Raw genomic sequence first — 143,672 nt, forward strand, 5'->3', positions numbered from 1 at the left:
TGTGAACATAACACCACATGTAGAGGCAGATTCCAGATGGATTCAATATGTAAAAATGACAGGAAATACAAGCTGAAGTTGGAAAATATCTTTGTGATTTAGAGATGGAGAATAATCTTCTAAACAAAACCTTTCAGCAGAAGACATACTTGATCATATCAAAATACATACAGGACATCATTATAAAGTTAATAGATAACAGAATGGCAGCATAGTTGCAATGATTAAAACAGTGAAGTTCCAATGCTTAAACAGCAAAACAGAATGTGGTTTTACTAATTCCCATAATAAAGATACAGTGATCCATTTTCTTGGTATCTCATTTCTATTAGCTACAAGGAGTTGTACCATTTAAAATATGTGGGTTATCTAAGCAGTGACTATTACAGATATGAAGGGGGAGGGTGGGAGAGAGATAGGAAAAGAGACGGAGATTTGCAAGGGATTAACAGTGTTTTAGGGCTTCTACAACAGAATACTCTAGACTGGGTGGCTTAAATCACAGAAATTTATTTCTCAGTTTCAGAGGCTGGGAAGTTCAAGATCAGGGTGCTGGCTGAGGATCTTTCAGGCTTGCAGATGGCAAGCCTTCTTTCTACATTCATTCATAGAAAAGAGACAGCATCTTTTCTTATAAGGGCACTAATCTTATCATGAGGGCTCCACCCTCATGATCTAATTGCCTCCTTCAAACCCCATCTTTGAATACCATAACACTGTGGGTTAGGAGGTCAACATGTGAGTTTTAGGGGGACAAAATTAGGTCCATAGCAAATACCAAAACTATTCAAGAAACTCCTGCAAAAGAATAAAACAATATAGAAATGTCCTTAGGAACACGGGAAAGGATTCAAAGAAGCAATTTATGAAAGTAGAAACTATAGGGAATCAAGATATTCCGCCCCCAAACTTGCCACTCTGGCAATTCGGTTACTGTGAATCAAAGGCACTTTGAAAAACAGCACATACAAGAATGGCACTCTGAACCTTCTTTTTCTCCCTGAAAGTGGGAGCTAAAACTTCTGAGTGAAAGGGGCCCTCCCTGTACCAGGAGGAAGAAAGACCTTCTTATCATCAGAGATGAGGAGTTGAGGCCAGGAGAACTCTGCACAAACCAACCTTGTTAAACTGGCCTTTATCTTCCGAGTGACAGTTCCACCACTCACCGCCCTAGCCCATTTGTCTTGTCATGTTCTCACAATATACTACTCTTTGTCCAAGCCAGTATATAAGTGTTAGCCTCTAACTGCTTCTTTGGATCTTCATTTTGCTTGTGGGGACTCTCATACACATGTAAACATTACTAAATAAAATTTATGTACTTTTCTCCTGCTAATCTGTCTTATGACAGTGTAATTCCTGGGCCCAGCTGGAAACACTAAGAAGGTAGAGAAGAAATTTTACCTCCCTGACAAAACCAAAAAGGCTACCGTGAGAACATGCTCCAAATGATTAGTAATACTGTTAGAGAATCACAAGTTAAACGAGAAAGAGCTGACACTTACACCTGTTAGAATGGCACCCGTTATTGGGACATAGGTAATCATGTGTTGCTGGTGGGAAGGTTGACCTGTGCAGCAGCTTTGGAGACTAACCTGGTGGTCTTAACCAAATTAAGGTCATATCCTGTGACATATGCTGGTCACATATGCTGGTCTCTTTGAGAGCCAGTATGTATGAAATCAGCTCTATTTCTCTGGAGAAGCTTGACTAAATTGATATAAAGGGGGATGGTGGGAGAAGGATAGGAAGAGAGACTGACATTTATTTTCAGGAATTGGCTCATGTGATTGTAGGGGCTGACTGAACTCTATGGGGCAGGCAGACAGACTGAAAATTTGGGCAAGAGTTGACATATAGTCTTTAGTTTGAGGTTGGAAACTCAGGTATAATTTCTATGTTGCAATCTGGAGGAAGAATTGCTCTCTGGGGGGAACTCAGTCTTTGTTCTTAATGCCTTCAACTGATTGGGTGAGGCCCACCTGTACATTATAAAGAGCAAACTGCTTTATTCAGTCTACTGATTGTAAATGTTATTTGTATCTAAAAAATAACACCAGCAATATCAAAGCTGCAGTTTGATCAAACAACTGGGTATCACAGACTAGCCAAGTGGACACATAAGATTAAGGCATTCCAATATCTGCTATAGGCTGAATTGTTTCTATTCAAAATTCATGTATTGAAGTCCTAACCCCTGTACTTCAGAATGTAGCCATATTTGAAGACAATGTCTTTAAAGAGGTAATTAAGTGAAAATGAGGACATTAAGGTGGGCCCTAACCCAACGTGACTGGTGTTCTCATAAGAAAAGGTGATCAGCACACAGACACACACAGAGGGAAAAGCACAGGAAGACACTGGGGAAGCAGGTATCTGCAAACCAAGGAGTGAGGCCTCCAAAAGGAACTAACCCTTGGAAACCTGGATCTCAGAATTTTAGCCGCCAGAACTGAGGGAATACGTTTCTGTAGTTCAAGCCACCCAGTCGGTAGCTCGTTGTTATGGTGGCCCTAGAAAATGAACACAATATCCTACAGAACTGATCTTAACTGTAGCACAGCTGGGAGGAGGTGAGGACGAGGAAAGGAAATGAAACCCAGTATCTCAGAACCCTTGGGTTCCCTCTGTCCTCAGTGATCCCGGCAGCAGTAACTCTACCTCTGCCAGGGAGGAGGGCTCACAGTGTGGGGTTCTGTGAACCTTGGCTGAATGGGAAGCCTCCTCCTACCCACCCGCCAGGTGTTGGGAACCTGGGCTCAGAGAATTCTGGGGTCCCTAGGTTTAGGGCTGCGGGAGCCTCCCACTCTCTCTGCAGTGCGAGAAGCCTCTCTTCATTGAGAAAGTTGGAGCTAAGAGCTTCTCCCCAGCTCCAAAGCTGACCTTAGGTGGGGTGGGGGGCAAGCAAACCCTGCCCTCCTCACCCACGTTTCCAGCATCAGCCCCGAAGTCCTCTGATTAATTTCATGTGGGCAAACAAACATGGCAAATGTGTGTGTTTGAAGCCATCAGTCATTCACACCTTATTAAAATCAAATATAAAAGGAGCTTGCTTCATTACAACTAGCTGAAAAGTGCACAGGAAACACATGCCTCCTTTCTACTCGTCCTGGGATGGGCGAGTTGATTCTTTCTCCTTTGGTCCTTGAAAGGGGCTTGTCTCAGGGCAGCCCCTGGGCCCCATCACCCCCTAGCTTCAGCCTAGGTTCCCCCACCCCACCGACACTCCCCAACCCCTCATCGGGAGCTTCTCCCATCCCCTTAGTGCATCCTGAAACTCAACGTTCAGAAATCTAGAGATGTTTCAGGAAGACCTTGTTTAGTTGAAAGGAGGTTATGGGCTGAGCTTCAGAAACAACAAAAACAAATTATTCCTTCCAGTTAGGCCTAGGAACCCTTCCTGAAGATAAACAGAAACTTTAAAGGCAGTAACACGAGCTGAATGCCGAGTCGGACAGGGAGGAGTGCGCTGCGCCTCTCAGACATTTCTGATCTCATTTAGTCTGTACAGCATCTGGTGGTGACAGAGTCATCCTCTCCATTTTACAGCAAGGAGCCCGAGGCTTATCAACTGTAAGTGTCCCATGGGGGCAGTGCCTGGGTCGGAATTCTCAGCCAGGTCTGACCCCAAGCCCCGCAGGTGCTTTGTCCCCTACCTTCAGCTGATAACACCCTGAGCACAAGAATCACTGAACCACTGAAAATTAGGGATAGAAAGGACCACAGACCTCAGGGAATCAAGGAAACTGAGGTCTGGTGGAGGTGGAAGTGGGAATGGGAGGAGAGGGCAGATGGGGTGAAATGACAGGACCAAGAGCCCATGGCCGTAAATCACCAAGTAGCCTCTGCCTCTAGTGACAAAGCAAGTCTGGAGCCCGGGGAGGTGTCCTGTCCTCTCGCCCCGAGTCTCCAACCTCTGGGAGCCCTTGAGTCTGACAGTCTCTGGCTGATTCTAATCTGTAGCCAGCACAAGTGTTCCAGACCAGCAGGGAAAAGATCGTTGAGGCTTGACGACAGCAATAGTGTTCTTTTTACCATCTCTTAATTAGGTATAAAATAAAACTAGGCATAAGCTGTTTATGCTTCAAGCTCTTATGTACCTATATAACTAAAAACAAATTTACAAATTGAAAGCAAAAGAAAGTACATGGGCACAACATTGAAATGACATGATTTTGATGGGACTTATGATGAAGTTGTACTAAAAATAAATGCCTATTGTTGGCTTAATAATGAAAAGATGCAGCCTCGGGCCTAGTTTTATATCTATTTCTGTATTTTGACTTTAATAATATCCATGCAAAGACTGTCTCTTATTAGATGAAGTACACATGGTATTGAACGTCAAGGCTGTCTTTGCTACTGCTGGACAGTCAGACACTATATGGCCCTTGATAAATCTGTACATGGCTCACGTTCACTTAAGGATATAGTTAGCATTATAGCTTTATTAAAATCTACCTTAACTGGGGTTTCTCTTCCCATTGTTTTTGGAATGGGAGAAGAAAATATCTTAGTAAATGTATGTTTACTACTCGTTGCTAATGAACTGCTGCAAACACCGTACACAAACCACATCTGTTTCTGTAGCTAATTTGAGACAAATGGCTACCTGCTGGTCATTTGGAGTCTGTTTTGCTTCAATTGCAGGATTCAGTTCCCTGCTTGGTCCTTCTATTTGAACTGATTTGAAATCTGTATGTGTGCACTGCCTTTACAGAACTCAAATATCAGCTAGGTGTAGTGGCTCACGCCTGTAGTCCCAGCTACTCAGGAGGCTGAGGAGGGAGGATGGCTTGAGTCTGGGAGTTTGAGGCTGCAGTGAGCTATAATGATACCACTGCGCTTCAGCCTGGGTGACAGTGTGACCCCGTCTCTGAAAACAAAAACCCCACAAACATCAAATTTGGCAGTGGGCACTCAAATCTTGCAGTCTTTTATAAAGGGGCAACCAGTTACTGTACGATAGTAATATTTTAGATTATAGCAAATTGAAAATGCAAACCAAAAAAATCTTTGTACAGAACTGATGTCTGTGGACTCCAGTTTGAAAAACACTGGCTAGAAAATGGAACCGTCTGTCCCCTTAAGGAAGACACAGAGGAAGTGACCTCTTTTTCATTTCTTGAAATTCCTGGGGGACTATCAAGCTGTGAAGGCTCTGAAGGGATAGGAGCAGCCACTGCCAGGTGTGAAAAGCTGTTAGGAACTTGATTACAGGCCAGGAATGCTTAGGGAGCTGAGAATTCTCTAGTTCCTGCCCTGAAGACAAAGTGAAAGAGACAGAGGGTAGTAGACACTTGTAGTTGACAATAGCTGGATTAAGGATAATTTTAGGGGCTTGGCTCGGTGGCTCACGCCTGTAATCCTAGCACTTTGGGAGGCCGAGGTGGGTGGATCACCTGAGGTCAGGAGTTCAAGACCAGCCTGGCCATAATGGTGAAACCCCATCTTTAAAAATAAAAATAAAAGAAAAAAAAAGGATAATTTTGGAAAGACCCAGTGCAGCAATTAAGAGGTAAGAGCCACAACCCAGTGCCCTAAGGCAGAAGTTCTCAACCAGCTGCCTATTAGAATCACTGGGGGAGCCCTTTAAACGTGCTGACGCAGGGATCCATCAAAGAAGATCTGAATTAATTGGCCCGGAGTTGAGCATCAGTGTTTGTAAAGTCCCCCAGGGGATTGTAATGTGTAACCAGGGTGGCCGATCACTGTCCTAAGGGAAACCTTCTCTGTGGTATATTACATTTAGGGCCACCTGTATTAATTTGTTTAATGGGGAGAAGGGAACCAGCCCTTACGGAATGCACTGTGCTAACTCTTTAAAAAAACGTGACTATAAATAGCAGCTAACATTTATTGAAAGCTTGTTATATGCTTGGCATTATGTTAAGCACTTTACATGCATTTAATCTTTACAACATTCCCACGAATGGGCATTATCTCCATTTTACAAAGGAGGAAAGAAAGGCTGAGCGAGGCCAAGAAATTTGCCTTCAGTCATCCAGTAACAAACAAATAAATATGTAAATGAAATGGTAACTTGCCCAAGGTCATACAGCGAGGGGATAGGATCTGAACCAGTCCCCCCACTGCCACCACACTATCGCAATTCATGCATTCAGCACCTATTTTTTGAGTATGGGCCATAGAAGTGCCTGACACCAGGTTAAGGTGTTGGGGAAATGAAGATGATCAAAGTAAGCTTTCTGCTGCCTCCAGTCTTATCAGAAAGACAGCTAACTCCAAAACAATGTGATCGGTGCTGTTAGAGTTGCCCTTGTTTGCCCCGGCCTCCCCTAGTTTTAGCCCTGAAAGTCCCACATTCTGGATAACTTCTTCATTCTTGCCTGAACTGGGACAGCTGATCCACCGTAACTGTCCTAGAGGAATGTGTGTGGGCGGGGGTGAGTTTGCATGGGGTGGTGGGGGATTGTGCAGAAGAGATCAGGAAAAGCTTCACAAAGGAACTTAGTCTTATTTGTAGAATAAGGAGGAGTTCTTTAAGCAAAAATGGAGAGGAGAGGGTTAAAGCAGAGCATTCCTGGTAGAAGAACCAGGGAACAGTTTAGGCAAAGGCTTGGGTGGAAGGAGTTTAGTAAAGTTAAGAGTTTGGGGTGCTGGGAGGTGGGGGTTGTTGAAGCTGGGGGTGGGGAAGCTGGGACCCTACTAAAGAACTTGGACTATAGAGGCAGAGTTTAAACCCCTTGAGGGTTTTCAGCAAGGGAGTATTATGCTTGTTTTGCATTTAAAAAGATGACTCTGATTATGATAGCAGGGTGGGAATTCTCCCGAGGGGAAGAGTCCAGTTTTAGAGAATAGTTGGGAGGATGTTATAATACAGGTGACACACGAGGACAAGAAAAATAACAACAAGAAACATAACATATAATGTTTATTGATGACTTAATACAACCAGTCATTATGCTAAATTCTCTACATGTGTTACCTCATTTAATCCTAACAATAAGTGAGCTGCTATCTTTATGCCCATATTACAGATGAGGAAACTGAGACTTAAGGTTAATTTCGTGCAAGTGACACTGAGAGTAAATGGCAAAGCCAAGATTCCAGCTCTTGCCTTCTGACTTTAAATATGTGCACTCAACTCCTGTTGCTTGGTATAAACTACGGCGGGGGTACTTATCCATTCAGTCCAGCAACATTTATTGAGCACTTACTGTGTGCTACATGCATTTCTGGTTGATGAGGAAATAGCAGTGAGCAAAACAGACACAATTCCTGACATGATGGACATTACATTTGTGTGTGTGTGTGTGTGTGTGTGTGTGTGTGTGTGTATGTTGGGAGATGTATAAACAAATAAACAAGTCACTCAAACTTACTCGTGGTTGGATTTGGACTGTTTGTAGGAGAGAAGAGGAAGGACTTAGTAACAGGAGGAGTATAGGGGGACCCCCAGGTTTCTGGCTCCGCCAAGGGCAGTATGGTGGCCAGCAGAGCCTGGGAGCTCTGGAGGTAGGGCAGATTTTGGGGAACGATGAGGAATCTTGTGTAGGACATGCTGGGTGCCTGAGAACCCAGGCAGAGGGGCCACAGTGAGAAAAGAACTCAGCTGGAAGCCCTGGGGACTGAGTTAAAAGGGAGAGGAGCCAGCTCCAGAGAGAGGGGACAGAGAGATCATAGGGAAGACGGAAAACTGGAGACCTCCGAGGCAGGAAGCCTGGGATCGTCAAATGCCATTCAGAGGTTCAGCGGGGGAGCAGCTGGAGATATCTGAGGGCAAAAGGGAGACACAAAAGTTGTAGGTCCCCTCCGTCCCTCCTTCCCTCCCTCCCTTCCTTCCTCTTTCTCTCTTTCTCCCTTTCTTCCTTTCTTCTATGAGAAACCAGCATGGGAAGTATCTAGTGAAGGGTGAAGATACAGGAGGAAGTGGAGTTAATGCATGAAGCAGAGCCTCAGAGGAGGTGGAGGAGGGTTGAACTCAGGGCCAACGTGTCGGGGCTGGTCTCAAACAGGAGTGTGTATCCCTGAGGCTGGAGGGGAGTGAGAAAAAGATAGGCAGTAACACAGAGCAGCACCTCTCGGGAAGTGGGTGTCAATGTCACTTGTGAGGTGGAAAGGTCTAGAGTGGGACTAGGATGCATCCACACAGGGGTGAGGGTTTGGGATCCATGCTGTAGGGAACGGGAGAAAGAGCCATCCACGCGGGGCCATCCCCAAACTGACCTCCTCTGTGTCCCTATCCCTCGGAGGCCTGATCTCTGCCTGGGAATTAAAACACAAACTCCTGCAAATGTGAGGTCTAACTCCGCCATCACCGAGAGGCCAATAATGCCAGCTGTGGGAATCGCAGTGGGGACTGGTATGGAAAGGATGTTTCTGGGCACGGGGGTGACTGCCACTTGGAACCACAGGCAGAGGCAACAGCTGGTGTGTCTTCTCAAGCAGGGTGGGGGTGGCTCACGATCAATATTTACTTTACGAAGGGCCATCCAGAGGGTGAACTGCCCTGTCCGTCACCCTCAGCTTTCCTGGGGAAAGATGACTGTGGCCTGCTTAGCTCTGCCCCGCTGGGCTTTGCCTCTCAGTCCGAAGCAACTTTGATGTGTATGGGAAAAGTCCTGCACTGTGAAAGGAACCGTGGACAGATGGTCCACCCGAGCTCAGAGGTGGGGCCCGCTCCCTGTGTGCACCTCAGGACTTCCTGTCCCATTGGAATCTCCCAGTGAGTTGCTCCGTGGGAGGCACTCTCTGCTGCAGTGCTACTGGTGGGGAGGGGAGGGCTCTGTCAGCAGTATTATGTCGTTACTCGTGTCTGCGGGCTCTCCTGGGGGACACTTGAGAAACTTCCACAGAAATATTTCTCTTTGGCAACAACAGTCCGCTGTTTCCATGGTTTGACAATGCTAGCCAGCTCTAAAGTAGGCCAGCACGGGAGAGGCCAGCGCTGGGGACACAGGCTCCATGGCACACTCACGTCCAACCCCGGGCAAGTCAGGTACTCATTAGGTCTTCATTTCCTAATCTTCCAAATGGAACAACAGTGTGAGCCTCCATGACCTTCTGGTATTGTGAGAATGAAGGTTAAAGAACTGTGCAAATGTTTGAGTTCTTTTGGTGAATAATTGTGAAGTCCTTTGGAGGACACATTTCAGAAACAAATGAAATAAGAAACAAAGCTGATCTTAAACGTACTGACGTTCATTTTGCATAGGTCCAGTAACCTCTTCTTTGCTACTCTTAGCAGTCTACTAATTTAAAAACAGTCTGCTTGTCTGATACTGACAGAACATTTTAACCTATTTTTTAACAAGTAATAAATGTACATAGTTCAATATTCCATATGCATGAAGGGATACAGTCACTATCCTCTCCTCTGCCCCTGTTCCAGCCATCCGGAGTTCCTCTGTCTAGGTAGGGTGACCAACTGGTCCTGGGTTCTCTAGGACTTTCTGTTTCAGCGCTGAAATGTCCTCGTCCCGGGAAACTCCCCAATCACCAGCAGACTGGAATGGTTGGTCACTCTCTGCCTTACGCAACCCACAATGATGAGTTTGTCGTGTGTCCTTCTGAAGATATTTTGACAACAGCAATGTTAGTATTAAAAAAAAAATCCTCATAGGTAAAGAAATAAAAAAGTCTTTCTCATAAAAAAACTAATACATAAGGCTGGGCATGGTGGCTCACGCCTGTAATCCCAGCACTTTGGGAGGCTGAGGTAGGCAGATCACCTGAGGTCAGGAGTTCGAGACCAGCCTGGCCAACATAGCAAAACCCCGTCTCTATTAAAAATACAAAAATTAGCCAGACATGGTGGCGTGCGCCTGTAATCCCAGCTACTTGGGAGGCTGAGGCAGGAGAATCACTTGAACCTGGGAGGTGGAAGTTGCAGTGAGCCGAGATCACGCCACTGCACTCCAACTTCGGTGACAGAGCAAGACTCCATCTCAAAAAACAAAACAAAAACAAAATCAAAAAACTAATGCATGATACCAAGGAGACAGGGAACCCCCCAAAACATGGAGGCCCAAATCTTATCATCCAGCGTAGTTGTTTTTCCCATAATTTTCCTTATAATTGTAAATTCCAACTCCAGAATTGCTATCCCTCTGCGAAGAAAAACTCCCTGTCAGGCTTGAGAAAAAGACTCCTGTAAACGTTAACAATCTGTGGCCCCATTTCTGACAGCCATGGTTGACCATCGACTCCATTATCCCTTTGTTTATAATTTATTTTTGTGGAGTTAAAAAAAGCATTTGTGTGCTTGGGGTTTGGATTTCATAAACATGCTTATTTGGCAAGTTATCTTTTAGATTTCCCTGTGCAAATGTAGCTCATTTGGGAAAGCCCCATTTCAGAGAAAGCATAACACAGCCCTTATCACGTGTGAACTGAGAAAGACATCGGAAGGCCTTTTCCAGTCTAAAAATAGGCCTAGAACGAGGTGTATTTTAGCTTCGGGACTTCCGCAAACTTTCTGGCAAACTAGCACATTATTGTTTTATGAATAAGGCATTGATGTTCCTTTTAAGTGTTCTAGCTTCAGGCTATCTTACTTTCGTTCAAAAAAGGATGAATTATTTATAAAAAGAGACAAAAATATCACATGATAAATATCGTTTCTGACGGGGAGTAAAATGAGCTGCAGCTGGCTCTGTGTCAGCTCAGCAGGCTCTTTGCCTGCTCTCGGGAGAGCAGGCGGAGGATGGGCTCCATCCTCCTGTCCCTGGAGAGGGGCTGATGTCTGAGGTGCAGCGTATCTCCCTCCAGGAGGGAGGGAGAGACCTTTAATTCTCATTCTCTCACTTACCACTCATTCTTTCTCTCATCACGCATTTTGCCTCTCTTTCTCTTTTTCTGTCTCCCTCTCTCTGGCAAACTTGAGGAGGCAAAGTATGGACACCTTTTACAAACCCAGGTGTGGGCAAAGCTGGTTTTATGGAATTATTTGTATACACAAACTCCGTCAGCCTCAGTTTCTTCATCTGTAACAGGAGGTGAAAACTGTATTTTCTCCTTAGGCCTGGTGTAAAGTGCCTGACTGCTAAGCAAATGCTCAATAAATATAAGCTGTTATTCAAGCTTGCCTGCCTGCTCAGACACGGAGGGGCGGGGCGAGCGTGTGGGCTGAGGAAGGACAGGAGATCATAGCGGCAAGGGGCTGCATTACCTGAGGGTAGGGAGGTCAGGTGCGGTGACCAGCTCTTCCTGGTTTGTCTGGGACTAACCTGGTTTTGAAAACAGAGTCCTGCATCCTGGGAACTTTCCCAGACCCAGGCAAACCGGAGGATTGGCCGCTGTCCTGAGTTAAGTTAGGCTGAATTTTCCCTCGTCTGTTCTTCCTCTCATCTCAATTGAATGCTGAGTTCTAGCCCCAGGGCTCCAGCATGTGTGCACACAGGCAGAGGCAGCAGAGCCATATGATACATCCCGCATTGCTCTGTGTGACTGTGGCCACCCCGCCTGGCTGTGTTGTGGTACAGTATTGTAACAGAACTGCTAGGCCCAGGGTTTCCCCGCCTACTCTGCCTTCCCCTCAGTGGGGTTGTGCGGAGCTTCCCAGCAGGCCTAGGAAAGATGGGAGGAAATTGTGCAGACTTGACGAACAAGGGAAATCCAATTCCTTTTACTATATGGATGATAACAACTGTGTATAAAGGAGTCTATCTGAGAAGTGGATTTGACCATGACATTTCACTGGTATTTGGGGCCTGTGTTTTATACGAGTGCTTGCCGCCTGCACGCAGGAGGTTTCACTGGGGTTCCAGAGGGTTCTCCCACTACTCAGCTCTGCTCTTCCAAACGCAGTCTCTGATATTCCCAGCACTGTGGAGGGAGACGGGACAATGGGACTTTTTTTTTTGAGAGACAGAGTCTTGCTCTGTCACCCAGGCTGGAGTGCAGTGGCACAATCTCGGCTCACTGCATCTTCTGCCTCCTGGAGTCAAATGATTCTCCTGCTTCAGCTTCCCTAGTAGCTGAGACTACAGGTGTCAGCCACTATGCCCAGCTAACTTTTGTATTTTTTAGTAGAGGCGGGGTTTCACTATATGTTGGCCAGGCTGGTCTCAAACTCCTGGCCTTGGGTGATCTGCCCACCTCGGCCTCCCAAAATGCTGGGATTACAGGTGTGAGTCACTGCGCCGAGACGGGACATTTCTAATGGAGCAGTGCCTCACTGTCTTTGGAAAGAACCTCAGTCTTGATTAGAAGTTGGAAAGATGAGCTCAGGGTCTGTGCCTGGTGCTGGTGTGGCCTCAGACACTGTAGGACCCCACAGGCTTTCATTTCTTTTCCTGTCAACCACGGAGGCTACGACAGGGCACGGAGGGTTGCTGTGAGGTCTAATGAGATGCATGTGGGGCGAGGATGGCATATAGTGGGCACATAACACACATGAATTCCCACATCTGGACGTCTTTAACTGTGATTGTGGAATACACTCAGGACAGGTCCTCTACTCCTTCCGATCCTTTTCTCTTGGGTCTGCAAATTTTATTTTCTAGTGATTAGCTGGACAGTCAACATGTCTGCAAATCAGAATGGCTATGCTTAAAGCTAGAGGCCACATGCCAGATATTTGTTCCTTTCCTGAAGGTGGCCAGCCCATCACAGGAGCACAAAAATATCTGCTGCTGTGGGAAGAAGGCTTCCGGATGACAGGAGTGCTGCTGACGTTAGGAAGGAATAAAGATGGGCTGGAGCACTGTGTGGGGTTGCTTGCTGGGTTTCTGGTTGAGTCGTCTTGGACTTCCGCTTCACTCCTTTGCTGTGGACCCCCCTCAGGTAGATGGGTAGTCAGCAGCTTCTCCAAACTGGAGTAGAAATAAGTCCCCAAGGGCGGAGGGGGATCCTCGTACCAGGCCAGACCTTTCTTCTACTGCCTATGCAAATGTGCCCCTCTCAAGTACCTAAATTGACAAGCCTCTGTTTCCTCCTCTGCAAAATAGGGATGCTAATGCCTATTTCTCATAGGGTTGAAAAGTATGTGTGATTTTGCCTGTAAAGCTCAATGCATAGTGGACATTGTTGTCTGGAATTTTCTTACCCCTTTTCAGTCTATCCTTAAAGATTATTTTCACTACACTGTGTCGGCAGTGTGAGGTGCAGCTGGAAGAGAGTCTGCCTCTCACATTCTCCTTACACATGCTTTAAAGTTTGATCTCTGGCCATCTTTGTAAGCTCTTTGCTTGAGGGTATGTTAAAAACAAAGGTGAGTCATGTCATTATTCATTTTAGGAGATAAAATAGTTAAGATTAATATATGTACTGAATGTAAGAAAACTGAAAAATTAGTACATATTTATTACAGAGTCTAGAAAAGTCTAATACAGTAAAGACAATACAAATGCCCCATGATTCCATATCTAGGGATAAGTGCTATTAACATGTTAGTATATTTCTGGGGCTGGGCATGGTGGCTCATGCCTGTAATCCCTGCAGTTTGGGAGGCCGAGGTGGGTGGATCACTTGAGCCCAGGAATTCAAGACCAGCCTGGCCAACATGGCGAAACCCCATCTCTACTAAAAATACAAACAATTAGCTAGGTGTGGTGGTGTGCATCCATAATCTCAGCTACTTGGGAGGCTGAGGCATGAGGATGACTTGAACCCAGGAGGTGGAGGTTGCAATGAGCCAAGATCAGCCACTGCACTCCAGCCTGGGCGACAGAGAGAGAGAGACTTCATCTCATACACAACACAACACAACACAACACAACCATGTTGATACAGTTTTTTCCAATATATTTTCTTCGTGTCCTTCTGTTTTAGGTCAGCTGCTAGTCACAGAGAATGGAAAACGTCTGTCTTTCAGAGTTAGGTTACTTCACCGAGACCTATTTCCTTTGGGCTACATATGTAGAAAACAGCAAATAGGTGGGAGGTGTCCAAAGGGTGTTCCTGTTCTGAATTCCAGGAGGCTTAGACATTGTTAACTCAGGGAACAGTTTTGCTCCCCAGTTGTTTTCTCCTGGAAGTGTCCCAGGCAGGATGTCAGAAACTCCTTCCCTCAGATATTGGTGAACCTTGAAGGTTGGAAAAGTGATTTACAGTTAAACGTTTTCTGCCGTTTCCATGATCCCTCTTCACTGCTCTGATATTTTATTAATAATTAACATTTGCTGAGCACTTATCATTTTTTAGATATTTTGCTAAGCATGTTACAAGTATTAACTTACTTGGTTCTTGAAATACTCTCATGAGATAGATCCTCTTATTAGCCCTATTTTGCAGTTGAGGAAACTGAGGTATAAGGAGGTTTAAACAAGGTCACACAGTTAATAAGTGATGTACTAGAATTAAATGACTTGTATTTATTGTGCATATAAAAATATATATGTGCATATATGAATGTATATACAGTATATAGAAAATATGTGTAAGTATTTCTCTCCTACCTCGATGCCCATCTATCACCTCTCTCTCTATCATTTATCTCTAACCTCTATCTATCTCTCTCATCAATATCCACCTACCTTGGCTGGGCACTTTGGAAAGCCCACGCAGGTGGATCACTTGAGGTCAGGAGTTTGAGACCAGCCTGGTCAACATGGTGAAACCCTCTCTACTGAAAAACAAAAATTAGCCAGGATTGATGGTGCGTGTCTGTAGTTCCAGCTACTCGGAAGGTGATCTGAGGTGGGAGAATCGCTGGAACCTAGGAGGCAGAGGTCGCAGTGAGATCCGAGATCGCGCCACCGCACTCCAGCCTGGACAACAGAGTGAATGAGACCCTGTCTCAAAAAGAAGTCACTCTTTGAGCCATGGTCACAGCAGAGGCATCTACTGTCCAGCAGCTTAGGAAGGAGTGGTGATGGCAGGGCCTGAGAGACATCTGCTGGACAGTGCTGTTTCCTAACCAGATCCTGCCGGTCTGATTTTGGCTTTAGTTCTTCAAATCCAGACAGACTCAGCTCTCTGTTTCTTGCCTGTTGGAATGGGCGTTGCAGGCTATTCAATAGCCATGGCTTCCTCTTCCTCGTTCCTAACACAACCTTTTCTTTTTCTTTAATTTTCATGCAGAGTGCCCTAACCCTAGTTCCAAGGCAGGTCTCGTCCAATCAGGGCATGATCATCCCCTGGCAGGCTCTAACTCAAGATGGACCAATCAGACTGAGAGGAGGATTTATGTTCCACAGTTGGAAAAAATATTTTCCTCTCTTACCTGCTACATGTGAGCAAGAAAGCCTGCCACTCTGATTGCCACTGCAGCCATCCTTGTGGATCCTGTGACCAGGTGGCCACCCTTCTATGGCTGACGTCAATGCTGCGGGCAGCAGTGGAGTGATAGAAAGATCCAGGACCCTTGACATCATGCACATGGCTGAATCAACCAATCCTGAAACCTCCCCTCCCAGGTGCTTCCTTTACATGCAAGAAGAGATTTCATTTTTATTTTTATTTTTTTGTACAATGTGATTTTAAAAAACATTTTATTTAAACAATTTAAAAAATATTATGGGTATATCATATTCATGTATATATTCATGAGGTACATGTGATGTTCTGATCACATGTGTAATAATCACATCAGGGTAATTGGGGTGAAATTTTCTTTTTTATTTAAGTCAGTTCAAGTTGAGTTTTCTGTTTCTTATAGCAGAAAGTATCCTAATTGGTTTGCTTGTTTAGTTTGGTTTTGTTCACCCGAGCCTGTTTCTCTGAAGTCAGCGCTTCTTTTTTTTTGAGAGGTAAGGCGTCCAAGGCCAGCCTGGGTAACACAGCAAGACCCTGTCTCTACCAAAAAAATGAAAGATAGTTTTATGAAAAATAACTAATTTTCTAAGACAAAAATATTAGAGAGAAGCATGCCTTTCTTTAACATTTTTTTTTCAAATCTCTCTAATGTTTGGCTTAATAGAAAATAGATGGATTCTCATATCTGCTTTTGCATTCAATCTGTGGCAATTTGTTGTTTTGGTTGAAGAACATGAAGAAAATCCAGCCTCACCTAGAAAAGGCAGGAAAATCTTAGTAACCTTTTCAGGTAGTTGTGGACTTCTTCTTTGATAGTATACCAAAATTTGCAGGTAGTAGTTTCTTAAAGATTATTTGCAATGTGAAATATGAAACTATAGCAATGAGTATTTTATATTTTGTTTCCTCAGAATCTATTGGTCTGTCTTACACTTTGAGTGGATCATTTACTCAGCAATGATTTTGTAACACTGTGCATTGGACATTTGGAAAAATTTATGCAGATCTTTCAAATTTTGATATATTTCATTACCTAATATAAAAAACCCATACTTTTTAATATCACCACCAACATCATCAGAAACATTTTGAAGCACTGGGAAGCTGTCAAGCTCACAGCAAAAAACATCCTAACTGACAAGTTTTCTTAAAAATTCTAATTTTCACCTGAAGGCTTGTATTTTATCATTGGCTACAATACTGTCAGTTGGTGTCCTTGAAGTGACAGCCTCATTTTGGTTATTTTTGAGAAAATGCCTGCCAAAGACCAAGTGTGAGGTTTGTCAGTCACTCTCTCGATTAAAAATGGTGTTCCATGAAAAAAGTGGCCAGTTCAGTTTGCAACTCTAGGAATTATAAACATGCTTTTTCTTGAGTCAGTCATTGTGCGTAAGGGTTCAGCAGAAGTGATTTATTCCTGTTTCCCATTTCATCATATATAATATTCAAATGTTCTCAAGGGCCAAGGTTTAATGATTTCATGGCTACCTCAAGGCATTCTAAAGAGAAACTGATTCTTTTTTTTTTTCTATAGTGTATAGTTGTGAAGAATACAATTACTATGAATATTATTCACCTCGATTTGTGCTAAGGCACCATCAGATTTCCTCAGTGTTGCTTTTGCACTGTTAGTGCAAATGTCAACATAGTGAAAAAGACACATAACATCTTATTATCATTATGGAATTAGTTTTCACTTCGAAGATTCCCTGAAAGGGTCTCAGAGACCCCAGGAGTTCACACATCCCACTGTTAGAACTTCTGCTTCAGCTTACAGTCGATTCTGGAAGCAACACCACATGCTTCCAATAAACTCCCCTTCTCCGAAGTCAACCAGAGTTGGTTTTGTTGCCTGTTTATCATGTTAAAAATGTCATCGTTTATGGTTATTTGAATCAAAATGTTTTTAAGGAACTCTAATTAAGGGCAATTTTTAAGTAAGCAAATAATTAGAAGGAAAGAGTCTAAAGTTTCACTTTATGAAAAAAATCTAACATTAATGCTCTCTACATTCCTGATGTTAACATTAAACAATCAAGCATTGTTTAATGACTGACGTAGACCATCAGTCCATGAACTGTGGCAAAATAAGGAAAGCAGCACTAATGTTTTCTCTCTTCTATAAATGCTCCCAGTGGCCTTGAGCTAGGTACTATTGTCTCTATTTCAGATATTGAAAACCTGGTATTCAGTGGTTAAATGCCTGGCCAAGGCCACTCAGTGTTCAACCTTTTATTCTGCTAAGAGGCTCAAAGCCCAGGACCTCTTTGCTGTATCGTGCAGGAATTTCTGATAAGTACAAAAACAAGAGGCTGTGATGGATGAGGTTTATGCCTTAGAGAACAGTGCTCCAAAATCACGGATTCAGAGGTGGTTCTTTAAAAATTTTCTTTTATATATTCTATCGTACTGATATAATGATGCTGACTCTCTACTAATGCAAAAATTTAACATACCAAAAGGTGGTATTTCAGAGTTAGAAGAGACTTAAATCATGTGATCTATCCATATCTCTTATCAATGGGGCATCTTGCATATTTAACATGCATTTCAAATAGTACCTCCTGGATGATGACTTCTAGTAATTTGATTTTTGTCCATCCCCCCAAATCAAAATGTATTGCACTGTATGTGGCAGGCAGCCTCTGGGATGGCCCCAGTGATCCCTGCTTCCTGATACACCATTGTGTAATTCCTTCTCCTTGAGTGTGGATGAAACCTGTGACTTGCTTCTAACCAATAGACTATGACAAAGGTGTGAGAATGTCACTTTTGTGAGGAGGTTTCTTAAGGCAGTGACTTCCATCTTCCTAGGTGACTCTTTCTATTACTATCTTGACTTGCATAGTTTGATGAAGCCAGTTGCTATGTTGGAAGGGCCCTATGCCAAGGAACCGAGGGCAGCCTCTGGCCAACTGCCCCAGGGGAACTGAGGCTCCAGTCAAACACCCAGAGCAGGGCTGAATCTGGCCAAAAAATGCTGATTGAGCTTGGACACAGATCCTTCCCTAGTTGAGCCTTCAGAGGAGACCCCAGCCCCAGATTGCACCTTTGGGAGAGGCCCTGAAGCGGAGGACCCAGGTAACGTATGGTCAGCTTCCTGACCCACAGACTGTGAGACGGTAAATGCACGTTCTTTTAAGCTGCTAGGTTTTAGGGCAATTTGTTATGCTGCAATAGACAATCAATACACTGTACTATATTTGTCTCTTTCTCCAGCAGGACTAGAAGTGGACGGTTTAAGGTCCCTGGGTCCTTGTCATGTGTGTTTAGCTGTTTACCCACCACTGACAAACTTCCTGCCAGGACCCATCTGTAGTGTAAAAGGGGAAGCCTGAATCCCTGGGAATGGCTCCTGGTGCTTTGGGAAGGGGCTCTGCGCCACGCCCCCATTAAGGAAGTACTAACTGCCACGGTCACCGCTGGTGCAGGCGCTGTGCTGCACATTTCACGTGTTTTACTTAGGTCGGGCCTCCTGCTAGAACTTCCTTAATTGTCTTACCCCACCTAAGCATCATTTAGCTTATAAACCAGAGGCAGCAAGCCAATTGCCCACTGAGAAAACCTCAGCCAGGCAGCGGGGCATTAACCCCACCTGGTGTCCCACAGCAAAGGTCTGAATGCAGATTCACATCCCAATCCGGTTCATAAGCAGAGGCGCGTGAAATAAGAAATTCCTTTTGAGAAAGAGGGAAATTAGGGGAGATACTGAAATTTTGCGTTGCATAGGACATCGGGCAACCACTCCACTGGTGATTTCAGTGTCTGATGTGCAAAATAGGGGTCTACCTCCAGGTCCCACAGCTTTGATTCTTAGTCTGACACAATCTGGGTTGCTGTGAGCTGGCTCTTTGGGTGCTAAATCAACTGTCCAATGAGGATCACAGAATACCTGTCTTCAAAGGGGGTTGTAGAATTAAATGAAATAAGTAAAACACGTGAAATGTGCAGCACAGCTCCTGCACTAGCGTGACCGTGGCAGTTAGTACTTCTCCACCGGGTCTCAAGTCCCGAGGAACTGGGGTCGCGGGCGGGCAGAGCACAACTGGGACCTGGGCCGGGTGGCCTGCCCTGCCCACGTGGGGCCGCGGCCCGTCGAATGACTCCTTGCAACGTGTTGGTGGTGGCGGCGGCGGTGGCGCGGGCTCTTCCGGGCGCCGCAGCTTCCTGCCAAGCACCGCGCAGCCGCCTGCGCCGCAGGATCCCCCGGTGCAGGCCTCGGCGCTGGTACGGATTCCGGGATTCAGCCGCGCGCGCCCTGCCCGGCCCTGCGCCGTCCTCACCGCACGATGCGCGCGCTGCCGCCGCCCGCGCCGCTCCTGCCGCTGCTGCTGCTGCTCGCGCTCCTGGTCGCTCCCGCCACCCGCGGCAGCAGAGCCGAGTCCGTGTCCGCGTCGCAGCCCGAACCCGAGCGCGAGTCGCGGCCGCCGCCCGGCCCGGGCCCCGGGAACGCCACCCGGACCGGGTCTGGGGCGGCGGGCGGCGGCGGCAGCTCCAACAGCAGCGGCAACGCCTTGGTGACCCGCATTTCCACCCTCCTCCGCGACCTACCCACCCTCAAGGCGGCCGTGATCGTGGCGTTCGCCTTCACCACCCTCCTCATCGCCTGCCTGCTGCTGCGCGTCTTCAGGTGGGCCCTTCCGCCCTGTTCCTTTCCCCGCCGGCCCACGGGACGCCATCGCCAACCTGCTGCACCGCGCGCCCGCCCCACCTGCACGCACAGGTGCCCTGGGCCAGCCGCGCGCCTCCTGCCCTGCCCGGGACGGTGGGTGGGGGGCCGGGGTGCGCTCGTCTGGATTTTCCTGGTACATGTTTTAGGAATTTTCTTTCTTCTCTTTAACGATATGTATATATTATAACTATTTGGTTCCGTTTGTTGACTTTCTGCTAATGCTAAACACTAACAATAGCGCTCTGAATTCTGACAGCGTTTCCCAGAATTTATTTTTATAGTCATTTCACATTTTATAACCACTTCCCAAATTCAGAGAGGCAAATGGCCCATCCAAGTAAACTCGGTGGTGGAGGTAGGACTTGAACCCAGGCCTGTCTAACTTCAATCTTGCTACTCCTTCTCCCTTCTACCATCTGGAGCTCTCTCACACCCCCCCTACTTTTTCTTTCTTTCTTTCTTTTTCTTCTTTCTTTCTTCCTCCTCCTCTTTTTTTCTTCTTTTTGCTACTGAAAGAAGCAGTTTCTAGCGCTGGAGTGGGAGAATGCCTCCCAGATTATGCTAGAGGGGTGCTTTGCACCAGGGATTGGAGCTGGGCTTCAGGATGCTTGGTGACTCTTGGTGGCCTCCCTAACTTTCTATTAGTGGGAGACGAAGACAGCTTTCCTAGGCTGTTGCCAAAGTTGCACGGATGAACATTCACAGGGCATGAGGGATCTCGGAGAGGCTTTTGGGTTGCTCACACTCAGGGATAAAGTGTCCGGTAAATCAGGAACGATGTCGCAGGTCTTTGAGCCCCGTCCATCCTGATGGACAAGGCTACGAGGGATGCGGGGACATTTCCTTTCATGCCTGGGAAATTCTGTTTTTGCAGGAAATGAACCAAACCTGTCCTATTACTGAGGCCCACCCGCCTGGAAATCAGGGTGTGTGTGTGTCGGCTGTTCCCTGCTCCCTCCCTCTGCTTCCAAGCCTACACGCTGTGCTTTGGTGTTTGATCAGCTGTGGAAGGTTGGGCTTCGGGGCTGGCCCTCCTGGGTAGCATTTTCAGTGCAGGAGCAGAAACCAGACCAGGAAAAGGCAGAGTTGGGAGCCATCTATCTGTTGAGCTTGGCTGTCAGTTCTATGGGACTTTGGGTCCAGGTGTTTCCTTCTATGTCTGTAGGGTTAGATGCCAGTGGTCTGAGAAAATGGAGACAGGGGAAGTATGGTCCCACGCTCACTCCACCATTCCCCACCTTGTCTCAGGCCGCATCGTTCCTCACTCTGCTGGTTTCCTTGAAGTTCTCTGGGTTGAAATGCTCCCATCTTCTTCCCATTCTTCCCACTGCCCTCAATTCTCTGTTTACAAACTCTAGCTAGCAGCTCCTTGTGGCCATGGCAATACCTGGGTATGGCATTCGGGGCCCTTGCAAGCTGGCCCCAATCTACAATGCAGTCATCAACCAGCACTTCTGAGCCTCATCCCTTGTCGCTTGCTCCTTTTCTTAGGCTCTGTGGTTTCCCTCTTCTAGCCTAATTCTTGCTCCTATATTCTATGACTGCATGCAGCCACCAAGGCCCAGCTCCCATCCTCCTTCCTCTGTACAGTTTTCCTGGACATTTGAATGAGGCTGTCACTGTCTTCATCCCTAATCTGTGCATCCTTCAGCACAACCATGCCATGCTGGCTTGCTGCATTGAGTGCCCAGCTTCTGCACTCAGCAGAGAGCCCTCAAGTTTGGGAAATCCGGTTCATCTTCGTGTCTCCATGCCTGATACGGGCCTGCCATTAAGCAGAGGTGCCATTGTCATTTGCTGACTTCCTGATTGCTTGAGTTGGAGTGAAGGTTAATGCCGAGAGTAACTCTGAGTCTAGAGGTTTGAAACATTTAGTCAAAAATAGGCCATGGACTCCACAAGGCTGTGTATGTTTTTAGAAGGTATTTGAACTATTTTGCTAGTCTGCTGTTTATTACCCAGGAGTACGGGAGAAAAGAAGGCAGCATGCACCCAGATGTGACGGGTGTGAGCCTTGTGTTTGACTGGGTAAGCCAGCACTCTGGCCTGAAAAGATGGGTCTTTAGTAGCTTGGGTGTGGTGTGTTGAAAGAAGTTTACGACCTCATTGGAGAAGCCGGTTATGGACACAATCTGCCGCTCTTCCCAGGAAGGCAGTCTTGTTAGGGTGAGTTTTCAGGTGGACAGCTGCCACTCCGAATTCTGATATAGAGGGACCATTGTAACATTTTACAGCTTGTAAGGGCCCTGACGGTTCACAGTCCCCATGTGCCTCTTTGCAGATGTGAAAGTTGCATCCCAGAGAGTGGAATAAGTCATTGCTAGATTCTAGAACGCTGCAAGTCTGTGTGACCAAGGCAGGGCCAGCACCTCATCTGTGCTATTCGGTTGTCTGTACTGTGGCCTTTCCCTTCTCCCATGCTCCTCTGTAGCCTTGGTTCATCAACTGACAAAATGCCTGCTGTGCGGGCTGAGGTCCTCCTTACTTTCTCCCTCTGCAGCTCCTTAGCATGCAGGCACCATGTTCTGGAAATTCCACCACCTGCATCCCGGGAGACTATCTTATCTCTGCTCACACCACCTTCCCCGGTGAAGCTTCGCCACCTGCCACTGTTTCTACCTGTCTCCTCTGAATTGCAATAATAGCTCTTAAGCTGGGGTTCCTGCCTCCAACCTTTCCCTCTCCAGTCCATCCTCCCTCTTCTGCAGGAACGCTGGTCTCAGCCTCCTTTTACCCCTCCCAGCCAATTCTCCCTGCATACAAACTCCTTAATGTGTGGGCAAGGCTGACTCTTCAGACCAGGGTGCTGCTTCCCTCTTGAGCCCCCATGTCGGCTCTGCTCAGTGCGCCTCCTGCTTTGCTGGAATTCCAGGGGTTCTCCAGAGGCATTGCATGGCCTGAGCATCTTGTTCCAGTCTAACCCTCTGCCTGGAATCCCCTCTGCCTCTAAGACTGCATGGTCAGCTCAGTGCTGTTTGACCTCATTGCCATTGCCTTCTCTGAGAAGTCTCTCCAGCCAGGGCCCTTCTGTGCTTCCAAAGCACACTCGATTTCTGAATTTCCTCTTCAGAGTCAAGTGTTGCTGAACTTCTTCTGAGCAGGACTAGGCATTAATATTCTGTGTTTCCCTAATACCTAGTGTGGTTCCGGGCACAAGCTGGCATTTAATAAAGATATTTTTAGCAAAAGAATGTTGAACTCAAGGATTTTACACTGCTGATGTCTCTTAAAATGTGCTAGGCTGGCTGCGTGACTGATGCTGGATACCTGTGAGGTAGGAATTTGTGCAATGTAGATAGAGTGTAGTAAGTATGATTGCATATGAAATGGCAGTCCTAGCCTATTTGTCTGTTTTCTCTGAATGAGTCACCTTATCAGACAACAGAAAGAGTTTGGATCCAAGGAAATTAGAAGCAAAGAATCTGTATTTTAATGAAAAAGATGTATTCCATTAATCAAGCAATTCCATTCTTAAAGTATGTACATTTTCCACTGCACCATACATTCTTTGCTTCTAATGTTAATGATTAGAAGAGAAAGCCAAGATGCAGGTATAATGATATTCAGAGGGGTTCTGTTTGATAATGAAAAGGTTTAAATAACCCAAGTATCCAACAATTGGGCATCGGTTAATTAAAGTATGATAATCTTTATGGCAGAATGCTGTGCAGCTGTTAAAAATGATGACATTGAGATAATACTTGCTACATGTTTTTGAGTGTGAAACAGGTCACAGAGTGACATGTATAGTATCAACTCATTTAAATACATTATAAACATGTATATATGAATGTGTGAGTAAATTTATGTGTGCATGTACCTGTGGATGATCATCTTTTTTTTATTATTTGTATGTTTCTGCATAGTTTGAATTCTTTTACAATCCAGAAGCATATAGTTATGATTTCTCTCCCCGTGTGTATGCTCAGCTTCTGGCTGCACTCTTGGATGTGTTTTTCTGAGTACCAGTATGAGAGCATCTGGGGTGTACACCTAGGAGTGGGGTTTCTGGGTCCCAGGGGGTGCTCATTCTTGATTGCCTTGAGTAGGCACCCGTGTCGGTTTCCATCTGCAGAGCCCGAGGGTTCTCAGATTCTCACATCATATCCAACACTTAGTATTATCTGGCTTTCTAATGCTTTCCAAATATACCAGTGGGTATAATTTGGCATTCATTGCTTTGTTTTGTATTTCCTCATTTTCTACCAAAGTTGAGCCTCTGTCACTTCCAAATGTGCTCCTTAATCAATCTGATTTCCCCATCTGCCGAATCATATCCACCTTTTTCATGTATTTTATCATTAAGGCAAACCATTTTTAGACAGGAGACAAAACTGTAAGGAGGGAAAGCTGGTTGGAGACCAGGTGTCCTCTGGTGGGTGCTTTCACGTGGTGTGAGAGTGGTCCTGCAGGCACCTGGTGTGGCGGACCCTCTGGGTCTGCTATTTTGGCAGGTTTATGGGAGCTGAAAGGGAATCAACAAAGAGGCTATCTCTAAAAAGGAGAAAGCTGTGATTTCTCCTAATTTTTTTTGAGATGGACTTTTGCTCTTGTTACCCAGGCTAGAGTGCAATGGCACAATCTCGGCTCACCACAACCTCCGCCTCCTGGGTTCAGGCAATTCTCCTGCCTCAGCCTCCTGAGTAGCTGGGATTACAGGCAGGCGCCACCGTGCCCAGCTAATTTTTTTGTATTTTTAGTAGAGATGGGGTTTCACTTTGTTGACCAGGATGGTCTCGATCTCTTGACCTTGTGATCCACCCGCCTCGGCCTCCCAAAGTGCTGGGATTACAGGCGTGAGCCACTGCGCCCGGCCCCCTAATTTTTTGATATTGGGAAACATCTGGTGATGTTGCATGGATTCAGGATAACACACATAAGCCAGTGACTGTGGCATCAGTACCTTTTGCCCCTGTGTTCACTCAGAACACTTTATTGTCTGAATTCTGGAAGGTATCTGACTTTATGCTCTGGTGTCTGGTGAACAGAGTGGGGGCAAGTCAGGAAAACTCTGCCACCTTGAAACCACAACGTTCCTTTCATCTTGTGGGCCCTTTCCCAGTCGTAGAGAGTCTCTCATCTCCACGGCCCAGGCGCCAGTTCTCCCACGTCTCTGCTGGCTGCATGCCCAGCTACTTCTTATTTAAAAATCTCTGTAAAATTCACTTCTCTGAAAGGAGGGTTCTTAGTGGTGCTTCCCAAGGGATTGGAAAGTTGAATTCTAAGTGGTTGGACATTGCCCAGCTGCCAGCGGAAAAGGTGCATACCGCCATGCCCTGAAGACACTGGAACCACAGATGCCTAGTTAATTTTACTAAGCCAGGTGTTTGAAAAGGAATGAAAACTTGCCTACTTACCTCGGATTTACTGAATTTTCTATCGTGTGTGTATTTACATTTGTAATAAGAGTTATTTAAAAGAGAATATAAAAGCTTAATAGCATTTAGGAAAGTTACCATTTTGAAATTTTTTGTCATTGCTTATTATTTAATAGAATATCTATATTGTTTTAATAAATTGGAGTTTTGGGTGCAGCCATGGTTAGAAGGTCCTGCCCCATTTTCAGGTTTGAGACGGTGTGGGACTGGTTTACCGTCAGTGGGTCATTTTTGATTGCTTGCCCAAGGCTTTGAATTGAAGGAAAAAAACTATAGAAGTGACAAGTGTTCATCTTGTATGTTTGATATCATACGCCATGGTGAAGAAGTGTTGAGCAAATCGGACACAGCAAAAGTCCGGATTCTTTAAAAGAGAGTAGATAGCAAGCCTTTGATTCAATTCTCCAAAACATCATCATATAGGGAGACAACAAGATTGCTTAAATCGTTCTTAACTGGGGAGGATTTTGCTCTCCGTGTTATTTGGTCATATCTGGAGACATTTTAAATTGTTATGGGGGGCGGGGGTAGGGGTAGGAGGATTTACTACTGGCATCTAGTGAGTAGAGGCCAGGATGCTGCTAAACATCCTACAGTGTGCAGGACATCACCCTCACCCCCACCCAAAGAATTATCCAGCCCCAAACTTCAGGGTTGCGAGGGCTGAGAGATGCTGAGCATCTCAGCTTCAAGTCCTGCTGGTTGTCTGATATGGGCAGTTTATTGAACCTTTCTGGGCACCGTTCTCACTATTAATTAGAGTACATGCTTCCAAGGGCTATTGGATGTTTAGAATGAGACTGTGTCAACTAAGTCCCTGGTTCCCTTTTAAGCAGCCAAGTGTCTTATTATATTGAGAAATATGATTCTGAAAACAGATGCAATTTACACCCAACCTTTTGGTCTTGCTTCTGCTCATAAAGGAGGATGCAGCCATATGGCCACAATTATCAGGCAGGTGCATCTGTTTCTGAGGCTCTTTCAAATGCAATTGCTGACTCTTTAGCCCAAGTGAGCCTCCTTGACTACTTAATTCCCTGATGAAGGAGGCGCCTCATGACTGCCCCCATCAACAGGCCTGTGAGGACCTGGCGCCTGACATGGATTCCTTCTATCAAATTGGAAAGGGAAGAAAATCCCTCTTTAATTTAAGCCTGAGCCCTCTGACTTATATGGCATTACCCATAGACTTTCATGCCCATGTAGGCTTTGCGTATGGGTGTCTTTGCAAATGCAGGTTTTTCTTGAGACACCAGGCACATCTAGGTGTAAGCAGTGGGGGTTGGGGGATCTCCAGTGTCAGTGTATAGAGAGCATCCGGTAGCGCTAGTGTCAAGAGAGGGAAACTCTCCTGGATGTAAGCAAAGAAGGCTTCATGGATTGTGTTAGTACTTTAGTTCTGTGGCTGATGTTTTGGGCCTAATCACTTACAAAGGGAAATTCTGGGGCCATGAATTTAGGATCCTGTTGCTATGGTTTCATTAAAAAATGAACTATACTGACCTGGCATGGTGGGTGGCTCATGCAATTAATCGAAGCACTTTGGGAGGGTGAGGTGGGCGGATCACGAGGTTAGGAGTTCCAGACCAGCCTGGCCAAGATGGTGAAATGCCATCTCTACTAAAAATACAAAAATTAGACAGGCACAGTGGCAGGTGCCTGTAATCCCAGTTACTTGGGAGGCTGAGGCAGGAGAATTGCTTGAACCCCGGCGGCAGAGAGAGCGGTGAGCCTAGATTGCACCATTGCACTCCAGCCTGGGCAATAGCATGAGACTCCGTCTCAAAAACCCCCCAAAACAACAAACAAGAACGAAAAAACCTATACTTAAAATCTAAGGGCAATCTGCCAGGAATCTAGACTTGCTATTTATTTTCCTGAGAGTGCAGGGAGGAGGAAACCCTTTCTCATGGGCAGGTGTGGCACAGAGGAGGGGCCATGGCAAAGCCCTTGGGCAGGGATCTTCTAGAACTGGCAGAGACCTTCTAGCTACCTCCCTCTCAGGTAGTGGTTTCTTTGCATTCAGAGCTGCTTCCACCTACTTTCCTACACTCATTGTACAGACGAGAAAGCTGAGGCCCAGAGTGGGGAGGGTTTCTTAAGGTCGCTGAGTGAGTTTGTAGGAAAAGTCAAACTTAAGCCTAGGAGCTTGGATGCTCAGCTTGGCCCTTTCTGGGCCTCCGGGATGTGGTGGGCTGAGCTTTGGCCCTGTCCAGCCAGGTCTCCCCAACACTGGACCCAGCACCTCAGAGAAAACATGGCTGAGTAGACAGTGTTCTTCCCCACTGTTTAATGAGCACCCACTGTGAACATAGGGGTGCCATGGGATGCTTCAGAGGTCAAGGAGCATCCAGCTCAATCTGGGGGATAAGATAATGCCCTTTGTTGACAAAACCCCCAAACTCTATAAATATTTAAAGAGGTTTTTTGTGAGCCACTGTTGTAACTGGGAGAGTGTTGCAATAATGGCTTTGCAGAACCATTTCAAAATATGTCACAGAAAAATATTTTTGGGTAAAACTTTATTTCCTTCATTGTCTGCTGTCTGTCATGTGACGCTATAAAGAATCAGGTTGGAATTTGGTGTCTTATTGCCACAAAGAGCCTGTTTTGCCAGTCTTATAATCTCTATTTTATTATTAATGCTGATAATTTGTGGGGGGTATAATGAGGCATGTCTGACCTCCTTTCCAGTCTAGGCCTCGAATTTAGTTTTTCAGGTTTCTCTGGAGTCCTCTTGGCTAGGTCTGTTCAGCTGGTTGGGGGGCTTAGGATTTTATTTTTGGCTTATGCCTTGAAGATTCTACTTGGCAGATAAGGAGCCATCCAGTCCCACAGGGGAGCTATATATTAAAAACAACACTAGGTAAACTGAGAAAGGACGGGTGCAGTGGCAGAATGGCCTGGGAAGGGATGGTCGGGGAGGTGGATGATTAGGACTTGGCAGGGTGGGAGGAAGAAGAGGTTCCTCCAGGACCAGATGGGTGAAGCAAGTTTTGCTGTGGGTAGGGTTTGTGAAAAATGATCACTTGGACATTGTGATGATGATGACAATAATAGCAGCTAATATTTATTAAGCATTTACTATGCAATGGACTCTGTGATCAGCATTTTATATGTTTTCTTGCTCCTATGAGTGGTACACTGTCAGTCCTATCAACAAAATGTGTCAAGCTCTGTAAAATATTTAAAGAGATTTATTCTGAGCCAAATATGAGTGGCCATTGGCCCAGGACTCAGTCCTCAGGAGATCCTGAGAATGTGTGTCCAAGGTGGTTGGGGTACAGCTTAGTTTTATACATATTAGGGAGACATGAGACGTCAAATACATGTAAGATATACATTGGTTGGGTCTGGAAAGGCAGGACAACTGGAAGTGGGGGATGGCTTCCAGGTCATAGGTAGATTCAAAGATTTTCTTGTTGACAATTGGCTGAAAGAGATAAATTATTGTCTAAAGACTTAGAAATGTCTTGGTTAAGATAAGTGGTTGTGGATACCACGGTTTTATTATGCAGGCGAAGCCTCTGGGTAGCAGGCTTTGGAAAGAATAGATTGTAAATGTTTCCTGCTGGACTTCAAGGGTCTATCACTAATTCCAAAAGGGAGGAGGGTAGAATCAGGTATGTCCGACTGCCCACCCTTCCCATCATGACCTGAATTAGTTTTTTGGGTTAGCTTTGGCACTGCCGAGATTCCAAATTGCTGGCAATAGCCTTGCTGAGAGGAGGGGTTCATTCAGATGGTCGAGGGGCTTAGAGTTTTATTTTTGGTTTACCATCTTCATTTCACAGATGAGAAAACCAAGGCTCAAGTGGTGTGGTGAAGTGTCTTGCTCAAGGCTGAGCAGCAGGGGAAGGGGAGAAGTCTGGCTGACCCTTCCCGTTGTAGTTGGATTTTGGAAGCCAATTCCAGCTGGAGGACTTGGGGATTTGTAGTGGGTGAGAGGAGCAAAGGGAGGGTTTGAACACAGGAACGAAGTCATCACAGGGCTGCTCTGGAAATGCTGGCTCAGATTAGGTTGTACCAAGGATTTACTGAGACTGCGTGAGTAGTGACGTGGCTGGTGTGTGTGTGGGCGGGGGCGCAGGATGGACGGGGAGACCTGTGGAAGGTACTGGAAAGACCACTTTGGAGGACTGGATGCCTGAGTGGATGAACAGGAGAAAGAGGAAAGTGTCAGGCTGTCCTGAAGGGCCCGGAGAAGCGGGGCATTGTGAAGGAGGTGGCCAGGGAGGGAAGCAGATAGGTTTGGTGAGGAAGAAGAGGACTCACAGGTGAAACTTGCTCATGAAAACTCCAGCCATGCAGCTGGCCCTTGGGGCTGGGGTTGGGGGGCATTGGGAGCATCTGCTTAGAAGGAGTGGGTGGTGAGGACTGACATTCCCACAACTCCCCTACCTGGGGGCAGGGATACGTGATGCTGAAAGGGCCCCTTATGACGTGTGTCCCAGAGCACTGTGACCTCTGAGTTTCCAGACGGTGGTCAGGTCCCCTGGGTCCACCAAGGGGCCCCTCTGGGTCATCTTGCTGCTGCCCTTGACCCCATGGAGCTGCCCCTAGAGGCTACATTCTCTGCTTTAAACCTCACTTCCCTCCCCTGGCATCTCATGTAAAAGCAAAGCAGAACCGACCCTTCGCAAACACACCAGAGAGCTGGAGGAACAGGTCCTGGGGCATTTGCTGTTGCTGGATTTCATGTGTGCTGCTTTTGTCTTGGAAGAGTAAGAGTTGGATCTATCCCTCAGGGACAGAGAGAGGGAAAGAGAAACAGGGTGGGGAGCAGATGCAGGCACAAAACACTGCAGTGTAATGAAGAAAATCCCGAACACTTGTCATCGAGCTCTTCATGCTGGGTGACTCTCTATGAAGTGTAAACCCGAGGGGCGCAGTCTGTGCTGTGTGCTGGGTGCCCATCCTGGGATCAACCAACATGCTAACACTTGTTTAACCCCAATGAGATGGTGCAGGGGGGGAAGGGGAAGCAGCCAGGTTATATAAATAACGGTCAACACTCCTTGGTCATGGTTGAACTGTTGGTGAACAGAGATAAGGAAGGACTTGGTGGAACATGCATATCATTACATCTCCCTGGCCTCATGATTTTGAGCTGAATTACTACATATCACTCATGCTTGGCACATAGGATCTAATAAACTATGGTCAGGGAACCAAGTCAGAGATGGCAAACTGATGCCCCAGGGGCTGAAGCGTCTGGCCCACAGACGTTTGCTTTGTTTTTTGATCTGCACAATATTTTAAACACTAAGATAGTTGAGAACACTTAAAAGGAGCCTTTATATAAAAATCTGGGTTTCCTGCTTCTTTTGACAGATGGGGATACCTGGAGGTGCTGGCCTCTCTTTCAGGGGCAGTGGACAGGAGCTGGGTGTCTGTCGCTCCACCTAGGTTGGGCTGGGTGCCGCTCTTTGTGTCTCTTTGACTTGAAGACAGAGCATTGTCCACCGTTTGTCACTGTTGTTCCTTCCCTTGTTTACATCACGCCAGTCCTGCCGCACTGGTTTCCTTTGTCCACAAGGCCTTGGGGCATTTGAGTTATTGACTGTGTGTGTTGAGTCATGGTGCTTGACTAGGTGACTGGCTGCTGGGTGTTGGAACAGAGGGGCTACAGCATGGTGGAAGGGTGTGCCCCAGGATAGGGGTGAGGCGAGGGTGCATCCAGGGTCTCCCCAGCCTCTGTGTTGGGGAGGGTTCCGCCGAAGCTCTTGCTGCACTAGAGGAAAATGCTTTTGCCTCCTGTGACTTGTTGTTTGTCTGAAGTGGACCATCTGCAGTGGAATAAAATGAGATTTCTATCACACCGGCGTTTGGGTGTGAAGTGGTATCTCATTGTGGTTTTAATTTGTAATACACTGATGGCTAGTGATGTTGACCTTGTTTGCATTTCCGTATTGCCCATTTGTAAATCTTCTTTCAAGAACTGTCTATTCAGGTCTTTTGACCATTTTACATTGGGTTATTTGTCTTTTTATTATTGATGTGTCAGAGTTCTTTATATATTCTACATACAAATACTTTGATCAGGTGTTTAGTTTTCAAGTAATTCCTCCCATTCTGTGGGGTGTCTTTTCGCTTTCTTGATTATATCCTTTGAAGCACAAAAGTTTTAAATTTTGATGAGTCCAATTTATCTAGTTTTTCTTTTGTTCCTTTTGCTTCTGGTGTCTTATTTAAGAAGCCGTTGTCTAATATAGTGTCACAAAGGTTTATGCTATTTTTTCTATAAATTTAACTCTTACATGTAAGTCTTATATACTTATATATAAGTTACATTTTGAGGTAATTTTTGTATATGGTGTGAGTTAATTTTTTTACATGATTTATAGGGGTCCAACTTTATTCTTTTGCATGTGGGTGTCTTTTCTATCTCTTACAGCTTGTCGAAAGTGCTCTAGAGGGAAAGTGTCGGGTAGAGCTCAGAGGGCTGTGCCCAGGGCAGAAAGGGAGGTAGCCTGGTTATTGGGAATGTGACTTGGTGCCAGGCCATGGTGGCGGGACCCTGGCTAGCCTGTTGATGGTCCAGGGACCTCCAACACCTGCTTCCTTACAGGGTAGGGCAGAGGCTAGGGCTGAAGAGTGGTTTCTGAGTCCTGTTCTTCATTTCTTCAAGTGTAGCTGGTTTTCTAGGGGAAGCTCTGTTACTTCTTATGTCCTGAGGAGGAGGTGCAGTGTAGAGCTCAGAGAGTGAAAGTGAGGCAGCCTGTGTCCTCAGAGCATTGGGGGGACTGCCTGGTTCAGGGTTGCCTGCTAGTCCTCCCATCTACACTAGCAGCAGCTGTGCATTTCCTCCCCCACAGTCCATTTCATTTTCTTGATTACTTTTTCTAAATGTCAGAGTTCACATGTGCTGTTTGTTGATAAATAATGTGGTTTTGGCAGAACGCTAGTCCTTGGGCTACAGAACTACTTTAGTGGGCTTAGAAATGAAACAGCCGAGGTGGAGGAAAGGTTTGAGTCACTGCATTTGCGTTCTGAAGTTGCCAGGAGAGGTGGGCAGAGCCACACTGAGATGGCTGTGGGTGGGCTCTGGGAGAAGGGTCTCCTGCCAGAGGGGCAGCCTGACACAGACTGAGTCCATTTCAAAATTTATTTTAATAATTTACTGTGAATTTTATTCATTTTCTTGGTTTTAAAATAGGTCATGTTCACATGGTTCAAAATTCACAAAGAATAAAAGAGGATATAGTGAAAAATGTTCTTACCCTTGAGCCACACAATTTTCTTCACTTTATCCTGTCACTTTTTGTCAAATCTTTCCAGAGAGATTTTGTAAATATAGAAGCAAGTGAATGTAATAGATGCATGCATATATATATGTATACACACATATTCCTTCCCTATTTCTTATGATGACTTTAGTGAGATATAATTCCAATATACCACATAATTCACTCATTTAAAGTGTCCAGCCCAGCTGGGCATGATGGCTCACGCCTGTGATCCTAGTACTTTGCGGGGCCAAGATAGGAGGATCGCTTGACGCCAGGAGTTTGGACCAGCCTGGTCAACATCACTAGAACCCATCTCTCTAAACACATAAATAAAGTGTCCAACTCAGTGGTTTTTAGTATATTCACAGAGTGGTGCATCTATCACTAAAATCAACTTTAGAATATGTTCATCACTCCAAACTGAAACCATGAATCTATTAGTAGTTACTCCCTATGCATCTCCCGAATTGAACCTATCCCTCTAAAACACATAAATAAAGTGTCCAACTCAGTGGTTTTTAGTATATTCACAGTTGTGCATCTATCACTAAAATCAATTTTAGAATATGTTCATCACTCCAAACTGAAACCATGAATCTATTAGTCGTTACTCCCTATGCATCTCCTGAATTTTCTTTCTGTGCATAGATTTCCCTATTTTGGATTTTCACATACATGGAACCATACAATGTGTAGTCTTTTGTGAATAGCTTATTTTATTTAGTATAATGTTTTCAGGGTTCATCTATGTGTAGCATGTATCATTTCTTTTTATTGCCATATAGTGTTCCATCCGCTGGATATGCCATCTTTTATTTACTCATTCTTCAATGGATAGATATTGTACTAGCCTGTTCTCACACTGCTATAAATAACTGCCTGAGACTGGATAATTTATGAAGGAAAGAGGTTTAATTGACTCACAGTTCCATGTAGCTGGCGAGGTCTCAGGAAACTTACAATCATGGCGGAAGGGGAAGCAAACATGTCCTCTCATAGCGGCAGGAGAGAAATGCAGAGCAAAGTGGGGAAAGCCCCTTATAAAACCATCAAATCTCACGAGAACTCACTCACTTTCATGGAAACAGCATGGGGGAGCCACCCCCATGACCTAATCACCCACCACAAGGTCCCTTTCACAACACGTGGGGATTATGGGAGCTACAATTTAAGATGAGCTTTGGGTGGCGACACAGCTAAACCATATCAGGTATTTAAGTTGTTTCCTTTTTGGGGCTATTGTGAATAATGCTGCTCTGAGCAGGTGTATGAGTTTTTGTGTGGACGTATATTTTGATGGCTCTTGGGAATATCCCTAGGAGTGGAATTGCTGGGTCATATGGTAATTCCATGTTTAACCTTTTGACAAACTGCCAAATGGTTTTCCAAATTCCTGTACTAATTTGCATCTTACTAGGGAAGTGTATGAGGGTTATGATTTCTTACATCCTCATGTCAACATTTGTTATTGTCTGTCTTTTTGCTTATAGCCATCCTAGGGGTTGTGAAGTGGTGTCTCACTGTGGTTTTAATTTGCAATACACTGATGGCTAGTGATGTTGACTTTGTTTGCATTTGCACATTGCATTTGAGTATTGTAAATCTTCTTTTGAGAACTGTGTACTCAGGTCTTTTGACAATTTTACATTGTAAATCTTCTTTTGAGAACTGTGTACTCAGGTCTTTTGACAATTTTACATTGGGTTTTCTTTTTATTATTGATGTTTAAGAGTTCTTTATATATTTTACATGCAAATACTTTGATCAGATGTATAGTTTGCAAGTAACTCCTCCCATTCTATGGGGTGTCTTTTCACTTCCTTGATTATATCCTTTGAAGCACAAATGTTTAACATTTTGATGAGTCCAATTTATTTAGTTTTTTTTTTGTTTGCTTTTGCTTCTGGTGTCATATTTAAGAAGCCATTGTCTAATCCAGTGTCACAAAGGTTTATGGTATTTTTTCTGTAAATTTAGCTCTTACATGTAAGTCTTACATACTTATATATAAGTTCCATTTTGAGATAATTTTTGTATATGGTGTGAGTTAATTTTTTTACATGTTTTATAGGGGTTCGACTTTATGTTTTTGCATGTGGATCTCTTTTCTCTCTTTCTATGCTTGTCTTCTTATTTTATAAAAACATCTTGTGTGTCTGATTATTCCTTGTCAGTGTATAAAGTGCTCTTTATTCATTTAGATGGCTGCTTAGTGTTCATTATATGGATGTATGTAACATTATTTAATCAGTCTCCTGTTAACGGACATGTAGATGTCATTTCACACATGTGGAAACATACCTGTAGGACAAACTCCTAGAAATGGAACTGCTGATTAAGGGCTATATCTTTTGTAACTGATGGATATCGTCAAACTGCTCACTGTATAGGTTCACAGACAAGTAATGAGAGTGTTTCTGTACATCCTTGCTAACAGTGTGTTTTCAGATAGTTCTATTTTTGCTAAATTTAGAGGTGAAAAATGGAATCTCTGTGAAGATCAAACTTACATTTCTCTTATTGCAAGTGAGATTGGGCATTTGTTCATGGTAAAGAATGCAGAGACATTGGGGGTTTGTGTGTGAGTGTATATGTGTATGTGTGTGAACTGCCTGTGTTTTGTTCTTTACCAATTTTTCAATTATTGATCTTTTTTATTGATTTATAGGGACTATATATATATATGTTAAGGAGGTCAAATTTTAAAAAATTTATACCGAGTTGGCCGGGCATGGTGGCTCACCCCTGTGATTCCAGCACTTTGGGAGGCCAAGGTGGGTGGATCACTTGAGGTTAGGAGTGGTCCAGCTGGGATCAGCTGGGATCCAAACTGTATCACGTGGTATTCAGTTACTGTAGCTTTACAGCGTGTTTTACCATCTGACTGCTCTATGGAATTTTCCTGGCTATTCCTTTCTTGCTGCTTCCCCCATCCCGATGAATTTTGGAATCAGCTCATTCAGATCCCCAGCAGAAATTGGCCTGTATCTTATTGCATTTCACTGAACTTGTAGGTTAATTAGGTGGCTTGAAATCTTTATGAGATCTAGTCAGAGGTGCAGCGTGCCCTCCTTTTGTTGACACAAGCTTTTTTTGATTGCTTTTGGGCATCGCAGAAGCTGGCTGGCAACCCAAAGAACTTGCAGGGGTGCCTCTGGGTCCTAAGAATTGTCTGTTGAGTGCCGAGCCCTAGGGTTGGGGCACATTCAGAGGACCAAGGTGAGTTCCTGCCCTCTTGTTGCAGGAGGAAGGGCTCCGGTTGTGGGGTATGATGACCTGGATTTGTTTCCTGGGGCAGGTCACTCAGTGCCTCCTGGCCTTGGTTTTTTTGCCTTGATAGTGGGAGCTCTCCTTGCCTCACTGGCTGGAGGCTGTGATGAGATCACAAGTGCATGGCCTGGCACTCAGGGTTGCCACCTCACAGTGTCTGCTGTTACTGTCACACCAGCGCCGTGGATGACGCGGGAGGGGCCCGCATGTCTGGAGGTCACGTGTAGACGGTGTTCAGCAGCAGGGTTGTGCCTATGAAGAGGGGCTGCAGGAGCTGCAGGGTTCGGAAGAAGGAGAAAACCCTGCCTGGTTGGGGTGTCCTGGAATGGCTTCAAGAGAAGTAGGAAAGCTCATGGCCCGGTGGAGGAAGTAGAGCGAGAGGTGTTAGAGGCTCTGTCATCAGAACCCCGACCACATCTGGCAGGAAGTAGAAATGGATGAAGAAATTCGGGTTTAGGATGAGAGGCTTGCTCAGAAGCACACAGAGAAGGTAATAGCAGGGCTGAGTGCTGAACCTCAGTCTCTGCACTTCGAGTCGGTGGCTCTGACGGTCACACTAGAAACTGAACTGAGTCTACAGCGTTTAGTCCTGTTTTGTTTTCTTTGTGGGGAGGACAAGGAAGGAAGGCCTCCCCCGCTGCGGCCTGCCAGGCTCTGGTGCCCTCCCTTGGCCTCCTTGTTTGTGTAAGTGGCCCTCACACAAAACCTGTGTCTGACCAGCTGGTGAACAGTCCATTGAGTAAACAAACCCTCTGGCTTCAGGATTATATTTCAGACTGAAATAAGTTTGGACATCTCTCTCTTGTTAGAAATGAGTTTTGGTTTGGATGGAAGGGTGCTTTATCTCTTCTAGAAATTCTCTGGCCTTGCCTATTCCTGTGAAGACAATATGGATATTTACTTATTAATAAAATGGCCACTTGCCATCTCAGCCAGGTTGAGGTCTCCTGGTTAACAGTAGCCTATCTCAGAAAAGAAAGATTCCTGCTGTGGAAGATGGGCCAGTGGTGTCTTTTCACTTCTTTATTTCCCCAAGTTCCTTCTTGGATGGGAGGTGCTAGCTGGGTTGTCCTTGCAGACTGCTATATTACCGGCCCCCAGCATCACCCAGCACGCAGCTGAGGAGACAGGCTCTGGATGTGGGGGCACTGGGCTGCAAACCCGAGTCTGACTGCAAACCTGGGCTCTTTCTTTTTTTGTTTTATCTTTGGGACAGAGTCTCACTCTTTTGCCCAGGCTGGAGTTGCAGTCTAGGCTCGCTGCAACCTCTGCCTCCTGGGCTTAAGTGATTCTCCTGCCTCAGCCTCCCAAGTAGCTGTGCCTACAGGTATGTGCCACCACACCTGGCTAAGTTTTGTATTTTTAGTAGAGACGGGGCTTCACCATGTTGGCCAGGCTGGTCTCAAACCTCTGATCTCATGATCCACCTGCCTTGGCCTCCCAAAGTGCCGGGATTACAGGCGTGGATCGCCGCACCCGGCCAAACCTGGACTCTTTCTAGAACCAGGCGTTGTCCTTGAGCTGCCTGCGTCTCTGGGTAAGATGAGGGCCCTGTCCCCAGGGCTGGCCCTCTGCCCACGAAGGGATCCAGGGGACTTCAGCGTCACCACTCTGCATAGTCTCTTCCTTTGCCTCAGGCTTGTGGCAGTTCCGGGAGGTGCAGTCGTCAGATGTTTGTCCTCATGGAAAGCCTGCTCACAGGTAGCCCTAAGCAAAAAATGTCACTCTGCTTCGTGTGTATAGTTCCTTGTTTCTATAAGGGGCAGAGTCCTGGGGTTTAAACAGGCTTGAGGATATAGGGGAATTATACTTACATATGGAATGCTCCCTGTGAGAATTGTGGAAAAAGCCCCAAGAAGGGGTTGTGATTACGGTGGTGGTTTCCCTTTGTTCAGTGCTTTCCCTGAGACCTCGAGGCAGTTAGGGTTTGCTAGGTCATGTGTGACAGAAAACCCCGCCCCAGCTGCCTTTGGTGAAAAAGAGAGTAGCCTTGTAGTTTCTAAGGAGAGCTGGCTTGGTAGTCGATTTAGGACTTGGTTTTTCTGTCTCTCTCCATTATACCCGCTACCATATTGCCTTTATTTTCTGTTTCTGGATGGTGGCATGATGGCTTATGTCATCTGGGCCTCAAGGCCACTGGGAGAGGCAACCATCTGCTGGGTTCTAGCCTTCACAGCAGAGGCTCATTGGCTTGGGTTGGTAGTGCCTTCTTCTTCCCTCTGCCCTGCTCCCCTGCCATTGCCATGGCTTGGGGGTGGCAATGTCGGGATTGGCTCAGGCTCCAGGCTCACGTCCACGCTTAGAGCTGGGGGTGTGGCCGGGCCCATGTGGGAGGGGGCTGCACCCAAGGCACAGAGGATACAGATGCCAAAAGGAGGGAGGGAGTGGGCGTGGGCCGGCTGCAAACCAGCACACTTCCCGAGGCAGTCACAGTTTAGAAAGAGTTTGTTAGAAGTGTGTCCAGATTGGTTGAGCTTGGTGACGCACACCTGTAATGCCAGTACTTTGGGAGGCTGAGGCGGGTGGATCACCTGAGGTCAGGAGTTCGAGACTAGCCTGACCAACATGGAGAAATGCCGTCTCTACTAAAAACACAAAATTTAGCTGGGCGTGGTGGTGCATGCCTGTAATCCCAGCTATTCAGGAGACGGAGGCAGGAGAATTGCTTGAACCTGGGAGGCAGAGGTTGCGATGAGCCGAGATCGCACCACTGCACTCCAGCCTGGGCAAGAGTGAAGCTCCATCTCAAAAAAAAAAAAAAAAAAAGTGTGTCCAGATCAGTGTGGAATAGGAATGTGTGAACTGTGCCAAGTGACATTTTCCAGAAAGTGTGATGAGGAAGGGCCAAGAGTTTTTTAGTGCTAAAGTCCAGTGGCCGTGAAGTCCGGTGCGGCGTGGAGTGGCGCTCTCGGATGGGAGTGAGTGGGAGTGGCAGAGCTGGGGCCTTTCCTCTGGGCATGCCAGGGATGGCTAAAGGCCACCTGTTGGGGTGGTCTGAGCTGGAGCACCCCCTCGACCTGTCAGGGGTCATGTGTGCTCACTTTGCCCTGTGATTTTCCTGGGTTGATTCCATGGTCTATTCTCTCAAGCCCCGTGCTTGCCTCGCTCGGTGGCGCATTTCAGATCATGGGTAGTTGTGCGGTACTTTCACTTAATTAGGTGGGAAGGAGACCCTACTACAATTCTCCTGGTCACTGGACTGCCTGCTTCAAACCCCTGCTCTGCCACTAATTAGCTACATTGCTGTGGGCAAGTCAGCCTCCCTAAGCCTCAGTCTCTCAGCTGTAAGACAGGGATACCAGCAGCACGGGCCTTTAGATGTTTTGCATTTGATCACAAATGTAAATTGCTTAACTGGCACCCAGGAAAAGTTCAACTTTTAGGGACTATTTTATTATTATTATTTTGAGACAGCGTCTCACTCTGTCACCCAGGCTGGAGTGTGGTGGTGCGATCTCGGTTCGCTGCAACCTCCGTCTCCTGAGTTTTAGTGATTCTCCTGCCTTAGCCTCCCGAGTAGCTGACCACAGTTACCTGCCACAACACCCAACTAATTTTTGTGTTTTTTGGTAGAGATGGGGTTTCGCTATGTTAGCCAGGCTGGTCTCAAACTCCTGACCTCATGTGATCTGCCTACTTTGGCCTCCCGAAGTGTTGGGATTACAGGTGTGAGCCACCATGCCCGGCCTATTATTTATTATTATTATTATTGTTACTGAATTTTTTTTAGAGACAAGGTCTTACTCTGTAACTCAGGCTGGAGTGCAGTGGGGTGATCATGGCTCACTGAAGCCTCACTGGATCCTGGAATCAAGCGATCCTCCCACCTCAGGCTCCTGAGTAGCTGAGACCACAGACGTGTATCACCACACCTGGCTAGGTTTTTTTTTTTTTCTGGTTTTTGTAGAGATGGTGGTCTTGCTATGTTGGCCAGTCTGGTTTCTAACTCCCGGCCTCAAGTGATCCCCCACCTTAGCCTCCCAAAGTGCTGGGATTACAGGTGTGAGCCACTGTGCCCAGCCTAGTAGCCTAGTGAATTATTATTTAAAAAGACATGTTAAAGAATCTACACTTAGAGAAGAGAGAGCCAGACTTGGTGAGGATTTTTAGACTTCAAATACGCTTTATTTTCCCACTTTCTCACGTTCTGTCTCTCCGAGGCAGAACTGCACTGTTCTCTGAGCCCACTGGTCTCTGACAGGCTTGCGGATCTGAAGGTATGTGGAAAATGCTCATTGACTTTGGTCCTAAATTTCCTGGCTTCTGACTAGTGCACAGTTAGTAAAGGAAGAGTTCTTTTAATTTGAGAAATGTGCCGGGTGTGGCAGCTTACGCCTGTAATCCCAGCACTTTGGGAGGCTGGGGCAGGTGGGTCACCTGAGGTCAGGACTTCGAGATCAGCCTGGCAAACATGGAGAAACCCTATCTCGACTAAAAATACAAAAATTAGCTGGGTGTGGTGGCAGGTGCCTGTAATCCCAGGTGCTCCAGAGGCTGAGGCAGGGAGAATTGTTTGAACCTGGGAGGCAGAGGTTGCAGTGAGCCAAGATTGTGCCACTGCACTCTTGCCTGGGCTATAGAGCAAGACTCTTTCTCAAAAAAGAAAAGAAAAAAGAAAAAGAAATGTGTGAAGATTTCCCACACCCCCAATCCCACTGCCCCATCCCTGTACCCCAACTCCATTTATACGCTGCAAGATTTCCCACCTGCCATACGAGGAGACCCTTGTCAACACGGCAGGTGCACCTCGGCTGGGAACGTGTCTCAGTGTCTTTAAATTTCTCAAGAGTCTCAGTTTTATCCCTGTTAACACACCCAGCAGTGGAAACAGCAGAAATTGCTCTTCTTTTGTAAGGAGAGTTGTGTCTCAGAGAGTTGGTTGTTTGAAATGTAATTTCTCCAGCTCATTATGTCAAAACTGACGTTTGAAGTATGCATGAGGACTCTTGCTAATAGCCTTTTGTATTAGGGTTCTTTACAGAAACAGAATCAATAGGGTGTGTGTGTGTGTGTGTGTGGGTGTGTGTGTGTGTGTGTGTGTATGTGGAGAGACAACGAGAGAGGAAGATAGAAAAGAGAGAGAGGAGAGAGAGAGAACCTTATTATAAGGAATCGGCTGATGTGATTATGTAGGCTGACAGGTACCAAGATCTGCCATCTGTAAGCTGGAGACCCATGAGGGCTGATGGTATAAGGTCCAGCCTAAATGCAGTCAAGCTGACAAGCTGCAGACACACAAAGAGCTGATGTTTTAGTTTGAGTCCAAAGGCAGGAGAAAAACTGATGTCTCAGTTGGACGGCAGTTAGACAGGAGGAGTTCTCCTTACTCCTTGAGAGAAGGGTCTGCCTTTTTGTTCTATTCAGGCTTTCAACTGAGTGGATGGGAGGAGCATCTGCTGTACTAAGAGCCCATTGATGCTACTGTTAATCTCATCCAGGTCCGTCCTTGCAGACACAGTGAGGCTTTGTGACCAAACGTCTGGGCATCTTGTGGCCCACTCAAGTCCTAGAGCACTGACCATCACACCTTTGGTATAATCTCGGGATTTTTAATTTCCTGGGTCGCATGGCTGCAGCGGCTGCACTAAAGCATCATGGGTCACAGCGTTCTAGTCGCTGGTGCAGTTCTCCTGCTTCTCCCATGGGCTGATGTTCAAGGGCCTTATTTTAGCTCAGCAGGCTAATTTTCTTATTGTAAGGCTCTATACATGAACGATAAAATTATAGAGAAGGAAAGTGATTTCATAGGTGGTGGAGATTCATTCCCGAGAGGCAGGGCTGAAGTCAGAGCCTCCAGAGCCTTCTCCCAGGGTCTTCCATCAATCCTGCCCCAGGGTCTTCCATCAATCCTGCCCCAGGGTCAGTGGCTACATGAGGCATCAAGTTCCAAGTATGCAATGAGATTTGCTAATCCGATTTTGCATTTTCTGGGCTTTGCAAAAGCCAGTAAAGAGTCGCAAACATGACTATTGACTCCTCAGCCTGAAACCATCTAGGTGTGTTTTTTTTTGAGGGTTCACAGGGGACTTTCTCATGTCCTTGGGTTTGCAGGATATTTCATTTTCTGCTGCTCCAGATGCTTGCTTGTTCAGGCATGTGTCAGAAATGGATAGCCTAGCCTTGCCCCTTTGCAAAAGGCAAGCTCTCCTGCCAGACAGCCACAACTTGTCTGGACAGAGATTTAGGGCTGTCTTCCCAAGAAAGGCGTGTATATCAGGAGTTTGACCCTAGTCTCCAAGGCCTGAGGATGGGTGGTTTTCCTTGTGGTTTTGTCTTGGATCGCTTGTGGCATTTGGAGCTACTTCTGGTCTTAACTTTCCCACTTCCAGTGTTGAGATGGAATTGGTCTGGGATTATAAGTCATCTAGGACAGAATGCAGAGATTTATTTTATTCCTTTGGAGGGAGGTGGACAGAAGAATCTATTGGGGAGAGAATGTGGAGCCAACTGTTTATAAAGTTAGCATTTAAGTCCCACACAAAGCCTGCTTCCTAAATACTGTTGTCCCAGGGCTACTGGCAAGGTGACTGGCTGTGCCCCTTTGGTTTATCCTGTTACTGCCAGGCTTGGCATTTACACTATGCTTTATCCTTCACTCAGAATCTAGGTAGATTCACACGTATGTCTGTGCCTGTGCGTGTGTGCGTACCTGTGATAAGAGCAGGGAGGAAAAATGCTTTGTGGTGAGGCTTGGGTATCATCAGACTTTACAGTTGATTGTTCCCCCTCTTCCAAAATCTTACTCCTTTTCTCTACCCAAGGAACCATGAGAAGGGGGTGCTATGGGTTGTCTAGGTTGCTTTATGCCAAAGACATAGTATTGAAACTTTTCATGTCAATGACGTGACACTTTGGTAAATCGTATCAGTTAAGACAAGACCAAGTTGCTGTTGCTAAGAGATTTTTAAAAAATCTGAAAGTGAAGTTCTGTTTTCATCCATTTCACCAACTTACTGGAGAGTTTCTCTGTGCCGAAGACAAAGAGATGTCTCATGTGTCTTTGATGTGGTCTCCACTCGGGAATAGTTTACAGTCCGCAAGAAGAATGTGTAGGGAACCTGATTCTTCGGTGCCCTGTTTTTGACTTTTTAGGTTGACTGATTTCTCATAGACAGTATTAAATATTCTGAAAAAGGAGGGACACCAGCAAATACAAAGTAATTAGGAAAAAATTCAAGAGAATGGAGGAACAAACACAAAGAACCTCAATCATCACATTAAGAGTGTTATTCCCGGCCGGGTGCGGTGGCTCAAGCCTGTAATCCCAGCACTTTGGGAGGCCGAGGCGGGTGGATCACTAGGTCAAGAGATCGAGACCATCCTGGTCAACATGGTGAAACCCCGTCTCTACTAATACAAAAAATTAGCTGGGCATGGTGGCGCGTGCCTGTAATCCCAGCTACTCAGGAGGCTGAGGCAGGAGAATTGCCTGAACCCAGGAGGCGGAGGTTGCGGTGAGCCGAGATCGCGCCATTGCACTCCAGCCTGGGTAACGAGAGCGAAACTCCGTCTCAAAAAAAAAAAAAAAAAAAAAAGAGTGTTATTCCCGGCGGCATCCTAGGCCTTCCAGCCACGTGCTGATACGTGTCGTAGCCTTCGTGCAGAGTCTTAGGCTAGAGACTGAAGTGGCTTGTGTCAGCGCTTTCCCTGCAGCTCATGGTGACCCTGTACCAGCCTAAAGATAAGAACATAGTGTTAGGTCTGGCATCGTGGCCCACACCTGTCATCTCAGCACTTTGAGAGGCTAAGGCGGGAGGATCACTTGAGTTCAGGAGTTCAAGACCAGCCTGAGCAACATGGCAAGACCTCTTCTCTACTACAGTTAGAAAAAAAAAACCCAGCCAGGTGTGGTGGCATGCGCCTTTAGTCCCAGCTTCTCAGGAGGCTGAGGCGAAAGGATTGTGTAAGCTCAGGAGGTGGAGGCTGCAGTGAGCCATGATTGCACCACTGCACTCCAGCCTGGGTGATAGAATGAGATCCTGTCTTTAAAAAACAAAACAAAACAAAACAAAACAGCAAAACCAAACCAAAACACTGTAGTGTTGTAACCATTTTCCTCATGAATCCTCATGATGGAAACAAAATTGACTCATTTCCATAAGCCCTTGTCCTAGGAGAAACGAGGTAGCGTGTTTAACGTCTCTTTATTTATTGTCATTCCTAATAGTGACTTTTGCCAAGAGCCTGCTGTGTGCAGGCCTAAGTGCATCACCTCATGCAGGGCTCCCTCACCTGAGAGGAAGGCTGTTCCTATCAGATTTGATTTTCGAGGGAATGGAAGCTCAGGGAGATGAACTGACTTGCCCCTGATCACATAAGCACAGAGCAACCCGTTTCTGACCCAGATCTCCCCTGGCCGGCCCATAGGGTGGTACCCTCAAGCGCCAGGCTGTGACAAACCCTCTCCTCATTGCACATCTTGGTCTTTGGGGACTTTTTAAAGCATGAAGTTTGCCTTTTTAAAATACTGCATTTGTGGCCAGGCTCATGCCTATAATCCCAGCACTTTGGGAGGCTGAGGTGGGGGGATCACGAGGTCAGGAGTTTGAGACCAGCCTGGCCAACGTAGTGAAACCCTGTCTCTACTAAAAATACAAAAAAAAAAATTAGCTGGGCGTGGTGGCAGGTGCCTGTAATTCTAGCTACTCAGGAGGCTGAGACAGGAGAATTACTTGAACCCAAGAGGCAGAGGTTGCAGTGAGCTGAGATCATGCCGTTGCACTCCAGCTCCATCGACAGTGGGAGACTCCGTCTCAAAACAAACAAACGAACAAACAAAACAAAATACTGTGTTTGTGTATTACGTGTCTTGCTTGCTGAGTTTTTAGTACTCAAGGCTCAAAGTGAGTTCTACTTTAAGGGTTAGTGAGGTCGATCACTCACTCAAGGCCCCATGGCCGTAAGTGGGGCAGCAGGGTGTTAACTGAATCTCCTGGGAGCAGTCTCAGCCGCCAGCCTGGAGGCAGCAGCGTGATTTCCTTCTGTCAGATCCTCGTGCTCTCAGATGGAGAAAGGAAACCTGACTCATCACCGGCTGCTAAGTTGCTATCAGGTCCTCTGGGGCTTGGGCCCAGGGGCTCTTTCTCTCCCAGCTGTGTTCTCACCAATGTGCTGCTTCTTCTGCAGGTCGGGAAAGAGGTTAAAGAAGACCCGCAAGTATGATATCATCACCACTCCAGCCGAGCGAGTAGAAATGGCGCCGCTGAACGAAGAGGATGATGACGATGAGGACTCCACAGTGTTCGACATCAAATACAGGTACAGGGTGGGACGGAGGCCTCCTCCTCGGTCTCGGACATTGAGTTGGTGGGACCTCAAGGCCAGCTGTGGTGTCCATGTGTTCTTGTTTTTTGGTTAAGCCTTGGGCCCTGGGGTGTTCTGCACATGGAGAGACCTCCTCTGATCTTGTATGAGTCCGTTTTCATGCTGCTAATAAAGACATACCTGGGACTGGGTTGTTTATAAAGGAAAGAGGTTTAATTGACTCGCAGTTCCACAGGGCTGTGGAGGCCTCACAATCATGGCAGAAGGCAAGGAGGAGCAAAGTGACATCTTAGATGGATGATGGCAGGCAAGAGAGCTTGTGAAGGGGAGCTCCCCCTTATAAAACCATCAGATCTTGTGAGACTTAGTCACTGTCAGGACGAGAACAGCATGGGAAGACCTGTCCCCATGATTCAGTTACCTACTGGGTTCCTCCCACAGCATGTGGGAATTGTGGGAGCCACAATTCAAGATGAGATTTGGGTGGAGACACAGACAAACCGTATTAGATCCTTTCCTAGAACACAAAGCACCCAGAAACCTGGCAGAGAAATGCTTATTTCTTTTCCCAAATGAGAACATGAAGTCACCTTTAAAGAAGGAAAAGGAGGGTTGTGCTTCAGGCAACAAGCTAGTTGCCCACTGCTTGCAGGGGGTCCAGCTACTAGCTGTGTGTGCTACACACTGGGCACCCAAACAGCAACTTCTCTTTCAGCCTTGCTTACGTCAATAGCTGAGGACCTGGGTGGTTGGGTGGCTGGCATTCCTGCTTGGATGGAGTTTACCGATGAGCTCTAAAAGCAGGTGTGTTTCCTAAAGATTTTCTCTAGGGAAGTCAGAATGACTTTGTGACTTTAGGATTATAGTGTGGGTTTTCAGATTATTTTGGGATGTACTTTTAATATGTGACCTTCTTAATGGAAGAGCTGAGGATGAGCATAGTTTTGAGACGGGGTGCAAAGACCCAGAGAAGGGGCGTTGCTTGGCCAAGGTCCCAGTTAGTAGTAAAAGTGGAGCAGAAATCCAGGCTGGTCCCTATCTGGGCTCCCCAGTTCTGTGGCTTCTGCCTGTCTGGGAAGGCAAGCCTTCCACCGTTCCTCAGCACAGCCTTGGCCATCCTTGGCCCTTCTGCATAAATGAGTTGTCAGGTTCAACAAGATGGTGTTTGGGATTTTGATTGGAGCTGATCAATTTAGGGAGAATCAGCACTTTTACATTGACTTTTCCAATTCATGAGTATGGAAGGATTTTCCATTTATTAGGTGTTTAAAAAATGTCTTTCAGTACTTTCAAAAATTTATGTATAAATGTTTTGTACATTTTTGTTAGATATATTCTCATAGGTGTCTTACAGTTTGATATGTATATTTTTTACTTTAAAGTACTGTTTTATTTACACTCATGTCTGAAAAAAATGACTGTATTATAATGTTTATGTACATATTGGTTTTGGAAGCTGAGTTTGTTAGTGAATCATGCCAAAATCTTATAAAGAACTTGAAAGCATTAAAACTGATTGGTTATGGATAGCAGAGTGGGAGAAAAATCCCACTGGCTATAATTTGCATTTTAGGCAAAGGGGCAGCACCCTTTGAAAAGAATCAAATCAATTAGTAATATTTATCCATACCACAGAATAATACACAGTTAGCCCTCTGGACCTGAGGATTCCACATCTGCAGGTTCAACCAACCATAAATTGAAAATATTTGGGGTTGGGCATAGTGGCTCATGCTTTTAATCCCAGCATTTTGAGAGGCTGACGAGTGCAGTTCTCTTGAGCTCTGGAGTTTGAGACCAGCCTGGACCACATGGTGAAAACACAGGTCTACAAAAAAAAAAATTAAAAAAATTAGCCAGGCATGGTGGTGCATGCCTGTAGTCCCAGCTACTTGGGAGGCTGAGATGGGAGGATCATTGGGGCCTGAGAGGTCAATGCTGCAGTGAGCCGTGAGCATGCCACTGCACTCCAGCCTGGGCAACAGAGCAAGACCCTGTCTCAAAAAAAAAAAAAAAAAAAAGAAAAAATTTTGGGAAAAACAATACAATAATGAAAATAATACAAATTCAAAAAACAATGTAGTATAAGAACTATTTACATTGTATTAGGTATTAGGACTATCTAGAGATGATTTAGAGTATACTAGAGAATGTGCATAGGATACATGCAAATCATACACCATTTTATTTAAAAGACGAGCATCTGTGGATTTTATCTTTGCGGGAGGTCTGGGAACCACTTCTCTGAGGATACCAAGGGATGATTGTATACATAGGAAAGTTAGTGATTGTGTTGATTTTATCACTATGCCATTTTATTTGTCTCACATTCAGTACAAAGTAGTAAAATATAATGTGAAGAAAACCATGTCCTCATTACCATTCGCAGTCAAGAGTCTGCTTCCTCCTGCAGAGCGGGGCACTGTACAGTAGGGAGCACTTAGTGGTTCGAGTGGATCAATGTACTGTTTTGATTCTGAGCCACTGAACAGCATCTCATCAATCTTTGGTGACTGAACTAACTCCATGGGAACCATGATAGACGGAACCATTTTCGTGGTGTCTCCACATCCCACTAAATAAGAGAAGACCCTAAACAAGGAAATATAGCAATCAATCTGCTCAGAAATTCTCTATATAGACTGTTTACTAGAAGGTGGGGAAAAGGGGCCTTTCCCCGCATGCATAGACGTCAGTATTATTGTGGCCCAGTTGCTGGATTGATACTGTGTCTGGTATAATGAAGATAAGGCACGCATTAAAACTAGTGTCAGATTAAGAAACTTCCACAGCTTGTCTCTGTTCTTCAAATAATGGAGCGAGTTCCTTTTCTGGACTGACAATGAGTACCATATTGGCATTGCTGCTGGCAGTGAAACTCACCACTAAACATAAACAATTAAATTGAACCACCTGACTTTTTAATGATCGCCACTCTAACTGGCATGAGATGGTATCTCAGTGTGGCTTTGACTTGCGTTTCTCTAATGACCAGTGATAGGAATGCTTTTACACTGTTGGTTGAGTGTAAATTAGTTCAACCATTGTGGAAGACAGTGTGGTGATTCCTCAAGGATCTAGAACTAGAAATAACATTTGACCCAGCAATCTCATTACTGGGTATATACCTAAAGGATATAATATAATCATTTTACTATAAAGACACATGCACACGTATGTTTATTGTGGCACTGTTCGCAGTAGCAAAGACTTAGAACCAACCCAAATGCCCATCAAAGATAGACTGAATAAAGAAAATGTAGCCATAAAAAAGGATGAGTTCGTGTCATTTGCAGGGACATGGATGACCCTGAAAACTATCATTCTCAGCAACGTAACAGAACAGAAAACCAAACACTGCATGTTCTCACTCATAAGTGGGAGTTGAACGATGAGAACACATGGACACAGGGAGGGGAACGTCACACGCTGGGGCTTGTCAGGGGGTGGGGGGCTAGGGAAGGGACAGCATTAGGAGAAACACCTAATGTAGATGACTGGTTGATGGGTACAGCAAACCACCATGGCACGTGTATACCTATGTAACAGACCTGCACGTTCTGCACATGTACCCCAGAATTTAAAAGTATAATAAAGAAAAGAAATATTTTGAGACAATGAAAATAAGTAATATTTATTGAAAAAAGAATTGAACCACCTGGTAGGTGTTAAAGTTAACAGACAAGTCCTAGTTTGGTTTCTGAACATCCAGGTTAGCTTGCTGGCTGGCGTGTTGCAAGGGCAAAAGTGAGACACCTGGTTCCAGCGTGCTCTGGGGCATTTTCAGCGGCAGCTTTAATGATGTGCATTTCATCTCTGACACAGCCATAGCACAGGGCCTTTCAACTCTTGGTGGTTTTTAATACATGAATTGTGTTAGCTCCCTGAAGCACCTTAGCAGTGTCTTCTCTGCCCCTATTCCGAGCAGAAATCCCTCTGCATTGGTTTCCCACTCCAGACCATCGGCCGTATAAAGCGCCCCTTTGTCCCACTGACCAATCTCCATGCCTGGGTTTCCACTTCTGGGGCTGCCAGGTTCTCTCTGCTGTCATTTTGAGGACAGTGTCAAAAACAGATTTCTCTGCAAACTGCCACCTCATGGTTCATGACTTTGTCTCTGATGTCTTTGAAAAAATATCATTTTAAAACTTTTTGTTTATGGCAGTCATTTTTTTTAAAGATATTGATTTAAAAAAAATTCAGCAACCTTGCTAAACTTTTATTAATTCTTGTAGGATAAATGTGGAATCCTTGGGTTTTCTGTGTAGACATGTCATCTGAGACTAAGAAGAGTCCCTGTGCCTGCTCCCAAGTCCTTAAACATTTTCTCTCTTTTTTTGCCTTTTGGTACTCTTGGCCACGAAGTCATTGTTAAACAGGAGTGATGCCACTTCTGACACCAGGCAGGGCGAGGTGGCTCATGCCTGTAATCCTAGCACTTTAGGAGGCGGAGGCTGGAGGATCACCTGAGGTCAGGAGTTTGAGACCAGCCTAGTCAACATGGTGAAAACCCATCTCTACTAAAAATACAAAGAATTAGCCAGGAGTGGTGACAGGTGCCTGTAATCCCAGCTACTTGGGAGACTGGGGCAGGAGAATTGCTTGAATCAGGGAGGTGGAGGCTGCAGTGAGCCGAGATCTCACCATTGCAGTTTAGCCTGGGCAATGAGAGTGAAACTCTGTCTCAAAAAAAAAAAAAAAAGTGATGATAACAGGCATCCTGTCTTATTATTGATGTTAAAGGGCATGCTTTCAATATTTCACCACTTAGAATAGTGTTTGCTGGAGAATTTTTGTGGATTTCTTCCTCCATCAGGAAGTTCCCCTCTATTCTTCATTTGCGGATGCTAAATCCTATTAGATGCTTTTCTAGCTCTATTGAGAAGTTCAGACCTTTTCCTTTAATCTGTTACAGTGGCACATTTATATTCATTAATTTTCTTTTTTTTTTTTTGACAGAGTCCTGCTCTGTTGCCCAGGCTGGAGTGCAATGGCATGATCTCGGCTCAGTGCAACCTCCACCTCCTGAGTTAAAGCAATTCTTGTGCATCAGCCCCCCGAGTGGCTGGGACTACAGGCATGTACCACCATGCTTGGCTTTTTTTTTTTTTTTTTTAACTAGAGACGGGGTTTTGCCATGTTGGCCAGGCTGGTCTTGGAACTCCTGACCTCAGGTAATCCATCCACTTCGGGCTCCCAAACTGCTGGGATTACAGGCATGAGCCACCATGCCTGTCGATATATTCATTAATTTTCTAATATTAAATCAACTTAGCATTCCTGAGATAGAAGAGGGCATGTTGGGCTGCATTCCATTTGCTAAGGTTTTTGTTTAGGGCTTTCTTGTGTCTCCTAAGGGCTGAGGTCTGACCTATCATTTTCCTATTTTGTATTATCCTTGTCAGGCTTTGGTAAAAGTTTTACTAGCCTCTTCAAATGAATTGGGGCATGCTCCTTATTTGCCTTTTCTCTGGAAGAGGGCATATCATATCGGACCCATTTAATTCCTAAATGTTTAGCACAGCGTGCTAAAACTGGCTGGGCCTGTTGCTTTCTTTGTGCAGTAATTAAAAAAAAAAACTATTGATGTTTAATTATTTGAATAGTTACAGGATAATGTAGTCTTTATTTCTTTTTTGGGTCAGTTTTGATTGGTTGATTTTTTTCTGGGATTTTTGGCCTTTTCATCTAAATTTTCGAATGTGCTGTCTTAAAGTTGTTCACAACATCCTCTTGTTAGCTTTTAAATCTTTATAACATGGGCAGGCATGTTCCCCTTTCCATTCTTTATTTTTATTTTTGAGACAGGGTCTCGCTCTCTTACCCAGGCTGAAGTGCAGTGGTGTGATCTCAGCCTCCTGCAGCCTTGACCCCTTGGGCTCAAGCCGTCCTCCTGACTCAGCCCCCCAGGTAGCTGGAACTGCAGGTGCACACCACCACGCCCAACCAATTTTTGTATTTTTTGTAGAGACTAGGTTTTGCCATGTTGCCCAGGCTGGTCTCAAACTCCTGAGCCCAGGTCATCTGCCCACCTCTGCCTCCCACAGTGCTGGGATTACAGGATATGAGCCAATGCACCCAATATCTAATATCCAATTTCTGCTTCCCTTCCTTAAGAAGTTTGTGCTGTTTGTGGTTGAAATAAAATCAGAATGTGAGTGAATTTGGAGGTGAGTCACTAGACACAACCACTGCAGTCCTCAGGCCTAAAGACAACTGCCTGTTTAGAAAGACTAAGTGGTACTGGCTTTTCTTATGATAGAGGTAAGCTTAAGTTGTAGAAAGTACGGGTAATAAACAGGAAAGATACAATTACCTATAATCCACTACTTAACAGTAACCACTAGAGTGTGTGTGAGTACATATTTGTGGAGTTTTCTTCTTTATAGAAATAAGACTGTATTATACATGCTGTGTTGGCACATTTTTCTACCCAAACAAGGAATCATGAGCAACTTTTTGGGTCAATAGTGGTGAAGGAGCAAAGATTTTAAGACGCTGCATGTCTGGCTTAGTGCTTTGTGAACTTCTTGTCTGCGCATGGCTAATCTGTTCACAGGTACTTGTGTTTCCCACTTAGACGTAACTCAGGCAAATGTTTTGGTTCTCTCTAGGAAACAGACTACATTTAAATCACATGAATCATGTCTTTGGGGTATTTTATGATTGAGTGGAAAGAGAAAAATCATGTTTTTGGCACCAGGGCAGTAAGGCAGTAACGCAGTAACCTGCCTCTTATTTCCCAGGTAGCTCTCTGATAACATCTTGTGACTTTGAGCCTGTGCCTATCAGCCAGGCTTGTTTTCTCAAAGTTTTCAGCCAGGTAGGAAATGATGAGGAAGAAGAATACAGCCAGGATGGGAGGTAAGACCTCCAGTACTTACGGCCAGAGTTTGGGGAGGGAGGGAGGGAGTTCTACAGAAATGAGTCTCTAACTCTGTACTTAAAAAGGCTAATTAGAAGGGAGAAATGATAGCTAACCGGGGTACAGGAGGGCCCTGGGATTTTGAAACAGTTCTATCTTTCAGGAGGCATTTGGGTTTCGGCAGCATGTGTTTTGAGCTTGGTTGGCCTAGTGTGCAGTTGTGCGGATGCTCTGGGCCTCAGCGCATTCCCAGTTTATTACAGGAGGCTTTCGTTACACCCTCTAGGTGTCCCCCAGGACGAGACAGATGCACGCTCTTCCTCCCGTGTGTGTGGCAGGCGGCCCAGCAGCTGTGACAGGCGCAGCCCAAAGGCACACTGCTGGGAGAACGCGCTGCTCCTGCCAGTCCTGCCTCTCAGCCAAGAGGGAGGTCCCTGTCCCCACTTCTTATGTGTGGAAAAGATGTGGCCCCGTGGGGGTGTGGATGTGCATTCTAGAAATCCCTGCCTCCCACCCTGTTGTGGGTAGACTTCCTTCGGGAGTATAATTAGAAACCCACGAGATTTCCGCTGTAATGCTGAGGGCTTTGGCTGGTGTCTTGTCTTGGAAACAAAGGGCATTTTTGTGCAGTTTGCAGCATGAGGCCTCTGCAGGGTAGGCAGGGAGTACGGGAAGACAGACGTGGCCTACTACCTGGGAGCTCTGAGTCCCCATGGATGCCCGCATGGCAGTTGCAAAGCATGCTCAAAGCAGTGACTTCTTGCAGCTGCTTCTACTTACTGAGGACGCCTGCATGGCTGGGCACCCTGTGCTTCCTCGGATGAGAGGGTGAGAGGCTGAACTGTTAAGGAGCATTGGTAGATGGACGGCTGCTTGGGCGGTGGGTATGGAATCCCTGGGCATCATGAGCTGCTGAGGCCTGGAAGGAGCCAGAGACGAGCCAGTGACTGGCAGGCTAACTGTCCCTGAAACAGCATTGGAAGAAGAGTCTGAATAAACTGTCAGTCCTCTTCCTTGCAGAGTGCAGAGCGTATGTGATAAAAACGGGCACCTCACAGAGCATTTCTGTTTGTTTGGAAAGCGATATTGGCAGCCTGTGGGCAGTTTTCAGTTAAGGTGTGGTGCTGAAAGCCAGGGCACTTTAACAATTCTTGAGTCTATGTCTGTGAGGATGGAGCCTATGTGAACAGGAATCTGAATCACACAAAAAGGAAAGAGAAAGAAAAAGGAAGGAAGGAAGGACGGATGGACGGACAACACAAATAATCCTAAGTATCAATGCTTTTGCAAAAGCAAACCATGTATTTCAGATGTTCTTTTCTTGTGTGTCCCTGGATGGAAGCAGATCTGCTAGGGGCTCCACTGACACATGGCAGTGGTGTCCGCATGCCTCTCTATCTCAGACATGCTCTCAGACAGGTTGACCTCCTCCCTCTGGCTTCTCCGTTGTTCATTCCTGAGGCGGCTGCATCCTCTTCCCAGGGTGTCCTTGCTGGCTGCACTGAGAGGTCAGCTGCCAGGGTGCTGGACGCCACTGACAGGTACTGGCCCAGGTGCTCCTGTGTTGAGGGCCATTTCGCCTGCCAGACAAGCTTCTTGTAAAATGTGGGCCAGATGCAAGTTGGGACATGTCACTCTTGTTGTATGGGATGGTTCTAATCCGGTGTCATCCTCAGCATGGTGGGAAATCTGAACAAGCCTGGGCTGTGGCAGCTAAATATGCCTTCCCTTCTTGCAGAGATTTTGGTGGGGGTGGTGGTCAGCATTGATTCTTTCTGATTTACCTTAATGAGGAAGCAGGAATGTCACTAGCAATTTGGCGGTTCTGGTGGATGAGAAGGGGGCTGAGAGAGGCCTCTTGGAAATCTCTGCTCGTCACCTAGTGCATGTCTAGTTGGTTGATAATTCCCTTCACCATGTGAGCAGGCTGGGTAAACCTGGCGCTGCCCTCGAGGAGCCTGTGTTGATAGTGGGAGACAGTGGGAGTGTGGCCACTTCTTTTTTTTTTTTTGAGATGTAGTCTCGCTTTTGTTGCCCAGGCTGGAGTGCAGTGACGTGATCTTGGCTCACTGCAACCTCCGCCTCAGGGTTCAAGTGATTCTCCTGCCTCAGCCTCCTGAGTAGCTGGGACTACAGGTGAGTGCGCCACCACACCTGGCTAATTTTTTGTATTTTTAGTAGAGACGGGGTTTCACTCTGTTAGCTAGGATGGTCTCAATCTCCTGACCTCGTGATCCGCCCGCCTCAGTCTCTCAAAGTGCTGGGATTACAGGCATGAACCACCACGCCTGGCCTTTTTTTTTTTTGGAGAGAGTCTCACTCTGTCGTCCAGGCTGGAGTACAGTGGTGGGATCTCGGCTCACTGCAACCTCCGCCTCCTGGGTTCAAGCAGTTCTCCTGCCTCAGCCTTCCAGGTAGCTGGGATTAAACACCACCTGGCTAACTTTTGTGTTTTTAGTAGGGATGAGGTTTCACTATGTTGGCCAGGCTAGTCTCGAACTACTGACATCAAGTGATCTGCTTGCCTCGGCCTCCCAAAGTGCTGGGATTACAGGTGTGAGCCACCGTACCTGGCCAAACATGGCCACTTCGAAAGAGCACCTGGCAAGCATCCTCGCAGAGGAAGGAGCAGGGTCCTCAAGAGAACCAGGAAGTGTGCCCACAGTGGCTCAACAGGCAGGGAGGAGTGAGGGCACTCCAGGGAGAAGTGCCAGCAGGTGCAGGCACAGGGCAGTTTGAGCCAGCATAGGGATACCGGGTGAGTGGCAGCTTTGAGCCTCTTCCCCCAATCCCCTCCTTGGGGGAACCCCATAGCTTCCAGCCCAGAGATGGCCACAGGGCAACAGCTAGATGACATTGAGATAGCCAGGACTTTACAGCCAGCCTCCTCTGTAGACAGCCTGTCCCCATCCACTGTCCCTGGCGTATTGTTCCTGAGTCCCAGTCACCCCAGAGGGCCTGAAAGACCAGCCAACTACATGGCTGAAACTTGGGGTGTGGCTCTGTCACCTTCTGGAGGGACCTGGAGAGCTAGCTGCTCCCCGTGGAGGTGCCTGAAGGATTCTGCTATGAGCAGGGCTCCCTACCCTGTGTACATGTGGGCGTTTCTGAAGCACACAGATGTAGACAGCAACCTGGGGTGTGAGGCTGAGGGCAGAGAACCTGATAGGGGATCCGTGTAAGATTCAGAGCAGTCCTGGAGGACACTCCTTTAGCACAGCTAAACAGAGTTTGCGCCTGCACTGATTCTGCTGGCTGCTTTTCCCAGAGTCCGCAGGCTTGCTGTGGTCAGTTCTGCTCTGGTGCAGCTGTGGAGATTGGGCCCCTTCCCTCTGCTCCGATTCTTGGTCTTTGAAATCTTCACTGCTCCTCCCCAGTCCCTGTGCCCCCAACCCCTCATCCTTGACAGTGACCTTGCAGCGGGACACAGAGGAAGGCCCGATAGTAGAGTCAGACCTGGTAGGACCCTTAACTTTGGGGGTCATCAGTCCCTTCCTCTTTGTGGTGGGGGTGAGTGCTTGGGCTCTGAGATGTCAGTTTGTGGGGTTAGGTCCCCCACTCCCAAACCCAGAGAAGGGGCCGGGGGCCGATGTAAGAAAGCCAGCCTCCTGCACAACTTGGACATGGCTGCTGGGGATTTATTTTTTTCCTTTCTCTAGTCTGTTGAGTAGAGGACTTTTGTGGCTAATATGAAGACTCTCTTTCTCTCTCTCTCTCTCTTTATCTCTCTCTCTCTCTATCTATCTGTCTATCTGAGACAGGGTCTCGCTCTGTTACCCAGGCTGGAGTGCAGTGGCAAGGTCTTGGCTCACTTGTAGCCTCAACCTCCCGGGTGATCTTCCCACTCAGCCTCTTGTGTAGCTAGGACTACAGGCACACCGCACCATGCCCAGCTAATTTTTGTAGTTTTTGTAGAGACAAGGTCTCATTATGTTGCCTAGGTTGGTCTCAAACTACCGGATTCCAGTGATCCTTCTGCCTTGGCCTCCCAAAGTACTGGGATTACAGGCGTGACCCACCATGTCTGGCTTATGTTTTCTCTCTCTCTCTCCTTTTTTTTTGAGAGATGGAGTCTTGCTCTGTCGCCGGGCTGGAGTGCAGTAGCATGATATCGGCTTACTGCAACCTCTGCCTCCCAGGATCAAGCAATTCTGCCTCAGCCTCCCGAGTAGTGGGGACTACAGGCATGTACCACCATGCCCAGCTAATTTTTGTATTTTCAGTAGAGACAGGGTTTCACCATGTCGGCCAGGATGGTCTCAATCTCTTGACCTTGTGATTCACCCGCCTTGGCCTCCCAAAGTGCTGGAATTATAGGTGTGAGCCATTGTGCCTGGCCTATGTTTTGTCTTTAAATAACTTTTTATTTTGAAAAAAAAAAATTAAACTTAATGCCAAAATGAAAATAGTGTAGGGAACACCCTTATACCTTTAACCCACGTTTTCCTGTTAACATTTTTTGCCTATTTGCTTTCTGATTGATCTGTGTATATATGTATGTGTGTACATACAAAAGGTTTTTACTGAACTGTTGGAGGGTAAGTTATATATATCGTGACCCTTTCCTGCAAATAAGTATGTATTTCCTAAAAATAGGATGTTTACAACTTCTAGTAAGTAGCTACTTGATACAGTAATATATTTGGTATCATATTACGACAAGTTCATTATTTTGTCAATTCTATTAAATCCTTGTTATTTTTGCTTATGTGATTATATAATGCCCATAAACATCAAGAGATGGTGGCGGCATCTTTCACTGGTCAGATTTTCCCTCCTTTTCTAAGTCCCTTTAGACAATGTCTTGAGCAGATTCAGTTTTTTTTGAGTTGTGCTCTGTCTCCCAGGCTGGAGTGCAGTGGTGTGATCTCAGCTCACTGCAGCCTCCGCCTCCTGGGTTCAAGTGAGTCTCATGCCTCAGCCTCCTGAATAGCTGGGATTACAGGCATGTATCACACGCCTGGCTAATTTTTGTATTTTCAGTAGAGACAGGGTTTCACCATGTTGGCCAGGCTGGTCTTGAACCCCTGACCTCAAGTGATCTGCCCATCTTCACCTCTCAAAGTGCTAGGATTATAGGCATGAGCCACTGTGCCCAGACACAGATTCAGTTTTTAAACTTATATCTTGTACTTCTTATGTTGTCTGAGACTATGGTGTGGACCTGGGCAGTTTAAAGGTAAGGAAACTCAGACGTGGGTTTTGTCTCACAAGCTCCTAGTCTAAGCAAGAGACCAACACTAATCAGATACATAAACCAGGAGTCAGCAAACTGTGGCCCGTGGGTCAAATCCAGCCCCCTGCCTGTTTATGCACAGCTCAAGGGCCAAGAATGATTTTCATATTTTAATGGTTGAAAAAGAACCAAGGGAAGAATACTATTTTATGACATGAGAAAGTTATATGCAATTTAAATTTCAGCGTCTGTAAATAAGGTTTTACTGGAATGCAGCCATGGCTGAGCGTTTCTTGCTGTCTGTGGCTGCTGTTCCACCACAACGACAGGTTGAGGAGTTGTCACCGCCACTGTGGGACCTGCAGGGCTTAAAACAGTTCCTCTCTGGGCTGGGTGCAGTGGCTCATGCCTGTAATCCCAGCACTTGGGGAGGCTGGGGCAGGTGGATCACAAGGTCAGGAGTTTGAGACCAGCCTCGTCAATAATGGTGAAACCCTGTCTCTACTAAAAAATATAAAAATTAGCCGGGTGTGGTCACAGGTGCCTATAGTCCCAGCTACTTGGGAGGCTGAGGCAGGAGGATCACTTGAACCCAGGAGGCAGAGGTTGCAGTGATCCAAGATGATGCCACTGCACTCCAGCCTGGGTGACAGAGTGAGACTTCGTCTCAAAAATGTGTGTGTGTGTGTGTGTGTGTGTGTGTATTTCCTCTCTGGACTGTTGCAGAAAGTTTTCCAACCCCTGGTGTAAACACCCTGGAAGTGCTAGGAAGGAGAAAGAGGTTGTGTTCTAGGGGGTCTGTGTGGGGAGCTGGGGGAGGGGTCCTTAGTTGGGAGCTGAGGGGAGGGAGGGGGTTTGCTGGAAGAGTGGAGTGTGCCTTCTAGACAGCACGCTCAAAGGTCCTGTGGCTGGGGAGCGTGGCCTTTTCAAGGGCTGAAAGGTGAGGGATGGAGATGTTAGGGCGGGGGCCGGGCAGGGGCAGGGCTCTGCCAGAAGGGGCTGACTCTTGTCCTTCCCTTTCTTTTAGGTAAAACCTGTTTCCCAGCCTGTTGGCATCCTGTGGAAAGTTGGTCAGCGGCAGCCTGGGGTGTGAAGGACCTGGAAGCCCTCTGGCACGTCAGAGGTGTTGAAACCAAAACAAACGTTATGTATAAAACCCCGGCTCCATCGGCTCCGTCATGGGTGTTGGGCGTCTGCCTGGAGTGTCACCAGCAAACTCGTTTCCACGTCACCACAGCAGAGTTGCTTCTGCCACCCTTTGGGTACCCCTTTAAAGTGTCCCCCACTTCTACTCCCCGCTAGAGAGGCTTTGTGCCTTGCTAAGGAGCAAAGGGTAGAAACATGTTGATTTTCAAAAAGTTTTCTTTTGTAAAGACAATTATTGACAATAGTGAAAGAGATCAAGAGGATGAAGAATCTAAACAAACAAAAAAGATGCCCACTGTTATTTAGAGTTTCTGACATTCTTCTCTGCAGCGTGTACGCATTGGCCCCCATCTGACTCTTTGCTGTCTTTTTGGCTGGGTCAGGTCCTAGCCTCATTCTGGCATTACCTGTGTCAGAGTTTAAGGTGGACGTGCTTAGAGCTGTCAGCCCCTTCCAGTCCTGGACATCTGTGGCTCCTTTTCTTTCTTTTTTTTTTTTTTTTAAAAAAAAGGTTCAGCAGAAATCAGTATGGCTAGTTCACAAAGAATTTCCAGTATCAGGGAAAACTGTGTGTGTATGTGTGCACGTGCACGTGATGCCTATAAAAGTTGCTCCTCTGAAGGGAAAGTGCTAGGCAGCTTCTGGTTAGTAACATTCTTTGTGCTTTTTTGTTGTTTCTCTGCTCTGTCACTGTTCCGTGTTGTTTGCCTTAGAAATGTAATTTTAAAAAACCACGGTGGTAATTTAAATGAATGGTGATTCGGCTGGCTGGAAAAAAGCATATGTTAGGGAACTGTATTTAGGTCAGTCTAGACCGGGCTGGACTAGAAACCCACTTGGACTCAGGAGGCCCCACAGGACGCTGGGAAGGCAGAGGTTCAGGCGAAATGGCTCCCTCCTAGCTGGTGAAGTGAGGACTCGCCTGTGACACTACTTGGAGATCTGTGCTGGCTTCTGCAGACAGGGCCTTGGGCTGATGTCTCAGATTGATGGAGGCCTCGGACTAGCGGTGTTCCCAGGCTAGCGGTGACTGGCTGTAACAAAGATGCTTCTTTTCAAGTCTATTAGCAGTGCTTTCTGGACCCTGGGATCTTGCTCTCTCTAGAAAGGTGTTTTTTATTTTTAAATTTTTTATCCCCCCCACCTTTTTTCCTGGCATTGCTCCAGGGTTTATGGTGTTTGCTTGTTGATCGTCCTGCTCTCTGTTTTTGGATGAGAAGTCCAGCCTTTCCCGACGCACCTTCGTCTTCAGGTTTCCCAGTTTTCTGAGACGGGTGGGGATATGTGGGAAGGGGCGTGGGAGCTCCGTGGCCCCCACCTGCTGGGAAGGCAGACTGGCCTCCGAAGGAAAGCGCAGAGCCCATGGGAAGCCCCCAGTGAGGATGGCGCAGCCGGCTCACCGCACACAGCTTTGCCAGCCGCGGGAGCCTGCGTGTAGTCTCTGCTCCCTTCATCTCACCTTCTTTGTAGACTTTTCTTCTCCGTTTTTGCCCGTCTGTTTGCCAGAGGGGTGGGACTGGCAGCAGAACAGCCGTGCCTGCTTTATCTCTCCTCTCCACGGTGTACTCAGGCCTGGGCGGTGACTCACGGAGGCCCGGACACCTCGCAGCTGTTCACCCCTTAACCTTTGAACTGGAACTGCTGGCTCACTCGGGGTTTTCCACAACGGGAGCCGAATCCCACGGGCAAGCTGGATTCCTCGGCCTGACGTGGAATGCCGGGCTCCGACTGCCAGGTGCTCGCTGCTGGTCCTGGCAGAAGTGGCGGCTGCTGAGAGTGACCTTGCAAATCCTTGCTGGAGCCTCAGTGCTCCAGGCTCTCCAATAAAAACCCTTTAGACACCAACCATGTGTACCTCGGGCTTGTATGTTTTCTGTGGTGCAGGCCAGCGAGGTTGCCTTTTGTGAAGAGGGACACGGGCCCAAGGCTGAGGAGGTGGGTGGGGGTGGGAGCTGGGTGGGAGGTGTCTGGATCCTGGTGATTTAGAGAAAGGTTTGGAAATGAAAAAGGCTTTGGGGAGGAGGGGCATGCATGCTGTTTTTACATCTACATACACAATTTACATTTACATTATACAATTGCAGGCTCACTGGCTCATTTGCTGGAAGCTCACTCCTTGGCTAGGACATACTGAGCCCTGATTGTTTCTGGAGAATCTTGGGGCATCTCCAGAGAAGATAGAATCAATCACATAAAAAGCTGCTAGCTTATTACTGCCTCATACCTGGCTGGCTTCGCGCTTTCTGTGGGTAAGCTGGGGATGCCTCTGGGCCAGGGTTCGCAGCAAGGTGAGCAAAAGCCACAGGAAAAGCCGTTCCAACTGGTGCCCTTGGATGTCACCAAGAAGCTGGGGGTGTGATCTGTATCCCTCCTCCGTGAGGATCTGCTCCTGTGCCTGGTCTTCTCTACCACCATTGCAGTGACTGGGGTTCTCCAGGGTAGCTGTTTCTCCAAACAGCCGCATGGGAAGCCAGCCCTGGAGAGTGGGTTTCTCCATCATCTCAGTCTTCTCAGAGGGTATCTTCCACTGGGCACCCATCCTGTAAGCTTGGCTTGTTCAGACGCCCGGGGACAAGCCAGCCTGACAGGGAGGAGTGTGTTCCGGCATCCGCAGCGATCTCTGCATGGCGGAGGGTCAGCTGGTGCTGCCACTTGCCTTTTGGCTTTGAAGATTCTGTTGAGGCTTCATCCCCACCTTGCCCTCTTCTACAAAATCTGTCTCCCCTGCAGTGCCGTGGAACACCTTGGGAAGCCAGTCAAAGTCGCTAACATCAAAGCCCCTCCCTCTACTGCCTGCATCTCCTGAGTTGTATGGTTATTCTTACACCATGCGGGGATGGGGGATGCTTTATGAGGACATGGCACATTATCCTCAAAGGACCCTTGATGCAGTCATAAGTTTGTGTTCCATGCTTGTCCCTTTGGTGAGATTCTTGGGTGTTGGAATCATTTTAAGGGAATCAGGGGAAATTACCCAGAAGAACAGGGTCTGTAGGAGAAGAGGGATAGGAGGTGCATCAGTGACCCAAACTTGCCGGTAAGATTTGGCAACTGAAGCCATTTAAAGAGACTGGCAGCCAGGCACAGTGGCTCATGCCTGTAACCCCAGCACTTTGGGAGGCTGAGGTGGGTGGATCACCTGAAGTCAGGAGTTTGAAACCAGCCTGGCCAACATGATGAAATGCTGCCTCTACTAAAAATACAAAAATTAGCCAGGCCTGGTGGTGGGCACCTGTAATCCCTGCTACTCAGGAGGCTGAGGCAGCAGAATCACCTGAACCCAGGAGATGGAGGTTGCGGTGAGCTGAGATTGCGCCATTGCATTCCAGCCTGGGCAAGGAGAGAAACTCCATCTCAAAAAAGAAGAAAAGAGAGATTGGCATCTTGGTGTTGCCAGTTTCTGAAGAGCGAAGGGGAGAGAAGGGTTATGTTACAAGCATCACCACCAAAAAAGTCTCAGAGGACTGCGACTCAGCAGAGGGGAGAGCCGTAGGAAGGTCTTCGGGGATGAGGCCGGGCTGCCTCCCCAGCCACTCACCTTCCCTGCATGCGCTTCTTGTAGCAGCGTCATGAGTTCGCATGTCCAGGTGTTGCTTGCATTGTAACCCCAGCTCCCTGTGCCTGCCTGTGCCTCCTGTATTTGGGTTAGATGTTTTCTTATGCAAATAAATGATTTAATCTTCTCAGGGTGAGGGGCGAGCTCCAGGAACCTGGAAGGTGTCCACTCCAGCACCTTTAGTGCAGGAAAAGGATCTGCCCCATAAGGCCCCCAGGCGGCTCCTGTTGACAGGTGCGAGCCGGCGCTTCCCACCAGTCTGGCGGAGCCACAGTTGCTTGTGGTTTTCATTTATCAGAGAATTCCAGAACACCTGATGTGGACTCAGTGTACACAGCATACCACTTGTGAAAACAGAGTTTGTTTTCCATTGTTTTCAAGAACCAAATAGACGTGGCTGTTCCGGGTGGCTGTCACGGGTGGCTGTCACGGGCCTCTCCCTGCCTTGCTACCTGAATCTTCTTGGGTCTACCAAGTACCTGGGTGTGACTGTCATTGCAAAGTGCCTCAAAATCTGCTGGTATTTCTTGTTACGCTGAGTTAGTTTATCAGCAAGCTCATTTTCCCGGGGATGGGTTTTTTTTGGTGAGTCAAGTTGAGGTGGACGGGAACACAACAGGCTCTTGTGTGCCTGTTGGCAAAGCAGGTGGCCCGCAGTCTCTAGTGTAAACGTCTCAGTGGCTGATCTGGCCTGGGGTGCTGTGAACAGGCTTCCTGTGGTGAGCAGCTAAGAGTGTTGTGAATGAATTATCCCCAGAGTCTGCAAGACAACCAGCCAGGTGATGCTGTGTGTGGTAGAAAGAGGAGTCGGATGCAGACAGATAGGCACCTGTTTCCCAGCCTCACTGCTCACTCGCAAGCCATGTGATCTTGACCCCACTTTACCCTTCTGTGCTATAGAAACACACCTCTTTGGTTATCGTGATCATTAAAATATGCAGTTTAGCCAAATATCTGCTGCAGGTGCCTGGCACCACCAGTACCACCGGGAATGGTCACCACCACCAGCACCACCTCCACCACTAATAGTTTTTGAGTTCTTCCTGGGTGTGTTACGAGGTCGTGGGATGGGATGGGGCTCAGCTCCCTACCCCGATAAGATGTGCCTGAGGTTCTTGGCCTCTCTTTGCCCCAGGAATGGGGAAGAGGGCCCTGGCAGTGCAGTGAGCTTACCGTTCATTCAAATATTGGACCAAAGAGTTTTGCAAATAAGCGATTTATTAGGCAGAGAGAGAAAAAAAAGGAGAGAGAGAGAGAGAGAGCTCCCACGCTGCTGTGGGAGGGGGATCCGGATGGGATATCCACATAGGTAGAGAGGGAGAGATGGCTCCCATGTTGTTGTGGGAGGGGATCCCAGAGAGGGAAATCCATGCAGGTAAGGTGCAGCCGAGTTTTAACTTTGAAGTTATTCCTGCCCCATTCATGTTCTTGTTCAATGAGAGTTCTTTCAAACTACCTCTGGAGTGATTGATCTTCGACTCTGATGCTGGATTGGCTGTCCAGCCTAGAACAGAGGCCCTTTCTCCCAGAGCTTTTTGAGGTCTTTTTAAACAAAGGAGCACACCTGAAATTTTACCTAGCTCGCACGGGGGCAAGTTAGACAAAGAACTCTAGGTTCCCAGATGGGAAGGTGGATGGAGGCATGGCACTGGGAAGTTCTTGCCTTTGAAATCACACCCCTTGTGGACCCAGGAAGAGAAGTTAATATAGTCCCACAGATGCCAGGGGTCTTTGCACACGCACTTCCTTATTCAGTCCTGAAGGGCATCCTTTAGACAGGTGTTATTCCTTGAAGACACTGACCATTTCCATAAGCCCAGGCCTGTTTCCGCAGAATCATATTCACCTCCCTGACTCTCCATAAGAAAGGAAACATCTTCTGTTTGCCCAGCACTTCATCCTCCTTTGAGTCCTGCCAGCAAGGTGGTGAGGTAGGTGATTGTCTTCATTTTGTACACACAGGGATGGGTCTAGGAAGGTCAGTCATGGCACAGGGTCACATGGTTTATAAGGGGCAGGTCTTGGACCACTAGTCTCCTGCCTTTTCCCTGAAGGGAAGAGGAGGGGACTTTCCTTTTGAGACCAAAACCGATCACACTTGGGATAGCACAAGATGTCGGCTTTGGACCAAAGAGACAAGGTTATATGTTTCATGGGGCACCCACTCTGGCTGTGGCTCCCAGTGGGGGAAGAGGTCTGCAGATCCTCCCTTTTCTATAATTCTCTGCCCAGATGCCCCTTTGCTAGCCTCCAGAGCCTGCACTGGGTTCATCTTCCCTAGGGCCCCTTGTTTGCCGCATGCCTTGGCTGAGACACGGACGTGGATGGAGCTCAAGCATGAAGCCCAGGGTGTCCACACTCCTGTGCGAGGCCCCTTGTTACGGTGACCAGATGGGGATGGCAAGAGAAGGGGAATGGGCTGCAGGCCAGGGGCCTCTGCTGATGTCCTGACCTGAGCCCAGCAGATGTTAGGAGCAGGTCAGCTAACCAGGGACCTGACTTGGGCTGTGTGTTCGATTTCCATTTTTAGTTGTGCCCTCATCACCAAAGAGCCCACTCCCAGTGCCTGTGATGTTATGATGAACCATCAGCCAAATTGGAGTCTGATTCTGGGGGATTTTCTACATCTCCTCTTTTTTCTTTTCAAGATGTAGAGGTGTGCTTTGGGGTCACCACTGTTCCAAGGTCACACTGTTTTTCTTGGTGATGGCTCTGTTCCTGCTTTGTAAGGTTGTGAGACCGTTTCTTGGTTCGGCCAGCCTTGACATCAGCTCTCATGATGTGCTGCTCTCACTTTTCCTCTTAATTCCCTCAAGGTCTTGGTAAACGTCAGTGTACTTTTCTCTCTTGCCTTCAGTTGGAATCACCATCCATGGAAAATAATTATTGGAAAGGTTTTGGAATAGAAAGCAAAGAACAGCAGATTTGTGTAAGCACCACATAAAGTGACTAATGACATGGAATAAATAACCTCTGTTTCATTTGAAGTCTACTCCAGGGCAGTCTGTACTTCCTGGCAAATCAATCTCTTTCTATCCACTGTTCGTTCACACACTGGTGGAGTGGCAGTGTCCCTTTGCTGAGGTGCTGAAATGCCCAGCTGCCCCAGGAGGCGGTGGGAGGGTTGAATGAGATAAGGCACACACAGTGGGTGCTCGATGAGTGGGTGTCATCTTGTTATACATCCAGCAGGTTTTCTGAGAGCCACAGGGCGTGATGCTGGGGCCTGCTAGACTGCAAAGGTGGATGAGGCACACTCCTGACTCATAAGACTGTAGGTGTAGGAGGGAGATGAGGTTTGCACACAGAGCACAGAGTGGCCACTATCTGCTTTACTGAGGCATCCCAGCAACCAAGAGCATCAGCTGCTATTTGCTGAGCTTTTAATATGTTCCTGGCAGCACTGCATTGAGAACTGTACATACATTATAAAGACACTCATTTGCGTAGTAAGACTAGCTTGGACTCTGGAGCCAGACTCCCTGGGCTGGAATCCTGGTTCTAACATTTACCACTTGTGTGGCCTTGGGCACATCTCTTAACCTCTCTGTGATACCCTCATTTTATCTGTAAAGGGAAATAACAGCAGCCCCTACCTCATCTGGGTATTGTGAATTGGATGTTTTAATGTCTTCGAAGCACCACTAGGCACACAGCTCAAACGCGTTAATGTGTCCGGCAACAGTGCAGAGTAGCTTCTCTGTTATGATGTTCACTTGTCAAGCTAGGAAACCAAGGCTTTGGTAATAAATGCACCCAGATCCCTGGCTAGCAGTGGTCTGTCTGCTGCTTAGAGGCCTGGCTGCTACGCACAGTGCTACGTTGCCACCCAGTGCTGGGACTTGGCTTGGAGGCCTGGGTGCTACGCACAGTGCTACATTGCCATCCAGTGCTGGGACTTGGCTTGGAGGCCTGGGTGCTATGCACAGTGCTACATTGCCACCCAGTGCTGGGACTTGGCTTGGAGGCCTGGGTGCTATGCACAGTGCTACATTGCCATCCTGTGCTGGGACTTGGCTTGGAGGCCTGGGTGCTACGCACAGTGCTACATTGCCATCCAGTGCTGGGACTTGGCTTGGAGGCCTGGGTGCTATGCACAGTGCTACATTGCCATCCAGTGCTGGGACTTGGCTTGGAGGCCTGGGTACTATGCACAGTTCCACATTGCCACCCAGTGCTAGGACTTGGCCTAAGGTCAGGGCCAGCCTTGTATAAGGGTGGGCACTGATCCCAACCAGGTTCCTCGGCTCTAGGACCTGCAAGAGCTACCAAGTTCTATGGGACTGCAGAGGCCGAGAGAGTGCTGAGATGTGGGGGTCCCCTGAGGCTGTTCTGTTTCTTGGGGGCAAGAAGTTGGTGGTGACTGGTGCTTGGGAGAGTGGGGCCCATGGATGTATCCCTGGATAGAGGAGAAGACGATGGAGATAGAGAGGAGGCCGCAGAAGGGCTTTTTGTTTACATGCATAATCTGGCTCCTTTCTCTTCTCTTCTCTTCTTCTCTTCTCTCCTCTTCTCTTCTCTTCTTCCCTCCCTCCCTCTTTGGAGACAGGGTCTTGCTCTGTCACCCAGTGGCATGATCATGGTTCACTGCAGCCTTGATGTCCTGGGCTCATGCGATCCTCCCACCTCAGCCTCCCAAGTAGCTGGGACTACGGTCTGTCACTATACCCGGTAATTTTTAACTTTTTTTTGTAGAGACATCTTACTGTGTTACCCAGGCAGGCATCACACTCCTGAGCTCAAGTGATCCTCTTGCCTGGGCCTCCCAAAGTGTGGGGATTACAGGCATGAGCCCCCGGACTGGTGACAATAGCCCTTTCTTAAAAGCAGAATGAATTCAGCTTCAGGGAAGCAAAGTCGGGCTGGATATAATATTATACCCAGTAGAATGTCTGTTTCCCTCTGAGACCTCCCTCTTGCCACCCTTATTATGGGCACTTTAGAGGTGGCAACTCTGAGTGACACAGGCCCACTGTCTTAGGGTTACTGTCAATGTCCCCACTGCTGCTGTCATCTTCCCTAAGGGGAGCTCCTGTGCCTTAGATGTGGAGGTCTTCTTTAGATTTGTGGGGCGCCTTGATTCCAAATAGTCCCATTTCTTTAGTGAGCATTCGGGAACCTGTTGGATCGTGTGTCCCAATGTTGGTTCAACACGTGACCACTTTGATAGACATGAACTAATTCCAGTGTCTTGTAGATTCATTAGCTAAAAATAGGACTTGGAGTTAGAAGAAACCATTTCACATGGAGTTAAATCAAATAGCAGAGTTTTGATAAAAAGTGTATTATAGCTGCCATCTTGCATCCCCACGTGTGTGCGCCTAATCTCAGCTGGTCCACCCGAGACCCCCTCAGCACCAATCCTAGTCCCCCGCTCGACCCCTTATCCACTCTGACAAGACGAAAGAAACAATCAAAACTACATTGAGATACCATCTCACACCAGTTAGAATGGCGATCATTAAAAAATCTGGAGACAACAGATGCTGGAGAGGATGTGGAGAAATAGGAACACTTTTACACTGCTGGTGGGAGTGTAAATTAGTTCAACCATTGTGGAAAACAGTGTGGCGATTCCTCAAGGACCTAGAAATAGAAATTCCATTTGACCCAGCAATCCCATTACTGGGCATATATCCAAAGGATTATAAATCGTTCTACTATAAGGACACATGCACACGAATGTTCATAGCAGCACAGTTTACAATAGCAAAGACCTGGAACCAACCCAAATGCCCATCGATGATAGACTGGACAGGAAAAATGTGGCACATATACACCATGGAATATTATGCAGCCATTAAAAACGAGGAGTTTGCGTCCTTTGTAGGGACATGGATGAACCTGGAAACCATCATTCTCAGCAAACTGACACAAGAACACAAAATCAAACACCACATGTTCTCACTCATAGGTGGGTGTTGAACAAGGAGAACACATGGACACAGGGAGGGGAGCACTATATACGGGGGTCTGTTGTGGGGGAGTGGGGCGGATAGTGGGGAGGTGGGGAGTTGGGGAGGGATAGCATGGGGAGAAATGCCAGATATGGGTGAAGGGGAGGAAGGCAGCAAATCACACTGCCACGTATGCACCTATGCAACAACCTTGCATGTTTTTCACATGTACCCCAAAACCTAAAATGCAATAAAAAGAAAAAAAAAAGAAACAATCATGAACCAGGAAAAACTCGCCAAACTGCAGGCACAGGTGCGCATTGATGGGAAAGGAACTGCTTGGGTGGTTCATAGAACAACCACAGCAGATGATAAAAACTTCAGTTCTCCTTAAAGAAGTTAGGGATAAACAATATCTCTGGTATTGAAGAGGTGAATATGTTTACAAACCAAGGAACAGTGATCCACTTTAATGACCCTAAAGTGCAGGCATCTCTGGCAGTGAACACTTTCACCATTACAGGCCATGCTGAGATGAAGCAGCTGACAGAGGTGCTACCCAGCATCTTAAACCTGCTCGGGGCAGACAGTCCGACTAGTTTAAGGAGCCCGGCTGAAGCTCTGCCCAAACACTCTGTGGATGGAAAAGCACCACTTGCTGCTGGAGAGGAGGAGGATGATGAAGTTCCAGATCTTGCGGAGAATTTTGATGAGGCTTCCGAGAATGAGGCAAACTGAATTGAGTCAAATTCTGAAGATAAAACTTGAAGAAGTTACCGGGAGCTGCTATTTTGTGTTATGACTGCTTTTTAAGAAATTTTTGTTTGTGGATCTGATAAAATCTAGATCTCTAATATTTTTAAGCCTAAGCCCCTTGGACGCTGCCGCTCTTTTCAGTTTTTTGCTTATACACAATTCATTCTTTGCAGCTAATTAAGCCGAAGAAGCCTGGGAATCAAGTTTGAAACCAAGGTTAATAAAGTTCTTTGCCTAGTAAAAAAAAAAAAAAAAAAAAAAAGTGTATTATAAAAGTCATCTTTTAATTGCTGAAAATTTGGAAGACAGATAATTATAAAGAAGATAAAATAAAGTATCCAGATCATAACCCTGATTAGCATTTTGGTAGGTTTCCCTCTCAACTTTTCCCCTCCCTGCCTCTGTCCCTACCTCCCTCTCTTCCTCCCTCCCTCCTCTCCTTTCTTCCTTCCCCCCTTCCCCCCTTCCCCCTTCCCCTTCCTCCCTCTCCCTCCCCACTTCCCTCCCACCCTTCCTTCCCTCTCCCCTCTCCCTGCCTTCCCTCCCTTCATCTCTCCCTCCCTCCCCTCCTTCCTTCCTTCTCCCCTCTCCCCCCTCCACTCCCTTCCTCTCTCCCTCCCTCTTCTTTCTCTCCCTCCCTCCTTCCCACCCATCCATCCACCCTTCACTCACTCATTTGCAAACATGTTTTGAACTCCTACTTGTGCCAGGCACTGTGCTAATTGGAAAGCTCAATAAAATGAATCTAGGGAGGGCCAGGACACATCCCTGCCAGGGATGACAGAGAATAACGTGCTGTGACAGGGACATGGGGCACCCAATGCCTGACAGGAGAGGGACCGATTCTCCCTGGACAAAGAGTGACCTCTGGCCTGTGTGTGCCTTGCCATTGTTTCCTCTACAAGAGTGGGTCATCTGACCTGATATTTTCATTTCATTTCATGAGCATTTTCCCATGACCATTCATATTTAAAATGGCCTTTAAACAGACAGCCTTCCCATTGTCTTTTGTGGGATGGCACTACTGAGCCACCTGTCTCCATCCTGTACTGGCGAAAGCTGTGAATGAGAGAGAGAGGCCTCATGGAGAAGTACAAAGGGGGAGGCCTTGGGGTCTGACCCAGCTTCCAAGAGCTCAGATTCCATGTGGTCTCCTTTCCTGCCCTGTGTTCCTCCCTTGGACCCCCTTTCGTTATTTCAGTCTGAACCTTAGAGACACATGCAGCCCACCGAAGCCCTGAGCCCTGCTTGCTGTGACCCATCATTGTTTCTGCACGGCCCAGATCATCTGCTCCCCACCAGGCCTGGGAATTAGGACTAGAGTGTGAGCAGTTCTGACTCCGTGTTCTCCTCTCCCCTGGCAGGGAGAAGTCAGTGGCTGTCCTTGTGTCATTTGAGCCGAGCCCACAAAAGGCAGCTGCTGCCCATGGGGAGCCCGTCAAGTGAGGGCTCAGTGGACAGCATGAGCTGAAGCTCCTTGAGCACGATGAGGCCATCAGACCCCCTGGCCTTCCCCCAAGCACGGCAGATTTCGCAGCACTACAAGCCCCCCAGTGACCCTCATGTACAGTGAGTCTCCCCAAACCCTGTCCCTGAAGCAGCCATCCTGTGGGGTGTGTATTTCATTATATTTGCTCGCAAGTGTTTAATTGTCATAGCACCACTGCCTTGAGATGCCGCTTGCCTCTGAGCCTGTATCGTTTGTCAAAGTTTGATGTATCTTTTTTTCGAAGGTAGTAAAAGTCATCCTCTGGAGGAGGTGCTAGAGCCTGGGAAGCTTCAACCTGAAAGTCTGTCCTCAGGGACAGAACGCTTCCAATAAGTTTGATACTTCGAAGTTCCTGGTGCAGGCGTTCACCCTGGAGGGGCCCTTGGAGATCAAAAAGTTCAGCATCCTCACTCCATACTTGAGGACACGTGGGCTTGGAGAGTTTATATGAATTCCAACACTTTTCTCCATGGGAGGAAATGCCCCCTCTGAGCCTAGACCATCTGTCCTGGAGCCCAACGCCAGTCTCCGTGGGAGGCCAGTGTCTTTCTTGCCCTGCAGTTCTTCCTTGTATACCTGGGTCTCATGGCCTTCCCGCCCACCTCAGAGAAGGATATCCGGGGGCCTCTCAGGGGTGCACAGTTACCCACGTCCAGACTGTGAAGGGCGCATGCAGGACCAGAGAACAGATTCGGACATGTCTGTCAACAAGCCGCAGATTCACAGCACAGTGCTTTTCAAGGGAAGCACAGTAAGCTTATTGAGCAAGGGACCCAGGAGTCTGAAATCCTCACACGTCACCCTGAGGTCTGGGTTCCCGAGAGGCCGGCACGTCTGCCGGGCACTCTTGGCCAGCAAGAGGGTTCCAACCTGAATAGGGGAGTGCACGGGAAGAAAAGAGAGAGAGATAGCGAGGTCTGGAGGGCTGCGTAAGCGATTGCTCAAACAGCAATGCTTAAACAGCAAATTTATTTTGCACACAGTTAGTATATATATCTTTGTCCTACTTCATTTGCAGGAACAGACACCATTATCTCATACATCAAAGGGAACAGAAAGTCCTCGGGATACAAGCTTAGGCAGCGGATAACACAATAGTAAAATCACATACATAATCGGATACAATCAAGTCATCCAGGTGGGTCTCATTATCAGGTTGGGGAAACCTAAAGTTAAAAAGTTAACTATGCAAGGCATGAGAGAGGCAGTAAGCCTGTTATCTATGCAAACAGCAGTCACTAGAACAAGCACAGGACCCAGCAAATGGGTAGACAAAGTCATAAAATGCAGAAACAGAAAATAAACACAATGTCTTCTCAGACCACATAGGTATCACCTCATCGTCTAGCAAAGTTGTTTTTAGATATCCTTTGATCTCAGTTTAACTTTCCCAGATCTCGACTGCCTCCAACGGGAAACTGTGTCCGGGCTCAAGCTCACCATATGGTGAGGCCCAATTCCGAGGGGCTTCACTGAGAGTGATCCCCACACTGAGGAGGACCAGGAAACATTGTGTAGGGCAGTGACCCCAAGTGGATGGTCAGACCCAGTGTGGCTTCTGCCGCAGGGCCTTCAGCTGAGTGTTTCTTGGTCTGGAGACCCCAGCAGAGCCTACCCGAGCTGGGGGGAGGAGGCTCCAGTGCTGGGTGTTCTCTGATGGGGTGTTGGGTGTCAGAGGCCCAGGGCCAGAGCACCAGGGGCCCCAGTGGAAGGAACCAGAAATAGAGATGTCAACAACCAGTCCAGCAGTATGGGCAGGGGGCCTGCAGAGGCTCAGTTAAGGCAGTGTGGAAACGTCTGGGAAGTTGCCTCAGGAGCCTGGATGGAACACGCTGTGTTCTGATTCAGTGGGTCGCTGTCTGAGACGCTGCATTTCCAGCAAGTTTCAGGACTTGATGGTGCTGCTGGCCTCGGAAGCACATCTAGGAAGAGTGAGACTTTTAGGCTGCTTTCCCTTTTTGTTTTTCTACACCCTGCTTCCAGCTTCTGATTTCTAGCCCTGAAGGTGTAGGCCGCAGCCCTGTGTACCCCAAGCCCCACCCGCTTCTCTCCAGGGTTCCCTAGCCCTCCACTCCTTTCCCAGCGACATTCACATCATCTTTGATTCGGGGTTTCATCTGTCCCCCGGTCTCTGTTTCCTCTCAGGTAACCCCTGTATTAAAATCATGGTGACCAGGCACGGATGTCCTGGCTGGGGAATCACACATGTAAGACAGCAGACACACGAAGCTACACCAGGCCAGGAAGTCCCATTGAGGATGTCACCCACCCTGGGGGAGACTTGGATGGGGTGGCAGGTGTCTGTTTGGAGGAACAGGGTTTCCAGGATGGCAGGCGCCAGAAGATGGTCCTGAAGTCTGAGGAAGGACCACGTAGTCTGATGGGGTGAGGTCGTAAGCCCACGCAGATATTTGGCTAGGGCTTTCTGATGAGTGGAAGAGACTTCAAAAAGTACTACAGTGTCCTTTCCTTCTCATCAGCCAACAGGTGGAAAAAAACGCTTGATTCCGAAAGAGAGGGTCTAGCCGTTGAGGAAGATGGAGTGTATCCTGCACGGCCCGCCTGGTCTTGTGGGACAGACTGACAGAGGGGAAGTCTTGCCATGATGTCCTGCCTGCCAAGTGTGACGGGCAGGCCCCAGGGAGAACAGGCACTGAGAGGCTCCGCAGTAGCCAGTGCATCGAGGAAAGCCCAGGGCCCAGGGGGAAGCTAACACACATGAAAAGACGCTCCATGGACTCGTGAGATTGGGGTTCACTTTGGGCTACAGAAAGATGAGCTTTAGGCCGGCCGGGCATGGTGGCTCAAGCCTGTAATCCCAGCACTTTGGAAGGCCGAGGCGGGTGGATCACGAGGTCAAGAGATCGAGACCATCCTGGTCAACATGGTGAAACCCCGTCTCTACTAATACAAAAAATTAGCTGGGCATGGTGGCGCGTGCCTGTAATCCCAGCTACTCAGGAGGCTGAGGCAGGAGAATTGCCTGAACCCAGGAGGCGGAGGTTGCGGTGAGCCGAGATCGCGCCATTGCACTCCAGCCTGGATAACAAGAGCGAAACTCCGTCTCAAAAAAAAAAAAAAAGAAAGATGAGCTTTAGGCCAAATAATCACTCTCTATGCAGGGGAATGATGGCAGTGGGGTGTGTGAGTACAACAAAGGACTGTATTTGGAAACTAGCTGGGCAGTGACACAAAGTGGCCAAAGAAAGGTATAGACGAAGAGGGGAGAAAAATATTCCGAAACCCTCAAGAGCAGTGTCCACAGAGCGACAAGTGCAGACTTTGCAAGTCGATGCAAAGCGTCCCGAGACGGGAGTGTGAGGATGGTGGACGTGCAGGTGGGGGTTGCAGATGTGTGAGGAATCACAGACTTTTGTCCATAGGAGTCTTCAAGTGTGTAAGGGTGCTTTTGTATGCGGGGGTCTACATGGTACACGAGAAAAGGTAAATGGGTGGATGGACAGCTGAGTGGATTCTCAGCAGGTCAGGAGGAGGACAGCAGGGGAGTCCTTAGTCTGACCCGCAGGAAGAGCCAGCAAAGAGGACGAACGGCAGGTGGGAGCTGCCTGGCTCAGGTCCCCTCAGAAGTGCGCTAAGTCCGGGGGTATGGGAATGGCTGCTGAGGGGGCATTTTCGTGTGCCCCGTATCACTGTCCAATGACACACGCAACGACCTCTCTTAGCCCAAAGCAAGATGGCCTCTGTACACTTGAGAGGACAGAGGAAACTTGCACTTGAGAAAAGCAGCATGAAAGTGAAGAGATCCTCCTGCCTCTCTTCCCGAAGAGCTTTCCTGGCAGATTTCCCTGCCAGCTGACATACGCCACCTGCTTCCTCCCAGGGCTCCCAGCCCGCCACTCTTCTCCCGGCATCATTCGCATCATCTTTGATTCAGGATTTGGTCTGTCCTCTTCTCTCCTCTCCTTCCCTGGTGAGCGGCTCACCAGTTCCCATCACTTCTCCAGCCATTCCAAGTCTTCGTCCTTCCTTTTCCCGTGGCAGCCCCTGTTTCTGTCCAGGCCCTGAGCGCCTGCACAGTTTCCTAACTGGTCTCTTGGCCTCTAGGCACTCTCTGCTCTGCCCTAGGGCCCCTCAGACACCTCTCTTGGGGGCATTTTTCTCAAGCACGCTTTGGCCCAGGTCAAACAGGTCAAACAAACCTTGAGTGGTTCCCCATTGCCAACAGGTTGAAAGTCCAAGCTCTTTAGCTGAGCTGAGGCTCTGTGAAGCCTGCTCCTGGCTCTTCTTGCCTCTTCCTCTACTGGTTTCTGGCACAGACATTGCATTTCTGCCTAGCTAACTTCTTCAAGTCATCTTGAACTGCCACGCCTCCCCCGACCCTCCAGTCCATGGACCTCTCCAGCCAAGGTCCATTTCAACTTCCAAGTTAAGTTCCACTTTTACATGGTGTCATTGTCTGCCGGGTGCCAGGCTCCCTTGGGATTTAAGTCTAGGGAACTCAGATGCAATCCCACCTGGCATGGTTTCTTTGGAGGCTTGTGACTGCATGGCCGTCATGGCCTCCTGCTTTCTGCCTTCTGGACATCTGTCTGCTCTGTTTACCCCATCATCTGGGTATAAGATGCAGTCAAAACTCAATTGCATGAAACACTTAGGGGTCGTGTTTTGACATTGTAGAGAACTGGGGATGTTCTGGAGAAAACCAGCCTTGCATATGGCAAACAGACACACACACAAGAGTGTTTTAAAAAACAAATTCTTCCTGCTTCTCTGCCACCGGAATGTTCTCTCAGCCCCAGGTTGGCATCCGGCCTCAAACTTTTGCTGCCACGCTCTTTCTCCTCACACTCTTACCTCTCACTCAATGACTCCTCCCACCCCTTCCCCCAAGCCAACCCTCTGCAGCTCCCTCCCCACCCGAAAAAATCAAAATCAAAATCCTTCTGCTCGTCTCATGCAGTTAGTTCACCCTCTCCTCTGAGCCTTGGAGTAGGCCACATTAGGCCTGTGGGACCTCACCTTCTGCCGTGAGTGCTGATCAAACTCTCCCACCCCGACCCGAGCAAATAGCATTCCCTCTCTAAGAAGGCGCCAGCTATTCCGACATCCCCATGTCCTCAGTTATGCCTGTTGCACGCATCACTCCATCGCTCCCTGGTTCACCTTTCCTGGCTGGTCCAGTTTCAGTGCAGGCCCAGACCAGACTGTTAATTCTCTTTGTGCCAAGCCTGTCATCTTGCACTTGGGCAGTGGGGCAGTGACCACGTCTGATAGTGACAATGATGGCAGTATGAGGACCTGCCACTAAGTCACTTTGGAAGCTTTTTTTGAGAGGAAGATGGAATCCGACAGCACTTTAAGAGTACTCTGAAAGTGCCAGACGGCCCAGATGCCTGAAAAGTCTCCTACGAAAGGAGGACATAAAAGAAGAGGGAAAGGAAGCACGATAAGGAGAGGGGCTCCCAGGATCCCTGAGGGAAAGGGCAGTCCCTCCCTGCAGACATAGTAGAGGGAAGCCCTGGGGCTGCCTGCCTCAAGTTTCATTCATTCATTCATTCAAAAATGTGTCTTGAGTCCTACGATGTGTCAGGAGCTGTTCTAGAAACTGGGAACACACCAGTGGACAAAACAGACTTGATTTCTGCTTCCATGGGGGTTATACTAAGCAAAAAAACAGCCATAAAGCAAATAAAAATCTTGTGGTTGTGCCAAGAGCTCTAAGGGGTGATGGAGGGATTGCCCAGTGTAACCCACAAGCTCAGACAGTAGTCAATCCTGAGCTGAATCTAATTCACAGGGATAGGAACGGATGTGGGTGGGGCCAGGGAGGACCAGAGGGAGGCTCAGGAGAAATGGCCGAGAGGTGGATGTGTCCCAAGTCCATTATGGGGAAACCTTCCTAACAAAGAGCCTGGACAGTTCCCCAGGGCTAGATACCCTCTCTGGGACAGGACTCAATGATTGCTAAGAGATTCTTACAGCTTTCTTCAAAGAAATGCGGGAAGAAAAGATGATTGGTTTTAATGGTTCTAATTTGTATTTTTTGCTTATTTCACTTAGCAGGAAGAGGCTTCCAGCATGGAAAGAACTGATTTCATAGAAAACCTGCAGCTAGATCAAGTTCATCCCAGAAGAGCAGACAGTGCGGGCTACCTGAAGTTTGGGGAGGGATCAGGTTTGTTTCAGCCCCACGAGTCAGACAATATTACGGCATCCTTGTGGGGGCAACTTCCGTGGGTCTTTCTGGGGGAGTGACCTGCCAGAGTTTCTAGTGGGGAAGGGCTTACAGTGTGACTCTTTCTTCACAGGAATAATTTGAGGCCTGGGATGCTGCTATCATTTTTCCAGAGAGTTTTTTCTTCTTCTGACAGATGCTGCTGGCAGTACCAGCCTGGGACACCATAATCCAAGTTTACAGCTTGAGCTTCCCTGGATCAACTTGACAACATGAAGCTAAGCTGGAAGCCCATGAGGGTCAGTTTACTGTGGGCTCACCCTTATTCTGAAAGTATAGCCCTTCAGGGTTAGGGTAAAGGAGGTGAGGGGACCTATTTGGGTTCCCAACTTTGGTGGCGCTGGGCTGTGGCTTTCGTCTGTGAGCCATCAGATGGGCAGCACAGTTCATGAGCTCATTCATTTGGATCCACCAGTGGCCTCAAGGCAAAAGCAGCGTTGAGTGCTGGGTTTACTATCCTGGGTTCTCTCCTCTTTGACTGACTCTGCCCCGTCATTCCTCACTCTCGTTATTCTTGTTATGTCTTTGATGTCTGTAGGAAGACAGTTTTTTTTTTTTCTTGGAGAAATGTCGCCTTGTTTTGTTGCCCAGGCTCCTGTGCTCAAGCGATCCTCCTGCCTTAGCCTCCCAAAGTGCTGGGATTACAGGTATGAGCCACCGCACCTGGCCTTTATTTATTTATTTAAATGTCCCGCTCTACTTTCATAACTGTCCTTAGAGGATAGTTCCAATGGCCTTGAAGGGGAAATCTTGGCTACTTTCCTCCACCTTTCCTTGTGGTGGGGCTTGTTGCCAACTTCAGAGGTGCGTACAGGCTGGGAAAGCCGAGTACAGCAGAGCCTTGGGGAGGGGAAAGGGCAGAGGGGAAGGTGGAGGAGGCTGGTGCATCTGGGCTACCCAGGAGAGCCTCCAGAACTGGCATCTACATTCATCTGCCATGGAGTCCATCTTTCTTGAGGGGCTTGGCAGACAGGGAGCTCAGAAAGAGAGAGGAAGAGTCACAGTGCCGGAGTGGCCTGCAGACCTCAGAGGATCAGAGAGGAGGGGTCAGGTACCAGGGAGGCCCCTCTGCAGAACATGCTGATGGCCTGTGGGGCAGAAGTCTTTCTTTTCTAATGATTACCTCGGCTTTAGACTTTTACCATTTTTGGATGCCAAGGAAAATCAGGCTTCTGAGCTTGCGAAGGCTGGGTGGAGTTCCTTGTGTTGCCTCTGGCCTTCATATGGCTTCCAGAAAGAAGCATCCCCTTTAACTTCATAATTCCACAGGTCTTTCAGTTTGTAAGAAATCTATCTATTCACTTATTCATTTCACAAATATTTACTGAGCACCTGCTATGTGCCAAGTCCTATTCTGGGCACTGCAGACATACCAGCCTCCAACACAGACACAAAGAAAAAGCCCCGCCCGTCTAGATTTCACATTCTCAGGCATGTTTCCCTGCATGAGGATACGTTTAGAATCTTTCACCTGCCTAAGTCATCAGGGTAAGGGTTTGCTCTCCTCGTGCTACAGATTCCACAACTCTCTGCCAGGTTTACTTGCTTTCGTGCAAGGAAGATTTCCTCTCCAGGACTCGAACTCATATTTGCCGATAGCCCAAGGTGCATGGAGTTTCTTTAGCTTCTATCACCAGCCTTCTGGGAGTGGGCAGATCTCTCTGCCACAGTTACACCTGCAGGCAGGTTGCATAGCAAAGCAGAGCTCAGTGTTGGGGCCCACAAGGCTTTCATCAAGGGAAGAACGCGGGTCGAGGATGACAGGTGGGTGTCTCTAGATGGTCAGAGGGGGCCTGTGGCTTACTGCCTGGGTGGCCCAAAATGTCAGCTAAGGGAACTACAGGAGAAGTTCATTGAGCTGGAATGTTAGGATCTGAGACCAGGAAATGACTTTGCTGGGGTTTAGATGTCTCTCTAACTTCAGAGGAGTACAGAGATTGAAAAAACACTTGATCCAGTCACAATATCTTCTGGATACATTCATTTGCATTCTCTGTTACACAGATTAAGAAATGGGATGCATACCATATTTGCATGATTACAATTTATTACTTCCCCAGGGAGCAGGGAAGGGCTGCCTCAGGTCTGGTGAAGCTCCTGTGCCCCATCTTTAGAGGTAGATGGGTGAGGCAAGGACAATTTCATGCCTTCCTTGAGGCAAGATGTCCTCTTCTAGACAAGGGGGAGGGCAGGCCATGCTTCTCCATCTACCCCCATGAATAAAGCAGTTAGTGCGGGTCCCCCAGGTGTGGCCATATTTGGGGATATTTTAACAGGAATGCAGAGAGGCTACGGATCAGATTGACAGTTTGCTGCATGCCAACACACCCTTTGCTTGTGTTTTAAAATGTAAGCTCTGGAAACATCCCACAGGGCTCACGAGGACGCCTTGGCAGCTGACTGAAGGGAAGTGCCTTTCTCCAGCCCAGGTAGCATTTCTGCGGGTCATGGCTGGTGTTCGGCTGACAACAGGAGTTTTCTTTCTAAGACCCAGTTCCCCTCTGGAAGGAGAATTCTGAAGGTGGAGGAAAAGCGTCATCTCTTCTAGAACCCCTTTGTTTTTATCTTTCTGATACCCTATTAGCATCATGTTGTTATTCTCCAAGGAGTTTGGCAGGCAAGAACTGGTTTGGTTAGTGTATTTGATTGCTTTTGTGGAGTCCAATAAAGAGGACTATTGTTTCTAGGAGGTCACTGGAAACATGCACCTGACTCTCTGGTAAGCACAATGTTAGAGCCAGTGTGGGGCTGAAGGTGTCTTGAAGCCCTGCTCTGAGCTCAGAAGACTTCTGTTAACGATTGCAGTCACAATCAAACCAGGTATGCCCAGAGCTGAGACACAGCTGAGCCAAGCAGGAAGAGAGGGCAATGTCCTACAATGAACTGTTGATACGGATCTCACTACCACGTGCTGGATTCACTAGGGCAAGGGCTGGGTTTTTCTTTAGTATTCGTATCCAGTTCCTGTCGGTAGCTGGTCTACTTAGGGAACTCTCAGTAGGTTTTTGTGAATTAAATCGTATCCTCAGATACCGCCTTAGAATTTCAAAATCTGTGTTCAAATTCAAATGGAGATACCCACAGCAGGGGCCGACACCTCCAAAAGAGTTCGCAGGGAGTTTTGCAATGTGTTACCCTTTGTTTACACGTCCTCCTCATTCTCTCTTTTCCTTGATTATTAATACTCAGAATTCTAAGTAGCTGGGTATCTAGTCACTCAGTTGACTGATAGAAGAAAACTCAGTTCTTTGAGATTGTGTCAGGGTGGACCAAACCGGTAACAAATAGACCCAAAATATAATGGTTCAAACACTATAGATGTTTCTTTCTTTCTCACGTAATAATAGTCCAAGGCAGACATTCCAGATTGTTGAAGTAGGGGCAGGAGAGAAAGTTCGACTGCCTGCGTTCTTTCAGGAGATAGGCTGATAGTGGCTTTGCCGTATTCCAATATTAACTGGCTCCCAATGTGCTATCACCATTGTCATTATCAGGATAGCCCATGGGACCTGGGGAAGAACACAGAGGAGAACATCTGGGAGGTCTTATGGCCACTTGGAAGCAGCGTGCACCTCTTCTGCTCACGTGGGAAAGAACATAGTCAGCTGGCCACAGCCAACATCATGACTGGGAAATGGGATAGTGGCTGGTCAACCATGTACCCTGGAAACAGAGGAAAATTTGAGTGGGAGTAGATAAGACTCCGGGTCTTGGATTTGGAAGAGATCTTAAGTGTGAACTCATCCAATGGCCAGCCCTGGATAAGCACTGGTCTTCCTGCTGGATTGCTCCCTGCCCCCATGATGTATCTCAGCTTACTTTCTGATCCAGGAATACTAAGTATCAATCAGTGGAAAGAAAAGCAGGAAGGGTTTCTTCTTTCAGATACATTCTTTGCCACTTGACAAAAAATGGTGATCCAGAAGAGGGAGAAGAGAAATCCAGAGAAGCTGCCTGCATGGGGAAACTCATTCTGTGTCCCTCGTAGTCTGAGATCATGCCTCCCAGAAGGGGCTATGTCACTGACGATGTTATAGGAGCCCTAGAAACCACAGTTACTGCTTGAATCATAACTGCTGCTTCCAGTTTGCTGTGGTTGCATTTCTAGAAGGGTAACTATTTTTTGTCACTTTGGAGACAAGCCAGCATCTACCCATAGGTGACCGTAGAAGGCCTTTCTGCATCCTAATTGCCTACCTTCTGAATAGGGGCTTTCTTTTTGGCTTGGTTGACCTAACTTCTTCCGTCCATCCCATTTCTACAGACCCTCCCCACACCCCCGCCAGAACTTTCTTACGCAAACCCTCCGGTCCTGGCCTGCTGGTATCTGTTGATCACTTTTGAACTCTCGTGTTCCTGCCACTGCCCTTGAGCTCCTATTTCACCTCCTGGTGGAGACCACCCCAGTCATCTCACCCCTCTCTAGGTCACTTGTGGGCATTTAGCCACTGCCTGGATTATTGCATATATTTGTCCTGCATTAATCATGTCTTCTCTGTGACATTGTATACTCCCTGAGCATTTGGGATTTGTCTTGTGTTTTGTGACTTTCTCAGGCTTCGGTGTGGTGCAGTGAAGATTCTGTACACATTTCTGGACAATGGAAGTCTTGTGAGAACCTGTGAGACTCTGCAGTGACTTGAGCCTGAGGTGTAGATGAATGTAATCATTGGATGATAGGGATTGATAAAACCCCTCTACCAGTGGCTAGGAGCAGAAGACGAGACTCAGCAGCAGGAGGAACAAGAGGGAGGGCTCCCAGCTTCACTCGGCCTCAGCGAACCTCACCGTAGCTGGGTCAAATCCGAACAGGCCGCACTTTGGGGCCTTAGACTGTCTGGGCAATGGCAGGGACACTGCTAGAGGCTGACCGTGTTCTTACTGGAAACACTCAGCTCAATGGATGGGACAACACCTTCCCAAGGAGATGGGGGAGCAAGGCCAAGCCAGGAAAGCGGGACTCGAGGAGGGCTTTGGGCCACCTCACCTACTTTCCCTGCCTCATGCCCCTCAGGGGCCTTGCAGACAATGCTTCTTGCCCAGAGAGAGTAAAGGGTGGGATGGGGAGAGGGCGTCATTCATTTCTTGTGTCCGAGGTGAATGGGTGTGAGAAGAGCTCAGGCTCACTCTCTTCAAGCTGGAACTTAATGGGCTCCCAAGCTGCCCCCACATGCCAGCCATTCATCGAGTGGGTGCCAAGCTCATCTCTATATGAAACTCAGAGTCTGTCTGGGAGCCCGGGATTCCTGAGCAATTGTTTTATGGGGTATAAAGTGTTTCTTCAGCAGGGAGGATGACGTGGTGCAAGGATTTATTTGATCTGAGTTTTATTTATGGCAAGGAGATTTTTATAATGAACACTGTGATAAGACATGGTACCCTTTGACCAGGAATATTTTGCGGGGGAAGGGGTGGGGATAAGGACTCAAGTTCTTATGAAACAGTCACAGGAGTTTAATTAGAAGGAATAATCACTTGCTTGGTAGCAAGAGAAGAAATCCTGCCCCTCAGTGTGTTCTGGAGATTGCTATTGAGGGTCTGTAACAGATCAACACGTGGTCACTATGGCTTTGGCATATTCAGTTTCCTAATCGTCCTAATCAGGTATTGCAAACACTTAAAAAAGAGTGAGAAATGGAGCCAAATGTGATATAATCTATGAGCTTGGCCCCAGAGTAGAAATGAGGTGTTGTTTTTTTTTTTTCAAATTTATACCATGTACCACATTGAACATTATCAATACTACATATGAATACAATGGTTGAGGGCTTTTGTTATGAATCTGTTTCTAGGAGAACAGCCCATGGGAAAGTATTGTCCTTTTCAGCTGCAAATATGGAAGGCCCCATTGCCTATGCTAAAAAAAAAAATCTTAGAATTTTGGCTTAGGCAATGAACTCTTTAGTGGAACATACAGAGTAAATAAAAGATTGCTAAAGGGAGACCACAGGCCCCAAGCAGACAGAACAGACCAAACATACAGAAGGAATGTAAATATAGCTGACTTGTTTTTTTTTTAAATTGAGAGAATCTAATTTTTTCCCTTGAAAAACCCACTTGAGCATACCTCTTAGTTATGCAGAAACAGAGTAAGCACTCATTATATTTTATGGATTTGAAGTGTTCCAGAACCTTCTGGGACTTGCCCTGAATCTCTTGAACGCAGAGCTAATTATATGAGGAGGTGGGCCTATTTACATAGGAGGTAGTATGACGTGGTAAAAGCCTAATAAAACTGCATACCTCAACCATACCTCGGCTTTCTGTTGAAACTGCTCTCTATAACCCAAATGTGAATAAGTAATTAAGGACTGTAATTTCCACCCTACCCAGACAATGTGTAAACAAATGCTAATCTTGACTTTTGTGAACCACTTAAGTAACAATCAGAATGTCAAAAGTCCTCTGGCCCTCGGGGTGTCCGGAGCCCCTCACCCTCATCTTCGCCCAGGAGGTGATTTACAGAATCCACTAGCCCTCAGAACGTCTGAAGCCCCTCACTCCTACCCCTACCCCTACCCCTGCCCCTCACCCTCACTTCCGAGGTGATTTTACGGGTATAAAAGGTCTTGACACCCTCCTTTTGGGGCCATGGGTTGGAGAGACATGAGTCTTCCGTGGCCACCGGCAATAAAGACCCTGCAATTTGGCCTACTTTTGTCTTGGTGTTGACTTTCTATGCTCAGGCCAGTACAGCAGTAGGGTCTTCTGAGAAACACTCCAACTCCTAGGTCCTAGTGTCCAATGTTCTAAAGTCTTTTGGGATACATAAGAGTGGACCAGATTAAGGCACAAAATAACACCTTGAGAAAAGACTGGTGATCCAGGCTCACTGTACAAGGAAGGGTAAGTTGGAGGAAAGGGTGGGATTCTAGTACAAAACGTGGTAGAGATGGAGGCAACCCTCTAACCCAGAGACACAGGCATACTGGATGTGCTTTGGAAATAAGTGACTGTGCGCATGTGTGCTAGAGGGAGAGCCATGTATTGAGTTTAATGCCATGGAAGTCAAAACACCATCTTCCTTTGAAGAAGCCTGCAGCCTGCACATGGCCACGCAAGGGAATTGTCATGGTTGGATGAGCAGAAATCTAGGGGACTGTATAGGCTCGGTGTTCAACAGCGACACCATGTGGCAGAGAGAACCACCAGCAAGAGAAAAGCGGTCGGAATGCAGGTCTCTACTGTGACGTTTGAAAGCATCCGCGATCCTTGCAGGGGAGTGCAATCAGCCAGAGAAGGGCAAACCAAAGCGGGCCTTGTATCAGATTCCTGGAAGTCAAACTTCCTGGTACAATGCGGTACTTCTCAACGGCCCTCGCTGGAGAGAGGGTGTTCGGCCAGAACTAAGGACAGCGTCCAGATGGATGAGCTCAGTGCATCCTGAGCGGTGACCTGACCGGGGCGCAGGTAGGCTGCACAACAGATTCCACTGAGGGAAATCGGGGCAGATGCCCACTTAGATCCACCCCAGGGAGCACTGCATTTCTGTTCCAAATTAATCTTAGATTAGGTTGGACTAGTTCTAGTTGTACAGCCACAGGCGAGGGTGCACAAGCTGTAAACTGGATCTCAACTCTCTGGAGGGATTTCTGAGCACCCTCTCTGCTTAGAGAGGAAGGCCTGGGAAGAAGACCCAAGCCAGCTTGGTAAAGGGCCGGGGGAGATAGAATGTGATTACAGTTTTTAGAATCTGGGTCAAAGCCAGCTAGGCCTTTTCAAAAGCCACAGAAATGTAGGGTGAAGGGCCAAAAAGGGGACAAAAAATCGAGGGACCCAAGCTTCCTGCGTTTGCAAGGTTGTCGGATGTTCTTGTGGTGTGGTTGCTACGTTTTCCATTAGCCTGGAGCCCACAGGTGTGGGACCTTGAGGTGGGCTTGGGGCACAGGAATCCACACTTACCATCCCAACCCTAACGGCTGCTTTTAGATGGTGTAAACCTGAACGTCATCTGCAGAAGAGCCTCATTATCTCACATTTTGGAAGGCAGCTGAGAAGAAACCATCGTTCACCAACCAGCACAGCTGTTGAGCAATCGCATTCAGCTGGAAAAGAGAGAACTAGAATTTTCAGGAGCCTCATTCTTGGTTTCTTCTAGAGATTTGGAATATCTCAGATGGCTCTGGGCATTTTCCTCCCAGTACTTATCATAAGTAATTTGGGTGATTATTTGATTAATGTCTGTCTCGTCCCTCTAGACTGTTAGTTTCCTGAGGACGGGGAGCCGGTCCGTTTGCTCATCAGTTTATCCTCATTAAGGCACAAGAGATTGAAGTGCGTGTAAATGTGTGTAAGATTTCTGGGAAGGAACCACCTGTCAGCCTGTTAGTTTGCAAGGTTGGGAGGGATACAGCATCGCAGCTTGGGACCTGGCAGGATGAGGGGCTGGATCACTTCACAGCAGAGGGACAGAGATCCTGACCACAGCAGCTGGAGAGGTGGTGTCTGGAGGCTGAGAGGCCATTATATTTCAGGTCATTGGGCTGCTCAGAGTGGCACGTGCTCTAAGTTCAAAGCCAATCTGTGTGAAGAACGCCTATGCTGGTCCCCCAGCTGACACACATCACACTCATTTTAGACTCCAGTATTTCTCTGCCTTCTTTGTCAAGATTGACTGGGGCAGGTGGATAGAAAGGAAGAAAGGTGGGGGTCTCCCAGGCTCCAGGAAGGTCACAGGGTGAGTGGGATGAGCATTTGCCGTGGCTTAAAAATGTCCCCCAAACAGGTGGATCAGTATTCGGTTGGAAGGGAATCTGGCTGCGGAGGAGGAAGACAAAAAAGGAGAAACGAACACTCTCTTAGGAGAGCCTGGAGTGAGCGCTGGCCCCAATGGGTGGGCATTTCTGCCACTCTCTCTCAGGTCTCCCCCACCCCCCTCGTTTTCACAGTGCAGAGGACCCCATCATCTCTACCCTGAGGAAAGTGCCGCTCAGACAGGGCGTCCCCTTTCATCTGGAGCTGGGATCCCACGTGCCCATTGGGAAATGGACAGGGTTGGCTAATCCCATGAACTCAGTTCCAGGCAGGAAGAATAATTGTACATCAGCCAAATTTCTAAAAGTCATAAAATTGAAATATTCCATTCACCTCCAAACCAAAAAGCAAAACCAAAAAAAACCCTCAAACAACGGCAACAACAAAAACAGAGAGCTCCAAATCAAAAAGTAAAAGCAAACGGGGTGTAGACAGAGTTGATCGGGCAGGAACATCCTTAACCTTCCCTGCCCCGCGGTGGATTTAAAATCCTTCATCCCGCGTTCCTGTGGAAGAGGGGAGGGGCTTGGGTCTGCCCCAGTCCTCCAGTAAAGACTACCTAATTTAGAGCCTGTTCCTCCCATGGAGCCGTGAGCGTCTAGGGGTGGGCGTGTTCACATTGCATCCCCTGGGCTGGTACCAGGTACCCACCAGAAGAATTAAATCCAAGCTTAGGGAATGAAAAGTGCTCTCAAAAACGCGACCACAGTTACCATATAATCATCGGGACATGGAGCTGGGCTTCTTCATGTGGCCTCTTCCTGGCCTTCTCGATGTTTAAAAGGCAGGACAAGTTGAGTTGGGGTGAAGAAGGAACTGCTGACAGGGCCCCAGAAAACACGGGATTGCTAGTGCTGGAGGGTCATGGACAGCACCGGAGGGTCATGGATAGCGACCCCTGGAGTCCAAAGACCTCATTTTAGATCTGAGATCACTGTGGCCAGGGCAGGGGGTGGGTGAGGGCGATGTGAGCTTTGTTAGGCTTTTTCTAGTGCAGACCCACAGCCGATGTAGGTTGCGGTGGTGATCCCCGAGACTAGTCAGGCTCAGCCTAAGGTGGCTTCTACGGCCAGGGACACTTGCCCTGCCTGTCAGCCCCTGGTGGAGCAAAGGAGGATTTTATCTGTGAAGTCCTAGGCAAGAAGGACTCAAGACCCAGTGTCAGCAGAGGGCAGCTCATCTTTGGAGGGCTGAGGGCTGCCTCCAGACCAAAGTATAGCAGGAAAGACACAGGAGGACTTACTAGGGAATACTTCACTCTCCAAGGAACGTTGGGCAGGACTTCCCCTCTCAGATCATTGCCTGGATCAGCCCCTACCTGCTCCCACCCTTGCTGACTGCCACAAAGCCTGCTCTCCCACATAGGTGGTACTGGGGTCCAAAATACTGGGAGAGAAGCCTCAGGTGCTCATTGAACATACTGCTCCAGAGGCAGAGGTAGAGGCAGAGGGCTTTGAGATGTTCTATCAGCATCAAAGAGGAAAAAAAGCAAGAACCTCCTCCTGCCGTTCAGTGTGATCAGAAATAACACCTCAGAGGAAAACCAGAGCACCAAGATGGGCTCCTTGATCTCTAAGCAAAAGAAGACTTGGTTTTGTGTATTTTGAGAAGCAGAAGTAGAGGATCAGACCATGGGGAAATAGGACTGGCCTCGTTCCTGAGCATAACACTCTTTTTGCAGAGTTCCCTGTTGCTCTCAGCAACCTACTGATCCAAGAGGATGGCTGGAGGCATAGGAAGTGAAGTTTCAGGGGTATGTGCTGATGCTTAGAGAGAGAAAGAGAACTGGCCCTGCTGTTTCCACAGACAAGTCAGCTCAGGGCCCAGCGGGGCTCCAGCCAGCACCCTCGCCCTGTCCCCTGTGAGCTACCAGGCCCTGCTGCGCCAGGCGTGGCCCCACCTCTGCCTGGGCCACCAGGCATGTGGGGCGGTTGCTTGTAAATCTGTCAACTGAGAGAAATACTAGTGTTTTGCGGTGCGGAATGACACCTGAGCTCCAGAAGCAAGTTCTGTGACGCCTGAAGAGAGGAGGAAGAGTTGAGAGGAGGAAAAAACAAGTTAAGAAGCAGCTTTATCCCTTGGGTGGGATTTCTGTGCTAGTCCGTCAAGGTTGAAATGCTTTCCTACAATCCCACTGCTCAGGGATCCTGCAAAGGACCTCTTTTGACTGTGCCCTCAAATAATGTCTGACGACCCCTCACTGTGTCATGGTGCCAGTTCCCCCAAACCAGAATCTCGGATATCACCTTTGACCCCAGCACACTCAACACCTCCCACCAGCTCCTTCCCCAGCCCCTGCAGGGGGCTGCCCACCCACCCATGCCCTCCCACGGCCTTCAAATCAGCCAGCTGTGGGCGGCCAGGTACCGGGGCGTCTGTGCAGACTCCTGACTGGCTTCCCTGTTCCAGGCTCCAGCCTTCTCCTCCTTTCTCTCCTCTCCCCACCGCGGAGCACCTAGGACTTCCCGGCTCACAGAACCCCCCACAGCTTCCCGTCCTAACTCTACAAGTCCACAAGTCCTAACCCTGTGACGTGAGGTGGAGGACCAGACCCCCAAGGCCTCTGCTGCCTCCTGCTCTGTGCCCTTCTCTCTTCTGCAGACATTGTCCAATGCGTGTCTAAAGACTGCCTCAATTGTTTCTGAGTATTTCCTGTGCACCCCACCTCCTTTGACCTGCTAGGTAAGGTGCTCCCCATTGAGAATCAGATTTTACTGAAATACCAGCTTAACTTCCCCTCTACAGTTGGGGCCCTTCCCCTGGATGGAGGCTGAAGACACTCCTACCTACCCGGCCGTCTATACAGAGCTTACAAAGGGTTAGTTTCCTCTTGCTGCTTTGCATGCCATGCCTAGATTCGTGTGTTTTTCCAAAGACACTGTGAATTCCTTGAGGGCATGGATTGAGTTTTGGAGTCCCTGAAGCCTCAGCTTTGCACAAAAGACCTCAAGACAGTGCTTGCTGCTGGCCTGTGCATTTAAGATTGTCCTATGGCCCCCTCCAATTGTACCTTTAACTGGAGGGCCTTATACTCCACAAAACATCAAGTTTGGTTGGAAAGAAACCAGGGCTGAGATGAAGCGAGCAGGGAGAAGTGGGGAGAAGACAGTTGAGAGGTGATGCCTTGTATTCTTGATGGAGAAGGACAACTTTTCCTACTCATCAACAGGGAAGAGCAACCCAGCCCTGGCCCCAGAGTGGCCTGAGTAGGAATCACGATTGCTGTGCAGCGTGTTGGCGGTGCCAAGCCAGGCTTCACGGACAAGTTCAGGGGACAGAGCACCTGGCTGCAAGTCAGTGGGGAGGCAGGCAGGGCTGGAAATCATGTCCCTGTCCCAACACAACAAATACCATCCGTTTAATCTGAGTGAATGGCTGAAGCCAACACAGAGCAGCTTTTGTCATCCAGAGAGGGATGGAGCAAAGAACATGCATGTGGGTAAGTGTGCACCTGCCTTCAGGCCCCCGTGTTCTCTCCTATTCTGCTCACCCAGGGGGTGGCAAGGATGTGGGGAGGGCCAGAGGACGGCAGATTTCTTTGACTGAACTAAAAGACTCTCCCCTCAAGTGATTCCCAGGGTCTCACCCTCCTCAAACGCCAGCTCAGGTGTCCCCAGACCCCAGCCATTTGGGGGTGTGGGTGACAACCCACCTTCCACTTGAATCTCAGGGCCAGGGATGGTCCCTGCTATGTAAAGGTTTTCTGAGTGGAGAAAAGAAGAGTGGGATCTGAAAGATGACGGGGTCCTCTGCCGGGCAGGGGGAAGGTGGGCAAAGGCTGATGCCTAGGTCTGTGGAGGTTGTGGTGGCTGGCTGGCACTGTCCCCAGGGGCAGCACCCCCCCCCATAGGAGCAGCACTTGACCCTCCCTTTCTCTCTCGTGGGCCATTTCCACACCCATTCTCTTCTCAGCTTAGCTGCCATTCACTCCTTAATCTTGTAAACCACGAGAAGAGAGAAGAGGTGGTTGGGGAGGACTGGGAATGAGATTCAGAGAGCACAGTAATGGGGAGGGATGCGGGCTCAGCCTGGTGCGTGCCCAGCCTCATCTCTCTGAGGCTTTGTGGAGAGCAAAACCTCCCTACACCGCAGCCAGCCTACTCTGCATCTTTGTAGGGGGTTACGGTAGGTGGAGACGAGCCTCTCTGATCAGTTCCAGTTTGGCACTTTCTGTAGTAGCCCTTTGAGAATAAAATGCTGCTGCAGTGCAGGGTTCAGTAGAACACTGCCGATTTCATACAGCAGAGCTTTCCATCCCGTGGGCCGCATGCCATGAGTGCATTCTGGAATCAACATAGTGGTTTACTGCTGGCATTGTGGAACAACAGATCACAAACAAAAACCTCAGGGTATCACTTACAAAAAGGGTAAGTGTTTTTTTCCCCACTATATATACATCTGCCCATACGTATGCCTGTATCTAAATATCTCTGTGGGGAGGTGATGCAAAGTTTGTGAAATGTATTTCTTGCTGTGGTTTTGTGGTCAAAAAAGGCCAACTAACATTAGTCTGGACAAACTCATTGCCGCTAGGCCCAGCCGGCTCTGCAGGAGCCGGAAAGACCATGCCCGTGTGGGGGAAAGTCAGAACTGAGGCTCTGACCCTATGCTGGCCTTGTGGACCTGACAGCGCTTTTTGGCCCCACCCAGAATTAGGTGCGCACCTTGTTGGGTCCTTGATGGGAAGGGCTGTTGCAGGAAACCTCTTTTAGAGGCCCCTAGGCCTATTCTGGTTGTCTAACCGCGTGGCTCTTCACTGCTCTGGGGCCTCACGTGAGCTTCTTGGTTGTGCAAGGCCCTGCAGAACTTGGGAGAACTGGATAGCGCTGACATAGAATGGGAAAGCAGCAATTGGCCAGCAAATGTCAGCGGTCCTCTGGGGCGTGATGCTGTTTGAGGTCTGGACTGAGCACTTGCCCTTGCTAAAGTGTGAAATCCAAGTGCCTGTGGAAGACTGGGAGGGGTCAGGCTTGGGAACCCGCTTCCTGAAGGGTCGTTTGGGGAAGCACAGCAGTCTGGGGAGAGGCAAGCCCGGGTAGATGCCTCAAAGCCGTCACCTCCGATAGCACAAGCTCTTTGCTTGTTAGGGAAAGAGCGAAGAGTGCCAGGCTTTTATCATTCATCGCCAGAATGCTCCACCAATCACTGGGGATTAGACAACAGCATCCAGAATGCTGAGAGAGGAGACAGAATATGAATGTGTGCACACACAGGATGCTCCCGGTGCTGCAGGGCGGCGGCGGCGTTGGCCACCAGGGTGCGCTGCTGGGGCCATTCCTGAGTTGGGGTTGTAGGGGTGCTACACAGGGAGATGGCATTTGTTTATTTATTACTAAGAAGTTACAGAGTATCTAGCACACTGCCTTGACTGTACTATATGCTTAAGTTAGAGGGGTGATTTTCCTCAAGAGTTCAGAATGATCTGTGCTTGTTAATCAGTGTGGAATCCAGGGAGAGTGCTGTCCAAAGGTCTGTTCTTGGGGTGTGGGCAGCATGCAGAAATAACTGAAACTGGGATTTTCCTGTTAAAGGAAAGTGCCAGCTTTTAAAGCATTCATTATTCTTTGCTTCTTTCGAAATCTCTTTCACTTCCCCACTGATGGTCAGCCCTCCCCCTTTCCCTCCCCCATCCCCGTCCCCTCATCCTCCTCCCTATCCCTCCCAGGGCTACCTGCACCTCTCTGGCCTTCAATACACCACAAAGAGGGGAGGAAAATTAACTGGGCAAAGAAAAGTTATGGATTCTGACTAGGCTACTTCTTAGACCTGGGACTCATCTGCTTTGAATTTCAGTTTACATATTACCATTTAGGAATAATAAGAAATATCCCAATTCAGGAATTCACCCCTGAGCTCATATGCGAGAGCAAAGACCATCTGTTCCCTGTTCTTGTCACTGCCGTAATCTCTTAGCACACCCTTAGCAGCAGGGACTGCCCAGTAGCGACCATTTCCAAGCAGTTGAGGGCATGGGCTAGGAGGGTATCACCAATGACTGTTTTGCATGCATCTGCTGAACTGGCACTGTGTCTGCATGACGGGCTCTAGGAAGAGTTGAGACTGGAAACTTTGGCCTCTATGAGGCTCTAATCTTGTCAGGGGAAGCATGGAAACAGAGACCCGGAATACAGTACAGGGATGGCTAGGGTGAGATTGAGTGAAACTATCTAAATGGATCTTCACCACTATTCGTTGCCACCAGATGGGTTGCATCTTGCAGCTTAAACTTCTTTCTGCGTTAATGGGGAAAAAACAATCCCTTGGAAGCTCCTTTCCATCATTCAATTTTCACAGTGTGGACTTGAGTAACATTATTCTTCACGGACAAATTCTTCTTCTGAGAAGGCTGGTTAGTATATAGCTGGAGAAATGAAACAACTCAGAAACCCCATTGGCTCGTTTAAACAAATTTTACTCTGTTAAAACTGGAGACGAACACGTCTGCCATGTCTCACTTCGGCAGTAGGAAGTAAGGGCTAATCTACTTAACAAGGGTTCCTAACCCACAGTTTGTGGTTCTCAAATTTGGCACTCATGTGCCCAGGACACTGCTGGAAACTCACAGGACTGCCTAAATGTTTGAATTGCCTAAACACAGAACTAAAAATGTTCAAAGTGGCAGCAGTGACATCTTCAGATCCCATGTGTTGAGTTGTTTGGCCCTAACTACGTATTAACAGAACTACGAGTTCTTTCTTTTAGCTTAGGGGCTTTTCAAAGCATTAGTGAGATCCCAAAGGCATCCTGAATGGGGAATGTGTGGCAGGCTTTCTGGGGCCCAGTACACCATCACCACATCCACCTTGCATGGCCACGCAGAAGCAAACCTGTGCACAGATAGACATCTGTTTTACACACCCACGCCTTGGTCTTATCATTGGTCAGCTCCTTTGAACTTGGCAGTTGCTGATTTGCTTCTTTAGAAAAGGTGCAAGTTTGTCACGAATTTGATCTTGATTCACAGTGCCCACCATTCAGCACCAGAGGCAGCCATAACTCCTGCCTTTGCGGTAAGAGAGAGGTGGTTAGCTCAAAGGCCTTGAGTTTTCAACACAGGGCAGGCCTCCAAACTGACACCCAGGCTGGCATAATTTGCCTCTAGAGACATTAGTGGGTGGCCTCGTCTTCTCCTTCCTGACTTGGTCCCCTTCTTCCTGGTAGGCCTCCAGCCCAGAATCTCTGCTTATCTTTTCCCTCCCCTCAGCTATCCCCCGCAGGCCCTGACAGGGCTGAGGCTGCCTCTGCACCCTCCCAGGTCTGTGTGCTCTTCTGCCTGGGGGCTTCACTGCTTCACCGTTGGTCTCAACTGCCATCAGAATTTTCAATCCTAAAGATTCTCAGCGGTTGGTGCCCGGCTTCTGCAGTCAGGTAGACTAAGAGGCTGCAAGGCTGTCGGGCTTCAGGTCTTTCTGAGGGGACCCAGCAGCTGGCATATGAGAAATGCACAGTGAATATGTGATGAATCAACCTTATAGCTTAGTTCCCAGCGAGAGCTTCAGGGCAGCCACAGCTGCGTGTGAGAGTCCTCGGTCCCTGCCTTCTCATTTCCCAGGGGCTCTCTCTGCCTTAGCTGAAGAAAACCTGATGGGAGACCCCAGGCAGGCCCAGCAGAGGGGGTCTGTGGTTAGGGGGACATTGGCCCTCTTGCGGCCCTTCTCTTTCCCGCTGCTCTCACTCATTCTTGGCCGTGGCTCTCGTGTCCTTCTGGGCAGGTGGCTGAGTGCGTGTAGACTACACAGACGGGGCAGGGCCGTGTAGGGATTTAGGTGCTGGATTTAATCAATGTTTTTACCTTTGCATGGCAACAGGGAGAGGAGACTGATGTCTCCAAGGCTGAGGGGCACACCTCACCCTCTCACTCTGGGGCTCTGGTCTCTGGCACCCCGGCTCTGCCTCGCAGGGCTACTGGGCCCTGCTGTCCTGGTGCCTTGCAGGGGATGGTGGGGGGATGGGGAGGGGAGCTGGAGGAAAGCCTGCCCCCACCTTTGACACCCCTAGGCCCCCCAGTGTTGCTGCCTCTCCTGTATCAGCTCTTGAGGGCATTTTAGCAGTAGAAAAAAGCCCTGGTTTTTAGCTCACAGAAGAATATGCTGGTCAGGCAGGACCTCACTGGAGTTGAGCCTATGGTCTAAGGCTTTTTAAGAATGGAGGTTCGGCCGGGCACAGCGGCTCACGCTTGTAATCCTAGCACTTTGGGAGGCCGAGGCGGGTGGATCACGAGGTCAAGAGATCGAGACCATCCTGGCCAACATGGTGAAACGCTGTCTGTCCTAAAAATACAAAAAATTAGCTGGGCACGGTGGCGCGTGCCTGTAATCCCAGCTACTCAGGAGGCTGAGGCAGGAGAATTGTTTGAACCTGGGAGGCGGAGGCAGAGGCGGAGGTTGCATTGAGCTGAGATCGCACCACTACGCTCTAGCCTGGAGACAGAGCGAGATTCTGTCAAAAAAAAAAAAAAAAAAAAAAAAAAAGAATGGAGGTTAAGGATCCAGGGCCCTTTTGGCACTCTGCTTGCCAAGCCTCCCATGTTAGGTTCAGGCAGGCTCGGAGGGACCTCTTGCCAGAAGACCCCCGGACCCCCCCTGGATCTTGGACTTGCGGATCAACTCTGTGCTCCTGGGAAGGGAAGTGGAGCCTGGGCTGGGCTCCTTGCTGGGTTTGGCTGGGCTACAGGCAGAGGGACACACGGGGGCAGCCCTGGGTGTAAGGTTTGTTCTCGCTGAGTTTAAAATGAAGAAACTGAGGCCAGCACGAAAAAATCCAATGCAAAGGAATTTATTCAGGGTCCTGGGTGAGGTTCTGCGGTCCGACAGGAGGGGCCAGAGAAGTCGCGCGGACTCCTCTCAGAGGTGGGGTTTTATAGGGAGTGGAGGCGTCTGATTGGTTGTGCCCAAAGTGAGTGGGGCCCGGATGGGACAAAATGGTATCGGGTAGGTTCTGGTGGGGCCTTTTTTCGGGTTCCTGGGGAGGGGGTGTGTCCGAGCTCCCGGCGAGGCAACTGGCCTTACACTGGGCACTGGGGTGTCTGGGGCCTCCGCTATTACTTGGGCAACGGAACCTCTGTGAACGGTTCTCACTGGGCCTGCTGTGCTTTAAGATACAAGAAATAGCTCCACTGCCTGGGCCAATGTTCTGCTGGCTCCTTGTTTGACGGTAGCAGTCAGGTCTTGTGCTAGGAGCTGGGCCTGTAGGAGCTTACTATCCACAACAGTTGCCCTAGAGTGGCCCATAGCTGACTTGGAGGAAAGCACACATGCGTTAGGCATCTCCGTGCAAGAGTGCTCAGCTCTAGCAGTGACTGGATCACAGAGGAGGGGTCCCCATCCCGGGCCCGTGTCCCTGAGAAGGTTTTGGAGCAGGGAGGGCCTGAGCTGAATCCTAATGAAGAAAGGGCTTAAGTCACACCAGGAGTGGGATATGGGGGAATCCAGGAGTGGAGTGGGTATGGGGACCCTGGCGTGGGGAAGGCACTGAGGTGTGACGGGGCAAGGGTGAGGACACCGGGGGAATTAAGTATTGAGGAAGCAAGCGGAGGCTGGGATTGCAGAGGGAATGAGGGGGAAGGGGTGACAGGCTTGCTGTGCCTGGATTTTATTCTGTTAACTTTCTGGGAAGGACAGGCAGAGGGCCAGATGGGCATTTTGGATGGAGCTTGTTGGCTTCAGTGTGCAGGGGACAGACCCCTTCAGTGTGCAGGGGTCAAGAGTTGTGGCACAAGATGAGGCCACTGCAATGAATGAGGCAGGAGATGAAAGCGCCAGTGAGGGTGGGGGAAGGGCAGGAGGGATCGTGGGGAGGAGGGAAGGGGTTGCAGGTTCGAGTAGCCTTGGGTAGATGCCCCAACTAAGAAAGGAACCGAGTGCGGAGGTGGGGGTGTCATAACAATTGGTGTCTGCCGCCTCAGGGGAGATGGAAATGGAGGTGTCTGTTGCTCCGGGCCAGGCTGGCACTTGGACATCCACATTCACGGATTTTCTAAACAGTTGATGAGATAGCGCTGGAAGGGTGAGGAGAGGGGAGCACTGGGCAGGGACACATTCCTGAGGATAGGTTATAAGGGGTAGGTAGAAAAGCAAGACAGGGGCAGAGGAGGCCGGGGATGGAGAGCTGGGGAGTGTGATGCTGCTGAGGAAGACAGCTGTCCCCCAAGGACTTTTGGGGTCTTCACCCACTCTCTCCTCTCCTACCAGCCTATAAACAGGCTGCCAAGGGCAGTGACCAGTATTAAGGGCTGATGTCTCCTTCAGGTGCCTAAAGCTAGTTTGACATATACTTGGTGCTAAATTAATGTTAAAGAAACCCGTTGAACACAAATGTGGCACAGAGGCCAGTGAGAGGAGGGCTGGAGACATTCCTGGCTCTGGCAATGGTCAGGGAGACTGTGCGTCATTTGCCAGATGAGTTCGGGAGGCAGGGGAAGTGGGGATGGAAGCCAGACTTCAGCAGGCTGAAGAGGCAATCTTTTGGGTGGAGTTGGGTTGGGTGGGGGTGGTGAGGAGGTGGAAGATGGCGAATGTCTCTGTTCTTCATAAAAGCTTGTCTGAGACAGGAAGGAGAGCAAGTGCCGAGCTCATGCTTTGTAACTGCACCGTTTTCTAAGAATTTAAAAGAACATTTGTTGCTCCCCTTTCCCCTCAAAATACGGTATGTTCCTTGTAGCAAAGTTAGAAAAATCCGTATAAGAAGAAGAAGAAAAAACTTCCGTAACTCCGTCCATTAGAAACATGTCCTGTTCAACCTGGAATTTCCTTCCAGACTTCCGGTTTTGTGTTTTAGTAGAAATGGTCTAACTCATTATTTTGCAACATTATCTGTTGCACTTAATGGTTCATGAATGTTTTTCTCTTGTCTATGCTACTCTTCTTCCAAAACAGCCTTTCAACTTTCATTGACCTGTCTGGGATCTCCTGTCTGGGATTCAAATGGTTCAAAATCTGACAGGTGCAAAGCTGCATTCAGAGGAAGGTTGCCCCTTTTGTTTTCTGCCTGGGAGCCCACTCAGTTCCGCCCCCTGGAGGCAACCGATGCTCCTTTACAGCAGCAGATTTAGTAGTTAGATCATATTCTATTGCATAAATGTCTCTATTTATTTACTTTATGAGACACAGTCTCCCTCTCCAATATTTATTAAAATAGCTTTCCATCTCGAATATTTGGGTGTTACTGTTTTATTTTGCTGTTATACATAAGGCTATGACGAATGGCCTTCTAGCTAGGTCTTTGCAGAAATACTTCATTTTGTTAGAACACATTTTTAGAAGCAGAATTTCTGGGTCTGAAGGTAGGACAAATTAAAAAAAAAAATCCGATCTCAGATTTTTACCTCCGAAAACATCTGTATTGATTGGCATTCCCCCAGCAATGCACGACAATGTCTGTATCCCCGCCTAGGCCCTCCACCTGTGTTATTAAAACTCACTTCCTCAAACGGTGCCAACTTAGCGGGTAAAAGGTGCACGGGAGGCCCCTAACGCTCACTGTGAACTGCACTTTTAAAGGTTTCAAGTAGCACCTTTGGGAAAAATAGGAGACTAGGGCTAATGGCTCCAGGGAGGGCAGCTCTGAGTCCCTGGGGAGGGCTGACCTGTGAGAGGAGCAGAGGAGGAGACGGTCTAGCGTGGCTTGAGGTGCCAGCGTCGCCAGTGGGTGCCAAGCCTGGGGACAGGATTCTTCGCTTTTCAGAAACCCCCAGGTGGAAGCGGGAGGACCCCAGGCCATGAGAAGCATGAAGGCCACAAAATAATCACAGCCTGAGGTCCAGGGACAATTGGTACGCAGGCAGGATTTTTGTTTTTCCCCCTGAAAGAGACTGTGGTGTTCTTTTTCTGACAGCTTAGTGGTGTACTAAGGGGTCCTTGGAATAGGGTTGGGGGTGCTGGTGGTGAACACCCTTGGGTGATGGAAACGCCCCTCTCTCTAGAGTGTGCCTGTCCACAGGCTTGGGGTACAGCCTGTGTCCTCGTGTCCTCTGGTGCTGGGCTCTGCGGTTGCTGCTTGGGGAAGGGAGAATAAAGACGGCTTTCGTGTACCCAGCTGAGAGTGGGGCAAGGGACAGCAGGGGCTGCCTTATTCATGAACCTCCAGATCTCAGAAAGTTTGCACTGAAGGGTGAACCTGGACATTGAGAAGAGCTGGATATTCCCTCAACATTCACCAATCCTTCAGGGTTCTCTAAACAATCCTTGCTTTTACCACGTCCGCCTCAAGGGGCAACGCCTTCATTTTGGCTTTTCTGCACTACTGCAGACACTGGGCGAGTCTCTAGATGACTTCGTTTCTTCCTTAAAGAATGTAGGACGAAAAGGAGAAATAAACAAGATAATTCGACTTCCAGTATGCAGTCACGTGTCTTTGGGTGAGGGTTGACAGTCTCCCTGGATGGTTTCCAGTCTGCCTCTCAAGGTTGGGACTCCAAACGTGGCCCTTACCCCTCAGGAGCACCTTCAAGGAACATGAGCTTCCTTGACGTTCACTTTAAGAGAGTGGGCCCCAGAGTGAAATGGGCAGTTCCGGTCCACCCTCTGTGAATTTGGAGTCATGCGTTGTTCCTACAGCTCGCTTGTACCCCAGCTATTATTTCCTGTTGATCACTCCTTTCAAACGTGGTTTTCTCCAAGGCCTAGTTTTGGGCCTAGGTGACCTTTCCCCAGCCTGCAGTCCAGCTGGATTCTTCATTAGGCTCTGCGTTGGTTCCCTAGGGCTGCTGTGAAAGATGACCGACCACACATGTGGTGGCTTAAAACAACAAAAATGTATTCTCTCCTGGTTTTGGAGAGGCTGTGACTTTGAAACCAAGTTGCCAGCAGTGTTGGTTCCCGCTGGAGCCTATGAAGGAGGTTTCCAGCGGCTGCCAGCAATCCCTGCTGCTCCTTGGCTTTTAGACGCGCAGCTCCAGTCTCTGCCTCCATCATCACACCGCCTTCTCTTCCCCTTTGCATGTCTTCTCCTCTTAGGAAGATACCAGCCATCGGATTCAGAGCCTACCCCAATCCGGTATGACCGCATCTTAAATGGGAGCATCAGCAAAGACTCCATTTCCAAATAAGGTTACATTCTCAGGTGCTGGCTGGACATGAATTATTTTAGGGCTACCATTGAGCCCATTATTGCAATCTCTCTGCCTTCAGACTCCTCCATCCACCCATCCATGCCATGCACTCTGTTGGAGTCATTTTTCTCAGACCTCAGGCAGCTGTAGCGCCCCACTCCCTGCTCTCAAGCCCTTCAGTGACACCCCACTGCCGACAGAATAAAGTCTTGTGTCTTTGGCTCAAGTTTCCAGACTCAACCATCGTCTGGCCCCAGTGATCTCTTCTACATCCCATTCCTCTGTTTCTTCTACACGCTCCCTACCATCCCATGGGAAAGCTCTTCTACGTTGTTTAACATGCTGTGAACGCTCTTATCTCCTGCCTCCTCTGTCTGTTTCTGAGATACTCTTTTTCTCCAACACCCATGTCATATATCTTTCCTTGTTCATGAGAACGTTTCCAGCCAGACCACGTCAAAGGCCCCACCTCTCTCCGCAGACCAACCCTGGCCCACGTGGCGCCCTAGTCCTCTGTCTAGAGTAATGCTGTCCTCTGCTGGTGTCATTTCCATTTTCCATTGACATGTTCCCCAGGGACAAACCTGTGTGCTACACTTCTTTGGGTCCTCGGTTTTGACACGGGTGTTTGGAACATGTGGCTTCCTGGTCAATGATTTTGTATGTTGCTGCTGGTGTGAGCACGCCGAATTGCTCCATGCCTGCAGCTCCATGATGCCTAAAGCTGATGGAGAGCCCTGTGCTGAGTTGAAATGGGAGGAAAGGAGAAAATTGTTGGTGCTTTGAGAGTCAAGGGCGGTGGTCTTTCAAAGGAAGAAGGGACTAGCAGAATCACTGCGGGATAAGAAAATTCTCGAGGCTGGATGCCAAGAGGTGCTGTAGGAAAAGTTGTCAAGATACATGTGGTGGGGAACCACTGCTCCCATCCTCCTTGGGAGACAATTGGTGAACGACATAGTTGTCAAAGCATAGGGACTGGGAGGGAAGTAAAAGAGGAGACAGAGCACAGTGAACACAATAGATGTCAGGGGCCTCCATTATCAGGTTTAACAGATGACTTGAAACTTTAAAGTAACAAGGAAGTTTTTATTCCCATAATTGTTAGTAGCATCTTTTGCCAGCTCCTCCCACGTGGCAGTGATTGACCATTGGCAGTTGGGTCTGCAAGCTCTCTTCTAAAACGTCGCATCTCTGTGGGGACACACGCGGAGCTTAGTTCTTCCCTCTGGAAGCAGGTTTCCTCTAAACCTTCTTGTGTTGTGTACTCCGTCCTTTTTGTCTATGCCTCAGCTGCATCACAGTCTCATCGATATTGCCCTTTGGGATCAAAAAGTAGTCCACCAGGAAGAAAGAGTAGAGTTTTAGAGAACTGGGGTGAGAGTTCTGGGCAGACGGCCAAGATGTGGGCTCCGGGCTGAGCTCACTGACACATGATTTTGTGTGTTGCAGGTACTGGGACAGGTTTCCAATGTCAAAATCTTTGAAGCCACCAGGGCCTTTTTCTTTTTCTTTTTTTTTTTTTTTTGCTGGGTCTTAGCAGTACTCCTTTATATAGTAGGTTCCGAAACTCAGGCTAAAGAAAGCATCCGGAAAAGATTGTCTGCCTTTGCGACAGTTTGTGGATAACTCATAGTTGTAGTTCTGATCTTGTCAGTCCCTCTTATAACTCTAAATGTGTGGTCTCACCTGGCTAGATAAAGAAAACACCTATCTCCTTATAGAAGCAGGCAATCTTCAACCCCACTGGAAAATTATAGTTTCTTGGGCATTCCATCTAATAGGAATGGCAGTTTACCCCCTGCTCTGTTGCCAGTCTGGCCATTTCAGCAGTCACTATTCAGCACTAGAGGAGGAATTCAGCTCAGCTTCCTTTGTCAGTAAGCCTTCCATGCACCGTATTTGTTTCCAGGTCCTAATGGCAATTCTTCATGTTCTGAAAAGAAAGGAAAAAAGATAACTCTCAAGTTTGAGTTTGCCCCCCTCATCTAGGTAAAGACTATCTGTGAGTTTGAAATGTCTTTGAGAATTAGGAAGGGCAGAGGAGATAGGAAGCAGAGGATGTATTCTTGATCCTGCTCTTAAGCAGTAATTCTCTCTAGCACTCCTTATTACTAGAATTTTCCATCCACCTCTAACAAAAGAAAAGCACAAAGAGCATTTAACACAAAGCGAAACATGAAAGGATCTTTTGATGGGTCAGTGTCATGGCTGTGACTTGGAATTTTTCACTAGATTGAAAAAAAAAAAAAGAGCCACATACTCCCAGGTAGTCTCTGTGTCACAGCTGACATCATTGCTCCAATATGATGAGGCTGAAGCAGTTGTGGCTGGTTGATGTCACTCTTCTAGCCATTTGCTGTTTCCACAGAGAGAGGCTGGGTTAATCCAACTCCAGTCTAACTTTGGAGGCATCAAGGATTCTAGGCAGTGTCTCCCAGATTTCTTTTTCCAAGCGAATTCCTGGACAGAACCAATGACATCCATGTGTCTTTGCATCTGCAGAGACCAGCTCAGGAACTGGCACGTAATACGCTGACAAAATTGTTTTGTTTTTGTATGACAGCAGTTTAAAAGCAGTAAGGTCCTCCTCAAATACAGGCCATTGTACTTGTGTTTTTCCTCTGAGCATACAAATATTTGCAGTGAGGCTGCAGCGCAGACTCCATAGCCGTGGTGGCGCCTGGAGCTCTGTGATGGGAGACAGAGGAGATGGAATGCCGGTGAGAAGAGGGGGATGCGGTGTGGATGTCAGGGGTGAGGGTGAACCCCTTTCCTATGGCTGCTGTTACAAATTAGCCACAGGATAAATGGGTTAAAACAGTACAGATTTATTATCTCACAGTTCTGGAAGACAAGTTCAAACTGCATCTTACTGGGCTAAAATAAAAGTGTTGGCAAGGCTGTGCTCCTCAGCAGGCTCTACGGCAGGACCATTTTCTTGCCTTTTCTCATTTCTAGAGGCCACCTGCATCCTTCAGCCCATGGCCTCTTCCTCCGTCTTCAAAGCCAGCTTCTTCAAAATTGCCTGATCCTGCCACTACGTCTCCTGCCTCCCTCTGTCACTTATAGAGGCCCCTGTGATTACAGTGAGCTCACCGTGATAATCGAGGCTAATCTCCTTGTCTTAGGGTTAGCCTATTAGAAATCTAAATTCCACCTGCCATGTTAATTCCCCCTTTGCCAAACAACGTGACATATTCACAAGTTCTGGGGAGTAGGGCATGGGCATCTTTGCGGGGGGCATTGTTCTGTCTATCAGAGAGAAGCACTCAGAGATCCTGGAGTCCAGGGTCCTCATTGTACACCTGAGGAAGCCTGGGCTCAGAGGGTTTATGTGAATTCCAACAGTTTTCTCCATGGGAGGAGGAGAATCCATTTTCTCCTTTTGATCCTGGAAGATCTGTCCAGGAGCCCCAATCAAGACTCAGCAGGAGGTTGATGGCTTCCTTTCCCTCCCTCCAGTTCTTCCTTCTACATCGTGCTTCCTGGCCTTCCCACTGACTGAGGTGCAGGGGGTCCAGACGGAGGGGACAGTGACCATCGCGTCAAATCAGAGAAGGGATTTGACGTGTCTAGTAGAAGCTTATTGTTCTGGCAGAGGCACAAGCTCTTAGAGGTGCAGCTGCTGGGTGTGTCTTACTGGGGACACTGAGCTCAGTGACCATGGGCCCCGAGAGTTTGAAATCCTGGAATTTCTCCCAAAGCAAAGTCCATGTAGGGAAGCTGAAGTGTGAAGTCTTACCCAACCGGTTTGCAACAGACAGTGACATTTGCTGCCTGGGCAGCTGCTGTGGGTGCTTGGGTACCCTACTGGATGGGGACTGGCCTCAGCAAAAAACAAAGGTCTCAGCTGCCCAGTGTCCTGGAGTGGATGCTGGTGATTCTGGTACGGAGCCCGGGTGTAAGGCAGCAGGTGGTCCAGGAGGCACCAGAAGAGGTCTCCTGCGAAGGTCAGGGCCAGAGAGGAAGGCACAGGGAACCGACTGCATGAGACTTGCACTTGCAAAGAGCAGCCCATGATGAGGAGGGAGAATGCCTGGGGGCGTTGCGTCTCATCCATAAGGGCACCTTTTCCAAGGTACTTCATTTTGTGTAGCTGCATGGTCCGTCCCCCTCCTCACTGGACAAAGAGCTGGCAGCTGCCAAGAATACATCTTCTGACCAAAATCCCTTTAGGGATCAAGGACCCAAGGACCCAAGACCTTCTTTCTTGGAAAGTGAATTCCTCAGAACGCCGAGATCACGCAGTCTCCAGTGGAGAATTACGAGGGACCCAAGCAGATGGCTGGTGGTGGAAACGTCACCTCAGTATAGTACTACGGAGTTTCCTTTCACCCCCAACAGCCGATGGATGGGAAAGGAGCCCTGGCTTCCAGGGGCGAAGAGTGAGAAGTGAAGCAGGGTGTCTACCGTCAGGTGAGAGCTATGTCCTATGGCTGAGGGCCTGGGGGCGTTGGGGACCACCAGGAGTGAAGTGACTTCACTTTTCCAATTAAGTGAAGTCTTTTGCACAATATTTCTGACCAATAGCTAATGTTCTCTGAGTGAGGCAGAGCTTCAGCCTCTGAAGTTGCAGTGGGGAGGGGGCGACCTTGTAGGAAGATGTATGTGGGCACAGACGTGGGGAGAACACGCTGAAGTAGCCAGGCGCTCAGTGGAAGCTGAGGATGGGTGTTCTGGTGGCAGTGTTGGTGGTGGGGTGGCAGTGTGAGGAGGGGAGTGAGCAGGTTGGGTGGGAAAGAGGAAGAAACCTAGGCTCTTGTGTTTCTGAAGAGATCCTGTATCAAGGAAGAATGGGTGGATTTGTCAGCCTGAGGACATTTCTTTTGTGGAAATGACCCCTAAGTGGGTCATGCTGAAACCCTGCTGGCCCCGAGGAAGAGAGAAGCCTAATAATGCACTTTGTCTAAACCCACAGCTGCAGACAAGGAGGCAGGGCACCAAGCTGAGGTTCTCTTTTAGGAATTCAGTGTTTGTCTGGAAAATGTAAAATGACCCACCATGGCTCCATCTTCTCTTGAGGCTCCTGACGACTTCTGATATGTACAGACTGGAATAAGAGAACCTAGCAGAAATGGAGGCAGAGGCAAAAGGTAAGCCTTTGGGCCTGAAAGAAGGCTGGGGGAGCAGCCTCTAAGACCTTCTTCCTGGTGAATGAGAAGGGAGGTGCTCTGGGGAGCCTATCCTAGGAGCTCATGGTTCCTGGGGAGTCTGGGGAAGAAGAAGCCCCTGAGCGCCTGATGAGCTCATCTGTATTGGGCCCGGTTTGTGCTTCTTAGAGAGACCCTGGCAATCTGTCTGTGTCATTGTGAGAGGAGCAAAGACTAGACTGTGAACATAGAAAGCCTTGCAGGCTCTGGAGCAAGGAGAGTCCCTAGAAATACATAGTCAGTCCAGCATTGCTGGGAGCTGGAGAGGCCCTAGCTGAAAAATCCCAGCGGACAGCATTGCATTATCAAGTTACTTTTTGTTTTCTGGAAACCAAGAACTTATGCCTAAATTGAATCCATTTGTCTTAGTCAACAAATACCATAGATCAGGTAGCTTAAAATCCACAGAGGTTTCTTTCTCCCAGTTCTAGAGGCTGTGAGTCTGAGCTCAGGGCACCAGCATGATCGGGTTCTGGTGAGGGCCCTCTTCCAGGTTTCAGACTGCCAACTTCTTGTATCCCCACAAGACGGAGAAAGGGTGAGGGAGCTCTCTGGGGTTCCTCATATAAGGGCACTAATCCCATTCATGAGGGCTCCACCTTCATGACCTAAGCACCTCCCAAAGGCCCCACATCCTAATACCATAACATCGGGGGCCAAGTTTCAATGTATGAATTTTGGGAAGGCATGGACAGTCAGTCTATAGCACAATTTCTCGGTTTCTGTCCTAAACCACCAGTTGGGGTACTGTTTCTGACCTAGTTAGCACAGGCATTTGATAATGACTGCTAAGCATTGTGTTTGTGTCTAAAAATGTGGTGTGACATTATTATTTTTGGAGACAGGGTCTTGCTTTGTCACCCAGGCTGGAGTGCAGTGGTGTGATCATAGCTCACTGCAGCTTCAAACTCCTGGGCTCAAGTGATCCTCCTGCCTCAGCCTCCTGAGTAGATAGGCATGTACCTCTATGCTTGGCTAATTAAAAAAAAACGTAAAGAGATGGTCTCACTATGTTGCCAGAGCTGGTCTCAAACTCCTGGGCTTAAGCGCTCCTCCCGCCTTGGGCTCCCAAAGTGCTGGGACTACAAGCGTGAGCCACCCACAGTACCTGGCCCATCATTCTTTGAAAGTTATATGATAGACTGAATTGACTTTTCTTTAGAAGAATTTCAATATGGTTTGTAGCCTGTTACTACCTTAAACCTATGGATCCACTTAGGAAGTGAAGTCATCATTGTTGGACCTATTCTTTTGATTAAGGTAGGTATGTGTGAGGGGTAGGAGAGGGCAGTGGTGAAGGGCACAGACCATGGAGGCCTTCCTCTGGGGTGGGGTCTCTATTTTGCCTCTTAAGTGTGACCTTGGGCAAGCTCCTTAGCTCTTCTGTCCCTTAGTTCCTTCATCTGCAAAATGAGGATAGAAATACTGTCTTCCTCCTCAGGTTATTGTGAAGATCGAATGATATGTACCATATTCTGAACAGTGCTTGGCCTCAGGATTAGCTATTTTTGTCTCTTAGTTCAGTTCTTAAAAATGTATTTCGTTCATGTGGATTTTGCAATTATTTTTTGAAGAAAAATTTAGTGCTTTTCCTGTTCTCATAGCATGCCCAGGAAACAAGATGGTTTCTGTTTTGGGACAGATGATTCTGGAAAGATGTTAGAAATATAGTACGTTGAAACGAAATCTTCCAGTATCATTAACCTACACCTTGTGTTAAGCCCTATCTTTTTTTGTGACATTGCGGTCTCTGTAAATGGTAAATAACTTCAGTACATTCACCAAGGTATTTTTGGTTGTTTCTAGGTTCAGAGGAAAATGTCAATGGAAAGCAGCTAGCACGGAGACCCCACAGTGTTCTTCCCTCTAGCAGTCTGGTATTACCTGGAGCTGAGATGCTGGCTAACGTGGTTGGGACATTTGTCCCCTCCAAATCTCATGTGAGAATTTGATCCCCGGTTTTGGGGATTGGGTCTAGTGGTAGAACTTTGGGTCATGACGGGGGGCTTGGTGTCCTGCTCACAGGAATGAATGAGTGCTCACTCTACTAGTTTGCTGGAAAGCTGGTTGTTTAAAGAGACTGCCATCTCCCCCACTTTCTCTCTTGCTCACCCTCTTACTGTGTGATATACCTGCTCCCCTTTGCTATCCATCATGAGTGGAAGCTTCTAGAAGCCCTCACCAGAAACAGATGCCAACACTATGCTTCCTGTACAGCCTGCCGTACCATGAGCCAAAATAAACCTCTTTTCCTGATCAGTTACCCAGCCTCAGGTATTCATTTGTAGCAATGCAAAATGGACAAACACAGAAAATTGGTACTGAGGAGTGGGGCTTTGCTATAAAGATAGCTGAAGATGTGGAGGCAGCTTTGGAAATGAGTAAATTGATAGATATTGGAAGAATTTGGAGGGCTTAGAAGAAGACAGGAATATGAGGGAAAATTTGGAACTGTCAACCAAAGGAGGATGAGGTTCATACATGTGGAAGGGAGAGCTATATTTATCATAAATAGTTTCAGCCTGCACGGTGGCCATTCTGAATGGCTGGGAAGCATAGCCTCTGGCCAGAAGCCAGAAACAGGCACTGGGTGTGTCAGAAGAATAAAACAAGGATTTATGCTGAATGAGATGGCCAAATATATTCAGCAAGCTACAGGAGGAGCCACGAATATTTATGAAAGAAGAAATACGCACATGTGTAGTTGAACTCCAAGCCCCTTCGTGGGGTCCCATGTTCAAAAAATGGTAGTGTTAGCAAGATGTGAGGGGGTGTTTTTGGGCCTCTTCATCAAAAAATGAAGCAGAAGACACAAAAACCCTCAGTCAGTGTGCAGCCTCCCTAGATTGACCAGAAGCTCTCAGTGGTTGGTGGTCTCTTATCAGGAAGGAATGCTGGTTGGTTGTTTTGTTGAAACTGCAAAAGGGAGGGCCAGCATGAGGTGGTTGGTTAAAGTCAGTGGTGAGGTGAGTCTTTTGAAAGGGCTGGTTCCAACCCAAATGCCTATCAATGATAGACTGAATAAAGAAAATGTGGTACATATATACCATTAAATACTATGCAGCCGTAAAAAAGAATAAGTTCATGTCCTTTGCAGGGACATGGATGAAGCTGGAAACCATCATTCTCAGCAAACCAACACAGGAACAGAAAACCAAACACCACATGTTCTCACTCTTAAGTAGAAGGTGAACAATGAGAACACATGGACACAGGGAGGGGAGCATCACACACTGGGACCTATCAGCAGGTGAGGAGGGGGAAGGGGAGGGAGCGTGTTAGGATAAATATCCCAAAACCTAGTTGGTGGATTGATAGGAGCAGCAAACCACCATGGCACACGTATACGTATGTAACGAACCTGCATGTTCAGCACATGTATCCCAGAACAAAGTAAAATAAAAAAATTTAAAAAAGGGGCTGGTCCCATTTAGCCCTTAGAGAAGAAAGCTTAGTGATGGTTATCAAGGGAGGGGCTCTAACGAGGCATGTCTGACCTCCCATTGCATCAGGGCTGGGACTCAGCTTTAAGGTTTCTTTGGGGTCCCCTTGGCCAAGAGGGGGTCCATTCAGTAGTCTGGGTGGGGGGAAGGGCTTAGGATTTTATTTTTATTTCTCAGAGCATATTGGAGACTGGTTAAATGATTATGACCAAAATGATGATAGAAATATGGGCAGTGAAAGCTGTATTTCTGATGAGGTCTCAGGCGAAAATGGGAACTTACTTGGAGCTGGAGCAAAGGTCATTCTTGTTACACCTTAGCAAAGAACTTGGCTGTATTGTGCCAGTGTCCTAGGGCTTTGTGGAAGGCTGACCTTCAGAGTGATGACTTAGGGTATCTGGAGGAAAAATAATTTATATGCAGCAAAGCATTCAAGAGGTGGCAAGGCTGCTTCTACCAATCTGTGGTCGGATAGGGAGCAAAGGAATGACTTAAAGTTGGGACTTATAATTCAGAGGGAAGTAAAGTGTAAAAATCTGGAAAATCTGCAGCCTTGCCCATGGTGGAGAGGGAAAGAACATTTTCAGGAGAGGAACTCAAAGGTTAAGAGTCCAAGAGGCATGAGCAGCAACCAGTTGCTACAGAGATTAGCGTGACTGAAAGGGAAGCAGGTGCTAATAGCCAAGATAGTGGGAAAAAAGCCTCAAAGGCCCTTCAGAAATCTTCCAGGCTGCTCCTCCCATCGCGAGCCCAGAGGTCTAAGAGGACAGACTGGTTTCAGGGACGAGGCCAGGGGCATTGCTACTCAGTGCTGCCTTGGGGTGCTGCTTCCCTTATCCTAGCCATCTCAAGTCCAGTCTCCACTCAAAGGGCCCTAAATAGGAGCTCAGGCCACCTTCAGAGCGTGCAAACTACTAGCCCTGATAGTTCCTACATGGCATTAAGTCTGCAAGCATGCAGAACGCAATGGTGGAGGTTTGGCAGTTTCCACCTCGATTTCAGAGGATATATCAGAAAGCCTGGGTGCCCAGGCAGAAGTCTGCTGCAGAGGCGGCCCCCCATGGTGAGCCTTTTCTAGGGTAGTTCCAAGGCAGTATGTGGGGTTGGAGTCCCCATGCAGAGCCCCCACCTGGGCATTACCTAATGGAGCAGTGGGAATGTGGTCTCTGCCCTCTGGACTCCAGAATGGTGGACCCACTGGCAGCTTGCACCTGAGCCTGGAAAAGCCACAGTTACCCAACTCCAAGTTGTGAGAGCAAGAACGGCAGCTGCACCTTGCAAAGCAGTTACAGAGGCAGGGCTGCCTAAGCCCTTGTGAGCCCAGCCCACGCAACTGTGTAGCCCGGATGTGGGATATGGAGTCAAGGGAGATTATATTGATGCTTTCAGATTTAATGTCTTCTCTGCTGGGTTTCAGACTTGCATAGGGCCTGTTGCTTCCAATTTCTCCCTTTTGGAATGGGGATAGTCACTCAATGACTGTGTCACCATTGTACTAATATATTGGGAGTAAACAACTTGTTTTTGGTCTTACAGGCCCGTAGGTGGGAAGAACTTGTCTTGAGTCTCAGATGAGACTTTGGACTTTTGAGTTGATGCTGAAATGAGTTAAGACTTCTGGAGACTATTGGGGAGAGATGACTGTATTTTCCAATGTGAGAAGGACATGAATTTGGGGGACCAGGAATGGAATAATATAGTTTGGATGTCTCTCCCTTCCAAATCTCATGTTGAAATGTGATCTCTCATGTTGAAATGTGATCTCTCATGTTGGAGGTGGGGGCCGGGTGGGAGGCGTTTGGGTCCTGGGTGATGAACCCTTCATGAATGGCTTGGTGACCTCCTCATGGTAGTGAGTGAGTTCTCACTCCATTAGTTCCTGTGATAGCTGGTTGTTTAAAGAGCCTGGACCTCCTCCCCTCCCTCTTGCTTCCTCTTTCACCATGTGACATATCTGCTCACCCTTTGCCTCCCACCACGATTGGAAGCTTCCTGAGGCTCAGCAGAAGCAGATGCTGGCACTACGTTTCTCACATGGTCTGCAGAATGGTGACCCAAATAAACTTCTTTTCTTTATACACTGTCCAACCCCAGGTATTCCTTTATGGCAATGCAAAATGGACTAACACACTGGCGTATTTTAAAATCAAGATTTTAAAGCTGCAATGGACTGATTCCCGTTTCTTTCAAAATCTTGTTCACATCCTCTCTGGTGGAGGCCCTCCCACTTTCCTGTTGTCTCTGGAGAGTCCATCCCAGCCTGTGGTTTTTGCCTTCCTAGACAGCTGGGTGATTTCAGCCAAGATGCTTAATATCTGTTAAAAGGTGAGTAGCAAAAAGCATCATAGCAAGCTCACTGGTTACTTCTTGCAATGAATGGGAGAGTGTATATAAACAGGTTTTTGAAAGAAAGTTAGGAAAAGTGGCAAATTGACCTCCATGATAAATAAAACTTGACATTACGTATTCTAAAAGTTAAGATTTCAAGGAATAAGCTAATGTCTAGTGCTTTATTCCCCAGGACAAATGCTGTGTTGCATTTACACATCTTAAATGTTTTACTGTGATCTTAGAGGGGTTGTGAAAACTAACAAGGAACCTTTCATTGATATCCAGCGTTTAACATATTTGTATCTAGTGACTCTTTGTATCTAGTGACTCCTTCTATCTCACCTTCTGAGGGTGGGGTGAGTGAAGCAGGTGAAGCAGGTGATCCTCAAGTTCCAACCCCTGGGTCTCAACCTGTTACGACTGACCCCTCCGCCATTCCTGCTCCCCCACAACCCTGGGTTGCTAAGGTGCTCTTTGAATGGGGTGTGTGTATGTCAGGAGGTACAGCTCCTGAGCTTTTACGGTTGGAGGGTGGAGTGACCTCAGTTCAAACACTCACCAAAAGCCCAGTCTGGCATAGGATCTCTTTGTCTATGGTAATGGCATGAGGGACGCCCCAGCAGTTGTTGACCGAGTTAATTCACTCCACTGCAGGACATGTGGGCTGTGCTTCTCCAGTGTCCCAGATAGAGTGTGGGCCTGCAGCTGGGAAGACACAGCAGCTGTAGCAACTCTTACCCCAGCCCCTGGGGTTGCCTGGGACAGAAGCCAAAGGAAGGAGATGAAAATGCACAGGAGGTGTGCTTTGCACATTTTTTTTTCCCCTTGAGAGATGGGTAAGATTGTGAAAGGGAGCAAGAAAGTCTGTGGAAAAGGAAAGCCTTGTTTATTTATTTTAAAGGAGATTAGAGTAGGATCAGAGAAGACAGACCCGCCCAAATGATAATTATCAAAACACCGTGACCTCGGGGAGAATATTGGCTGTGTATTGGAGTGCTCATTCACTCTAATCGGGTATAGATTTCTCAACCCCAATCCCCAATGTACTTGAAATCCTTTCTGTGACTTCATTTCTATCCAGGGCTCTCATTTCATCCCACAGTAGAAACTTAATTCAAGATCATTCAGCCAATCTGGTTTTTTTTTTTTTTTTTTTTTTTTTTTTTTGCATGCTTGGAAGTTGGCACATTTTTTTCTTTCATACTCCATCTTTCCTTCCCCAGGATTTGCACCTGAAATCTGGGGCCTGAACAGATCCCATCAAGATGCTGGGGGCAGGGGCAGTGATAGGGTGAGTGGTGGCATACAGGTCCTGGGTGCTGGTTCCCTTGGGTGCCGCGCATGAGGCCTTCTCCCAGGCACTTCTGCCTCTGCCATCTCAGCTTCGCTCTCTGGAACACCCATGAGGCTGCAGGCCCGCTAGGCTCACTTTAGGCCCTCAAAATTTCTGCTTTTCTGCTGCCTTCCCCCGCAGGCCTATGAGCAAAAGCCCAACCCTCGCCACTTTCCTGGGCCTCTCTGAGTAGCTCCAGCCTCAGGGCTGCACTGCCAGATCTAGCCATCTTGCCTTCCTGCCAGCTTGGGAGACTGCCCTGCCTTGCCTGTGGCCCAGCACTGGCAACATCTCCCTCTCCAGGGTGTCTGAGCAGCAGGGCAGGAGCAGGGAACTTTGAACAAATCTTCTTCCAAACCCGTTTTTATGCCAAGCTTGGCCTTCCAATCCTCTCCAAAGACACTGCTTTCTTTCTTGGCATTTCATCTCTCACTGCTCACCCACGGCAGCAAGCAGACACTGCTGGGCGAAGTGTAGTAACTGAGACTCACAGATGTTACTGCGCTTGACCAGTCTTAAAAAAAAAAAAGACCCGTGTATGTGTATTTCAAAGTCTTGTTTGTTGCTTATGCAGTCTCACTGCTTCAACTGTTTTAAAATGTGTGCTAAATCCCACTCTGTGGATTTCTGAAACATTTCTCTTTGGTAGACCATCTGAGAAAGTGTGATATTTTATTATTTTAGCCTCAGAATTTGGCTCCTGTAATAGTAGGTCGTACTGAAACAAAAAAAAAAAGGCATGACATTTCTGTAACAGGACTGTGAAGACAAGCAGACCACCACGAATGGACACTCAGCACTGGGTTTCTTTAATTTATGATATTCATGTTTATTTTCTTTTTGTAAGGTTTATCTTCATCCGCAGTTATTTGCATATGTGTCATAAGAAAGGCCAAAAGGATTGAATGAACCCGGGCCCCTTAATGGTAGGTAAGATAGGCTTCAGCAAGTACACAAGCCAGGCTGCAGGCTGTTGTGTCTCTGAGGCCTATGAGGAGATTATGGCTGATGTCTGAGGGGTCTGAGATGGCAGGAAGGGCTGGAAGCAGGTTCAGTGGAGGTGACATGAACCAAAGACAGTTTGCGCTTTTCCCCCAAGACTGGGGAATGAGACCAGGCTTATAGGGCAAGACCAGTGCCCTACTGGTTGGGCAGCAGTGTCTGTCTGCATGTGGAAAATCTAGGCTGGTTTGGGATTTCACAGACTTCTCCAAAATTGCAAGGGCACTGAATACACTTGACGGGTGTATTAGACAAAGGTTGTAGTAGACAATCTCGATGCCCTGTCCTATATGCTGGGTTATTTTGACCCTTCCTGTCTTCTTCCACATCTGTCTTGTGAATTTGATGTGCCTGGGAGTTTGCATTCCCCTCCCAGCCCAAGGTCTCGCCTGATCCCTCACTTTTTTAAAAAAAGCACCAACCAGGGATTTATAGAAATACAGCTAGCATAAAAAAATTTCAAAACTTTACATAAACGCTAACTAGGATGCCAAGTGGTTGAGGCAAAGGGCAGAATGTTTGACTCTTCCGCTTAGCCAACTGCCAAATGAAAACCAACGAAGATGATGAATCAAGAAAACGAGAGACAAAGGTTCATGTGAAGCTACAGGAGGGGAGTTGAAGAAGTTATGTCTGTGTTACACAGGGAATAACCAAGGAAGACCACAAGGGCAGGTCAGAACTGGGGCTGGGAGGGCTTCACCCAATGGTAAAAGTCCAGCTCCTTTGCCTGCTGTTGGGACACCTCTATATGGAACTTGTACTCCAGAATGGCCCTGCTGAAAGCTACCCTCGGTGAGCTTGGCTTCTTCCCAGTCTTTGCTCTGCTCACTCCATTCTCTTAGGTTTTTCACTAGGAGTTTTTTTTTTTTTAAATTATACTTTAAGTTCTGGGGTTTATGTGCAGAACGTGCAGGCTTGTTACTTATAAGAAAAAACCCCATCAAAAAGTGGGGGAGCTCTTTTTTAATACAGTATCTTCACAGAAATCTTTGTAGGATCTGCTTAACTGGACCTCAATCATTGGTTCTTCTTGGATCTGAGCTACCATGGAGGGAGAGCTGGTGGTTAGTGTAAGGTCTGTTCTCGCCGAGTTTAAAAGAGAAGAAACTGAGGCCAGCACAGGAAGATCCAATGCGAAGGGTTTATTCAGGCTCCCTGGTGAGGTTCTGCGGTCTGACAGGAGGGGCCGGCGAAGTTGTACGGACTCTTCTCAGACATGGTTTTTTTTTTTTTTTTTTGAGACGGAGTTTCACTTTTGTTACTCAGGCTGGAGTGCAATGGCGCGATCTCGGCTCACCGCAACCTCCGCCTTCTGGGTTCAGGCAATTCTCCTGCCTCAGCCTCCTGAGTAGCTGGGATTACAGGCAGGCACCACCATGCCCAGCTAATTTTTTGTATTTTTAGTAGAGACGGGGTTTCACCATGTTGACCAGGATGGTCTCGAGCTCTTGACCTCGTGATCCACCCGCCTCGGCCTCCCAAAGTACTGGGATTACAGGCGTGACCACCGCGTCCGGCCCAGACGTGGGGTTTTATAGAGAGTGGAGGCGTTTGATTGGTTGTGCCCAAGGTGAGTGGGCCCGGATGGGACAAAATGGCAGGCAGGGAGTGGGGCCCGGGTGGGACAAAATACTATTGGGTAGGTCCTGGCGGGGCTTTTTTCTGGGCTCCGGGTGGGGGTGGGGGTGTCCGAGCTCCCGGTGAGGGAAGGGGGTGTGGCCCAGCTCCCGGCAAGGGAAGGGGGTGTGTCCGAGCTCCTGGCGAGGGAGGGGGGAGTGTTCGAGCTCCTGGCAAGGGAGTTGGGTGTGTGCGTCCGAGCTCCCGCGGAGGCAACCGGCCTTACAGTTAGATCCTGCCTGCCTCCAGGTCCACAGATACAAAGCTGGAAGATGCCCTTCCAAGATGGCTCACTCACATGACTGCCAAGTTGGCTTGACATCTTGACTCCTCGCCACATGGACCTCTTCCTAGGGCATGTTGGGCTTCCTCACAGCATGGCATCTGGGTTCCAAGAGTGAGTATTCCAAGAGTCAGCAAGTAGAAGTTGACAGTTTTATAAGTCCTGAGCCTGGAAACTGATACAACATCACTTCTGTATTTCACTGCTTAAACAGTCACAGAGCCCAGATGCTAGAGGAGAGGTCTAAGACCTTGCCTATAAATGAGAGAGCATCAACATATTTTGGAACTATGTTTTAAAACTCCCACAGGCATTTTCTATCAAGATGAGGCAGCTGGAAAGCTGAGTGCAAGTTCATTCATTCCATCTTCTCTCCTCCCCCTGCTTCTTCCCCACCAGCTCCTGACAATGACAAATCTGCCTTCTGTCTCTATGGATTTTCCTATTCTAGATATTTCAAAGGAATGAAATCATACAATGTGTGACCTTTTGTGTATGCCATCTTTCACTTTGCATAATGTATTCAAGGCTTGCCCATGTTTTAATGCGTATCAGTACTTCAGTTTTTATGGTTGAATAATAGTCTATTGTGGGACATGCCACATTTTGTTTACTCATTTACACATTTTGTTTCTAGGTCCAGAGGCTAGGAACATGTCAATGGAAAGCAGCTAGCATGAGACCCCCCAGTGTTCCTCCCTCTGGTAAGTCTGGTATTATCTGGAGCTGATTCAATCTCCTTACTCATTATTGATCTGTTCACATTTCCAATTTCTTCATGATTCAGTCTTGGCAGGTTATATATTTCTAGGAATTTATCTATTTCTTCTACGTTGTCCAATTTGTTGGCATATAATTGTTCATAGTAGTTTCTTATCTTTGTATTTTTGTGCTGTCAGTTGTATTATCTCTTCCTTCGTTTCTGATTTTATTTGAATCTTCCTCTTTTTTAGTTCAGCTAAGTGTTTATCAATTTTGTTTAATTTCCTAAAAAACAACTCTTAGTTTCATTGATCTTTTCTATTGTTTTTCCAGTTACCATTTCATTTTTTTCAGCTCAAATCTGTTATTTTCTTCTTTTTGCTAACTTTAGGCTTGTTTTGTTCTTTTTCTAGTTCGTTGAGATGTAATGCTAAATTGCTTATTTAAGATCTTTCTTCTTTTGAAATGGAGGCATTTATAGCCTTTGCAGAATTTCTTTTGCTGTGTCCAATAACTTTTGGTAGTTGGGTCTTTTAAAAAAATACATTCAGCCACTGTATTCCTTTTGGTTGGAGAATTTAATCTATTGCATTTGAAGTAATTATTGATGGGTAAAGATTTACTAGTGCCATGTTATTGTTTTCTGGTTGTTTTGTAGATCCTACGTTCCTTTCTTTCCCTGTTGCTTTCTTCTTTTGTGCTTTGGTGACTTTCTGTAGTCAACTGTTTTGAATTTTGTTTTTTTATCTTTTGTGTATCTATTATAGGCTTTTGCTTTACAGTTATCCTGAGGGCTTACATAAAACATCTTATACTTATAACTAGTACCACACTGTTTTGATTAGCATTGCACTAAGTGCTGTACTAAGTTTTAAAATAGGAAAGTGTGTGTTCTCCAATTTTTTCTTTTTCAACACTGTTTTTGCTATTTGGGGTCCCTTGTAATTTCATATATTTCATTTACCAGTGAAACCATTCAGTCCTGGGCTTTTATTTTTGCTGTTGTTGAGAGGTTTCTTAACACTGACTTAATTTTCTTACTTGTTATGTATCTACTCAGATTTTCTGTTTCTTCTTGAGTCAGTTTTGGTAGTTTGCATATTTCTAGGAATTTGTCCATTTAATCTAGATTGTCTAATTTATTTGGCATAAAATTTTTCATAGTATTCTAATTTTTTATGTTTCTCTAAAGTCAGTAGTAATGTCACCACTTTAGTTTCTGATTTTAGTAATTTGAGTATTCTCTTTCTCTTTCTTTCCTGGTCAGGGTAACTATAGCTTTGTCAAATTTATTGATCTTTTAAAGAATAAACTTTTGGTTTTGTTAATTCTCTACTGTTTTCCTATTCTCTATTTTATTTATCCTTACTCTAATTTTATTATTTCCTACTTCTGCTAGTTTTGGGTTTAGTTGCTCTTTTTCCCTCATTCTTGAAGGTGTAAAATTAGATTATCAATTTGAGATCTTGTTTTTTAATGTAAACTTTTAATTAGAGTTACAAATTTCTCTCTCAGACTGCTTTTGGTGAATCCCATAAATGTTGGTAGCTTGTGTTTTCATTTTAATTTGTCTCGATATATTGTCTAGTTTTCCTTGTGATTTCTTCACTGGCCCACTGATTGTTTTAAGAGTGTATTATTTCATTCCTTCACTTTTTTTGAATTTTCCAGCTTTTCTTTGGTTATTGATTATTAGTTTCAGTTCATTGTTATTGGAGAAAATATTTTCTGTGACTTTAATCTTTCAAAATGCATTAAGACTTATTTTGTGGCTTAACATATGGTCTATTCTTGAGACTGTTCCAGGTCACTTGAGAAAAATATGTATTATGCTGTTGTTGGTTAGAGTGTTCTGTATATGTTAGTTAGGTCTAGTTGGCTTGTGGTATTTTTCAAATCCTCTATTTTCTTATTGTTCTTCTTTGTCTAGTTCCATTTATTACTGAAAGTGGGGGGATTGAATATCCAACTATTATTATTGTAGGACTGTACATTTCTCTCTTCAATTCTTTCAACTTTTTCCTCATGTATTTTAGGACATTGTTGTAGATGCATACATGTTTATACTTTTTATATCTTTCTGATGGTTTGGCCATTTAGTTATTATAAAATGTTCTTCCTTGTCTGTAGTAAACATTTTTGTTTTATATTAATATTACCACTTTGGTCTTTATTTTTTTAATTCTTTTATTTTCAATCTCTGTGTTTGAGGATCTAAAAGAGTTTCTTTTAGACAGCGTATAATTGGCTCATTTAAAAAAATCAATTCTGCCAGTCTCCATCTTTTAATTTTAATGTATTAATCAGGGTTCTTCAGAAAAGAATTAATAGAATGTATGTGTGTATGTGTGTGTGTGTATGTGTGTGTGTGTGTGTTTTCCTGTGTATGAGTGTGTATAAATATAATTGTCTTAAGGAATTTTCTCATGTGATTGTAGACGCTTGGCAAGTCCAAAATTGACGGGATTGTTATACCTGAACGAGTTTAAACAGAAGCGCCATGCTGAGTTTGTTGAGTCCACCTTTACTGGCCAGCATCCGAGAGTCAGCTACAGCTCAAACCTCTCCACGCAGAACAAAGGGCAGTCAACATTTTTATACCAGGTTAGGGTCTAGGGTCAGATTATTACAGAAGCAGAAGGAACAGGTTAGGGGAAAGGGGGAGCTGCCTAATAACAAATTCTATTTAAAGTTGTTTTTTACTCAGGATGTGGGGTAAGCAGTTACACAGTTGCAAGTACAAGATGTACAGGGCCAGTGGGCCCTGTTTCTCAGAAAATTGGTTACAAAGATGCCAGGTGTCTCATACCACAGGCTCTCAGAACAAAATGCCCTACATAGCTCAGGGTGGGCAAAATGGAGTTAGCAGGATTGTTTAAAATGTATTCATTATAGCCAAGCTAGGGTATTTCAGGATAAGCCAGCAGACTGGAAACTCAGGGAAGAGTTACAGCTTGAGTCCAAAGGCAGTCTGCTGGCAGAATTCCTTCTTGCTCAGGGGAGGTCAGTCTTTGTTTTAGGAAAGACTTCAAATGCTTTGGTGAGATCCACATACATTATGGAGGGCAATCTGCTTTACTAAAAGTTTAGTGATTTAAATATTAATCTTTTCCAAAAACACCACCTCAGAAACATCCAGAATAATATTAGACTATATATTTGGGCACGATGGTCCAACCAATCTTACATAAAATTAACCAGCATAAATCTACCCTTTGTCAGCCTGGCACCCGTATGCATTTCCTTAAATCATACTTAATCTGCAAATAAAGACAAAAACAATGTTATACTTCTGCCCAACATGATACAAGTATTCTGTGTCCAATCAAAACTGCACTAGCTCTCCACCAGAAAAGAATGCAAAGTCCTTTGGTGATGTCTACTTCTCTCTTTGATATTCTGTAACTCAAATGCTATGTCATAAAGTCAGTACTTCTTATTACATAATAAAAGGATAAGCGAGAGGGAAAAAACCGAAAGATTTTGCATACTGTATGCACAAATGTATTGACAATGAAAATAAAAAAGAAACACTCATGACAATTATAATAATCCTTTTCTGGCCAAGTGTGGTGGCTCATGCCTGTAATCCCAGCGCTTTGGGAGGCCGAGGCAGGTGGATCACAAGGTCAGGAGTTCAAGACCAGCTTGGCCAAGATGGTGAAACCCTGTCTCTACTAAAAATACAAAAATTAGCTGGGCGTGGTAGCAGGTGCCTGTAATCCCAGCTACTTGGGAGGCTGAGGCAGAAGAATTGCTTGAATCCAGGAGGCGGAGGTTGCAGTTATCCGAGATCATGCCACTGTACTCTAGTCTAGGTGACAGAGCAAGACTCTGTCAAAAAAAAAAAATTCCTTTTCTGTAAATTGTCACATGATTCTTGCAGGTATTTATAACTACCTTCTTCCTGTACCCATTCCATATTTCCTTGCCCTCAGCAAGCACCTTTTGCTGTGGTTCTTTATCTGGTGGGGTGCCCAAACCTTTATTCCTGAATAATCTTAGATGGTAGCAGTCATGCCTGCGTTGGGTTGTTGTAGTTTTCCGTGAACCTTAATCACAGGGCATGGTAATACTAAGAGATACGCTAAGGGAGCTTGTGTATTATTAATATATTCTTCCTTACCTCCATTACGGATTTGCAGTCAAATTTCTTAGTAGTCAAGATTAAGCCCATTTATGCCTAATATTCCTTATTGTAACACTAAGCATGTGGGAGTTATTTATTTCTTACTGCTCAAGGTCATTGCCAAGGTCTAACTTTTCACACATCTGGAATTAAAAAAGTTGCAGTCTCTGACTTAAATGGGTTCATAAGCCCAGCCAGAGTAGTAACTTCTTCTTTGCCTGTGGATTAGAGGCATGAAGACCACAGAGTGGCTGGATAGCATTCTTAACTTCTGGTTTAATGAAATCATTGTGTGTCCTGGTAGAAGTATTCCTCCCTTGGGAACTAAGACCTCTAGGTCAGCAAAGCATAACGTCATAGGAAAAGGAAGAAAAGATTTTGCTAGTAGGTCACTAGAAGTCATAGTGAGTGGTGCCACTTCTATTTCCAACCCTTGATTCCTGGACCTGTGAATCCTGGCTATGGGAGAAACAGCACCATGTATTAGATGTTAATTCAGAACATATACAGCCTCCTGGAGAACCTTGACTCTGCCAAGTGGATGCATAAAATTAACTGTCCAGATAGTATAACTCATTTACATTAAAAGTAATTACTTATAAGAAATAGTTACTTCTGCCATTTTGCTATATTTTTTCAATAGGTCTTTTATATCTTTTTCTATTCCTTATTTTCTCCATTACTGCCTTCTTTTGTGTTTAATTGATTTTTTCCTAATGTCTTGTTTTGATTCCCTTCTAATTTTCTCTTTATATTTTTTAGTTGCTTTCTTATTGGTTACCATGGGGATGTCAATTAACATCTCACATTTATAACTCTCTAGTTGGAATTAATATCAACTTAGCTTCTATCGCATACAGACTGCTGCTCTGATATTGCTCCTTCCTCCTCCCGTATAGTTGTTATTATCACAAATTTCATCTTTTTACATTGTGTATCCATTAACATATCTCTGTAGTTACTATTTTGAAAATGTATCTTTGAAATAGTATTTTGAAAACAGGAGTTAATAGTCTCAAAATGGAATAATATTGGCTTTTATATGTGCTTGTGTAGAAATAATTACCCTTCCTGGTGTTCTTTATTCTTTGGTTTGGTTTCGAGTTTCTGTATAATTTCCTTTTATTTAGATCTGAAGAAGGCCCTTTAGCATTTCTTATAGGTCTACTAGTGATAAATTTTCTCAGATTTTGTTTTGTGGGAATGACTTAATTTATCCTTAATTATCAAGGATGACTTTTCTAGATATATAATTCTTTGTTGACAGCTTTCTGCCTCCCCAGAACTTTGTGTCATCCTACTGCTTTCTGTCCTACCTGGTTTCTGATGAGTAACAAGCTGTTAATCTTAGAGAATCTCTGGTATGTGATGTCTTTTCTCTTTTGCTACTTCACAACTTCCTCTTTGTGTTTTGACAGTTTAATTATGTGTCTTCATGTGGATTTCTGAGTTTATTTTACTTGAAGTTTGTTGAACTTTTTGGATATGTAGATTTATGTTGCACATTAAATTTGGGAACATCTCAAGTCATTATTTCCTCAAGTAGTCTTTCTGCCTTTTTCTGCGTGTGTGTGTGTGTGTGTGTGTGTGTGTGTGTGTGTGTGTGTGTGTCTACCTCTGGGACTCCCATTATGAATATGTTGGCATGCTTTATGGTGTCCCAAAGGTCTTACAGGCTCTATTCATTTTTTACTTTTACACTCTCCTCATGAGGCCAGATGTATTCATTTTTCTTCATTGGTTTTCCTTTCTAATCCTCAGATGGGATAACCTAGATTGACCTGTTTTCTAGTTTACTGATTTTTTTTCCTGCCTGCTGAAATCTGCCATCAAACCCATCTAATAAGGTTTTGGTATTTTAATTTTCAACATCAGAATTTCTGTTTTGTACTTTTTTATACTTTATATCTCTATATGAACATTCTCTGTTTAGACATTGTTCTCTTGTCTTCCCTCTTTTCTTTTGACAGAGTCTTACTCTTGTTGCCCAGGCTCTAGTGCAATGGCACGATCTCGGCTCACTGCAACCTCTGCCTCCCAGGTTCAAGCGATTCTCCTGCCTCAGCCTCTGGAGTAGCTGGGATTACTGGCATGTGCCACCACACTTGGCTAATTTTGTATTTTTAGTACAGTCGAGGTTTCTCCATGTTGGTCAGGCTGGTCTGGAACTCCCGACCTTGGGTGATCTGCCCACCTCGGCCTCTCAAAGTGCTGGGATGACAGGCGTGAGCCACCACTCCTGGCCTCCTTTATTTCTTTGTATATTATTTCCATTAGCTCTTTGAGCATATTTAAGATAATTTATTTAAATTCTCTGTCTAGTAAATCTAATATTTGGCCTTCTTCAAGGATGATTTCTCTGAATTTCTTTTTTTGTGAATGAGTCATATTTTCTTGTTACTTTGCATGTCTTTTTTTTTGGTTGAAAACTGGACATTATTAATATTATAATGTGGTAACTCTGGAAATCAGCTTCTGCTCCATCTCCATGATTGGTTGTTGTTACTAAATGTAGCACACTTGTTTATTTGTTTAGTGACTTCTCTAAATTGTTTTTGTAAAAACAGTATTCTTTGTTGTGTGTGATCACTTAAGTATCTGTGTGTATCTGTGTCCTAATCTCCTCTTCTTATGAGAACAGCAGTCATATTGGATTAGGGCCCAACCTAATGGCCTCATTTTACCTTAATTACCTCTTTAGGGATCCTGTCTCCAAATACGATCATGTTCTGAGATACCGGGAGTTAGGGATTCAACATATGAATTTTCTGGGCAGGGGCAGGCACAGTTAAGCCTGTAGTAACCACCCCAGGTTGGAGGAAGAAGTCTAGGATCCTCCTGTCTAGGATCTAGAATTTTAAGTCTAGGATCTCCACTGACACTGCAGGGAAACTAGGTTTTTTTTTTTTAATTTTTCCTGAAGGGACTAAAAGTCCTAGATTTCCATTCAGTCTTCTCTGACACTACCCTGATTGGAGGGGGTAGTGGTTGGGGTACCTCATTATAGTCTTTCAAGGGTGGATATTTAGGCTTCTCATATGTCCTTTGCTGGCATGGGTTGGGTGGAACTAAGTTTTTTGTTTTACTTGTCAGGGACAGGTTATTGTGTAGAAGTGTTTTGTCTTGCTAAGCTGCCCTTTCCTGGTCTTTTGGCTAGAGAGCAGGCTTTTGTTTGGGCGTTTTTTTTTGTCTGCGCCTGTTAGCATATATATGTATATATGTAACAAATACGTGTATATATATGTATTTGTATATGTGTGAGTATGTGCATGTACATATATATATGTATATGTATATATACATATACATATATATATGTGTATAGATATATACATGCCAGTGGCAGGAGATCAGCTACAAAACAGCTTTCCTCTACTAAATGCCACAGCTTAGGTGGGGTAGCCTTCTCCTTTTGCTGCAATTCTGACTCTTTCTACATTCTGGTCATCATCCCTATCATGTCCCTCAAGGTCTAGAGTTGTAATGGTTCCTTACTTTTGCTACCCTTGGCATGCAGGCTGTTCCTTGTTTATTTTCCTTAAATGTACCCACTCCTTTGAACATGGTTTCTTTACTAGATTATCTTGTTGAAGTGCTCCATCAGTATCTTGCCGGCAAACTGACCAATCATCATGTGACCACATTATGGCCAAAAAGATATTGACTAAGGGTCACTTACCATCTTCCGTGATCATTCTTTAAGTGTTAGTCTCTCATATTTGTTACTTATTCCTTCCTCCTGCCTGGAACGTGATGCTGTCATCCATCTTGAATAATGAGGAGAAGGGCCACCTTTTAGGATGACAATGTCACGAGCTGGAAAAAGCCTGCATCTTTGAGGATTTTGTGGCAAAGAGGTGGCTGTATCAGTCCAGAACTGATGACAACACTTACTAGCTGTGTGATATTGGGCAAATTACTTAATCTTTCTGGATCTTACCTGGGATTTGTTATCAGTTTCCTTGTCTTTGAAGTGGGTTTAATATTCATGACTGTATGGGCTTACTATGAAGATAAAATGAGATAATTTATAAACAAGTGCTTAGCGAATGCATGCAAACAAAAGAAGCTCCGTAAATATTCATGAATTTACCTTTAATGAAAACTCCAAACCTTTATACTCCTACAGAGAAGATGTACGGCCTGTACTTACTTTCACCAAGGGAATCATAACACCTTAGATTTGCCGTTTGCAAAGAGCTTTGATGTTCATTATCATATTTAACCATGGAACACCTCTGCAAGGAAGGAAGCAGGTCTGCATGAACATTCTTCATTGTTGTCGTTTATTTGGAAAATGAAGAGCCACAGAGAAAGAAATCAATTTGCAGGATACTTACCTAACTAGTTAACTAGTTACTGATAAGTAACACAACCAGGCTTAGAATTTTGTCGCCATACCTCCACAGGAGAGTGATATAAGCAACTGAATATCCTTATTGGAAAATCTTGTTATGTTTTCTGCTTAAATTATCAAAACATGTCCTGTGGTAAAATAATCAGGCCTCGGATAGCAGATGATATGGTATAAGGGGCAGGTTTGCTAATTTTTCACCAAGGGAACTTATTGTTGCAGAATCAGTGTCAGAGCAGCTGGAAGACTTTTGGGAATGTGAAAATGATGGGTGAAGTCCATAAATAATTAGGAAGAAATCTTCAGAGTCTGTCAAACTTAGTATAAATATGTCCAGGTGGCTGTAATCAGTTTTTTCACTAGTTGGGAACTTTGGAGAAAAGAAGTAGAGAAACTAGAGTGTCGTAATTGGTAGCTACAAAGGGAAGTTCGAGTCTCTCACTTAGAGCATAAGCCAGGCAATGCCTGTTTTTTCAGACCGCAGAGAGAAGCTGGCCAGGAGCTGGGCAGCCTACGAGGTCTCCACATGTCAGTCTGACAAGCAGACCAAAAGCCGATATTCTAGAGCTATGTACTGTTATAGAAATGGTTACCAATGAATTTTAGATGAAATATTGTAATTAAACTATGACCAATTAGCAGTTAAGAGTTAGAAGGAGAAGGTTTTAGGTGATATCTAGGTAACTGTCCCTGAAGTAGTCTTTCCTACTAAAATACCAAGAAGCTATGGAAATAGACGAAAACTCATTGTAGTAGAGGAGGCTGGGATGGCAATCAGCCCAATTATTGAGTTGGGGAGAACTTGTTGCTAATAATGGGGCTGGTAGAACTGGCGGGAGAACCAGTCGCTAACCTCCTGCAGCTGAGTCTCCATCACGCCACTGGGCAGATGGAGCCACTAATTCAGAATCATCCATCTGGCCTCCAGTTGTGTGTGTCTGCCCCACCTCCCTCCTGCTCTGCTCAGTGACTGGAGCACATCATCTCTATACCCCTCACATTTCATGCTCAACTCCCCTTCCTCCTTACCCACAACACATTTATCCCTACTCCCACTCCAGACAAGAACTTGATTTCTGTCTCACAGAGGAAAAATAAGTCATGATATCGTAAATCCGTCAACTTTATGTATCCAACTCATCCTGCCTCCATTCCTTCCTGATATGAGCGGGTGCTCTATCTCCTGTCTAAGCTGAAGGCATTTAACATTAATATAGGCAAATTGATCAACCTTTATTACAAAGAGTGTTTTTTTACCTTCTTTAAAAATATCCTTTCCTACCAAAATTCTCCTAAATTGTAATAGTCCTAATATTTACTTTTCGATATTTAAATCCTTGATCCATGTTGTGATGATTTTTATGTATGTTGTCAGGTAAATTCCAATTCCATATTATGCTGGAGGAAGTCCAGTTTTTTCATCTGTTCTTTTTACTGAATGGTCTCTGTCATCACTGGTCTGCTGTGCCACCTCTGTCATGGACCAGAGTTACCCATAAGGACGGCAGGACTCTGGGCTCTCCATTTATTCCACCGGCAATTTTATCTATCTCTGAACCAGTTCCATATGATAGTGATTTTTCATAAGTCCTTCCTTTCTGTTTTTCTTCACAAATGCTTTGGCAATGTTTTTCTTTTTGCTCGTCAGGATTGTGATCAGTAGAAAACGTTTTCATGAGAACAAAAATCTGTTGGAATTTTGAGTGGAATTAAGATGATCAATTTGGGAAGCATTGACAGATTTGTAACATTGTCTTACTATTCACAAACAGAATACATTGCTTCATTAATTCAGCTCTTAAAAATGTTTCTTAATACTCTGTCCAATTTTTCTCATGGAGGAAGCTCTTCAGGTTTTCTAAGGTGAAGGCAAATAAATATGATCAGAAATATTTAGTATCAATTGAGATGCTAAAGAAAGCCTATAGCATAAGTCTATTCCAGTGAAGCGTTTGGCTTCAGGTGGGCATGAGGACAGTGTGGTATTTGGGTTAGGCCCTGCTGGGAAGCAAGTCTATTTTAATTGCTTATAGATCTTAGACACATTTGTATCCTCAATTGTTTGACTTTTAAACAGGTATTTCAGGAATAGTACAAAAGAGAATCCTTTTTTTCTTAAGCCTGTTGTAATTGTCTTAAGACCTTTCTTGGCTTCAATTTTAGTGGGAGTATTGAGGAAGTTTAAGAAAAGGTTTAGAAGAATCCATCTAAACTCACATGGCTGTGCTCCAATCAGTTCGTTTATGTTCATAGAGTCTTTGGCCTTTAGGAATTCGGAGATCATGGCTAATTCTTCACTTGTTTCTTGAATCATACCTAGTGTAGGTATTTTAATATGCTTAACAGCCGTAACTTCCGGGACTTCAAAAAACAATCCTGCAGTGTATTTAGTTGAATGTTTCAAACTTGATCCTTTCCCTTCAAATGTGCAGGAGTTGTGTTACAGAGAAGAAAGGAATGTTCTTCTGCTAGGGGTCTCAAAGCAGCAAACATAGGTTGAGACATGAGAAGGAGCTTAGGGTTGTTAGAAATTCCCACCATTTCACTTCAGTACTCGGACGAAATCTGATGTTCTATGGTAGCAGGATTAATTGGAGATAGAGTGACAACCATATAAACAAGAAAACTAATTTTTTGTACTTATACATGTACATATATACGTATATACGCACGTGTGTGTATATATATCATTTCCCTTGGCAGTTTAGATGAAGGAGAGGGAATCGTTGGGTTCCAGTATTTCTCTCAGCTTCAACACCACCGGACAGACTTTGAACAGTAGTTTTGTTTCTTAACCAATGTGTGACACTGGTTTTCCCAATGACCCTCCTGCCTGCATTATCTACAGGTGTCCTTATTTATAGGCTCTTGATTCTCAGAGAAAAAAAAAGAAAACCTTTTTGTTTTTGTTTTTATTCTGGGGACCAGTTGTTTAGTTGGGGTAGACAGGAGTTGTTTTTGTTTCTGGCTTGTTTACTTTCTAGGGCTCTTTGAAAATGTTAAGCCACATGTTCGAGATCTTCTAAATTGACAATTTCCCATTCCAATTTATTTTTCTAAGTTTCATATTTCAGATGTGAGTCTGCTTACAAAAAGAGAGGACAAGTCTCCTTTTACTTCAGCTGCTAGGTCTACCAAAAATATTATTTAAAAGTTTCCTGAAGTCTAGTTTTAAGGTCTCCCATTGAATCATCTTCAATTTTTTTGCAATTTTGAATTGCTGTCCAATCTTCTCTTAAGGGAAAGACGTCAAGAATGGCCATACGTAATTCATTTCCTATTTTTCTTGTCCTCTTAAGGCCAATATCTGAAATGTGCACAGTTTAATTATTTCAGTTCTTCCTGGTCTTTCTCATCCTGTTACTTTTAACCATTTCCCCTGTATGAGAGGATTACAATTAAGGAAACTAGTTTGTAAGGAGCTGGTAATCGAGGATAGTAAGTAGCTAATAAAAAACTTAATTCACAGAACATTTTGTCTGTTTTCCCAAGGTTTTGGAATTCTTAACTATAGCCTTTAACTCAACTTAAATTTGACTTCTAGATAAGCCTCTTAGGCTAGTAATTTTGAGGTTATATTGGGAAATGTGACTTTTCCTCAGAAAAATCCCATGAAAGGATAGATCATTTAGGAGGTCAGGAAAAGGAGCCAAAGGAATAGCAGATGTGTAATTGGGTACCTGTGTGCAGGTAATTTGGGATAGAGAGAAAAAGAGGTGTGAGGAGGGTAGGTTTCAGAAGGTTTAAGTGAAAGCGACCTCTTTCTGTTGGCTTTGCCAGAGTCCTTTAGAAAGGTGATCTTAAAGTCAACGTTTTATTTTGAGGCTTTAGTTAACTATTGAATATCTGTCTTTTCTAGAGCTCTTCTCGAATTATTGTTATTTTAACATTTTTATGGACTTTATTTTTTTAGAGCAGTTTTAGGCTCACAGCAAAACTGAGAGAAAGGTACAGAAATTTCCTGTATACCTCCTTCTCTCCCTAATGAATAGGCCTCTCCATTGTCAATATCCATCACCAGAGTGGTATATTTGTTACAGCTGATGAGCATCATGGCCACATCACTGTCACCCAAAGATTAGTTTAGCATTCACTCTTGGGCTTGTACATTCTATGCCTCTGTAAAATGCATCATAACATACATGCATCATTATAGTATATACAAGTAGTTTCACTGCCCTAAAAATTCTCCGTGTTCCACCTTGATATGGTTTGGCTGTGTCTCCACCCAGATATCACCTTGAATTGTAATAATCCCCACGTGTCAAGGGCCGGACCAGGTGGCAATAATTGAATCATAGGGATGGTTTCCCGCATACTATTCTTGCGATAGTGAGTGAGTTCTCGCGAGAACTGTTGGTTTTATAAGCGGTTTCTCCCTTTGCTCAGCTCTCAGGCTGCTCCCTGCTACTTTGTGAAGAAGGACGTGTTGGCTTCCCCTTCTGCCGTGACTATAAGTTTCCTGAGGCCTTCTCAGCCAGCTGAACTGTGAGTCAATTAAACCTCTTTCCTTTATAAATTACTCAGTTTTGGGTGCGTCCTTATGGTAGCATGAGAATGAATTAATTCACACCTATTCATCCATCCCTCCTCCCAATCCTTGGCAAACGCTGATCTTGATAATGTATTATTTTTAACATGTCAGAAGTTCCTGTATTTGAGTTGGGTGGAGCATGTAGTTTTGACATTGCCCCTTTTCAAGCTCATTTGGGTGGTGGAAAAGGGGAGTGAGCCTGAATCTCAGGTGGGCATCGGTGGGTATAGAGGACATGGAGGGAAATAGCAGGGAAAGGGTTCCAGCTTCTCTGACGCTGGACTAGTGGGTCGAGTAGCAGAATGAATAAAACAGCTTGATGAGTCAAGCACAAAAAGGCGAAGGAGACGGTAGCAAAAGACTTACGTTTCATTGTCTTTTTAACATCTGTGGAGGTGTGCATGGTCACTGCTATGATCTGATGGAACGCTTATGGAAAATCACCAAATAAGAACTATCTATTCTTGGGATTGCTTTGGGTTGAGGACAAAAGCTCAGAAAAGCACCATTGGTTCCCCTCTGCCTCAGCCTGTTCTCTTCAATTAGGTTTATCTGTGACAGATGCCTCAGCCTGTTCTCTTTAATTAGGTTTACCTGTGACAGATTTGCCAGAAGTTAGGAAATAAAGAAGTGAGACAGGGGTTCAAAATTTGTTAAAACAGAGGTCTATTAAGTTAATTAATAAATTCACATTCACTAAAATGAGGAAAGTAACAAAGCTCAAGTCTGCCCAGTAACACTGGTCATTCAGTAGATGTTAACATACAATCTCTCTTGATGGTCTAGTCCACGTTAGAAGACATTATTTGGGAGAATAGAGTGATGGTATTTTTTTTAAGTATAAAAACTCCTTTACTACCCAGAAGCCCTTTAAAGCTTCCACAAAGCCTGTAATCCCAGCACAATGGGAGGCTGAGGCGGGTGGATCATGAGGTCAGGAGATGGAGACCATCCTGGCCAACGTGGCGAAACACCGTTTTCACTAAAAAATACAAAAATTACCTGGGCGTGGTGGCACATGTGTCCATGATGCTCATCAGCTGTAACAAATATACCACTCTGGTGATAGATATTGGCAATGGAGAGGCCTATTCATTACGGAGGGAATGAGGTATACGGGATATTTCTGTGCCTTTCTCTCAGTTGTGCCGTGAGCCTAAAACTGCTCTAAAAAAATAAAGTCTATAAAAATGTTAAATTAATAATCCTAGCTACTCAGAAGGCTGAGGCAGGACAATTGCATGAACTGGGACCTGGGAGGTGGAGGTTGCAGTGAGCCAAGATCGCGCCACTGCACTCCGGCCTGGGCTACAGAGCAAGACTCCGTCTCAAAAAAAAACCAAAAAACAAAAAAAAAAACTTCCACAAAAAAAGCACCCAGAGCTCCTCAGCAATCAGAATGTCCCTCTGTGTCATTGAAAAGGCACAGGCAGTTGAGGAGGTTCTCAGAGGACACCACCCATGTGCGGTTCTCCCCTCGGCTGCACGGTAGAATTACCTGGGGAGGACTAAAAAGAAATCCCTGTGCCCAGGCCACCAATGCAGATCAATCAAATTAGAATCTCTGGGACAGAGTCTGCACATCAGTTTTTATTTTTGAATTTTAATTAAGAAACAATGTCTGGATTTTTGACATTCAAAATATGGCCCTCAAACCAGCAGTACCAGCATCATTTGGGAATTTGTTAGAAATGCAGATTTTCAGACTTGAGTCCAGACCCACTGAATCAGAAATCAGAAACTCTGATGGTGGGCATAGGTGGGTCCCAGCAACCTGTGGTTTAAAACATTTTATTTTTAAAATTATTGTGAAATACCCATCATATTTACAATTTCTATTATTCGTAAATGTACCATTCAGTGGCATGAAAGACATTCACAATGTTGTGCCGCCATCAGCGCTAACCACACCCAAAACTTTTTCATCATCCATGACAAAAACTCTGTGCCTATTAAACAATATCCCCCTTTCCCCTTGCCCCTCTTCCTCAACCCTGGTAACCTCTAGTCTACATTCTTTTTTTACAGACTTCCCTATTCTAGGTACCTCACTTAAGTGGAATAGTACAATATTTGCCCTTCTGTGTCTGGCTTATTTCACCAAGCATAATGTTCCCAAGGTTCACTCACACTGTATTGTAGCACATAACAAAATTTCATTCCTTTTTTATGGCTGAATAAAAAGCAAACTGTGTTTTAACAAGCACTCCAGGTGATTCTGATGCACGCTCCAGTCTGAGAACCACTGACTTAGGAGTAATGCTTCTCACTCTTTACAAGCTAGGCATGGTGGTGCATGCCTGTAGTCCCAGCTATTTGGGAGGCTGAGGTGGGAGGATTGCTTGATCCCAGGAAGTCAAGGCTACAGTGAGCTATGATCATACCACTGTATTCCAGCCTGGAGGACAGAGCAAGACCTTGTCTCTAAAAAAAATTTTACTATACATAGGAATCTCTTAAGGATCTTGTTAAAATTTAGCAGGCTCTTGTTCTTTGGCTGGCTTATTAGCTGATTCATTTGTGGAGCCCAAGATTGTGCATTTCTGACAACCTATGCGTGGATAGAGTTGAGAACCACCTCTTAAGACATCACAGCTGTGCCCAGCTCACCCTGAAATGACACAAGTGAGGTTCAATCTCATCATAGGGTGGAGTGAGGTCTAGGCTGGTGTCTGCTTCTGCCTTATGGTCCAGAAGACAAGGACCTTGAGCCCTCATGTTCTCTGATTCAGCCCCCTGGGCTGTGAGAGGGCCATCAGCCCTTCTGGGTTGGGGAAAGCTGGAATCTGGGAACTTTGTAGGAAGCTCAGGGTTAATTACTACACTGTAAATGACAATCTGATGGATCTGCAGTCACTGCCTTGAGACTTCCTGCCAGCTTCTGAAAGTTGTGGCTGGGAAACAGCCCAGCAGTGCTGAAAGGAAGAGAGGTGAGGTGAGGCTGGCTGAGTCCTGGGAAATGAGATGTCAGGGTTGGAGTGGGTCCCAGGAGGCCCCGGGGACAGGCTAGGACAAGCTTTGAGCATCACAGCAGGGGTCCCTGAGCTGGGTGGCAGGGCCAGCTCCTCTGGCTTCCTTCCTGACTGATTGAATCTGATGTGGCACAGAAAGCAGTGAGGGAAGCAGGATGGGCTTCAGGAGCACTGGATTGAAATGATGCCAGATTTGTATTTTCAAAGCAACAGTAATTGCCTCTGCATGAATCCAACCACAGAATATCCTCTACTTATGCCTCCTCAACTTAGAGATATTCCCAGAGAAGAAATCACTGCCGACCACCGCTGGCTGTTCAAGTTAGACCTGCCCACCTTGAATGATGCAAGCCATCACTTTTGTGTGGTCTTAGAGTTAGAAGCACAATAATTGGGCTTAATCCTTTAGAATTTTATCAGTTTTGTGAGGAGAGCTGCTGCTGCATAGGAGAGCAAAGGAGTGAGGTGCACAATATGGAAATTATGGTTCATTCATGCGACAAAACCCTTTGGAGCCCTTAAAAGGATATTTAATGACAATGCAAATACGTTCACGATTATGAAGGAAAAATCTCAAATAACATGTCTTTCAGTATCCTCTGGGAATTGGTTCCAGGACCCCTGCAGATACCAAAATCCACAGGTGCTTAAGTCCCTGATAAAAAATGGTGTAGCATTTGCATGTAACTTACGCAATCCTCCTGTATGCTTTAAATCATCTTTAGATTACTTGTAATACCTAATACAATGTAAATGTGATGGAAATAGTTTTTAGACCCTACTGTTTTACAATTTTTGTTGAATTATTTTTTATTGTTTTCCCCAAATATTTTCTATTTGAAGTTGGTTGAATCCATGGAAATGGAACCCATGGATCTGGAGGGCTGACAGTATATGCATATATTTTAGATACATGTATGCATGTGTACATATATATGTTCTTTGGATAAGTTTTAGGCAATACACATGATATGGTTTGGCTGTGTCCCCACCAAATCTCAACTTGAATTGTATCTCCCAGATGTCCCAAGTGTTGTGGGAAGGCCCAGTGGGAGGTAATTGAATCATGGAGGGCAGTTCCCGCCCCCCAACCACTGCCCTGCTATTCTTATGATAATGAATACGTCTCAGGAGATCTGATGGGTTTATCAAGGGTTTCCAGTTTTGCTTCTTCCTCATTTTTCTCTTGCTGCTGCCATGTAAGAAATGACTTTCGCCTACTGCCATGATTCTGAGGCCTCCCCAGCCATGTGGAACTGTTGAAACCTTTTTTGTTCCCAGTTTCGGGTATGTCTTTATCAGCAGCGTGAAAACGAACTAATACAACACACATACATGTAAAGATAGCCATTGTTATTTTTAGCATATTTTCTATCATTGACTGGTAAGAGAGCAATTGGTTTTTATTTTCCTACTTGCTGTGTTTGTATTTTATATATCTTTTATAATGATCATATTATATTTACTGACCCAAAAAAGTTAAAAAAAAAAAAAACTCTCTATTGTAGGGCGAATGACCAACAATAGAAAGATGCGCATTTTTACTTGTTCTTAATCCTAGAAAACATCAGACAAACATGTGACCTGGTGCTCACAGTTTTAGTGTGTGATATTTCCAATATCCAGTTGTCACCCGAACTCTCAGAAGGCTCTCTGTCCCAGACAGAAAGCCGGAGTCATGGACAGAGCCTTGAAGGTCCTCCTGCCTTCTCCATGCCTCCCCTTTCCCTTGTCCTAGCCAGATCTTGATCTGCATAAGGCACACTGGCACTATCCTGCCTCGGGGCCTTGGCACTGGCCATGTCCTTGGCCAGCAGTTCCACCCTAAGACATTGGCTGGGCTGGAAACCTTCACTTCCTCAGGCCTTTCCTCTGACCAGCCTTCTCAGTGTAGCCTTTTCTGGAGATGCTACTTGAAATCCCCCAACCCCTATAATAACATCTGGAGATGCTACTTGAAATCCCCCAACCCCTATAATAACATTTTTTTTTTTTTTTAAGATAGAGTCTCGCTCCATCGCCCAGGCTGGAGTGCAGTGGTGCGATCTCGGCTCACTGCCACCTCTGCCTTCTAGGTTCAAGCCATTCTCCTGCCTCAGCCTCCCAAGTAGCTGGGATTACAGGTGTGTACCACCATGCCCAGCTTATTTTTGTCTTTTTAGTAGAGATGAGGTCTCACCATGTTGGCCAGGCTAGTCTCAAACTCCTGACCTCAGGTGATCAAACTCCGCCCCTCTTGGTCTCCCAAAGTGTTGGGGTTATAGGCGTGAGCCACCGTGCCCGGCCCCCTGTAACATTTTATATTTTCCTTCTGCTTTTGTTTTTCTCCTTAGCATGTGTCACTGTTTAATATTCAGTGTGTTTTATTTCTCTATTTCCTTATTGCCTCTCCTGTGCATTATCATGTCAACCCCACCGGATCAGATATTTTTGTCTCTGCTTTCACCCCTAATGCTCCAGAACATTTTTTTTTTTTTTTTTTTTTGAGACGGAGTTTCACTCTCGTTACCCAGGCTGGAGTGCAATGGCGCGATCTCGGCTCACCGCAACCTCCGCCTCCTGGGTTCAGGCAATTCTCCTGCCTCAGCCTCCCGAGTAGCTGGGACTACAGGCTCGCGCCACCATGCCCAGCTAATTTTTGTATTTTTAGTAGAGATGGGGTTTTACCATGTTGACCAGGATGGTCTCGATCTCTTCACCTTGTGATCCACCCGCCTCGGCCTCCCAAAGTGATAGAATTATAGGCGTGAGCCACCGCGCTCGGCTGCTCCAGAACATTCTACACCAATGCCTGCCTGGCACTGACTCTTGAAAATGAGTTGCTGAATGAATGAATGACAAAACAGAGGATGCTATTTTTGGCTTAGAAAATCATGAGGGATTGAAAGCTTGTAAATATCTCCCAACTCTACTAACAAATCAAATTGAAATCATTCACAGCCAAGGACTTACTGCCACTTAAGGATAGGATCCCATAGTCGCTTCTGCTATTTCAGTGGTTTATAGGTTTAATTTTCAGGAAAGCTGAACATACACAGCAGTGCCAGGAATATCACATTACTTGGCGGGTATGCACAAAAGAAAAGGCAGCTTAGTTTTGGAATGACATTATGGTGTGATAGTTGGGAGTAGATAATGACTTCCTGGAAACCAGTCTAGAGAAAGCTATAAATATCAGTGAAGCATTGATTCGTTTAACACGCATTCATTGAGCATCTATTATGTGATGGAACCTGGGTACACCTAGTGAACAAGATATCATTTTTTCCCTGCCGCAGTTGTCAGTCTAGCAGGGGATCCAGGCAAGTAAGCCAAAATAATGAGAAGAGATTATGGGAGCGGAGGAGGGACAGCTAACCCAGACTTGGGACGGAAGGGCTGACAATGTTTCCTGATGGAGGTAACATTTGAGAAGGAGGAAAATAAATATGTCAGGTAGGCAAGGGTTGGGTGGTGGTGTGGGTAAAGAAAGGGCTGAACAAGACTGCTCCAGGAGGGGCCTGGAGGGACCAAGGTCCTTCTGAGGAGCTGAAAAGCGAATATTGTTTGAGTGAGAGCTGTAACCATCCATGTGTCCTGAATCCAATCACTTCTTGTCACCTCCAGTCACCTTAATGCAGGGCCACCATCATCTCTAACAGGACTACTGCAGCATCCTCCTGACAGTGTCTATGCTTTATCTTATTAGCACTGAGAAAGACAAACACAGCCCCTGATAGCTGGGAGTGGGTCTGGCACTGCCAGCGGGCCGTGGTGTCTTTACGATCTGGCCGGGTGTTCACAGCTGGGCCTTTCACATTCTTTCATCCAACAGAAAATGCCATACAACTCCAACATCAAGCAAGGCCACTCTGTGACCCTGATGGATCAAGACAAAAATGGGACCACTGTGTAATCGTGTCTGCACAGAGACAAAACTGTAACCAGTGTACAAACCACGAGATGACCAAATAACCTTCCATCCTATCATGAGTTACTGTTCGATCAATCACGGTTTTTCCTCTCACCTTAGGATAAGATTTAGTAAGAAATGGAATCACAGAATTACCCTGTTTTCTGACAGCATCTAATCCAGAGCAAACCCCACTTCCTTGAATATTCTAAGCACAATCATTTAACATAAGCCCAACTCCTGTAATTTTGAATACCCTCTTACTGGGATACCCTGCAGCTCCCCACAACTGCAGTAAATCGATAAACCCAACTCGTTTAACCACAGGTGTGCTCATGGTGGTCTTGGGCTGGAGGACACCGACTATTTATAAACCAGGGTAAGACACTTTTCAACCCCAAACCCTTCAGTGGCTTCCCATGGCTCTCAGAGTAAAAATCAAACTCCTTTCCAATACCTAATTCATTTGGCTCTTCCAAGCTCTCAGACCTCATTCATTTCCCCCACAGATTTTTATGAGGATCTTCCATGTGCCAGAAATCTTTCTGGACGCAGGTGCATCTCAGACTGCTATGTGAAGAATGGTTTGGAGAAAGAAGCCAGGGCAGGAGATAGAAGCACTAGGTTCGAGGCTCTTTATGTCCAGTGACGCAACTGCACTGGAATCAGGGAGGAATAAGAGTAAAAAATAATACCAGATTTATTGTTTAGGCAACAAGGGTCAAGACAGTGTCCCTTGCTGGGAGAAGAATGCAGCAGGTATGCTAAGAAAAGTTTTAGAAAGGGCAGTACTAGAGAGCATCTTAATTGCTAAAGAGGGCTCTTCCTCAAGTATCTTCAGCACGGGGCCTCATGAGAGCCCAGGGGACTGCAGGATTTCTTTGCCTTTCGCCTATGGGCTGGTGCCTGTTGCTGCAAGAAACTGTTTGAATAATGTACCTATTGTGGGCTCTAGTTTATATGTGTAAGGGAGACATATTTCAGTGGAGTCAGTAACTTATTTCTTACGGCCTTCAGGGCTTAAATAAAATGATGATTAGAGTAATTCAGGGTCCATGAAGTAGTGCAAAAACAGCTGCCATCTGCCGTCATTCTCATTGGTAACTCATTTCCTTTTTATAATGGGCTTCCACATATATATGAATTAAATTAGAATGTGCTGCTCATGTTCAGAGGAACCCGTAAATGGCTTGCTTTTGTGTTACAATTCTCAGAAGTAAATTATTCAGCATTCATTGCTTGTAGGGTTTAAAGAGAAATTAAATTTATTTTGATTCCTCCACCCTTCATTTTAGGGCATGCAATAAGGATCCCATCACAGAGACTTGTCAGAATTGACTAATTGTGTGTTTTGCATATTTATAAATACTTTGTTACTTATTAATGCTCCATTTCAGAGATAAAATTAGCACCTTATTCACATCACCACCGTTTCTCAAAGGCACTCCGACTCCTGTCTGCTGATTGAGATTGGAGTGTACATAATGACAGCACCGGTGATTGTCTTCCCAGTGTATCCCAGCGAGAGGCCAGAGCTGCTTGGACCAAATTTATCAGACCGGTTCTCTGGAGCTGCGCTGTCCGAAACGGTTTAGTAAAATTTAATTAAAAAGTCAAATGAAAAATCCGAGCCCTCAGTCATACTGGCCACATTTCAAGCACTCAATAGCCAGATGTGGCCAGTGGCTACCATACTGGAGAGTGCAGAGCATTTCTGTCATTGCAGAAAATTCCATGGGGCAGGGCTACTCTGGACTGTGTTGATGCTGGCGTCCTTTTGTGGCTCCCTGGATTGATAGAATTGGGTCCTCGTAAATGGATTGGCCAGAAAGGGTGAAAGGTAAGGCACGCGTGGCCCTATTGCAAACCCTGAATATATGCAGGATTCAATTACCACCTAGTCTTATTACTGTTGTGAACCCCCAAAATTTCAGATGGGTCTCAGTTAATTTAGAAAGTTTATTTTGCCAAAGTTGAAGATGCACACCCATGACACAGCCTCAGGAGGTCCTGATGACGTGTGTTCAAGGTGGTCAGAGCACAGCTTGGTTTTATACATTTTAGGGAGATAAGAGACATCAGTGAACATATGTAAAATGAACTTTGGTTTGGTCCAGAAAGGTGGCACAACTCAAAGTAAAAGCAAGACAATTTGAAGTGGGGAGGGGACTTACAGGTCACAGGTAGGTGAGAGATAATTTGGGCAAAGGAGAGTTCCTGACTCAGCTTTCCGAAGAAGGCAATCGGGATTAGCTGTTTGCCCTTAGCTCGGTGGGCAAAGGGATGACTTTGAATAGAATGGAGGCAGGTTTGCCATAAGCAGTTCCCAGCTTGAATTTTCCCTTTAGCTTAGTGATTTTGGGGGCCCAAGATCTTTTCCTTTCACACTATCACTCCCACCTGGATTTACTGCAAGGCCTTTCTCACTGGCCGTCCAGCTTCCATCCTTGGCTCTTACAATCTCTTGTCCACATAACAGCCAGAGTGATCCTGCTTAGAACTTCCAGTGGCACTGAGTCTCACTTGGAGTGAAAGCCAGAGTCCTTACATGACCTCCAGGCCCTGTGTATCTGACTCTCCATTCCAGCTGACTTGTGTCCCCACCCAAATCTCATCTAGTAACTCCCATGATTCCCACATGTTGTGGGAGGGACCCAGTGGGATATGCTTGAATCACGGGGCATGTCTTTCCTGTGCTGTTCTCATGATAGTGAATAAGTCTCACAAGAACTGGTCGTTTTAAAAAGTGGGAGTTTCTCTGCACAAGCTCTCTCTTTGCCTGCTGCCATCCACATAAGATGTGACCTGCTCCTCCTTGCCTTCTGCCATGATTGTGAAACCTCCCCAGGCATGCAGAATTGTAAGTCCAATAAACCTCTTTCTTTTGTTAATTGCCCAGTCTTGGATGTGTCTTTATCAGCAGTGTGAGAACAGACTAATACATTTGTCTCTTGCTACACTCCCTAGTTTTCTCTGCTCCAGCCACACTGGTTTTTAGGGGTGTCCCCCCTGCACTGGCTGTCTCCTTTGCCCAAAACATTCTGCTCCCAGATGTCTGTATGTCTTGTTCCTTCATTTCCTTCAGGTCTTTGCTCAAAAGCCTTCCTTGACTACCCTATCTAAAATCCCAACCCTTCCTCAACAACATCCTGTCCCCTTCCCAGCTTCCCTGACACTGGACAGTTTCTGTGTACCACATGTTTTACTTATCAGTATTGTCTGTTTTCCAATTGCTCCACTAGCATGTAAATCCTACTGGGCAGGATTTTGACTGCTTTGCTCACTGTTATATCTAGTGCTTAGAACACTGCCTAATACATGGTAGGTGTATTAGTCTGTTCTCACACTGCTATGAAGAAATACCTGACACTGGGTAATTTATAAAGAAAGAGACTTAATTGACTCACAGTTATGCATGGCTGGTGAAGTCTCAGGAAACTTACAATCATGGTGGAAGGGGAAGCAAACATGTCCTTCTTCACAAGGCAGCAGGAGAGGGAAGTGGAGAGAGAAGAGGGAAGCCTCTATACAACCATCAGATCTCATGAGAACTGACTTACTATCATGAGAACAGCATGGAGGTAACCGCCCCTACGTTTCAATTACCTTCCATGGAGTCCTTCCCATGACACGTGGGGATTATGGGAACTATAATTCAAGATGAGATTTGGGTGGGCACACAGTCAAACCATATCAGTGAGTGTTAATAAATATGAAATGAATGAGTGAATTTTGCAATGTAACTTCCTCCATAGGAAAGAAAAGGAAATGAGGTGAATGAAGAAACATAGCACGGAGTTGAGAATGTGAGAGGCTCTGCCTGCTTATAGAGACTTTAGGCAAGTCACTTAATTTTGGGTTGAGCTTGCTTCCTCATCTGTAAAATGAAAATTAAAATACCTGCCTTGAAGGATTGTCATTAGGATTAATTAGGGTGTCCCTGGCACATAGTCCGCACACAATAATGTTAATTTAGGAGCTGTGAAATTTGGCCCAGGGCTCTTCTCCATTTATGACTCTGTCTGAAAACCTTATCCATGTTTCTCCACTGTGCATTTTTAAATGTCATGCTTTTATTTTAACAGTAAAAATATTATAGATACAAATTTTGGAATATCTGGACGATGACCTTATAACTAACTTTGGCTATGAGTTTTCAGAGCTCATCTTTACAATGTTTTTTTACATGTGAAAGCCAGCAATCAATGTTGATGGTCTATGAATGCAAGTTTTACAGAAATTCGATAGAGAAAAGTAGTTGGAAAAACAACTCATGTTGTATAACATTGGTGGCATAAGCCTGCTGAGCTCAGAAAGAACCTGCACTATGGTAGACAGACTCATGCACACTTCAAGAGGCAACTTAATTTCAGCCAAATAATGTAGTCTGTATATTATATCTATCATATTGAGTTAATATTATTTTGAATTTTATTGCAATTCTGTAGGAGTCCAGTGGATTCTCAGACTCTCCCTTAGTCTCTCTTTGAACATGGAGTCATCTCATTTCGGTGGCTTAGGAAAAAATTATTGACTATATGAAGGGCTTTTCAGAAGATCCTCAGATAGTAGGGTGCTATCTCAGTCTGCTCATTTCACACAGACTGACCAAGACCCTTTACATCATTCTGAATGAGGTTTTGGACTAACGATAAGAAACAGCAACTCAGTCATGATGTTGGGATGGTCAGCACTTGATTATCAGGAGAGACAGACTTTCCTTTGTGTGTTATGGTTTATTTTCCACACTGCCCTAACAGTAGTTCTCCATGAGGGCCCCACCTCTGCAGCAAACTGCCTAGACCTCCAGGCATTTCCATACATCCTCTGAAATCTAGGCAGAGGTTTTAAAACCTCAATTATTGATTTCTGTGCACTTCTTAACACCATGTGGATGCTGCCAAGGCTGGGGCTTGCACCCTCTGAAGCCATGGCTTGAACTATACCTTGGCCTCTTTTAGTCATGGCTAGAACAACTGGGATGCAGGGCTCCAAGTCCCTAGACTGCACATAGCATGGGGACCCTGGGCCTGGCCCACAAAACCATTTTTTCTTCCTAGACCTCTGGGTCTGTGATGGGAGAGGGCTGCCCAGAAGACCTCTGACATGCCCTGGAGACATTTACCCCATTGTCTTTGGGATTACCATTTGGCTTCTCACTACTTATGAAATTTCTGTAGCTGGCTTAAATTTCGCTTCAGGAAATGGGATTTTCTTTTCTATCACATTGTCAGACTGCAAATTTTCTGAACTTTTATGCTCTGCTTCCCTTATAAAATGGAATGCCTTTAACAGCACCCAAGTCATGTCTTGAATGCTTGGCTGCTTAGAAAAACTGTGCAATGTGATAATATTTCTGAACTCCCAACCTTTATGTTTTTTACCCTCCTTGTATCTCTTCTTAGCTCTTTCCCTCACTGAAGTGGCCAGACCTTTCTGGGTCCTTTGTCCCAGGGGCATGGATGGGGTTTAAGGCCAAGCAAAGAGGAATTCCATGGATTTTAGCCTCCCAAAGCTGAAGCCTCTAGGGAAAGCCTGCTAGTGAACAAAGCGTTTGGGAGGAACATGAGAAAGAGTAAGGCTTTTCCCACTTAGTCTAGAGAATATGTGGTTGGACTTGGGGAAGAAAGGAGAGAGGAAAGGAAATCCAGACTGTTTGGGGGTCCTGCCCCTGTGCCCTTCTTCCCACTGGGGAAGCAGTGTGTTTGTCTGTTCTCCCATTGCTGTAAAGAGATACCTGAGACTGGGTGATGTATAAAGAAAAGAGGTTTAATTGGCTCATAGTTCCACAGGCTGTACAGGAAGCATGGCAACATCTGCTTCTGGGGAGACTTCAGGGAGCTTTTACTGATGGTAGATGGCAAAGGGGGAGCAGTTGTCTTACATGGCAAGAGCAGTGCTGGGAGAGAGGGGAGAGAAACTACACATTTTCAAACAACCAGATCTCATGAGCACTCACTCATTATCATGAGAGCAGCACCAAGGGGATAGTGCTAACCCATTGTATTAGTTCATTTCCACGCTGCTGATAAAGACAGATCCAAGACTGGGAAATTTACAAAAGAGGTTTAATGGACTTACAGTTCCACATGGCTGGGAAGGCTTAGCAATCATGGTGGAAGGCAAGGAAGAGCAAGTCACATCTTACATGGATGGCAGTAGGAAAAGAGAACTTGTATGGGGAAACTCCCCTTGATAAAACTATCAGATCTGGTCATGAGACTTATTCACTAACACGAGAACAGCACGGGAAAGATCCACCCCTATGATTCTGTTACCTCTCACCAGGTCCCTCCCACAACACGTGGGAATTGAAGATGAGATTTGGGTGGGGACACAGCCAAATCACATCACCCATTCATAAGAAACCATCCCTATGATCTAATCACCTCCCACCAGGCCCCACCTCCAACTTTGGGGATTACAATTCAACATGAGATTTGGGTGAGGATGCAGGTCCAAACTATATCAGGCAGAGAGGCTGGAGAGGGAATGGCTGCACAGAGCCTGTGCAGATACGCTGCTTTATGGAGATGTCCATGCTCTACTGGGACAGGGAGGGCCAGAGGGATCCCAGTGCTCCCAAATGTGGCATGAAAGGAGTACAGAAAGTTGCAGGGCCAGCAGCGCTAGACACCAGCAAGAGGGGTGTATCCGTGAGCACTTGAAAGGACAGGCCTGAGAGACAGATAGATGTAGCATGAATCAGGGATGTTTGGAGGAATAAATGACTTAGGTTGGTAGCAAGGACTTCTATTCTTTTCCCTCTGTTCTGCCACCCACATATTAGGTACCTTGCCCAGGAGCCCCATAGCATGTTGACTCTACACTGTCCGAAGCTAGGGATACCCTCAAAGGACATTAAATCTAGGCTACCTCAGCTGCTAGCATTGTTCCATGTAGTTGTGAGAACTACATAAAAATGCCTTTTCTGGGTGGTCAAATGCCAAGATGATGCATTTCCCTGGGCTGATTCAGCCTCAGGCTCAATGTGTGGCTTAGCAGGCATGGCACAGGCTGAATTTCAGCTCCCACAGAAGCTCTCAGCTGAACAGGGCTTGACCTGTGCAGCCAAATGTGGAGGCCCTGTTTGAACTGAGGTTCAGGCCCTCCAGATAACGTAAGATCACCTATAGCTGTGTAGAAACAAGCACTTCTCATCCAATAAAAGAGAGATTCAGTGATGTGTCAGCAGTACCCTGGGCTAGACATCAGAAGATTGACTTCCAGAAATGCCGTTTGTTCTCTGTGTGAATCAGCATTGAAACTTGGAACCTCAGTTTCCTCATCTGTTAAATGAGGGAGACAAGCTCCTGCTTTTCCTTGCACAGCTGTGGTTTGGGTCAAATTCAGAGATATTCAGGAGCCTGTTTTGGGAGTGATGACTAGGGCTGAGCCACTAAAGTTCAAGAAGCCATTGAAGGAGGTGAGATTATGGTGTGAGCGTATTTTTTTTTTTTTTTGAAGGGGTCTCGCTCTATTGCCCAGGCTGGTGGAGTGCAGTGGCATGATCTCGGCTTGCTGCAATCTCCGCCTCCCAGGTTCAAATGATTGTCCTGCATTAGCTTCATTTTTTTGTATTTTTAATAGAGATGAGGTTTTGCTTTTTTGGCCAGGCTGGTCTCAAACTCCTGACCTCAAGTGATCTGCCTGCCTTGGCCTCCTAAAGTGCTGGGAATCCAGGCATAAGCCACTGTGCCCAGCCAGCATGAGCATTTTGAGCAAAATACAATGGTCAGGGGCCAAGGAATCTGTTTTTGTGGTAGATGAGTCTGCAGTTGAGGAGCAAGAGCAGGATGAGGCCCAGGGCTGCACAGCGACCCAGGGACTGGCCCAGGAGGAACCTATAGGGCATCCTTCAGAACACTGGCTGGGAGATAAGATTTTGCTGGGGCAGATGAAGTCTCGGCCCACCACCGTTTGGGCATTGGTATAAATGGGCCCAATTTGGGCTGTGTGGCTTGTAACATGTGACTGCAATGCTAGAGAGTTGAGTCAGAAGCCTGACTCTGGCAGTCCAGGTCCAATCAGGAGACAGAAACTACACAGCCGGTTAAACAGAGAAAATCTAATGTAAAGAATGACTATGGCAGAGGAGTAACTATAGGTGTAAGCAATTTGTCATGGCTCCTTGTGACTGAGGGTGCCTGCCCGAGGAAAGAAAAATTTGGTAGGGGTTAGAACTTCAGAGGAGAAGGGGTGGGAAGCAATGGAGCTTTCTAGTTTGGTCTGGAGTTGCTGGACAAGCAACTGGTCCCCGTCTGAAGTGCAGAGAAGGGAGTGGCAGTGGCTGGGTGTGCGCACAGAAACCAGGTGCTGGTGGGATGGAACTTTTGGAGCATGTGACCCACATACGGGCTTTGGTTTCCATGTTAAGGAGGCTGCAGAAAGGTGATTGTCCATACAGCAAGGCTGCACAGTCACAGAGGGACCTCAGGTGGGTGGAAGAGTGGGGAGAGGCAAGGACACAGGGTCATCAGATGCCCTCATACCACCTCCAACTGGTGCTGGAAACAGCGAAAGAGCCAGTTTCTCCTGCAGCACTTCCTGCTGAGGAAGCTGATCTCACGTTTACTATAAAAAAGGCCATGTATCTGGCATTCACCCAGGCTAAGGTCCACTAGCTGCCTGCCTGGCTGTTTTATAAAACTCTCAATGAAACAGTCTTTAAAAAATGATTAGCTATTTCTTTAATGTTAGAGTTTATTTTACATAATTTTGTTATTTTAGAAAAACATCCCAAGGTAATGTAAATTAGTTCAACCCTTGTGGAAGACAGTGTGGCAATTCCTCAAAGATCTAGAAGCAGAAATATCATTTGACCTAGCAATCTCATTACTGGGTATATACCCAGAGGAATATAAATCATTCTATTATAAAGACACATGCACACGTATCTTTACAGTGCTGTTCACAATAGCAAAGACATAGAATCAACCCAAATGCCCATCAGTGATAGGTTGGTTAAAGAACATGTGATACATATATGTTATGGAATACTATGCAGTCATAAAAAGGAACAAGATGATGTCCTTTTCAGGGACAAGGATGGAGCTGGAAGCTGTTATCCTCAGCAAACTAACACAGGAACAGAAAACCATATACTACATGTTTTCACTTCTAAGTGGAGCTGAATGATGAGAACACATGAACACATGGCAAGGGAACAACACACTGGGGCCTGTTGGGGTTGGTGGGAGGTAGAGCATCAGGAAGAATAGCTAATGCATGCTGGGCTTAATACCTAGATGATGGGTTGATTTGTGCAGCAAACCACCATGGCACGTTTATCTATGTAACAAACCTGCACATCCTACACATGTACCTGGAAACTTAAAATAAAAGTTGAAGAAAATATTAAATTACAATTCTTTAATAGAAAAAAAATCTCAAGATTACACATGCACACACACACCCACGTGTAAATTGACCAGAAAAAAGCATAACAATATAGGGTAAGGGAGCAAACCAGACCACAGACTATTATGATGGAAATTTTGTTAAACATAAGTCATTGTCGGTGTATATGTATAGCCAAATTCCTGGGAAGATGCATAAAGAAATGCTGGCCTGGCTTTTCTCCGGTGGTATGGATGATTTGTTTTTCTTTGAGTTCATCTGTGTTTTCCAGTTTTCTACAATAAACTTGGTTTATTTACTTGTGCATTAAAAATAGAAGGAAAAAGAAAGAAAAAAAGGAAGGAAGGAAAACTTGGTTTACTCGTGCATTAAAAATAGGAAAAAAGGAAGGAAGAAAGAGAAAAAGGAAGAAAGGAAGAAAGGAAGAAAAGAAAACTTGGTTTACTTGTTCACTAAAAATAGGACAAACAGAGCAAGAGAAAGGAAGGAAAGAAGGAAAGAATGAAGAAAGGGAGAAAGGAAGGAGGAAAGAAGGAAAGAAAGGAAGGAAGGAAAGAAGGAGGAAAGAAAGAAGGAAGAAAGTAAAGGAAGGAAGGAAGGGAAAAAAGGGAAGGAAGGAGGGATGGAGGGAGAAAGGAACAAAGGAAGGGCAGAAAGAAAGGGATGGAGGAAGAGAGGGAGGAAAGAAAAGGAAGGAAGAGAAGAA

General features: G+C 46.4%; 1 protein-coding gene and 1 pseudogene across 2 annotated transcripts; both read left to right on the forward strand.

Moving 5' to 3' along the window:
• The first annotated feature begins 19,334 nt into the window (after positions 1–19,334).
• Positions 19,335–76,461, forward strand: FAM174B (family with sequence similarity 174 member B). Of its 2 annotated transcripts, XR_010342640.1 has the most exons (4): positions 19,452–19,792; positions 44,841–44,972; positions 75,885–75,999; positions 76,196–76,461. XR_010342640.1 is itself a non-coding variant. In XM_012438734.2 (3 exons), exons 1-3 carry the CDS (start codon positions 19,452–19,454, stop codon positions 58,048–58,050), a joined length of 477 nt encoding a protein of 158 aa, XP_012294157.1. In that variant the 5' UTR covers positions 19,335–19,451; the 3' UTR covers positions 58,051–60,010. The 2 variants fall into 2 exon arrangements, 1 of the variants encoding a protein (XP_012294157.1); XM_012438734.2 differs by lacking the exons at positions 75,885–75,999; positions 76,196–76,461 and adding an exon at positions 58,047–60,010 and having other exon boundaries at positions 19,335–19,792.
• On the forward strand, positions 67,884–68,839 carry LOC105712387 (transcription factor BTF3-like; annotated as a pseudogene).
• Positions 76,462–143,672: the final 67,211 nt, after the last annotated feature.

The sequence above is a fragment of the Aotus nancymaae genome, unplaced genomic scaffold, assembly GCF_030222135.1.
Source record: "Aotus nancymaae isolate 86718 unplaced genomic scaffold, 86718_ANA_hifiasm-v0.15.2.pri h1tg000014l, whole genome shotgun sequence".
NCBI classification, from domain to species: domain Eukaryota; kingdom Metazoa; phylum Chordata; class Mammalia; order Primates; family Aotidae; genus Aotus; species Aotus nancymaae.

What these genes read in the sequence shown, in the direction of transcription:
- FAM174B (XM_012438734.2), top strand. Translation starts at nt 19,452, where the DNA reads ATGCGCGCGCTGCCGCCGCCCGCGCCGCTCCTGCCGCTGCTGCTGCTG. An exon ending in CTGCTGCTGCGCGTCTTCAG is followed by an intron (nt 19,793 to 44,840) that starts GTGGGCCCTTCC and finishes CTTCTTCTGCAG; the next exon opens with GTCGGGAAAGAGGTTAAAGA.